The sequence below is a fragment of the Artibeus jamaicensis genome, unplaced genomic scaffold (assembly GCF_021234435.1).
Source record: "Artibeus jamaicensis isolate MK-2021 breed Jamaican fruit bat unplaced genomic scaffold, CSHL_Jam_final contig_477, whole genome shotgun sequence".
NCBI classification, from domain to species: domain Eukaryota; kingdom Metazoa; phylum Chordata; class Mammalia; order Chiroptera; family Phyllostomidae; genus Artibeus; species Artibeus jamaicensis.
In genome coordinates this window covers 8614420-8731774 of record NW_026521854.1, presented here as the reverse complement: position 1 = coordinate 8731774, position 117355 = coordinate 8614420, and the positions used below count along the sequence as shown (strand labels likewise).

At 48.6% G+C, this 117355-nt stretch overlaps 5 protein-coding genes and 1 pseudogene across 23 annotated transcripts; all 6 read right to left on the bottom strand.

Moving 5' to 3' along the window:
• Positions 1-10738: 10738 nt before the first annotated feature.
• Positions 10739-11171, bottom strand: LOC119061770 (cytochrome c oxidase subunit 7A2, mitochondrial-like; annotated as a pseudogene).
• Positions 11172-16200: 5029 nt separating this feature from the next.
• Positions 16201-33178, bottom strand: AKAP8 (A-kinase anchoring protein 8). Of its 2 annotated transcripts, none has more exons than XM_037141886.2 (14): positions 33043-33178; positions 30566-30604; positions 28582-28614; positions 27808-28084; positions 26903-27383; positions 26291-26420; positions 25991-26037; positions 24380-24413; positions 22367-22454; positions 20822-20963; positions 20362-20455; positions 19802-19932; positions 18702-18797; positions 16201-16971 (listed from the first exon to the last, which is right to left on the bottom strand). In XM_037141886.2, exons 1-14 carry the CDS (start codon positions 33059-33061, stop codon positions 16531-16533), a joined length of 2052 nt encoding a protein of 683 aa, XP_036997781.2. In that variant the 5' UTR covers positions 33062-33178; the 3' UTR covers positions 16201-16530. The 2 variants fall into 2 exon arrangements, with proteins under 2 accessions (XP_036997781.2, XP_036997780.2); XM_037141885.2 differs by lacking the exon at positions 33043-33178 and adding an exon at positions 32562-32789.
• Positions 33179-33426: 248 nt separating this feature from the next.
• Positions 33427-67928, bottom strand: AKAP8L (A-kinase anchoring protein 8 like). 5 transcript variants are annotated; one of them, XM_037141889.2, is made up of 15 exons: positions 67800-67928; positions 61425-61499; positions 55283-55315; positions 54967-55024; positions 54784-54864; positions 52476-52929; positions 52285-52381; positions 52129-52199; positions 51729-51792; positions 50959-51067; positions 49375-49516; positions 49164-49269; positions 48824-48954; positions 33910-34005; positions 33427-33803 (listed from the first exon to the last, which is right to left on the bottom strand). In XM_037141889.2, exons 1-15 carry the CDS (start codon positions 67810-67812, stop codon positions 33495-33497), a joined length of 1839 nt encoding a protein of 612 aa, XP_036997784.2. In that variant the 5' UTR covers positions 67813-67928; the 3' UTR covers positions 33427-33494. The 5 variants fall into 5 exon arrangements, with proteins under 5 accessions (XP_036997784.2, XP_036997782.2, XP_036997785.2 ...); XM_037141887.2 differs by having other exon boundaries at positions 54784-55024; XM_037141890.2 differs by lacking the exon at positions 54784-54864.
• Positions 67929-70071: 2143 nt separating this feature from the next.
• Positions 70072-95420, bottom strand: WIZ (WIZ zinc finger). Of its 14 annotated transcripts, none has more exons than XM_037141892.2 (13): positions 95283-95420; positions 93745-94008; positions 88798-88870; positions 85071-87199; positions 83712-84035; positions 79639-79809; positions 77966-78469; positions 76525-76920; positions 75374-75928; positions 73834-74361; positions 73218-73637; positions 72724-72919; positions 70072-71705 (listed from the first exon to the last, which is right to left on the bottom strand). In XM_037141892.2, the coding sequence occupies exons 2-13, from the start codon at positions 93947-93949 to the stop codon at positions 71546-71548; spliced, it is 5661 nt and encodes a 1886-aa protein (XP_036997787.2). In that variant the 5' UTR covers positions 93950-94008; positions 95283-95420; the 3' UTR covers positions 70072-71545. The 14 variants fall into 14 exon arrangements, with proteins under 14 accessions (XP_036997787.2, XP_053524102.1, XP_036997788.2 ...); XM_053668127.1 differs by having other exon boundaries at positions 85071-86830; XM_037141893.2 differs by lacking the exon at positions 95283-95420 and adding an exon at positions 94874-95101.
• A 1552-nt stretch (positions 95421-96972) lies between these two features.
• RASAL3 (RAS protein activator like 3) lies at positions 96973-109359 on the bottom strand. The gene is made up of 18 exons (XM_037141905.2): positions 107469-109359; positions 106998-107332; positions 105155-105285; positions 104969-105047; positions 104798-104859; positions 104342-104412; positions 103589-103715; positions 103404-103502; positions 102408-102950; positions 101948-102092; positions 101547-101691; positions 100492-100728; positions 100204-100405; positions 99979-100097; positions 98656-99046; positions 98226-98383; positions 97623-97686; positions 96973-97501 (listed from the first exon to the last, which is right to left on the bottom strand). Exons 2-18 carry the CDS (start codon positions 107317-107319, stop codon positions 97358-97360), a joined length of 3039 nt encoding a protein of 1012 aa, XP_036997800.2. The 5' UTR covers positions 107320-107332; positions 107469-109359; the 3' UTR covers positions 96973-97357.
• Positions 109360-109743: 384 nt separating this feature from the next.
• Positions 109744-114895, bottom strand: PGLYRP2 (peptidoglycan recognition protein 2). The gene is made up of 5 exons (XM_037141906.2): positions 114684-114895; positions 112504-113631; positions 111527-111737; positions 110787-111084; positions 109744-109914 (listed from the first exon to the last, which is right to left on the bottom strand). Exons 1-5 carry the CDS (start codon positions 114772-114774, stop codon positions 109825-109827), a joined length of 1818 nt encoding a protein of 605 aa, XP_036997801.2. The 5' UTR covers positions 114775-114895; the 3' UTR covers positions 109744-109824.
• Positions 114896-117355: the final 2460 nt, after the last annotated feature.

The following is a 117355-nucleotide window of genomic DNA, read 5'->3' as shown; positions in this document are numbered from 1 at the left end:
AAAAAAAATTGATGATAGACCCTCGAAGACGAAGGCCGGTGAAGAGAGACCCTAAAGGCTCATGGCAGAGGTTCAGGAGAGACACCTGTGTGAGGGAGCGCCTCTCCCCGCAGTGGAGTCTACAGGGTGTGGGAGGAGTTGGCGAGTGCTGCGTCGCCGCGGCGAGAGAGGTGCGAAGGGAGCGCGAGCACTGGGGTGAGGGAGAGAGTTAAAGAGGCTGTGGGCGAGACCGAAGTGACATCTTCCTTTTGCTGAGCTGTGAAGACTGCCTGGAAGGCGCTGGTGGCCTCGGGCCTAGGGCACTCTCCCTCCATCTGTCCCTCAGCTGACCTCCTTCGGGTCCTTAAGACTCAAACCACACAAGTCGGCTCCATTAATGAGGAGATTTAGATTTAAGTCGTCGGCGGCTTCAAATGATGATGCTGTGGAATTTTTCAAAGGAGAAACCTAACCTCGCTTCCCTTTTGCTCTTATCTTTATTCTTGGCATTTTTAATCCCACTTTTTAAACAGAGCAGACTCAAGTTCTTCTAAAAATTCTAGGTAATTAAAATATTTCTTGCCCTGGCTGGTGTGGCTCAGTGGATTGAGCACAGGCCTGGGAACCAAACAATCATGGTTCGATTCCCAGTCAGGGCATATGCCTGGGTTGCGGGCCAGTTCTCAGCAGGGGACACACGGGAGGCAACCATACATTGATGTTTCTCTCCCTCTCTCCTTCCCTTCCCCTCTAAAGATAAATTAATAAAATCTTTAAAATATATATATATTTCTTGATAGCCTCTTCTTTCAGAATACATTGATACACTAGCATAGTAGTCAGTAGTTTTGTCTCTACCGTGGTGTTTGCTCACTTCAACAAGAGCAACCACAAATCACTGATGAGTTCTGGGCACAGTAAAACCTTAATTTTTTACCCTTTATTTTAGCAAAGCATGAGATAACAAATTATTAAGGGTAAAAAATAAATGCAGTAGTAGTAATTGGTTTATTAGTAAACTATCTTCTGATTTGCCATTTCAGAATTTTGAAATTCATGAATATCTTAGGGCTCCTAGTTTTGCATGCTGGGCAATTTGCAGAAGATGGTTGGAAATGGAAAAGGAATAGGAAGGTACACAGGGCTAAGTGAATATGGAATAATAACTTTTTTTAAAAGAAGCCAAAATGTATCCATTTAAGCCAGCCTTTTCCCACAGTTGTCTTCTTGCGTTATCCACTTAATTTATTGTTGCAGACAGTAAATGTCTTTGGAAGTAATTTAGAGCTCCCAGTTTGCAAATTACATAATAAAATATTCCCTTTGACTCTTCATTCCAAGTTCATTTTAAACAAAACCATAAAAATTTACCGTGCTTAACTGGAGGGCTTTAGGCTATTGCTAGAACTAGAAATCAAATCCAACCTGAAGAGTATATGGAAGCTGTAAAGACAGTTCCAAAAGCTGTCTCCTTTGGAGACAAGATTTTTGTCTCCAAAAATCTTTTAGGACAACATCTCATTCTTTTTGTCTTCCATAGTGAATAGCCTAACTCCTCACAGATAGCTTGTACTCAAAATATTTGTACAGTTGAATCATTTTATAATCTCATTACTTAATAGTTCGAGTTTTGATAAGCTCTTCTTTACTTTGTCTTGTTATCACTGTGTTTGCAATACTAAAACCCAGAAAAGATTAATAAAAATGTTAAAGAATGAAATATAAAGTATTATGCAAAGTAATTCTGGCTGGTATTATTTATTTTTAGTAAGTAATATATGAAACATTTTAATTGAACAAAAGAATATGGAGGGGAAAAAAAAGTATCTCTCCTTCCCCCACCAGAGTAACCATTTTGATGTGTTTAAACCCGTGTTATCTGATAGCCACTGGCCACATGTAGAATGTAGCTGGCCCAAATTAAGATGTGCTGCCAAGTGTAAAGTACAAATTGTATTTCAAAGATTTAGTATGCAGAAATGTGTAAAATATCTCATTATTAACTTTTTACATTGATTACATGTTGAAATAAGTTTATACAGTGGGTTAAATAAAAACATTAAATTTCATTTTAACCCGTTTCTACTTTTTTTAATGTTGTTACTAGAAAATATAACATTAGGCCCTGGCTGGTGTAGCTCAATGGATTGAGTGTGGGCCTGAGAACCAGAGAATTGAGGTTCGATTCCCAGCCAGGGCACATGCCTGGGTTGCAGGCTAGTTCCCAGCAGGGGACACATGAGAGGCAACCATATATAGATATTTCTCTCCCTCTCTCCTTCCTTTCCCTTCTAAAGATAAATAAATAAATAAATAATTTAAAAAAAAAAGAAAATATAACATTAGCCCTAGCTGGTGTAGCTCAGTGGATTGAGCACAGACTGTGAACCAAAGGGTCTCTAGTTTGATTCCCAGTCAGGGCACTTGCCTGGGTTTGTGGGCAATGTCCCAGTTTGGGGCACACGAGAGGCAACGACACATCAATGTTTCTCTCCCTCTCTTTCTCCCTTCCTTCCCCTCTCTCTAAAAATAAATAAATAAAATCTTCAAAAAAAAAAAGAGCCCTGGCTAGTGTAGCTCAGTGTATAGAGTTCTGGCCTGCGAACTAAACAACTGTGGTTCAGTTTTGGGCGGGGCATGTGCCTGGGTTGCAGGCCAGTTTCCAGTGAGGGATGCACAAGAGGCAACCATACATTGATATTTCTCTCCCTCTCTCCTTCCCTTCCCCTCTAAAGATAAGTAAATAAAATATTAAAAATATATATAACATTACATATATGGTTAGCAATATAGTCATATTTCTACTGGCCAACACTGGTCTAGACTTTTTTTTTAATTTTACTTATTTTTAAGAAGATTTTATTTATTTATCTTTAGAGAGGAAGGGAAGGAGAGAGGGAGAGGAATATCAATGTATGTTTGCCTCTCGTGGGTCCCCTGCTGGGAACTGGCCTGCAACCCAGACATGTGCCCTGACTGGGAATCGAACTGCAATCGTCTGGTTCATGGGCCCGTGCTCAATCCACTGAGCTACACCAGCCAGGGCTGGTCTAGACTTTTTATTCTATGCAACAATATGTGTCTACATATAGAAATATTTGTGTTGTCATAAAACAAAGGGATCAGGCTTCTGGCCAAGATGGAGGTATAGGTGGAAGCTTTGCCTCCTCACACAGCCTAAAGAAGAATAACAACCAATTTAAAAATAAAAACAACCAGAACTGCCAGAAAATCGAACTGTATAGAAGTCAGACAACCAAGGAATTAAAGAAGAAATATTTATCCAGACCAGTAGGAGGGGCAGAGAAGGGCAGCTGGGACAGACAGGATACATAGCAGGGCAGAGGCTGGTAGACTGAGCAGTCCCACACTCACAAGGATAAACTGGGAGGAACAACTGGGGAATGAGACAGACCATGCAACCCAGGATTCCAATATTTGGAAATAAAGCCTCAGAATCTCTGGCTGTAAAAATCTGTAGGGGTTGTTGTGGTGCTGGAAGAAACTGAAAGACTGGCTTTCTCAGGAGAGTCTGTTGGAGGGGACCGAAGGGTCCTAGAATGTACACAAGCCCACCCATTTAAGGAATCAGTACCAGGGCAGCAATCACAAGGGTGCCTGTCATTTGTAGGAAGCAGGGAAGTTACTGTAAGCAGGGCAAGAGCCAAGCAGCAGCGTTGTTCCCTCTCTGACACCCCCCCCCCACATACAGTGCCACAAGTCAGCAAAGTAGGTTGCCCCACCTTGGCGAATATCTAAGTCTCACCCACTTACAACATAACAGGTGCACCCAAAGATTTATGGCCCAAATGAAACAACATATCAAAACTCAAAAAAAAGAACTGAGTGACAAGGAGATAGTGAACCTATTAGATGCAGAGTTCAACACACTGGTAGTCAAGATGCTGAGAGAAATGGTTGAGGATGGCTGCAAAATGAAGAAGTGAAGGCTATACAAAGGGAAATGAAGAAAAATATACAGGAAACCAACAGTGAAGGGAAGGACTCAAATCAGTGATTGGGAACAAAAGAAAGAAAGAAACATTCAACCAAAACAGAATGAAGAAACAATTAAAAAAAAAATGAGAGGCTTAGGAACTTCTAGAACAACTTTAAGCACCCCAACATCCAAATCATAGGGGTGCCAGAAGGAGAAGAGGAAAAGCAAGAAACTAAAAACTTATTTGAAAAAAACCATAAAAGAAAAATTCCCCAATCTGACGAAATAGACATACAAGTCCAGGAAGCTCAGAGAGTCCTGAGCACGTCAGACCTGAATAGGGCCACATCAAGACACATATAATTAAGCTGCCAAAGATTAAAGATAAAGAGAATCTTAAAAGCAGCAAGAGAAAAGAAGAGTTACCTACAACAGAGTCCACATAAGGCTATCAGCTGATTTCTCAAAAGAAACCTTGCAGGCAACAAGGGCTTGAAAAGAAGTATTCAAAGTCATGAAAGGCAAGGACCTACATCCAAGATTACTCTACCCAGCAAAGCTATTATTTAGTATAGAAGGGCAGATAAAGTGCTTCCCAGATAAGGTCAAGTGAAAGGAGTTCATCATCCAGCCCTTATTGTATGAAATGTTGAAGGGACTTATCTAAGAAAAAGAAGATGATCAAAACTGTGAACAGTAAAACAACAAATTCACAACTGTCAACAACTGAACCTAAAAGAAAAAAAAAACAAACCTAAGCAAACAAGTTGAACAGGAACACAATCACAGAAATGGAGATCACATGGGTTATCAGTGGGTGGAAAGCAGGGAGAATAGGGGAAAAGGTACAGGGAATAAGAAGCATAGTTGGTAGGTAAAAAAATAGACAGAGGGAGGTTAAGAATAGTGTAGGAAATGGAGAAGCCAAAGATCTTATATGTGTGAGATCTTATATGTGTAAAATCAATCATTTTATTGATTAGGCTATTACAGTTGTCCCAGGGACATGAACTAAGTAGGGGCATGCTGGAAAGAACAGAGGTACCTGGCAGATGGGAATAAAGGGAGAGAAATGGGACAACTGTAATAGACTAATCAATAAAGTATACTTAAAAAATAAAACAAGGGGATCATTCTGTATCTGTTAATTTGTAACATGTTTTTTTTTGTCAGTTTAATACATATTTGAAGTCATTCCACATGGATACTTGGAAATCTGCCTGATTAGGAGATAACTTGAAGATAACATTGGATATATACTAATTTAACTTCTATTATGTACATTTAATTAATTTCCAATTATTCCATCGTAATAATCAGAATTACAATGATCCTTATACATTTCTTATTTTCTTTTCATACTTGCCAGTATTTTTCCATGTTAATAAAAATATATAGTGTTCTCTTAAAAGCAAGAATAAATCTATGAAGCATGATCAGCTTTGGAAAAGCTGGGGGTATTTAATTTGTTATGGCCTGAATTAAGGTCCACTTTCCAATGTAACTTGCTCATGAGGTTTCATTGTGGAATTTATAGTTTGATCCTAGAGATGGTGAATGACTCACTCAAGATCACACATTACACAGTTTAGACTCAGAACTCCTGACTCCATTAAGATTGCCAGCATCTTTCCTTTAGGCCAGGAGTTGACAATTTTTTTCTATAAAGAGTCAAGTGGCCAGTATTTTAGACATGGTGGCCCAAATAATCTCTATAACATTGCCAATCTTTGTAGTGCTGCCATTGTAGCACAAGAGCAGCCATAGTTAATATGTAAACAAATCGTTGTGGCTGTATTCCAGTAAAGCTTTATGGATACTAAAATTTAGATTTCATGTAAATTAAAGAAATCAAAATAACATTCTTTTGATCTTTTCCCCCCAAAATCATTCTTAGCTGTAGAAAAACAGACAGCAGTCCAGTCCAAGCAAGTAGTTTGATGACCCCTGTTCTAGTCTCTAAAGTTTAGAGAAATGAAAATTTCTTTATCATTACACAGAAGCTCTTCTGCTTGCAGTATTTTATTAATAGATTTTTTAATTAAAATATTTTATTTATTTATCTTTAGAGAGGAAGGGAAGAAAAGAGGGAGAGAAACACCAATGTATCGTTGCCTCTTATGCATCCCATGCTGGGAACTGGCCTGCAACCCAGGCATGTGCCCTGACTGGGAATCAAACCACGATCCGTTGGTTCACAGGTCCGCGCTCAATCCACTAAGCTACACCAGCCAGGGCTTAATTAATGGATTTTTAAAGCAACTCTAGACATACTAAAATTCAGTGGAAAGTACAGAGTTTCCATATACTCCCTCACTTCCCTTCCCTGACTTCCTTTCTTATTAACATCTTGTATAGTGTGGTATATTTGTTAGAGTTAATGAGCCAATATTGACATACCATTATTAACTAAGCTCTATAGTTGACATTAGTGTTCACTCTTTGTGTTGTACATTCTACAGTTAAAGCAAGTACAAGAAGCAATCCATAGATATTTCTCACGTCAGTGTTTCTCTCTTTCAACAATAAACATATTCTCGGGTGAAGATTTTTTAAAAATAGCATTTTTTCTAAGAGCCTACACTGAAAACAACCCAAATGTCCATTCATGGCAGAATGAATATATTATAACATAATGAAAATGAACAAACCACAGTCATCCACAACACAGATAAATCACAAACATAACAAAGTCAGGAAAGCAAGATATACATACATATGTGATCATCTCTTTTTGATCTAGATTTCTAAAACAGACATAAATAGGCTGAAGTTCTTAAGGAAGTAAAACTATAAGAAAAATAAATAAGCATGTAATTATACTGGTTACCTGAGAGGGTGATCAGAGAAGGATGAGATTTGGTGGGGATGGCCAGTTTCTGAAGTTTTCAGATTTACATTTCTTTTCATTTTCAGAATTTAGGTTATTTGCTATTGTTGTTTTTAGAAAAAAAGGAAGGGAGGGAGAAAAGAGAGAGAGAGAAACATCGATGTGAGGAAGAAACATCCATCAGTCACCTCTTGTACACACCCCAACCAGGGACCAAATTCACAACCTAGGCATGTGCCCTGACTGGGAATCACTGCAACCTTTTGCTTTGTGGGATGATGTTCAACCAACTGAGCCACAGCAGCCAGGGTTTAAAATTTAGGTTGTTTTTTCTTTTTTAAAGATTGTATGTATTTATTTTTAGAGAGAGGAAAAGGGAGAGAGAAACATCAATGTGTGGTTGCCTCTAGCATGCTCCTAACTGGAGATATGGCCCACAACCTAGGCATGTGCCCTGATTGGGAATCAAACCGTAGAACCCTTGGTTTGCAGGAAAAGAAATATTACATATAAGGAAAACTGTATCTAAGAAAAGTGAATGGAAAAGTTTAGTGATGAACTTGAATGGACAAATCTGAATGTTTCAATATCACTAGAAAATGAGCAGCACTGCAAGATACCTTCTATTTTAAGACTCACACAAAAGACTGATAATTTGAAAGCCTAGAGGTTAAGCATGAAAAGTGTTACTGGTAAAATTTTGATCATGGCATCTTTTATTAAAATTTTATTTATTTATCTTTAGAAGGGAAGGGAAGGAGAGAAGGAGAGAAATATCAATGTATGGTTGCTTCTGGTACATCCCCTGCTGGGAACTGGCCCCTGCTGGGAACTGGCCTGCAACCCAGGCATGTGCCCTGATGGGAAATCGAACCACGATCTTTTGGTTCTCAGGCCCACGCTCAATCCACTGATCATGGCATCTTCATCTAGATTTATACTAGTATTGTGTGGTAGGCATGACCACCAAAGATCCCCACCTGCTAGAATTTACACTTTTGTAATCTTCCCTTGAGTGTGGGCTAGACCTAGAGACTTGCTGCTAATGAAAAAGTGATAACACTTTTTCCTGATTGGGTTTTAAAAGACTGTGATTTTAATCTAGCTGGACTCTTTCCTTTTCAGTTTGCACATTTTGATAAAGCAAGCTGCCATATAGGAGAGAAACACATGGCAAGGACCTTGGGGTGTGTTTCTCCTAAGAGCCAGCAGGGAGTTAAAGCCCTCAGAACAACACCTGCAAAGTACATTCTGCTAACAACCACATGAGCAACACTGGAAGTAGATTCTTCCATAGTCATGCTTTCATATGAGGCCACAGCCTTGGCCAATACTTTGATTACAGTTTTGTAATTCTAATCAAAGACCCAGCTAAGCTACACCTGGATTCATGACTGCCAGAAATCATAAAATAATATTTTTTTAAGCCACTAACTTTTGGCGTAATTTGTTAAGCAGCAATAGGTAACTATTAACATATATGCTGGCACCAAATATTCCCTTTCCCTAGGCAAGACATATTTCAGCTTTGTTGAATTTCATGAATAATGACAAGCAAGTCCTTTTCTCAGAGAATATTCCCTTAGCTTTCTCTGGTTTTGCCATTGCTGAGCTAGAAAAAGTGTATTTCAAACACAGAGGGAAATTGCAATCTTAGTTTATTTGAGGCAATCAGTATTGTCATTCTCACTGTCCTCCAATGAGAAGGAATTAGGGACTTATGTCTCTCTGAGGAAGCTACAGTTTTCCTTATGGGAACAATTGTAGTAGACAATTTACACATTTGGTTACCCCAGTTAGTCACTAGCCCTTGGGGGTTATTTCTAAAGAGAAATTCATTCAAAGAGAATTTTATTGCTGCAAATAAAAGAAAATTTGTGATGAATTTACAAGCTATCTCTACTCCTCTTTAGAGAAATGCTCCCAAATATTTTAAAGTATCTGAGAAGCCAAAATCCCAAGGCATTTTCCATGGGGCAGGTTGAGGATTTGTCCTGAGTGGGTATTTTTGGCAGGTTACTAAGCAAAGACGTGGTACTTGCACCCACAGTGCCCGAGTCTTACAGGCACTAAATACCCAACTTGTTGACCTGTGCTTCATAAGTTTAGATCAAAAAAGGAGATTTTATCTACTTTAAGTTCGTATTTATTTATTTATTTATTTATTTATTTATTTATTTATTTTAGAGAGATGGGATGGGAAGGAGAAAGAGTGGGAGAGAAACATCAATGTGTGGTTGCCTCTCATGCATCCATACTGGGGACCTGGCCCACAACACAGGCATGTGCCCTGATAAGGCATGGAACTGGCAACCCTTTGGTTCACAGGCCAGGGCTCAATCCATTGAGCTACACGAGCCAGGGCAGCATATAAATAACTTTTAAAAGAAATGTTATGCCCTGGGTGGGTGGCTCAGTTAGATGGAGCATCATCCTATACACCAAAAATGCTGTAGGTTTGATTCCTAGTCAGGGCACATGCCTAAGTTGCAGGTTCGATCTCTAGTCAGGGTGTATACAGGAGGCAACTGATTAATGTTTCTCTCTCTCTCCCACCCCCTCTTCCTTTCTCTCTAAAGGTCAATGAAAACATATCCTCAGGTGAGGATTAAAACAATAACAAAAAAGAAATGTTACAAGAATGCCAACATTGTACTGGAAGTTCTAGCCAGAGCAATCAGACAAGGAAAAGATAATGAAAGGCATTGATATAGGAAAGAAAGAAGTAAAAACATCACTGTTCACAGGTGACATGACCTGATATATGGGAAATCTTCACACATCCACTAAAAAACTATTAGAGCTATTTTTAAAAATTCGGCAAAGTTGCAGGATACAAGATCACACAAAAATCAGCGGTATTTCTATGCACTAGCAATGAATAATCAAACACAGAAATTAAGAAAACAAACCCATTTTCAATAGCATCTAAAGACTAAAACACTTAGGAATGAATTTAACAGAAGTACAGAAGTTTCAGCAGAAGTGCTGAAAACTACAAAATACTGCTTAAAGACATGAAAGAAGACCTAAATAGAAAGACAGCTGGGTTCATGAATTTGAATATTGTATCTTAATACTGTAAAGATGGCAGCACCCAAAATGATCTATTAATCCAACATAATTTCTATATGAATACCAGCTGGCTTCTTTGTAGAAACTGATAGGCTGACCCTAAAATTAAGATGGAAATTGAAGGGACCCAGAACAACAAAAACAATCTTGAAAAATAGGAATCAAGTTGGAGGATTCACACATCCCAATTCAAAATCTTACTACAAAGCTACAGTGTGACACTGGTATAAAGACAGATACACAAAACAATAGAATAGAATTGAGAATCCAGAAGTAAATCCATGTAGCTATGGTCAACTGACTTTTGTTGACAAGGGTGTCATGGCCATTCAATGGGGAAAGATAGTTTCTTCAACAAATGGTGCTGGAACAACTGAATCTCCACCTGGAATACTCGTAGAATAAAATCAGACACTTATCTCACACCATATACAAAATTTAACACAAAATGGGTCACAAAACTAAATATGAGTTAAAAATCACAGAACTCTCAGAAAAAAACAAAGGAGTAAATCCTTTATGACCTTAGATTTGGCAATGATTTCTTACATATGACACCAAAATACAAGTAACAAAAGAAAAAATAAACTTGATTAAAAATTTTTTAATATATTTTATTAATTATGCTATTACAGTTGTTCTATTTCCCCCCTTCATTCCCCTCCACCCTGTACACCTCCTCCCCCATGATTCCCCCCCTTTAGTTTATGACCACGTCTCAAGCTCTTTAGATTCTATATTTCCCCTACTATTCTTGCCCTCCCCCCTATCTATTTTCTGCCTACCACCTATGCTACTTATTTTCTGTACCTTCTCCCCCCTTCTCCTCCCACTCCCCTGTTGCTAACCCTCCATGTGATCTTCATTTCTATGGTTCTGCTCCTGATCTAGCTGTCCTCTTAGTTTGCTTTTGTTTTAGGTGTGGTTCTTTTTTTTTTCTTTTTTCATGGTAAAGACTGCTTTATTGGTGGCAGTTAGTACAAGTCAATAAATATTGATCCCCAAAGGAGAACTCAGTTATTAATCAACTTACTGGTTGATAGAGAGCTGAATGAAACTGACCCAACTGATTGCTGGGAGGATAAACTAAATCAATTCTGCTTCTTGGGAAGTGAGACCATGGCCAGCTGATATATGGCATATGCTGTTCCACCAACTGTAAGAATCATGGTAGCTCTATACAGGAGGGCATCAGCTACCCCACCCTTTAGATGCACTGGAATTCCATTATCCTCCTGAAATAACTTTTGTTGCTCTGGAACTTTATTTTCAAACTGCCTGTGTGAAGCAGTAGTTATGGTCCTCTGGGCGACCTGGCGAAGAGCCCACCAGCAGATTCCGCAGCATGTTGGCTCAGCCACTCAGGTGTGGTTCTTAATAACTGTGAGTTTGCTGTCCTTTCACTGTTCATCTTTTTTAAAAATATTTTATTTATTTTTAGAGAGAAGGGAAGGGAAGGAGAAAGAGTGGGAGAGAAACATCAATGTGTGGTTGCCTCTCATGTGTCCTGGTCTGCAACCCAGGCACGTGCCCTGGTTGGGAATCGAACCAGCGACCCTTTGCTTCACAGGCCCGTGCCCAATCCACTGAGCTACACCAGCCAGGGCTACAGTTCATCTTTTTTACCTTCTTTTTCTTAGATAAGTCCTTTTAACATTTCATATAATAAGGGCTTGGTGATGATGAACGTCTTAAATTTGACCTTATCTGAGAAGCACTTTATCTGCGCTTCCATTCTAAATGAAAGCTTTGGGGGATAGATCAATCTTGGATATAGGTCTTCGGATTTCATGACTTGGAATACCTCTTTCCAGCCCCTTCTTTGCCTGTAAGGTCTCTTTTGAGAAATCTGCTGACAGTCTGATGGGAACTCCTTTGTAGGTGACTGTCCCCTTAGCTCTTGCTGCTTCTAGGATTCTCTCCTTCATTTTAATCTTGGCTAATGTAATTATGATGTGCCGAGCCCAAGAGCTGATAAATCTAAGCGATGAAGAAATAGCTAAACTTTCAGATGCACAGTTCAAAACACTGGTGATCAGGATGCTCACAGAACTGGTTGATTTTAGTCACAAATTAGAGGAACATATGAAGGCGAAACTAATTGAAATGAATTGAAATACACAGGAAACCAATAGTAATGGAAAGGAAACTGGGACTCAAGTCAATGGAGTAGACCAGAAGGAGGAAAAAAAAATGACCAAACAGAAAAGGATAAAGAAACAAGAATTCAAAAAAATGAAGAGAGGCTTAGGAACCTTCAGGACATCTTAAATGTTCCAACATCAGAATTATAGGGGTACCAGAAGGGGAAGAGGAACAGCCATGAGTGGAAAACTTATTTGAACAAATAATAAAGGAGAATTTCCCCAATCTGGCAAAGGAAATAGACTTCCAGGAAATCCAGGAAGCTCAGAGAGTCCCCCCCAAAATTTCTTTAATCAAAGGGGCTACTATTAAGGGAGCAAAAAGATGGCCTAGACAATGAAATAAATTGCAAATCACATCTGATAAGTGTCTTTTATAATGCAATATATAAAGAACTCCTACAACTTAAAAAGACAACCAAAATTTAAAAATAAGCAAATAAGTTGAATTGACATTTCTCCAAAGATAAACAAATGACCAACAAGCAAATGAAGGAATACCCAGCATCATTAGTCATTAGGGAAATGCAGATCAAAATCACAATGAGATATTACTTCATACCCATTAAAACGGTCAGAATCAAAAAAATGGAAAACAGCCCTCACTGGTGTGGCTCAGTGGTTTGGGTATTGTCCCACAAACCAAATGTTGCTGGCTCGATACCTGATCAGGGCACATGCCTGGGTTGCAGGGCAGGTCTCTGGTTAGGGGCACGCAAGAGGTAACCAATGGATGTTTCTCTAGCACACGATGTTTCCTTCTCTTTTTCCCTCCCTTCCCCTCTCTCTCAGAGTAAATTAAAAAATCTTATTAAAAAATGGAAATTGTGTCAGTAAGGGGGCGAAGGAATTGGAACTCTCGTACATCGCTGATGGGACTATAAAATGAGCAGCTGCTGTGGAGAAGTTTAGTGGTTCCTCAAAAATTAAAATGTAGAATTATCATGTGACCCAATAATTCCACTCCTTGGTATATACCAAAAAGAAGTGAAAATAGTTACTCAGATTAATTATTGAAGAATGTTCCTGGCAGCACTCTTTTTTAAATTTTTTAAAAATTTATTTTTAGAGAGAGGGAAAGGAAGGGAGAAAGAGAGGGAGAGAAACATCAGTGTGTGTTTGCGTCTCACATGGCCCTCACTGGGGACCTGGCCTGCAGCCTGGGCATATGCACTGACTGGGAATTGAACTGGCAACCCTTTGATTCGCAGCCCGCGCTCAATCCACTAAGCTACACCAGTCAGGGTTGCAACACTTTACAATAGTGAAAAGGTGGAAATAACTCAAATGTCCATTATTGGAGGATTGGATAAACAAATGAAGTATATATATACAATGGGATATTATTCAACCATAAAAAGAAACAAAGCACTGATACAGGATACAAACTGGAAGAACCTCAAAAGCATTATGCTTAGTAAACAAAGCCAGACTGAAAAGGTCATGTATTATGTGATTCCCTTTATATAAAGTATCCAGAATAAATCCAGCATATTAGTATCTGTTAGGGGATGGGGTATGACTACCAAGATGTAAAGGTTTCCTTTTAGGGGCGAAGAAAATGTTTTGGATCAGTTATAGGTGATCGGGTTGCACAGCATTGTGAGTGTACCAAATGCCACTGCATCATACACTTTAAAATTGTTATTGGCTCGCCCTGGCTGGTGTAGCTCGGTGGATTGAGCACAGGCCTGTGAACCAGAGGATCGCAGTTCGATTCCCAGTCAGGGCGCATGTCTGGGTTGTGGGCCAGTTCCCAGCAGGGGATGCAAGAGAGGCAACCATACATTGATGTTTCTCCTCCTCTCTACTTCCCCTCTAAAGATAAATAAATAAAATCTAAAAAAAAAAATAAAAATAAAAATAAAATTGTTAATGGCTCGTTTTACATGAATTTTACCTCTAAAAAAAAAATGTTGAGCTTGGCAAACCACTCTTTCAATAGTCCAAGTGTTTATCAACTCAATTCTGAAAGCCAACCCCATGAGAGTGCCTTGGTTGCCCCCATCCCATCATTTTCCCAAATTCTAATTTATCTGTATAAAGTATATACTCCCCAGATAGTGTTTTGAGGGAAGGTACACAGACTAATTGCAAAAAACCAATTATAGTTCCTTGTTAGGCTTCAGTGTCCTTGTATAAATAAGATGATGGAAAAGTAGCCCAATACTTTCCCAAATACCAGAGCCATTCATGTTAAATGAGTGCAAAGCCACACCAGTAGTTTTTTCCCCAGGCCCATCTATTTATTGAGACCCCCAAGAATGCTATTTTAAAAAAATGCTCAAAGGCTCTTCTACTCTTTCATTAATTCTAAAGTTCTACTTGAATTCTACTGTGCCAGAACTCTACTGGTGAACGGGGACCACTTTCAACCAGGCTATCAGGCAGCATATATGATTTTTTATGGTCCAAACATCTAATTTTGGAGTTGATACTAATGATATGTACTCTTGAATGGGTACTTTGCTCATTACATTTGTTTCCCCTTTAGCAACTGTATTAATCTCATAAAAAATGAATGAAATCACACAGGCCAACAACATGATTAAATTGTCATTAGGCTGCCATTCCCAAGATATTCTTTGCTTGGGTAGCAGGGATTGCTATGTTCACTAAACCTGTTTTTAAATAAAGGTACTCTATGGAAGGTTCATGGCCATTGGTATTTAATAGACCTATGTATTAATTTGGGTATCCCCACATTTTCAAGGTATGACCCTAAAATTCCTTAACTTCCCCGAGTCCATAATTGGGAAGTGGTAAATATTGTTTCCAGTGTGGAAGCTTGCAATTTGTCCCAGTCATCTTAGAAATGTAAGGGCATCCCTTTGTGCACCCAAGCAGTTACTCCCCCACCAGGGAGTGATGGCCTGGTTCAATCTACCTTTAGGAATAAAATGATTGGTATCATTTCACACTGGGTCAGGGGTGGAAGAACCTCACTGAAACTTAGACAGCTTTAATAACAGCCCTTGAATTACTTTTTATGAGAAAAACAAAGTAATTTTATAGTTATCACTTTTCAGATGTTTTTGCCTTTAAGGGGATACGCTTCAAAGGGCATGTTGAACCTGGAACTAAGCCACATTGATGCAGTATTAAGGAATGATGAGCAGAAACAATTCTGAGGCACTACTTTCTTGCTTATGAGCATTTATTTTTCAGCACTAATATTTTTTATATATAGTCACCTCACATCTCCAATAAGGCTCCTAAAGAGCAGCGCCCATATCTTATTTTTATCATGAATTAGCACCTGGTACACAGCAGATGCTCATCAAATATATATATATATTTTAAGATTTTATTTAGTTACTCTTTAGAGAAGGGAAGGGAGGGAAAGAGGAAAAGAAACATCAATGTGTGGTTGTCTGTCATACACCCCCTACTGGGGACCTGGCCTGCAACCCAGGCATGTGCCCTAGACAGGGAATTGAACTGGTGACCTTTTGGTTCACAGGCCCGTGCTCAATCCACTGAGCCACACCAGCAAGGACACTCATCAAATATTTTCACTACTTCTTTTTAAATAATTTTCCACTGGCCAAATGCTTCCTTGGAGTTCAAAAGTTTACAGGAAAACAGCCCAGAAGTATCATTTCAAATGGGAGGTTCTTCCAATTCTTTTGATTATACGAACATATAACTGGTGCTCACCAGACTTTAACACATGCTAACTTTCCTTTCTCACAGATTCAGAAAGCTCCAAAGGAAGAGTACTTATCTAAAATAAATGTTTATTCCATTATATTAATTTTTTACACATAGCATCTTATCTGTGGCAACTTATATTGGTTTTTCCATTCATGGGAGTGACATCAAGTTTTCTTTTTAAATGTTTCAGAGAAAATACTTCAGTTCATAGAGGAAACCCTGAAGTAATGCAGAGGTGGAACACATGAGATAAATTCTGAAGGTGATTCACCAAGGATTAAAGATTGGAAAACAACTCCCCAGGCAGTGTATTATTCTTGGGGGGCATCTAGGTGTGTTTCCAGTGAAGCTGTGTCAGATTCAACAAGCCTTTGAGAGTTCACTGATGTGACAGAACCAGCATCATGTGTTAACAAGATTCTGCTACATCCTGTGAGCATCACACACCATTCAGTGCACTACAAAAGCAGGAATCAAAAACTGATGCCAAAACAAATTCTTGAAACTTAAAAACAAACAAACAAAAACCCCATCATAAAGCAAGGTGTATCCTAGTAATGAGCTGCTTCCAGACATCATCATCAAGGGCATTCAACTAATGGCTGTTATTTAACAAGCAAAGCTTCATCAAAATCTAATTACCCAAATTTTATTATTCCAACTGTAGAGAGGGCACAGCTGCTTGGGGGAATGTACAATACTTCTGCAGCCTTCAAACCGAGGCAGAAAGCTACACAACTCCGTAAGACAAGCCTGTGAGGTACATTTTTCTGAAGGAAATGGCTGGGTCTCTTCACCAAAACAAGTTTTCAGCATATTCCATACACACACCCTAGTACTGCTTATAAACCAAAGAAGAAAGAGCAATGCATCATATAAACATCCCTTGAAACAGGGAGAGAGGATCATTCTGTGGAAATAACATCTTTGGACTCTGCATCAGTTTGTTCCACTTCAGCTTTTGCAGCAGCTGGGCTAGGAACAGTGACTGTTATGGTGCTTTCTGCCTCTGCTTCATCTTTAGCCTCAGCAGCGTGGGCAGCTTCACTACTGGCCTCTGCTTCAGCATTCTCCTTCTCAGATGTCGTTTCACAGCGTGTGTCTGCTTCCAGTGGCTGTTCACTAGTGGCTTCTGCTGTGTCCATGGGGCCTTCTATTTCAGTCGGCATTTCAGTATTTCTAGGAAGGGGCACTCCTCCTTCTACTGCACTCACTGCTGCTGTAATCACCTCCGCTAACACTTCTGCAGCCACCTCCTCAGGTGTCTCTTCCTTATCCTCACCTCCTAAATTGTCATCTCCTTCAATTTCTGGATCAACAGCTTCATTGGTGAAAGGGTCTTCACCCTGGCCAAGAAGAAACACAGGTCAGTGCAATCTAAAGAACTGTCCAAATGAGAGATGGAAGGAGGCCCCAGTTGCTGGGAGCTTGCATTTTCACAATGGCAGAGTCAACAAGAAAAATACTTTAAACTATACCAGGTGAATTAATCCTACAGGTTCTCAGATCCTATAGATTCAGAAAGGACATCTCTGAAAATCTTCACCAGAACTATTTTGTACTTTTCGTTCAAGCATATAACCATGAGGAAAAGTTCAAAAAGACCTTATATTTAACCCCCCCCACCCCAAAAATCCTAACAGGAAGTTACTACTATTTAAAAAAATTTTTTTATCGTCGCCCCACATTTTTTCATTGCTTCTAGAGAGAAAGGAAGGAAAACATTGATGTGAGAGAGAAACATCAACTGGATGCCTCCCATACGTGCCTGAATTGGGGATCAAATCTGTAATTTAGGTATGTGTCCTGTCCCGGGAATCAAACCCTCAACCTTTTGGTTATGGACAATGTTCCAACCAATTGAGTCACACTGGCCAGGACAAGACTATTTTAAATTTTAGTTTCATTTAGGCTCAAAGCCCTGGCATGAGGATTGTCCCCATTTTACAGATAAGAAAATGAGACTTAAAGATTAGTAACTTGCCAGAGGTCACATAGCTATTATTAAACCTTAGTCAGGAGTCAAATCCAAATCTGACTCTCTCAGAAGCCAAACTTTTCACAAGCATATTGTCTCCAGTTTAGAAAAAAGAAACTAAATTATTATAACTACCAGATTAGAAAATGTATTTTTAAAATATGGTGATTAGAAGTTTAAGCCTGCACCTCACTCCAGAGACTGAATCTGTTTAGGCCATTGGTAAAACATTGACAAGTCATGGTTATTAAATTGGTTACAGTAAGTCCTCGCTTAGTGTCATCAACAGGTTCCTGGAAATGCAGATAAACAATGTACAACTAAACTAATTTTACATAGACTAATTGATGTAAGAGTTAAGTCCCTATGGTATCTCATCAACATTTTAACGAAATGACTTGAACAAAGACATTATTTGAGGACTTGCTGTATTTAGATTCTGTGACTTTAATGGATAGAATGAACTGTCAAATACTGAAGCATTTAATAAATGAGAGAAAGGCAAACAGGTCCTACCTAGCCAGGGTATACTGGAGCTTAGCTACCAGCCTCAGATGTTGAAGTCAGGGGGCTGAGTGTTTAGCAAAATGGGCTTCCCAAGAAGAACTAGGGGCCCCTCCAACTTCTCTCCCAGGAACCTTCTTTGGGACTTATTACTCTGCTCCTGTCACTATGGCTCAGTGATTATGGCACCTCTGGCTCTTCCCTTTGCCTTGAACCTCCATTTCAGTGTCAGTTGGATCTGCCAGCAAAACCTATTTTCAGCTTCTTTCTAGGACAATTAGCTACCTTAGATACGTCTTTTTTTTTTTTTTAAACATCTCACCATCATTTGCTCAGTATTTTATGCACAGATAGTCAAGGTTTCTCATAATCAGAGTCAGCATTATTGTACATATTAATCAAGCAGAACCACATCCTAGAGTTCCCAGGCAAACACTGTGTCTCAGGAAATCCACAGTGGTGGAATTCCCAAGCCTGATATATTCTAACATCCCTCAAATCTCAGAAATGCTAAATACTGCACTCAAGATACAATTCCATACTCATAATTCATTCTCCATTTCAAAAGCTTTTCCCGTTCATTGGATTCCTAACCTTGAGGTATTTTTCCAGCATCTTCACTATATGTCTGTTGTTCAAAACACTCTTAGCCACATGGAGACTTGTTTTCTTGAACTGTTCAGCAGCCAGCTGCAAAGGGAACCAAATGTAGACTTTAAAAAATGGCACATCAGAGGAACAAGAGAACACACCAGCAGGGCTACAGCAAGTTGTCCTGAGATCAGCCATATGCAGAGATGACCATACTTTCTTCACTGAGGCAAATCCCAAAGTGCCAGACTCCAAGAGAGAGAAAGTACTAGAGACATCAGAATTGACACTATGAAACAGTGTATAAGTCTCATGATCTTAAGAACTAAGTAGGGAAAGGAGTGAACTTTTTCAGTTTTGAGTTCTATTATTGTAAGTTTATTAGCAAAAGTATGCATGCTCCGAAACAGAACTAGTCACACATATAGTAATCCTTTGTTTATACAGTGCTTTTGGCTGCACTTTAACAAAACTGGTAGATGGGCAGGCAGGTATCAATTGCTCTATTTCATAGGTGGATAAATTAAGCACAGAGATGTTAAAATCAAGGGTCAGCAAGCTACAGCCAGTGGGACAAGTGCAGCCATGCCAACTCCTTCACTTAGTTATTTGCTTTTACACACCAATGGCAGACTTGTTGGACAAAGAACCTATGGCCTGCAAAGCTGAAAATATTTACAATTTGACTCTTTACAGAAAAATTTGCTGACCCCGGAAAAAACTTTTAGTCTCAGGTCCCACCAGCTAGTAAGGACCAAAGGGTCCCCAGGACACTCTGCTCTGAGTGGCCCTTGGCCTTAGTTTAAAGAAAACCCAGTTTTTCAGTAACTAGGGAATTGACTTATGTGGCTTACAGGGAACATTCTCAAATTAGGACAATTTCAGCTACACATTTAATCAACTCTAAGCAACATATTTTCTCATATTTTAATAGAAATTGGAATGCATCATACAAATAATTGATGAAGTGACAGACTTGATGGAATATGGTGAGAGCCCCTAAAGATATTAGCATTCCCTGTAAGACACAGAAGGTTCTGAAACCCGACTAGCAGCCCGAGAAGGCTCGCCCGGCAGCCAGCATCCATCCAGATGGGGCTCACCCGGCGGTTGTGATTGTGATCCACAGAGTGCAGGTGCCGCTGCAGGAGCTGGTGCTGTGCAGGAATCAGCATGTCACAAGCCAGGCAGTGAGCAGCCTCAATCTTCTTGAAGAAGTGCTCCTGGCCAATCCCTGTTGATGAAATCCAAGTCATGTGGGATCTGGGACAGCATGCATGTGATGCTTTCCTCCCAGCCCCCAACAAGGTCCACCTTTTCTCCCTACAGCCCTCTCCAGGGATTCAGTTAGGACAGAATCTGAGACAGGCGTCATCTGCTATCCAGCAGGATTATAGAGTCGGAACGAGTCCCTGCACTGGGTCATTTATTACTTCCAACTTTTCTCATCCTTTGGTTCAAAGAGGAAATAACTGCAGAGTACTTCACATAATTCTGGTAAGTTGCTTACAGAGCTGAGATCTACTCAAAGACCTCGTTCCACTGCTGAGTGTCCCTCCCACAGGTCTTCAATCACATCCTCGGCAGCCGTTTGTTAACTTTATACCAACTCATGTGCCTTAGTGCTGCGTGGAACAGAACGCCTCCCATAATCACAACTTACCTTTGAAAGGATCTGGTTTTGGTTTCATGCTTTCCTTCTCCATCAGTTCCTGACGCCGTTTCTCAATCTTCTTATTCCTATTTACAATGTATTCCTAGAGGGGTTGGGAGATGGCACCAAATGAAGTCAGGAGAGGGTAGCATGTGTGTGTATACCTCAAATGCACCAGAGGCAGCTCACCACTGGTGGGTGCCAAGTTCCTACTGGATGACAGTCTTGTCTCAGTTGTCCCACGGGTGGGAAGATGGCTACCACAGCAGCTCTGTGGGCAGAACTAAAGGGAACTACAATGGCTGGAGTTCTCAGCTATCCTTCTGACTTGGGATTGGAACAGCTGTTATTCTGAAAAAAGAAACCTTGACCAACCAAGTTAAGACCTATTTCCCTTTCCCTTCCCTTTGAGGAATCTGACACCGATTGGGTCACTGGGAACTGCTGATGGAGAACAAATGTGCCTCACCTGAAGGAACTCCACAGTCTTGTCAGGCAGTTTGGTACTTATAAATTGCAGTGTCTCTTTGTGAAATTTGCTTTGCAGATGCTTCTGGATTTCTTCATCTTCAAAGCTACGAAACTTGCACACTGAACAGGCAAACTGAATCCTGGAAAAGGAAGACAAAAACAAGAGTAGTGATGCAGAGATAACCAGTTCATCTTTGGTTAGAACTGAAATGCAAATGAGAAAGCAATTGCTGAACCAAGACCTCTGACTTCTCACTGGGCATCAAGAATAGCAGTTACCCTGTTTCTTCACCTTAAGCGTGGGAGTAAAACCTCAAAAAACTCCAGGAAAATCACTCAAGTAGCAATTTACTACCATAATAGTCTTTTTGGTGCAAAGGCCCTTAATAGAACATCCAAAGGTGGAGACTATTAAAAACTGTGGGCTCCCTAAGCCTCTAGTCCACTGCTCTGGGGATGCAGTACCTAACACTATAGCTTCTCAGGTGTGTTTCTTTTTGTAGTCACGGATGATATGAGGCCACCCCATTTTACGTGGTGGAAAAATTCCAAAGATTTTGCACAATTAAAAATTCATATGATCTAAGACCAATTCTCCCACAGGACTCAATGTAGAGGCATGTTATGTCAAATTCATAGATAAAAACTGAGGTTTCTTTGTAATGTGCTTCCAAAGTCTCACAGATGCAATTATGCTATGAGGGGAGAGTGGCCTGCAGACCTCCACACCCCCACAGTAGAGTGCTGCTTCCCTTAGCTGTACCCAGGATTTCTGTGGATCTTCTGGGGTAAGAGCACAAGTCCTGAGGTACTTAGGACTACTCCTTGGCTAACTCGAGAGTTCTGCCAGCCTCCAACACTTGGCTTTAGATCTCTACATAAGCGCCACAAGCTTTTGTAGGGAACCCTGACAGAGGAGGGAAGAGGAAAAAATCACCCAGGCCCTATGTGCAGAACTGTCAGAAAGAAATATGCTTCGCAGCTGCATCTTCATCTCCCCTATGAGAATTGCTCCAAGCATTGATAATTGCTCTGAGAATACTCAGTCACTAGGGTGGAATCTAAAGACTCTTTTAAAAAAATATCATCTCAGTTTTCATGGACATGAAAATAGATCAAAACTAGCTATCACTTATTCATCTGTTTAACAAGGGTTTTGATGAATTTTTAAAATAGTTTTTATTTACTTATTTTTAGACAGAGGGGAAGAGAGGGAGAAAGAAAAGGAGAGAAACCTCAATATGTGGCTGCCTCTCACGTTCTCCCTATTGGGGATATGGCCGGCAAGTCAGGCATGTGCCCTGACTGGTAATTGAACCAGTGACCCTTTGCGTTACAGGCCGGCACTCAATCCACTGAGCCACAACCAATCAGGGTTGATGAATTTTTTAAAGACCTGAAAGCTCCTACTTTTCTATTCTTGGCTTCCTTGCCTGTGTTAGCTCTTTTGAGGATCCCCTCCCTGCCCCCACCCTATACCACGAAGTGAAGACAGATGAGCTCAGCCTTGACAGTGCCCAGGTCCAGTTGACCTCCCACTCACCTGTCAGCTGCTCGGTCTCGCATCCTGTCTCTTCTCCTTTGCTTTTCTCTTCTCTTCTTCACTTCATCATCCTCATCATCCTTCTCTCCTGCAACAGAGAAACACCTTCAAGACCCTCTGTTGAGCCCACAGAGGAACTGAGCATCAGGGCCTTGATGGGGCTGCAGCTTGACCATCGCGTCCCGTGCCCCGCTGCTGCCTCCACACACGGCAGGGTCAGGACACCCTGAAGCACCAAAGGCTCCCAACAATGATGGGCTTTGATGAGAACCCTTGGGAGTTCCCAGGGGAGACATTTCACTTCTCTCGTAGCCTGATAAGGCTGGAATGGGCCAGAGACATGGCCCACCTGTCCCACTCGCACTGCGGCCCACCTGCTCTCTGACCTTCCCTACCCTGCTTTTCCAATTCAGTGCCCTACAAGTGGGTCTTCTCCCAAAATCAGTTAAGAGAGAAACAGTTCTAGGTAAAGAGGCAGCAGCTGGAGGGCCTCAGAAAATAAAGAAAGCTGTTCTACCTCCCTCCGTCCCACCTCTAGGTGGACAATGAAAACTGTCCTCCTCTGAACTAGGGCCTCAGCAGGTCTGTCAGTCCTTGCTGGCCCGAACTCTACCTTCCACTCATAAAAGCTGTTACTCTAGGGCTTTCTCATGGCTATATGGAAAGCAATCCTAGAAATAAAAATGGGAAGAGACCTATCGGTCCTCCATCCATCCCCTGGGGCCAGTGCAGGAGCTCCTCTGAGAGCCGTGCAGCCCAGCATCCCAGTGTGAGGCCAGGCCAGGTTACCATGGCTCAGGGCCAGGGCTAGACACTGAAAAAAGGTTGGATAAGCATCTGAACTGTAACCCCTACCCCTGATGCCAGTCACGAGACTGTCCCACGAAGATGGCGACCGGCGTGCGCTGCTCAGAAGCCTCTCAAAAGGGCGTGTGGGAATTTTGGCAAGAGGTCACTGCCTGAAACTATTACTGCTGTTTAATAGCAAAGTCATCCCGGGTAGGTAGCAGGACCTGTGCGCAATAAACATGTCACCTTTGCTTTAGCATTTTCCCCACTGCATGAGCTGCTGAATGCTGTATGGTCCCATGCTACAAACATAATTGCTTCAATAGACAGGGTGAGAGGACCTCAGAGGGTTGAACACATAAAGGACGGAACATCTAAGCCAGGGTCCTTCAAAATTTATGGAAGCAGAGCCAGCCTGTGATTCACGGGGGAAACAGCTATGAACAGACCCATGGGAACAGGAAAACTGGCTTTCTGGTAAGCTCAAGGCCATCATGTATGTCCCAGGCTGCTTCTCCACACTCCCCAATAGGTTTAACCTGGCCTTAGTCTTGTCCTTGACTTTGAACTCTTAGGTCTCTGCCACTGGAAATGATGGGACCTGCTGAGCAACGACTGCCTCTGGAGTATCTGGACCTGGGTGTATCTGACAGCCTCCCCCCTGCCCTGAACTGCCAATTCAGGCAGGTGCCCAAACTCTGTCCCATGCAGCAAATGCACTGCAACTGCCAATACTCCTACCATAGAGGCTGAGAGCATGGCCCTGGGCTGGTAACCAAGGAAAAATGTGGAAACAATGAAGCCCAGAAGAATATAGTATGAGGACCTCCATTGGCCAAGGGGAACTGAGAAGACAGGCTGTAGGGCACCTTTTCTTTTCCTCTTCTCTATTTCTGAGACTCCTTTCACTACCACTGTGAGCTGCTTCAGACACCAGTAAATGAGTCCCCCCCCCCCCTGCCCTTTCCATAGTCTGCACTGAATGAGGTGAACCGACCCATTTGCAGCAAGTCTAGAGTGAAGCCCTAGGGTGAGTACCGTAGCCAAGGCCCGCCCAGCAATCTCCGCCCCTTTTCTGCCCTGAGCTGTTGTCAGCAAGTATTTTCATTCAGGCCCCACCCAGGCTTGCTTCTCAGAAGTCCAGCTTAGCTGGGAGTTGGGCAGTGAGTACGGGACTGCCAGGCAGACACAAGAAAGCTCAAAGGAATGATGGGTGATACCTACCTCTCTGCCTCCCGGAGTCGAAGAATTCATCCTCCTGAAAAAGGACACACGAAGTTGGGCAGTGAGGTGGAATTTTCAGAACTCTCCACACCAGCCCAGTTCCCTGACACCACTTGGTGAAAACTGTGCCACCAGGAACCCAGTCACAATGTGTTAGAATAAGATCCAGGGCCATGAGATAAGAGTCTCAGTGTGTCCTGTCCTTGCTGGGTGCTCTGAGATTCTGTGATCACACTAGCTTGCTTTTCTATTAAAGACACTGACCTTCTTTCAGCACCATAAAGCTAATGAATGGCCTCTGGCAATGTACACCTGTACAGCTCTCCACATTGGAATACCAGGAGCTCATTCATCAACTGTATGTCAAGAAACCTCAATTTGTAGGATGCTACTTCAGGCACTCTTTACCAAAAATGGGCTTTACCAACTTTCCCAGCCATGTGTTTACATTTACCACAGGCTATGAAAAAACCAGGTGTAGATAAAAATGATCACCTAGTTCTGGCCAGGTGCCTCAGTAGGTTGGAGCATCATCCCGTACACCAAAAGGCTGCAGGTTTGATTCCCCATCAGGGCCTATATCTAGGCTGACTGTCCAATCTCTGTATCAGAGGCAACCAATTGATGTTCCTTTTTTTCCCCATCACATCAGTGTTTCCCCCCTGCTGCTCCTCTCTAAAATAAATAAAAACATATTCTCAGGTGAGGATTAAAAAAAACTTTAAAGGAATGGGCTCTTTGCACTTCACTTAGAAGATACATTATTTTTTTTAATCTTCACCCAAAGACTTTTTTTACTGACTTCAGAGAGAGGAAGGAGAGAGGAAACACTGATGTGAGAAAGAAATATTGACTACTTGCCTCTCATACGTACCCCAACTGGAGATTGAATCTGCTAACTTTTGGCATATGGGATAATGCTACAACCAACTGAGCCATCCAGCCAAGGCAAGGAAGCCCTTTCCTTGAGCCAAAGATTAAATTACCAATCAGCTGGTACAGAGATTCTTAGACTTAAGATGGAAGCAAAATACACAAGGGGCAAGCAAGGACCTCGGAGAAGCTGAAATTTCACTGTATCCCACCCCTCATTTAACCCTAACCAACCTGACCACTCGAAGTACCTGGACAAAGCCTTCATATACCCCAGACCTACCTCAGACTTGGATCAGACTTTGCAGGGGGTGGTAAAGGCTGGCTCCCCAGGTCCTCAAGTGTAGTTCTGGCTACGAGCTGGCCTTAAACATGTGTCTACCATGACTGGTTGGAAGGACTGAATGACATGGATGCAGCTCAGCACCAGCATGAAGCTGGTAGTCTTCAGTACATGTTTGGGGGCGTCAGCCTGCATAGCCACTGCACTTACCATATGTACAGCTAGGTGCTTCACTACAAGGACATGGGAGGGGACTAGGAATTCTTTCCAGAAAGGACTGTTCCAAGTGGAATATTCTTAGAAACCCAGCTGTAAGTTAGAGTATTAAATCCACTCACAAGGTGGAGGTGAGTCTACTAGAGTGGCAGTTCCTGCCTCTGAGAAAAAAAAAGCTAAAATAAGGAAGAAATCTGGCACTGGAGACAAATGAGGCTGACCAGTGAAGGTGGACTTACACCCCTGAATTCTTCATCTCCTGACCGGAAGTCACCAACTCCATCATCTACCAGACACAAAAGGAATACGGAAAGTCAGCCCCTCAGCAGTTGGCCCGCTTGATTTTCACCCTCCCAAGCTCACTGTCCAGTGACTAAGCTCATCTTTACTATAGTGGGGGCTATGGGAGCTCGGATAACACACGGCACCCTTGAGTTCCTGTGTATCCACTGTATGAACAGGTGGGCAGAGCACTAAGCAGGAGACTGTTTCCTCTTATATCAACTGAAAATTCACTGCATCCCATCCCCAGGGCATACCATTTTCAGAAAAATCTCCTTCGCTGTCAGCCCGGGCCTGTTTGGCATCTGGCTCATTGTAGATTTGCAACTGCTTCCGTTTCCTGCTCATGCCGTCTGGGCCACAGCGATCAAACCCTCTCCACCTGGGCTACAGACACAAGCACATCCTCATGTACCGCTTACCCAGACTATTACAACACCCCACAGAAATGAAGAACAAAAAGGTTTTAAGACCAGAGAGTAATAGTAAACAAGGTCTTCTCGGAAAGCAAAGACAACATAGTTTATCTCTGCCTACAAAAGTTATGCTGAATGTAAGAAACCAGGCATAAAAGGACGCAATACTGTATTCATATGAAATGTCTGGAACAGGTAAATCCATAGGGATAGAAAGTACATTAATGGTTGCCAGAGATTGGGGGAAAGAATCGGGAATGACTGCTAAAGACAGAAGTTTCTTTCTGGGTTGGCAGAAATACTCTAAAATTAGATGGTGATGAAGGTTGCCTACTTTTACTAAAAGTCCTATTATACATTTGAAAATGAGTGCATCCTACAATCTATAAATTTTACCTCAATAAAGCTGTTTAAAAAGCAAAGCAAGCAAATTATAACTTTGCAAGGGCTTACCCGATCCTTTATCCGGGTCTGTGACTGGCCACATCTGTAGGGCACAGAGTTGTCATAACCTCCGGTCCCCTGCATGCCCATTACCCCATAGTTGGGAGCCATGGACTGAGAGAAGAGGGAAGGTGGGGGCCTGCTGGGGGAGGGGCCTCCCAGACTCCGCCCACCCACATAGTTCAGCTCAGTCCAGGGAGCAGACAGGGGATCAGAGGAGGCTGATGGTATGAAGGGGTCGTTGCGCATAAAGGTGCTGGGGTTGCTCCGGTCCTGGAAACGACCCTGGCTCCGGCTCCGTATGAAGCCATCAAGTGAGCCACGCTCACGGGAGGGGTCCCGGCAGTCACTGTACTGCCCACCAAAGCCACCATTGTGGTCAGGCCCCAGGTCAAAGTCATAGTTGTAGCTATAGCTGGGGCGGTAGGGATTGTGTTCGGGCAGACAAGGCCTGGAGTCGTAGGAATCGAATGACTGGAAGCGGAAGGAACTGCAAAGAAAGCACAACCATCACTACACACTCTGGGGGTAACCTCAACACTTCCTGCAAAGCTGACCTTGCTACACTAAGAATAGCAAAGTAAACCAAACCACCATGCACCCCTCCTAAATGCTCAGAAGCAAAATGAAACACTGACGAATGAGGGCACAAGCTGTTGGCTCTGCTAAGCTCTTGGTGCAGAAATGAGAGTCGGGCATAGAGTTTAGCCACAGCCATGCCTTAAACCCCACCACTCAGGAAATATATTACTAGCAAGTCCTACTACAATGTCTCTGCACCAACAAACACCCAACTCATCCACCCACACTCAAGAGGGCGCTTGGGAAGAGCCTTTCTAGGAGAGCGGGTGCCCACTCCCTTCTGTACAAAAGCGTGTTTGGATCCCCAGTGAAGGGGTAAGGTACATAATTACCTGTCCCGGTCCTGCATGCCCTCCCCACAGGCGCCGCTCCCACCCCTGCCTCCTTCCTTGGACATCATGTCTAAACGCTGGTTGATCTTGGCAATAAGTGAGTCGGAATTGTCAGTGCAGGGCTCTGCACCATATGAAGCCAAATGCATGGCAGGGCCCCCAGCCGCTAGGCCATCATTGGTCTTGGTGGCCTCCCAGGAGGCTGGACCGTAGCTGTAGGTTGCTGTTGTGGTGACGCTGGTATTCTGGGCACCATAATAATTGTAGTTTTCATAACCTGCCAGAGGGAAGAAGAGCCAAGTCAGACCTCAGCAGCCACAAGGCCTGTCCATGGTTGACAGATACATCTGGGGAGGAACACCTATGCCATAAGAGAAAAAGGTCATGGGACCAAGTGCCACTGGTATCACCCACACTGCCTTGTTACAGAAGGGCGGGGGCGAGACCTCAACACTGAGCAGTGGATTTTCTGTGCCAGGTCTTAAGACTTGGTTCCCACTCAAATCCAGAGGTGGCTGAGAACCCACAAGTGACAGCGGAGGTTGTTGACAGATTTCCTATAGAGATGTTGCTCCCAAAACACGACCACAACCCCCTCACTTCCTGCAAGTTCCCCTTGAGGCCTCCTCAGCACCTCGGGCCCAGCCTGCCAAGCCTTTAGGAGAGCTGTGAGCACGGCTAAGAGAGGAGATGGGGGTATCCCTGCATCCTAGCTCCTCTGAGAGGCTGATTAGAGGCCCTCTCAACCACCCACTGACCCCCGTAAGGGCCTACCTTGCCAGCTGGCCACACCAGTTCCATATGCACCTTAGAGGAAACAAGAACACACAAGAGCTTTGTTTGCAGAACAAAGGCAAGTGAGACAACCCACCCCCCAGATGTTGAAGGACAGCTGTCACCTCATTCCACTACCCACAGGGCCAGAGCTGCAGGTGTCTGTGGCAGCACTCTGGGAGGCACTCTTGGTTGTCTATTAGGGCCAGGAAAGGCTGGGCCACTGGCAGTAAAACTAATTTCCTCCAGAGCACTCAGCTAAGCATAAACAGGGATTCCCTCTTAGGCAAGCCCAGTCTCCCCCATCAAAACAACAGGAAGGATGCTGCATCCTTCCCAGGAAGTTGATCCAGTATAGGCCACCACCAAGAGGTTAGCAGGCCAGGTGCCCAGGCAGAGCCCTTCTAAAGTGCCAAACACTCACCAAGATTTAGGGCTCAAGCACCACCAAAAACATGGAGAATATACCAGAGTGAAATCCTGTGTTCAACTCAACTGAGCAAGGGGACGGTATATGTCTGAGTGACATGGAAGGCCTCTTTCTGGGATGGGTAAAGAAGTGACCCTGTCCCCAGGGATGCTAGAGGCAAATCCCAGACTCAGAAAAAGGAAGCCATCGCCCCATCCCCTGGGACAGATGGTGCATAAAGCTGGCAACAAGAGCACATTCTGGTCCCTCAAGTGCACTCAGCACCATGACCTGAACTCCCAAGCAGGGTGAGCAAACAGGCTCCAGGCCAAATCTAGCCCATCACCAGTTGTACAGCTGCCCATAAGCTAAGAATGGGTTTTATGTTTTTAAATGGTTGAAGAAAAGGAAAAATTAAAAGGATATTTAGTGACATCAAAAACATCATTTATACACTTATCAAAACCCACAGAACTGCCCTGGCTGGTGCAGCTCAGTGGATTGAGCGCGGGCCTGCGAACCAGACAATCGCAGTTCAATTCCCAGTCAGGGCACATGCCTGGGTTGCAGGCCGGTTCCCTGCAGGCCAATTCCCAGCAGGGGACACACAAAAGGCAACCATACATTGATGTTTCTCTCCCTCTCTCTCCTTCCCTTCCCCTCTAAAGATAAATAAATAAAATCTTAAAAAAAAAAAAAAAACAACCCACAGAACTATATAATACAGACTAAATGCATGTATTTTTTTATTCTCACCCAAGAACACACTTATCGATTTTTAGAGAGAGGAGAAGGGAGGAGACAAAGAGGAAGAGAAACATCAACTGGTTGCCCCTTGTATGTTGTACCCTGTTTAGAGACTGAATCTACAACCCAGACCTGTGTTCTGACTGAGAATCAAACCCTGCAACCTTTTGGTTTACGGGACAACACTCCAACCAAGTTACATGGGGCAGGGCCAGAGTAAATATTAATGTAAATTATGGGTTACCATTCATAATAATGTATCAACACTGGCTTGTTAATTATAGTAAGTGTATCTTAACACAAGATGTTAATAATATGGAAAACTGTGTAGGAGTGAAGATATAGTGGGCATATGGAACTCTACATACTATCTATTCTATCTTGTAAATCTAAACCTACTAAGAAATAAAGTCTATTAATTTAAGAAACCTTTGATTATATAATCAGCTACTTACTTAGAATAAAACAACAGAAGTTGCTGAAACAGACTATTTTGTGATACATGAGAAATTATATGGTGCATAAATGCCAAACATTCTTCAGTAAACATTACTGGAAAACAGCCGTGTCTATTTGTTTATAAATTGTCCACAGTGGCTGCTGCACTACAAAGATCATGTAGCCTGAAGAGGTGAAAAAACTTACTATCTAGCTCTTTACAGAAAGGTTTCCTGGTCTCTGGGCTTCCCCCAACTTCTACCCCCCATGCTTCTCCAGGCTACAGGCCACTGTCCCCCCATGTAGCCCCTGGAACAGTTCTGTCAGTCTGATGCCTTGGGCTGGAGGTCCTGGGAGCCCCTGCCTCCCTGGAAAGCAAGTCCAACCTACCTTGGGTGTTGCTGGGTCCAGCACTCCATGCCCCATAGCCTGTGAAGAGAAGAACTGTGAGTTAGGATCCTGGGTGTCAGGCTAGAGAATAGGTGCTTCGGAGGTGCTCTGAAGAGCCTAAAGGGATATCTTCAAAGAAGCTCAGTGACAGCCTTCTAAGACAACAGCAGAACCACAACACTATCTCCCTAAAGGTCATCCCACAGCTAACTGATTGCATCATCATACCCCACCTGCCTGAGGTCAAAGCAGGGGAAAAAAAAAAAAAGGAAGAAGAATGGGCCCTGGGCTAGCTCTGGTCACTTCCTGAGAGACCTTGGCCTAAGTCTCAACCCCAAACTAAGGATGACACAGAAGAGCCACCAGTTAACCCAGCATTTAGGCACACTCCTATTCCCCCTCCTTGCCTCACCAACCAAGTAGCTATAAGTGAAGAAACTGGAATTTGGAGACAACTGTGCCTCTCCAGGCCTCACTTCCATGTGGCTTTGAACTCTCCAAAGCTCCTATGGGCCTTCAAGTCCCAGGGCTTCATCTGGCTCTAAGGCATCAGACTGTGCTCCCTTCTATGGTGACTCCCTTGCCCCTCCAGACCCCAATAACAGCATCTACCTGGTCCCTCTTCATCTCTGTGACCCTTGATGCGGTACAGAGCTGGGGACAGGCAGCCATCCACACTGTCAAATGACTTTACCTTAATGAAGCAAGAACACATCTGGTCTCCCTTACCTGAACAACCCAAACCACTAGCTGGGCCGATGAACAACATGTTAGCCAGTGTCACAGAATGCTGTTTAGAGACCAGGGAGCTAAGGCTCAGGTTCAGGGACTTGATCCAAAGTCACACTGAAGTTTGTCCTCTGCCAGGTACACTCTCCCCATGCCACACAGCTTCCACATCCACAGAGAAAGGCAGAGTGGGGGTTCTTAACAGCAAGTGACCAACTTCAGGGTATTAACCGCTTCACTGTAGGACACTGATCTAGCAAATGGCATATACTACTCACATAAATTCACAATATCCCTTAAATAGGTTACTATTTTTCCTTTGTAAAACGCTTGAGAGGCCAAGTCACTTGCCCAAAATCATGGAGCTGGGAATTAAGTCAGGAAGCAATTTTCAAGAGTCAGCAAGTCCTAGAAAATAACTACAGGTGGAAAAGCTACAGAAATAATCAGGGAAGCTGCAGCAACTAGACTGAGAATGAAAGGTTTTCAGCAGCTATGAAGTGGGGCGGGGTGGTGTGGGGCAACCTCTTCAAGCTAAGGTCCTGCATCAAGCAGGATTGATTACTGGCTGAAAGATCTGGTGGAGGCAAGCAAACAAGGAAGAGAACCAGTCGGGATGCAGAAAAGACCAGGAGAGTCAGGCTGAGCCACTCCAAGACCCCGGACACACCTATGCACTGCAGAACCACTCTGCTTCTGCAATTCCTGTGGCTTGGATGGTATTGTACTAATGCTGGCTGCCACCTCTCAAGGTAGACGCCTTCTCTAGCTGCTGTTTCCAAGATCAGATGGCCTGCTTCTCGAACGTCAAATACTTAGATAGAAATCTGTCCCTGGTCAAGCCAACTGTTCCTAAAGGGCAAACTCGACTCCAAACACACAGAGCAAACGCTTCCCAGGACACTAGTTCTTAAGACAAATAATAAGTCCCTAGAAGATCCGACCTGCCACACGCTCTACAACCCAAGTGGGGAAAGAACACATCCCCTCTTTACACAACCCTCTAGCACCTCCAGGCCACATTAAGGCGTTGCCTGGGTGAGAGCCACCAATCTGCCACCACTTCGAAGTACATCAGGTTTCCAGCTTTGCACAATACCCAGCATATGACCCTCAAGATCTCGTCCTAGGCCCGCACGAATCAGGTCCACGGCTGAGTCCCACAGAGGCCTCACCCGGCCCGGCCACACTGCACCGCGAAGCTGGTGGGGATGCCTCCAACCCAGTGCCGCCCGGACACTCCGGGCGGGAGCCCCTCGCCACGTACGACGCGTCAAGATCCCCAATGAGCTCCGCGGTTCCCGGGACAGGCCCGGCCGCCTGAGAAGAGGACTCAGAGCCCCACGAGCTCCAACAGTGACTCCACCCTCCCAGGCCGCCATTTTGTGGCGTCTTCCGAAGGGGAAGGCCGGCCCGAGCTGCACAGTCGGCAAGGAACTTAGCCCCGCTGGGGGGTGAGGAGTAGAAACGGCCCAGTCGGCACAAGGCGCCCTAGAAGCCCGCCGCAGCGTCGGGACGCCGAGTTCTGCCCGCCCCCTCAAGCGCCGCGGTCCAATCGTACGCAGCACCACATGAGCGATGGCGTTGCAGTCCAATGAGCGGCGTGCGCGCGCCCTGGCCGCCTCTCCGCACGGCCAGGCTGCAGTAACTGCATTCGGGCATAGGCCCTGGCCCTGTGGCCCTCTGTGCGGCGGCGTTTGTGGACAGGGACTGCCCGACCCACATTACACCAGACTGATCGTACGAACCTCCGTAGCCCTGCTCCATGTCTCAAGTTCGGTCCGCCAGCAGCCCCTTTTTCTAAGCTGCTACCAGACGCTTGCACTCAAAGCACCTCCCGCCGTCAGCTACTGGAAGACTAGACGCGTACGTAACTCTGCGTTTAGTACCATTGCCTGGCTCTCATGGTGGGCCCGCCCCCATCGCCCCAGCTGGTTGGTTGGCTCGGCACGCATGGCATCATGGGAGTTTGGGTCGGGCTGCAGGACCTCACTGTGCGCAGGCGCACACCTCGTCCTTCCCGTCCCTCCCCCGCCACCCAAAGCCCTCAAGCACGCAACAGCCCCCAGGCACTTGGGGGATGTCCTGACTTCCCCCTGCCACGGCACCGCCCACAGAAACAAGCCTGGAGGTGGGATGGGAGTAACTTTATTAAGTTCTTCCAGCCTCTGTTGCACGCCCTGCCCGCCTCTGACCCTGGTCACGGGGTGTCCCCGCTGCCCTCTTCCTCGTCATCATCCACGTCGAGGCCAGGGATACCACGGATTTGGCGCTGCAGCGCCCCGCCTAGCAAGGGCACGGCCTCCTCGTCTTCCTCCGGGGGTGGCGGCAGTTGGCCCGACACAGTTCCAGGAGTCGGCTCCGGGGGCACCGGGGGCTGCACTGGCGTGCTTTCAGTACCCTCAGTGTCCCCTGCTACTTCGACCATTGCCCCCTCATCCAGAACGCTGCCCTCAGCCTCCTCCTGTTCCTTCTCCTCCTCAGGGCTGTCAGTGAAGGGGTTCTCGCCCTGTGGAAGGACACAGATGGTGTTAGAGAAAGGACCCGCAGGACCAGGGCTGAGGACCAGGGACTGGGGATGCAGCTGGAGCCCACGCCAGGCACCCGTGCCTCACCTTCAGGTAGCTCTCCAGCTTCTTGCTGATGAGCTTGTTATTGAGAATACTGCGGGCCACCATGAGTGATGACTTCTTCGACTGCTCCATCATGAGCTGCGGGTAGGGCAGGCGGGGAAGGGTTGGAGAGGCTGCTCTGGGTGCGGAGATCCCCACCCTCCCAGATAGTGGGGCCCTCCTGCACACCTCCACCTGACTCCAACCAAATTTCTTAGGTTTTTAAGTGTACCTTGGGTACAAGCGTGCCGCCAGCCAACCCTTCAAGCATGGAGCCACTAACCGATTTTACCTCCGTTTTTCCACACCATACTTTTTATGCAGCTGATTAAAGACAAGTCTTTACAGTTGTGTTCCAGAAATCTGATTCACTTACATAAAAGCTATAAGCAGTGAACATATTTTAAAAACCTACTAATAGCTAAATGTGCAATCTGTAACAAAGAGCTGCCCTAATAAGCACAAACTCTTTAGGATGAATAAGGAGAATATAAAAAGATATAAATATGACAGTACATTTAAATGACACACATTCTTTTAATCAATAAGATTCCCAGGATGAAGAATTATACACTAATGGCAAGGTTGAAACTTGGCATTTTTACCCTGCTGGAAAGATGCTCAACTGTTTACTCGTATTTTCCGGAAAGCAGTTTGGTAGAAAGTATCAAAAGTAAAAATTCTGAGTACTGTAATTCCTTCCTGGAATCTATCTATCCTAAATTTAGGAATAGAATGGTGTGTGCAGTGGGTTGCAGTAATGAAACACTAGAAAGCACCTAAATGTTCTTCAGTGGAGAAGTAGTTAGACATCATACATTGAAAAGAACACCATGCAGCCCTTAAAATAGGGCTCATTTCTCTCTCCTGGCATGGTAATAAAGTTGTGTGATGGACTGTATAGTTGCCAGAGTCTTGCCTGGGAGGACTGACAACAAACGCTAGGTGATTTCCTCAGTGGTGAGATTACAGGCAAATCACACTTTAATCATTGCAAAGTAATGTATATGTAAAGCCATAAGCAGGAAAGTAACTGCTAAAGCTATTTTTGTTGGGGGAAACTCCACTTCCTGCATCCAGCTCTCTACATTACGTTTCACTTGCTGTTTCTACTCCCTTTATCTACCTTTGTCTTTTTTCTTTACACGTTCTGCCACTTGGGGAAAATATTAACAGAACTCATGCATACTCAAAATGAAACAAGTTAGAGATGCATGATTGGGACATAACAGACCACTTCCCCTGCCCAACTTTTTCACATGCCAACACAGTATCCTCCTCCCGGGAGGAGCACAGATGCACACAGGACAATGTCTCCCCAATGAGGTACATTTACATTCTTTCCAGATTTCTGCTACAATGACCAAACATCACCAGAATAAACATATACTTCTATGCTGGCGCTTTTAATTCTGTCAAACAGGTTCACCAGAGGCCATGTGCAGGAGTACTTTGCAAAAAAGTTGTAAAGCATGCTTCCTCCAACTGCACTAAAACAATGTACTTGTCTCTTGTGCCTCTGGGTCACCATCAGATGTTATTATCACTGTGGGATACTTCTGTGGCCTCCCATGGCATGTCCCTGCCCACTAGCAAATCAAAATGCTCTGAGATGCAGAGTGGCCACCCGCTCAGCACTTTTATGTGGCCTGGGTTTCCCCAACTTGCTTAGGAACGCTTCCTTTAAAACATCAAGGTAAACAAAATAATCTGTTTTGTTTCGGTTTTTTACATTTAAGATTTCTAGAATCTAATTACATAGTATGAGGTATGGGTCAACTTATCCTTCCAAAAATTTATAAGGTAAACCAGTTTCCACTAAAACCCCAAACTTTTCCCCTAAAACTCATTCGGTGGTAAAACATGAACTGACATTATGTTTTTGTACCATTTTTATTTGTCCCACTTACACACAAGTCACCTGAAGAATTACTGAGGGTTCAACTACAAGGAACTTTCCCAGATCCAAGGGACCATATCATGTGTTCTGAAATCCAAAAATTAATTAAAAAAGATCTGGCCGCAGGGTTTCAGATAAGGAACCTGTACCGATGTTGACAAAAACTAAGTTCTAAAACACAAAGGACCTTTCACTAGACTGATGCTGTTCTAGTTCCAGTTTTATTACTGTGCCAGTATCACTTTTTTCTTATTAATTGCTTTGCACTTAGTTGTATCTGCTTAAGCAAGAACCTGAACTCACTACTACTTTCTGTATAAACTACACTCTACAAATAAAACTGGAAAATAATTTTGGTCAGCCTCCTTCCCCAGACTTGGACTGGAATTGCACTGTGTTAATGTGGGGAACACTGGTTTTTGTTGTTTTTCTATTAAATCTCCCACCTAAGACTATACAGTCTGTTCCTCCAGGCACTGAGGTATTATTGGTCTGAAATTTAAGATCCCCTAACCTTCTTAAAGCTACATCCCTAGTTATTGTATGCATTTTGTGGTTATTGATACCCCACCCATTTACATTTCTAACTGGTTATTACAAGACTGGAGAAAAACTAGTACTTTTTGTATGTTATCTTAAATCTCAACCCAGTTGCCAAATTCAATAAGTTAAGAACACTTTGCTGGAATTATTAGCCTTTTCTGAGACTCATTTATTTGCATATAAAGTTTTCATTCCTAGTATCTTTATACTGGTAATGTTGCTTATTTCCTATTGAACCATCCTTGTATTCCAGAAACAAACTTACAGTGTATCACACATTCGAATCACTACTCAATTGATAATTACTAATATTTTATTTAGCACTTTTAAAAATCCTCTGCAGAGGATGAATTGCCTTCACAGAGAGGAGAGAGGAAGAGAGGGAAAGAGAAATGTCTTCTCATGTTTTCTGACTGTGGATTAAATCTACAATCTGGGCACATGCCCTAACTGGGAATCAAACCCATCACCATTTGATTTACAGAATGATGCTCCCCAGCCAGGGCACATTTATTCTTTCATAATAAACTAACTTACAGTTTCATCTTGGTGTTACCTTTATCAAATTTTTGGAATTAAGGTTAAAAAGGCTTCATAAAAATGAATTTGAGAATAGACTTCCAGCATGGCATCCTGAGAAGTTCTGCAGATTTATTTCTTAATCCTCCCCTTAAGATATGCTTTATTGATTTTAGAGAGAAAAAGGGAGGGAGAGAAACATCAATGTGAGAGGAACATCGATTAGTTGCCTCTTGCTGTGACCAGGGACCACCCACAATCTAGGTTATGTACACTGACCAGGAATTGAGCCCACAACCCTTCAATTTATAGGACAACACTCCAACCAACTGAGCCACACTGGCCAGGGCAAGTTGTGTTGGTTTAACAATGACCTGTAGCTTTTCTGCTTCTCAGCTCAGCATGATGGAAACTCCACTACAGCTAGCATCACCCAAAACACAGGCCTCCTTTTCTACCCAGCTCATTACAATTAAGGACTGTATCTTCCCAGGAGGGACAGGATGTGAACATCTAACTATCTGTTGCTGAGGCTAAGTTTTGGGCAAGTTCAGTATAAAGGTGGGTGCTCCCTTATTCTATCCAGTTCCCCATGGAATGGAGGCTGGGTTGGACATGACATGCTAACAATACTGGCTTTTTCATAAAGCAGAGATCCGATGCTGAAAGAGCATGGCAAGCCAAACCGAGAATACCAGAAGCTACAGCTGTCTCTCCATTCATCTCTTCTAAAGCAGCAAAGTCACTCAAAGAGAAGTATTCCACTGTCCCCAACCCCAATTCTGGAGTTTAGACTCAAAGATTTTGCCCAGGGAGAAAGGAAGGCCTGAGAACAATAAACTTACAAATCTCGTCCCAAAGGAACATACTTCATTTGCAGGAGTGTGGGGAAGTTCAAGACTAACAGCACTCTCAAAACTGTGGACTGTGTGGAGAAAATTAAAAGGAGACAGGTAGATTGACAGCAATATAAACTAAACCATTGGCTGGCTTGGCTGGGTTACCAGAGAGGCCAAGTGAAACAGCTAAGAATAAGTGAGTTCACAATAAAGCTCAAACAATGACCTTAAAAATGATCCATGTAAAGTAGCCCAAATTTACTTAGATCAGATTGGGGAGTAATTTCATGACTCAAGGCGTTGTTGAGAACAATAGATAAATCAGCCAACTATTTGTGGAGCTTAACAGCTAAGTGTAAGTCTGGAAAAGAAACAGTCAAAGACAGCCCTATCAAACCATTGTTATCCCAGGATGGCTGTACACTTGCCTATCTATGGCTTCTTCTTCCAAGGCACTATCAGAGGCTTTACACTGTGGGGATGAAAGAAATTTCACTAAAATAATTTTTTAAAGACTTTATTTATTTTAGAGAGGGGCAGGGAGGGAGAAAGAGAGGGAGAGAAACATTGATGTGTGAGAGGTACATCGTAGATTGGTTGCCTCTTACACGCCGGAACTGGGGACCTGGCCTGTGACCCAGGCATGTACCCTGACTGGGAATCAAACCAGTGACCTTTGGTTTCGCAGATCAGCACTCAATCCACTGAGCCACACCAGCCACGGCACGCTAAAACAATCTGACAAGGCAACTAAACAAACAGACAAGCAAATATATAGTAACAAGGCTTGGGGGGAAAGGAAGAAGAAAAGACGTAATGACACTGTCTCACCAAATAGAAATCAATGAAAGGATATTTTAAGAAAATGAATAAAAATCTTGGAGCTGAAAAATACAACAATGGAAATGAAAAATTCCCTAAAGAGTCTTCACAGATTTGAACTGGCAGAAAATTTAGCAAATGTGTAGATAGGCAGAGATCATACAATCTGAAAAACAGAGAAAAAGAGTAAAGAAAAATGAATAGTCAGTCTCAGACACCCTCGACACCATGAAGTCACCCAACTATGCATAATGGAAACACCAGAAAAAAGAGAAAGGAGGAGAAAAATTATCTGAATAATGGCTAAAAACTTCACAAATCTGATGCAAAACTTTACTACATCCAAGAAGCTCAACAAAACTCCAAACAGATAAACACAGAGATCCACAAAGACACATCATAATAAAAATCTTGAAAGCAACAAAAGAAAAATCAATCATCACTTTTTAAAAGGGAACCCCAATAAGGTTAAAAAACTGACTTCTCATCCAAAATTAGGCCAAGGAACAGTGGGATAACATTTAAAATGTTCAAGAAAAAATTGTCAACCAACAATCCTATGCCCAGCCAAACTTTCTCAAAAATGAAGGTGAAATAGATATTCTGTAATAAAGAACTGGGAGAATTTCCTACTAGCAGACTGTACAAGAAATACCAAAAGAAGTTCTTGAAGCTGAAAGCAAGTGATCCCAGAGTAATGTGTGGTTCGCAGGCCCGTGCTCAATCCACTGAGCTACATCAGCCAGGAGAAGGAGAGAAACATCAATGTATGGTTGCCTCTCATGAGTCCCCTGCTGGGAACTGGCTTGCAACCCAGGCATGTGCCCTGACTGGGAATCGAACCGCGATCGTGTGGTTCGCAGGCCCACACTTATCCACTGAGCTACACCAGTGAGGGCCAGAGTAATGTGAATTCACATGAAAAAACAATAAAGGTATAATTCTAAAAGATACTATAAATGTGAATTTCCTTCCCTGTCTTCTCAACTGATTTAAAAAAGTTCAGGAGGACATAACAATTATAGATGCATCTAACAAAGCACCAAAAATACATAAAATAAAAATTGACAGAAATGAAGGGAGAAACAGACAATTCAACAATAATAGTTGGAGAGGCTAATAAGCATAATGGATCTACAGAACATTCCACCAAAAAACAGAATATACATTTTTCTCTCAGGTGCAGAAGAAGCATTCTCCAGGAGAGACCTTCTGCTAGGCCATAAAACAAGCTTCAGTACACTAAAAAGGGTTGAAATAATACAATGTATGTTTTCTGGTCACAGAGAATAAAATTAGAAATCACTAATAGAAAGAAATTTGGGAAATTCACAAATATGTGGAATTTAAATGACACACTATTAAAAAATCAATGGGTCTAAAAAGAAATCAGAAAGAAATTAGAGAATAACTTGAGGTGAATGAAAATGAGGATATGACATACCAAAAATTATAGGATGCAGTGAAAGCAGTAGGAAACCTATTACTCCACCTTAAGAAACGAGTAAAATAGCAACAAACTAAACCTAAAAGGCAAAAAGAAGGAAGAATAAAGATTAGAGTGAAAATTAATGAAGAGAAAAACAATGGGAGTGAGGGATATCAATGAAACCAAACGTGTGTTTTTTTTAAAGATTACCACAATTATCAAAACTTCAGCACGTTAGCAAGACTGACCAAGAAAGAAAGATGACTCAAATTACTAGAATCAGAAACAAAAGAAGGGAACTGCCGACCTTACAGAAATATAAAGGATTATAAAGGAATACCATAAATAAATGTCTGCTAATAGGTAAAGTTAGATGAAATGGATACATTTCTCAAAAGATGGAAACTATTAAAACTGAATCAAAAAGAATTAGAAAACCTAAATAGACCAATTTAAGAAATTGTATTAGTAATACTGGGATGGCCAAAAAGTTAATTTATTTTCCCATACGATGGCTCTAGTAGTGTTTGGTTGTCTATTAACTTCTTTCAAAACAATTTTGTTAGATTGTATCATGACAGCTGTCATATCAGTGTATATTAAAAAAAACCCCAAAACCAGCGAATTTTTGTGCAGTCATCTGATTACTGAACATGGAAGAAAGTATGCAACATTTTCAGCATATTATGCTTCATTATTTCAAGACAGGTAAAATTGCAACTGAAATGCAAAACAAAGATTTGTGCAGTGCATGGACAAGGTGCTGTGACTGATCAAATGTGTCAAAAGTGGTTTGAAAAGTTTCTTGGTATTATTGACATTTTGGCCAAGTAATTCTTTGCTATGGGGCAGTCTTACATATTGGAAGATGTTTAGCAGCACCCCTGACCTCTGCCCATTAGAAGCCAATAGCAGGAGATAGCGGACATACACAAAATATCCAAATCAATAAAGTTATTGGTTAACTTTTGAGAATACATCTTTTATTTTACAGAAAAAGCTAAATGGACTTTTTGGCCAACCCAAAAGAAAGTTACTCACAAAGAAAAGCATAGGTCCAGATGGCTTCACAGGCAAACTTTACCAAACTTTTAACAAATTAATACCAATTCTTCACAAACTCTTCTAAAAAAAAAAAAAGAAGAGGGAAAACTTCCTAATTCATCATTTGAAGCCAGTATAACCTTTATACCAACACCAAAGACATCAGCAGAAACCAAAGACCAGTATCTTTATGAATACAGATGCAAACTTCTCAAATGAAATACTAATAAACCCGGTTCAACAACACATAAAAAGTTATCTATTATGACCAAAATTTACCCCAGGTATAGAGGGTGGTTTAATACCCCAAATCAATTAATTGTAATATATTATTACAACAGAATAAAAAATAAAACCACATGATCATCTCAACAAGATGCAGAAAAAACATTTGGCAAAATCCAATACCCTTCCAGGATAAAAACACTTAACAAAATAGAAACAGAAGGGAATTCATCAATCAGATAAAGAGAACCTATGAAAAATCCACAGATAACAACATACTTAATGGTAAAAGACTGGTTCTTTACCTCCGAATCAGGAACAAGACAAGGACGTCCACTCTAACTTCTTTTTCAACATTGTGCTGGATGGTCTAGCCAGAGCAACTGGGCAAGAAAAAGAAGAAAAAGGCATCCAGACTGGAAGTAGTTAAACTATCTCTACTTGCAGATGACTGACCTCGTACACAAAAAATCCTAAGAAATCCGCTAAAAACTATTAGAATTAATGATCGAGTTCAGTAAGGTTCCAGAATACAAAATAAATATACAAAAATCAATTGTTCTTTTTAAAAATCATTTATTTATTTATTTTTAGAGAAAGGGGAAAGGTGGGAGGGAGAAAAATATTGAAGTGAGAGAAACATCAGTGGGTTACTTCTCGTACATGCTGCAACAGGGGACAGAACCCATGACCCAAGCATATGCCCTGAGCAGGGAATAAAACTGGCAACGTTTTGCTTTGCAGGACGTTGTCCAACCAACTGAGCCACAGCAGTCAGAGAATCAACTGTTCTTTTAAGAATTTTTTTCTTTATTGATTAGAGAGACAGAGACTGAAAAACACTGATTTGCTGTTCCACCAATTGATGCATTCATTGGTTGTTTCTTGTATGTGCTCTGATTGGATGTTAAACCTGCAACCTTGAAGTAAGGGGACGACACTCTAACCAACTGAGACAACTGGCCAGAACTCAACTGCATTTTAAAATATTTTTTATTTCAGAGAGGGGAAGGGAGGGAGAAAGAGAAGGAGAGAAATACTGATGTGAAAGAGAAACATCAATTGGCTGCCTTCTGTAGGTGCCCTGACTGGGGACCAGACTTGCAACCTAGGCATGTGCCCTGACCTGGAATCAAACTTTCAGTTTGTAGGACAATGCCCAATTAAGCCACACTGGTCAGGGCTTAATTGTATTTTTATACACATTCAAAGAACAACCCAAAAGCAGAATTAAAAACAATTCCACTTACAATGGTATCAAAAGAATAAAATATTGCCCTGATCCCGACCAATGTAGCATAGCTGGTTTAGTATCTTCCCTCAAAGCAAAAGGTTGCTGGTTCGATTCCCAGTCAGGGCACCTGCCTGGGTTGCAGGCCTGGGTCCTGGGCTAGGAGTGTGTAAGAAGCAACTGATAGATGTTTATCTTGCACATGGATGTTTCTCTTCCCCTCCTCCTTCCCTTCTCCTCTCTCTAAAAATAAAGAAATGCTTTTTTTAATACTTCTTTTTAAAAGATTTTATTTATTTATTTTTAGAGGGGAAGGGAGGGAGAAAGAGAGGGAGAGAAACATCAGTGTGTGATTGCCTCTAGCATGCCCCCTACTAGGGACCTGGCCTGCAACCCATGCATGTGCCCTGATAGGGAATCGAACCAGCGACCCTTTGCCTCAAAGGCCAGAGCCTGATCCACTGAGCCACAAAAGCCTGGGCTAAAAATAAATAAACTCTTTAAAAAAAAAAAGGATAAAATACTTAGGAATAAATTTAACAACAAAAGAAAGTGTCAAACATACTTTGAAAACTATAGATTTAAATACATAGAAAGATATCCCTTATTTATAGATTAGAAGACAATACTGCTCAGATGGCAATACTCCCCAACTTGATTTGGGAATGGAACACGATCCTACTGCAATACCAGCTGGCTTCTTTGTAGAAACTGGTTAAGTTCATCCTGAAACTCATAGAAACTCAAGGATCACAGACTAGCCAAAACAATCTTAAGAAAGAGGAACAAAGTTGGAGGATTCACACTTCCTGATTCCAAATCTTAATACAAAATTATGATGTGGTACTAGCATAAGGATGGATATACAGAACAACAAAACAGAAGTGAGAGTCCAGGAATAAACCCACACAGCTATGGTCAACTGACTTTTGTTGACAAGGGTGCCACAACCATTCACAATTGGTAAAGAACAATTTCTTCAACAAATGGTGCTGGAACAACTGGACCTCCACCTGGAATAGAATGAACCTGGACCCTTACCTCACACTATGAACACAAATTAACTCAAATGGAGAAGAGATCCAAATTATAGAAGATAAAACCATAAAACTCATATAAATCTTTGTGACCTTGAATTCAGCAATGGATTTTTAGAGATAATACCCAAGCATAAGCAACAAAAGTAAAAAGATCCACTGAATCTATCAAAATTAAACTTTTATGCTACAAGACACATGAAGAAGGCAAAAAAAAACAAAAAACCCCACAGAATAGGAGAAAATATTTACAAATTCTATGTCTGATATGAGACTAATAAAAACTGAACTCATCCCTGGCTGGTGTGGCTCAGTTGACTGAGTGTAGCCTGCAAACCAAAGGGTTACTAGTTTGATTCCCAGTCAGGGCACATGCCTGGGTTTTGAGCCAGGTCCCTGGTAAGGGGATGCGTGAGAGGCAATCACACACTGATGTTTCTCTCCTTCTTTCTCTTTCCCTTCTCTGCTCTAAACGTAAATAATTAAAATAAACTTTTAATAAGAAAGTTAATAAACTTTTTTTAAGAAAAAACTCAGTTCAAAAGCACCATGCAATTAAAAAATGAACAATGGATCTGAACAAATATTTCCAACTCCAAGGAATATAGACAAATGGTTAAAAAGAAACAAAGCCGATGAAAGATGCTCAATATCATTAATTATCAGGGAAACACAAATAGAAAAATAGAACGGATACCACGTCATACCCACCAGCATATAGTTAGAATCAGGACGTCAAATAACAAGTGTTGATGAGATGCAGGTAACTCAGAACCTCCAAACATTGCCGATGGGAATATAAAGTTGGTGCAGCCATTTCAGAAAACAGTCTGGCAGTTCCTCAAGAAGTTAAAGAGTTAGTATTTGACCCTAACACTCCACTCCTAGATACATACTCCAAAGAAATAAAAATGTACTCCAAAGAAATAAAAATGTATGTCCACACTAAAGTTGCACACAAATATAATAATATTGGCTATTATTTATAATAGCCAAAAGGCTGGAACAACCCAAATATCCAAACTCATGAATGAATAAACCAAATGTGATATACCCATATGAGATAGTATTTTTAGGCCATACAAGTTCAGATACATGCTACAATGTGAATGAACCTTGAAAACATACTAAGTAGAAGAAGGCAATCACATAAGACCATGTATTATGTGACTCCAATCATATGAAATGTCCAGACTAAGAGGATACATAGAGACAGATAATATATTAGCAATTGCCTATCACAGGGGAAGAAGCACTGAGGGTTGGGGAGTAATGGAAAAAGAGCCTGGGTCTCTTTATGAGGTAATAAAAATGTTCTGTAATTGATTATGGTGGTGACTGCACAACTGTAAATATGTTAAAAATTACTGAATTGTAAGAGATTAAAAAGTACAAATTGGTAGTTACAAAATAGTCGTGGGGATATAAAGTACAGCACAGGAAATGAAAGTCAATAATATTATAATAACTACATATGGTAAATATGGATACTGGAAATATCAGGGTGAACACCTTGTATATGATTATCTAACCACTATGTTGTTTACCTAAAAGTAGTATTTACAAAATAATATTAAATGTCAACTGTAATTGAGGAAAAAGATGATTGAACTGTACACCTGAAATGGATGAACTCTACAGTATGTGAATATCACAATAAAGCTGTTATAAAAAATAATAGGACTTCTGGCCAAGATGGAGGTGTAGGTAGACCACTGTGCCTCCTTGCACAAACAAAATTACGGACAACAAAAATTTAGAGATAAAAAAGCACCCAGAACTGACAAAAAAATTAAACTGTATGGAAGTCCAACAACTATTCATCCAGACCGGTAAGAGGGGCAGAGTCAGTGGCAGGCAGAGAGGGGTCGTGGCAGGAAAAAGCAGTAGCTTGGGGACCCAGGTGCACAGGCGGCGGTTGGCAGACCCCAGGTGCGGGGTGGCAATGAGCAGACCCAGTGAGGCCCACAAAGCAGCTGGCTGACCATGGTCACACATTCTCATGGAGATAAACCAGGCAAAAAGGGGCAGCGAGACAGACAGGGCAACCCCAGGGCCCCAGCACCTGGAAATAAAGCCTAAAAGTACCGATTGAAACACTTGTGGGGGTTGAGGTGCCAGGAGAGACTCCCAGCCTCACAGGAGAGTTCATTGGAGAGACCCATAGGGTCCTGGAACGTACACAGGTCCACCCACCCAGGAACCAGCACCAGAGGGCCCAGTTTGCTTGTGGGAAGAGGCAGAAAAGACTGACATCCAAGAGAAGAGCAAAGCAAGCACCACTGTAACCTCTCTGACCCCGCCCCCACATACAGCAACCCAGCAACTGGGTTGCCCCATCCTGGTGAACACCTAAGACTCTGTCCCTCACTATATAACAGGAACCACCAGACCAAAAAAAGAAAGAAAAAGGCTCAAACAGAAGAACAGATTAAAGCCCCACAGCCAATACTTCTAAGCCACCAAGAGATAGCTAAACTGTCAGATGCACAGTTCAAAGCACTGGTGATCAGGTTGCTCACAGAACTGGTTGATTTTGGTCGCAAATTAGATGGAAAAATGAAGGCTCCAATAAGTGAAATGAAGGAAAATGCACAGGGAACCAATAGTGATGGGAAGAAAACTGGGACTCAAATCAATGGAGTAGACCAGAAGGAAGAAAGAAACAACCAAACAGAAAAGAATAAAGAAACAACCAAAGAAAAGAATGAAGAAACAAGAATTCAAAAAAATGAGGAGAGACTTAGGAACCTCCAGGACATCTTTAAATGTTCCAACATCCGAATCATAGGGGTACCAGAAGGGGAAGAGGAACAGCAACAAGTGGAAACCTTATTTGAACAAATAATAAAGGAGAACTTCCCCAATCTGGCAAAGGAAATAAACTTCCAGGATGTCCAGGAAACTCAGAGAGTCCCAAAGAAGGTGGACCCAAGGAGGAACACACCAAGGTACATCATAATTACATTACCCAAGGTTAAAATGAAGGAGAAAATTCTAGAAGCAGCAAGAGATAAGGGGACAGTCACCTACAAAGGAGTTCATATCAGACTGTCAGCTGATTTCTCAAAAGAGACCTTACAGGCAAGAAGGGGCTGGATAGAAGTATTCCAAGTCATGAAAGACCTACATCCAAGATTGCTCTACCCAGCAAAGCTCTCATTTAGAATAAAAGGGCAGATAAAGTGCTTCTCAGATAAGGTAAAGTTCAAGGAGTTCATCATCACCAAGCCCTTATTCTATGAAATGTTAAAAGGACTTATCTAAGAAAAAGAAGATAAAAAATATGAACAGTAGAAAATAAAAAGACAGCAAATTCACAGTTATTAACAACCACACCTAAATCAAAAGCAAACTAAGCAAACAACTAGAACTAGAACAGGAACAGAACCACAGAAATGGAGATCACATGGAGGATTAGCAACAGGGGAGTGGGAGGAAGAGAGAGGGGGGAAAAGGTACAGAGAACAAGTAGCATAGACTGTAGGTAGAAAATAGACAGGGGGAGGGCAAGAGTAGTATGGGAAATGTAGAAGTTAAAGAACTTATGACACATGGACACGAACTAAAGGGAGGGAATGTGGGTGAGAGGGGGTGTGCAGAGTGAAAGGGAATGAAGGGGGGAAATGGGACAACTATAATAGCATAATCAATAAAATATATTTTAAAATAATAATTAGAAGATTTCTCATTTATTTCTACAGTCTAGAATTTTAAAATATAGAATATTTATTTATTTTTAGAGAAGGAGAAGAGAGGGAGGAAGTGGGAGAAAGAGAGGAAATGAAACATCAATGTGAGAGAGAAACATTGACCAATTGCCTCTTACGACCTAGGCATGTGCTGTGACTGGGATCGAACCGGCAATCTTCCGCTTTGTGGGATGATGTCCAACCGAGCCACACAGGTCAGGGCAAAAATATACAGTATTTAAATAGTATTAAATTATCTATATAAACCAACTACTACTTCTGGTACCTTGTTAAGTTTCTTTCATCACCCTTCTAAACCCCTCTATGGTTTCTAGTTGTTATGGCTATTTTTCTTTCTTTTTCCTTTAATTTCTTAGGGTCAGTTTTGAATTTAGATTTTGCTAACTATCACTCACTTCACCTAGATTTTCCAAAAGTTAATGCCATGCACTGTCCACCCTCTGCAATCTGCTCTCTGTTCTCTTCCTACCTCTTATTAGCTCCCAACCCAAGAATCAGACCTTGTATGATCCCTCCAACTTCTGTTGCCAAAGCCAATGGGTATCTTCCCTCTTTCCAGCTCTCTTAGTGGCAAATACACAGCCTGAATTTCAATTATCCAAGCCGGACCCTTAACCTCATCTCACTGCTGAGAATCACTGCACTGAGAAAGACCAGAGGTGAATTTAATACACATGAAAAAAGACTGATAAATGCTATTTCCTATGGCTCCCCTTGACTTCTATCACCTGCTCATAAATCCCTTCAGCCTCCTCCAAGGTGATGGCAGCCAAGCCTCTCTCTATCCCAGGCCCATCTTCTCAATTCTCTCCCTACTGTACAGGCCCCTATAACTCCACCCGACCTCTAACAGCTTCCTCCAACCCACCATGTCACCACCCTTTAAACAAAACAAAACAACTCCCTCATCCCCCACATACTCTGGCTTCTATGCTAGGCACTGAGGATCCACTAAAAAAATTAAGACAGAATTTGTTCAATTTCTTGTCAGACTTGTTCCTTTATCTGTACCGTATTCTGCCCTCTCCATCATGGCAGCACCACAGTCCCTTAGGTATTCAGGCCAGAAATCTGAGACATCCCAGACTCCTGGTCTCTCCCTCAAGCTTGCCCTCTTAACCAGATCTTCTATCCTGCTGTTCCCTTCATTCCCAAGGTATTAGGTATACCTTTATGCAACAGCCTGTCATTGGCTCCAGCTTCCCTCCTATACCAGGTGCCCAAAGTCTCTAGTTCAACGACAACACTAATCTTGTTAGGCACTCACTTACAAACTTTGCTGCCTATGGAAACAAGTTCAGACCCCTCAGCCCACCCATCATGAATCTCGGAAGTCCAACTTTTCCTTCAGCAACATGTGTACTGTACACTTATGTTTGCTTTCTGAACCTAGTCTGGCCATTGGCCCCTATGCACATGGAGTTCCCCATATCCCACAGCCTGTTTGCTCCTTACAATCCAGCTCTGATGCTGCCTTCTCCAGCAGAGTCCCCACTTCCCACCCTTGTCTGTGACTACACTGGACCAGAAATGTCTATACCTACCTGTCCCCTGCAGTCCCTCACTGGATGGCACATTATGTAGCCCTAGCATCTCCCATTGGATGGCCACTCACCCTACGATTCCGGTTATGATCCACAGTCTTCAGGTGCTTCTGGATGATCCCAAACTGCATGGGAATGAAGAGGTCACAGGCTGCACAATGGGCTGCCTCTACCTTCTTTACAAAATGCTCCATGGCAATTTCTGCGGGGAAAAAGGAGAGAGTTGCCACTGGTACCAGGTGTCTAAGACAAACCCAAGAGTTTGGGAAAAACACAGACTAGCTCACTTCATCCTGTGAGTTCCGCATGAACCCAAGGCTATTCTCACAAACCCTCTCTGGGGGAAGAAGGAAGTCATGATCAGAGGGCAGGTTGAGACCCTGTCACTGGAATAGGATGGAACCTTCTCACCTTGTGTCAGATCCTGGTCTCTGTAAATCTGCTGGATCAGACCATCAAGGTCCTCTACAGTTTTTCGGAGTTCCTCTGTCTTCTTGGTCTTGTTGGTGACGTATTCCTGCCAGAGACAGCAAGGAGAGAACCACACCAAGGTTCATGTGGGCTGCTCTGTGTCCTGAAGGGACTGAAGAGAGAAGAGCAGCTGTGCCGCTTCAGGGCTCACCTGCAGAAAGTCAGCCGTCTGTTTGGGAAGCTTGGTGCCTACGTACTTAAAGTGTTCCTTGTGGAACTTGCTGTCGAGGTGGCTGGCCATCTCATCCTCATAGAAGGTTCGGTACTTGCAGAGAGAACACACAAACTGGATCCTGCCACAGGAGGGAAATAAGGGCTGAGGCCTGAGTGTCTCATGGAACAGCGCTGTCACCTCACCCAACAACCCAGCTGTGAGCCCTGAACAGGCTCTGCTCATGGGCCTCTGAAGTGCAGTCCCAGCAGGGGGACAGGCTTAGACCAGTGGGGTCGGGAATAGAAAGGGACAGAACGTCTGTAGGATGCAGTTACTGCAAAGTGGGGGACAGGGGAGGAGCTCTTTCTTCCCACAGGCAGGAGGCTGAAGCAGCAGCTGCTGCAACAGGCAAGGAGTCGCTGGAAGGTAGCCGGAGGGCCTCTCTACCAAGGCTGGGCAGGAGCTTGTGCACTTGGCCCAGTTGGAGACCAGAAGGAAGGATGCCCCGGCATGAGCCAGGTGGCCCTGAGGTGCAAAGTGAAGTACGTAGTCCCGAGGCAGGGCCCGAAAAGGTGCTGCATCTTCCTCCTGGGGCCTGGGGGACTGAGAGGCCCAGCCCATCCTCTGCTCAGAGTGCTTGGGGGTGGTGTCGGGAGGGATGGGAGGCAAGCAGGCCTGGGCACCTGCTGCCTCATCTTCCTCTTCCAAGAAGAGACCAGTCTGAGCTAGAAGGAGGATGCCTGCCTGGCCTGCCAGAGGGCAGTCTGGAGTCACCTGAGCGAGGTGCTCTGTCTGGGCCTGGTGTCCACAGCAGAAGCCTGGGGTCTGGGGCCTGGGCAGGAACAGGCCGCCGTGGCAAGGGGCAGAGGAGGCCAGCCGCCACCGAGGCCTCGGGGCAGGTCCCTACCTCTGCCGGACGTCCTTATCTGGGCCACGGGGTCAGCTTTTTCTGGAGAGCCCAGGGGGCCGGGCGCCGGCGAGGCTGAGGAAGGTCCAGCAAGAGCAAGAGTCTGAGGCGGAGGAGGAGGAGGCAAGCGCCAGTACGGGAGCCCTGAGGGCAGACAGACCCGACCAAGGGGCGTGAAGGGCTCAGCCGTAGATAGAACCGGCCTGATAGGGCCAGCGGACAGGGCAGAGGGCAGGCCCGAGGCTGCCATAGCCCACAGGTGCTGCCATCTCTCCTGGGTATGGCGGCAGCCTCTTGGCAGCTAGCTGGGGTGGCACAGGCGCCTTGGACCTTGAGTCTCTGATGAGCTGGCCCCCTCCCACAGGGGCATCAGGCCCCCAGTGCACCTCGAGGCTCCTGCGCCGTGACCAAGCGCCGGAGCTTCTGGGCAACAGTGCTGAGCAGTGTCTGATCTCAGGCCAAAGACACCAGTGGTCACCAGGTGGCCTCAGAGAGACAGGGGATGAGCCAGGCCTTGGAGCTGGGCTGGGTGGGAAGCAGGGTCCATGCACGGCCGAGCAGGTGGCAGTTCCCAAGGGAGGCCAGAGGGCGATGAGGCAGCAGGGCCCTGCTCTCCTGGCAGCAGCCCCATTGTGAAGCAGAGGCAAAAGGGTGGGGAGGAGGGAGCTGGTTACCTTTCTACCATGCGGTCTCGCTGCCGTTTCTTCTGCTTGTCCTGGCTCTTCTTGCCTGCCTGTAACTTGCGCTTGGTCTGGCTACTCTCATCCTGGGTGCTCAAAGACCCTGTAAGAACAAAGGAGCATAGCTACCAGCTTGGCTCCAACAGGTCAGGGCAGGCCCTGTGGCCTGTAGCTGCATCACCTGCCATCTAGTCCAGGGCATCCGTTTTGAGAGCAGCTGCTTCAGCAAGGCCTCTGGCCTTGAGCACGTGGTACCCTGGACTGGACAGGGAGCAGTTTTGGCTTGGGTCTTGGCCTTAAAAGGGGAAACACACACTGACCCCCACCATTCTCCGGGACACCCACACTCTGCAGAGGGCTACCAGGAGGCTGGAAGGCAAAGAGAGGCCAACTTGGTGGGGAGGGCCTATGTGTGAAATGCAGTAAGGCTACAGCTGGGGTCTAAGTGCAGCCCCCAGAGGCAAAGACCCCAATGTGACCCCAGGTCACATTACTAAGGGACCTGGGGTTCACCTATACTTTTGTTTGCTGCCCCCCTCTGAAGTCAAAACCAATGCGCTAGGAGGGGCCATCATCACCCATAGCCTCTCTGAAAATAGGGACAGAGTAGAAAGGGGCCTGAGAAAGAGGAGCCCCCTGCCAGCCCCACAAAGGAAGGCCCAAGCTGGGCATGTTTATGCCACAACCCTGCCCTCAGCTGGATGCCTCCCACAGTGAGCACCTGGAAGAGCTGCTGCAACACACAGACCACTCAAGCGACTCACCCTTGTCTGCATCCTCTTTGCCGTCTTCCTTCCCCTCCTCTTTTCCCTCTTCGTCTTCTCCTTCCTAAGACACGATTTCAAAAACCCAATGTCAAGCATTTGCAGTTGTTTGCAATGGCTATAAATGACAAGGCCCCGAACATGACAGGTATTGGGCCAGGTGCCACACATCTTCCCAGCAGCCCTTGCAATGAGGGCTCATTCTACCTCTGGCTGGGGAGCCTCCTAACAGCCTCGCTCCCTCTACCAGAGATCTCTGCCTCCCTGTGCTGATCATACATGTGTGTAGAACTGCCTCAGGCCAGCCTGTGAAAGCCCTGCTCTGTGGCTCAGGGACTCAGGCAGTCCACTCTTCACTGGCACCCCTACAGATGAAGCATGCAGAACCAGAGCCACTTACCACTCTGGAGTCCCTTTCCACAGCGTCTGCACCTTCAGTGCCATCAGCAGCTTCCCCTTCAGTGCCCTCATCTGGAAGGGGAGACACATTCAGCCCAGGAGTTTCAGGGGCAGGAGGTTGGGGCTGTGACCAGTGACAATAGTGACCCTTGCTCACCATTGTCTGAGTCACTGTTGTCTGAGCAATCAGTCCGGGAGGCTTTGCTGTCTGGCTCATCAGGGCTGCCACTCTGCTTTCTCTTCTTCTTCTTGGTCTAGGTCAGAAAGAGGGAGCTGGGTCAGGGCAGGTGGCTCTGAGCTCCTTGTCCACCTAGTCAGCAGGCAGGAAGAAAGACGTCTTCCACTTACCCGGAAGTCAGCTGTGGTCCAGGTCTTCCAAGTCCGCCTCATCTGCTTCATGCCATTGCCAAACCCGAAGCCAAAGCGGGAGCTGCCTGGGAAGGCACCACCACCTCGCATGCCCTGGAACATGCCATACTCCGGGATGATGTTCTGGGAGAAGAGGGAGGGCAGCCTGGAGGCACCAGGCATGCACTGGCCCCGGGCCCCCATGGGGTCTTCCCACATGCGCCCATAGCCTGAGGCCACTGGCCGGCTACTTCGGGAGTCCCGGGCCCAGCCCTGAGCCCGTGGGCCAAAGGTGTCGCTGCCACGCATGCGAAACTGGTCTCGGTAGGCATCATACTGGCCCTCGTAGGCCATTTCCATCTCAGGGTCAAGTTCGCCATAGTCGTAGCCCGACCGGTAAAGGTCACGCTCACTCAGGACAGCCCTTGAGTCGCAGGCCTCGTAGGAATCATATCTGCAGAGGCAGGTGGCAAGGATCAGGGAGGGCCTCAGGTCCCGTCGCCTTTCCTTTCCCCCAAACCCCCGTCCTGGGGACAGGAACCTCTGTTCCAGTACCCATCCACCTTGCTGGAGAGGCCCAGTGTTGAGAAATGCCAGATAAAAGGCCTCTTGGGAGCAGAGTTTGAACAGTAGGGATGGCCCCCATCAGCTAATGGTCCCAAGCCTGCATATGGACAATCACCAGCCTGGGGACCCTAAAAAGGACTGAGGACCGAGGTGGAATAAGTCTCAGGGACAGACAGAGACACTGCAGACCCCTTAACCCTTTGGGAGCACATGCATTTCTCTGTGGCACCCACTCCACCCAAGGTTGTTCCTTGGCAGAGGCAGAGCTGAGCACCCAAACTACCTCCAGCACATGAAATGCCTGTCCAATGGGCTGATAACGCCCATGAGAAACCTGTACTGATCTCATCCCTCATGGGTAGGGGAATCCCAAAACCCTCCAAAGCCCCTCATTACTGAAAAAGAGAAGGGGAACAAATGGGAAATGTTTCCCAGGAAAAACACTTTGAGCTTGCCCGAGGACTAGAAAAAATGCTTTATTACATCAACCTGGAACTGTGGGGGAGGGGCTCGAACCCTACATAGCAATGAGAAAGGTAGGCTAAACCTCCTATGGCAGGAGACAGGGCACTGCAGAGAGCCATTCTACCCGTGGCTGTAGCCCACAGTCCCATAGGCCCAGACCCCACTTGTCTCACAGGCACAGGAAGTGGCCAATGCTACCCAGTTGCCACTTCATCCCTCACACCTGGATCCTGGCTGTAGCAAGATGGTATACAGGGTCCACATTGCCACTGAGACAAGAGCCCAGCCCCTCTCTGCCTTTGGCAGCCTCAATTTCAAGCACTGTGGCTGTCAGCATGGGGCCAGGGGTTGTGCCTCAGGTTCCCCCAACACTTTTTGCTTTCTACATAACCCATGCAAGCAAGCCCCTCTGCCTCCCAGTGGCCCTGGGGATCTCACTGGACCCCACCAGTACCCAGCCAGGCCCCTCCTTGCTTTCTGCTCTCCCCATCTGTCAGGTGGAGCCATTAGACCACTTTGCTCCACCTTGTGCTAGAAATCCATGTGCCCCCTCACTGAAGCTTCTTGCTAGAGCACAAGAATTCCTGGGCCACCACCAGTTCAGATAGTGACAAGTGCCTACAGAGTGATGCTGTGGAGTAGGGGGCAGTTCTGGGTGCCAGGCCCAGCTCCACCACTTACTCCTGGGTGCCTTCAGGCAAAGGTGTGACATGCCTGTGCCTCATGTTGCCCATCTGCAGAATGAGGACAGGACAGTTCTTCACAGGGTACGTTGGAGGCTCAACAGGTGCACAAGTCTGTCAGGTACTGAAGGGAAGCCAGGAAGTGTTCACATCTGCCCTGTCCCTTATGTAACACTGTGCTCAGCCCCACAGGCTCATCCCACTCTTCATACCCAACCCATCTGTCTTGCCCTGACAACGGGAGTATGCAAACTCTTGTGCAAATTCTCAATGGCTGTCTCCAGAGGTAAGGGATACTTAACACTCTGCTCCTAAGAGCCATTTGGAGGGTACAGTAAAACCAGCCTGGTTTGAGGTTGTTCTCCTCCTCTACAAGCTTGGGGAAAGGCTGGCCACTGGGCAGTGGAGGTGAGGGCAGGGGGGCAAAGCCAGAGGATAGTGTACTGGACCCCAGCAGAGTCTCTGGGAACCTCAGCAAGAGAGTAAGGAGGGAGGAAGCAGACACATAGGCGGTTCAGAGAAGGAGAACGCAGCAGGCAGCAGGTGGGAAGCGCTCCTACAGAGCCTCAGCCCCTAGGTAGGTGCCCACTCACCTTTCTCCACCTGAGCTGTACATGCTTCCTTGTATCATGTCTGTCTCCAAGTGTGGCACCATATCTAAGCGCTGGTTAATTCTGGACAAAACGGAATCGGCACTGGTGCTACCCACAGCACTAGGGTTTGCATTTGTGTCAGAGCTAGGCATTTCCCAAGAGTTTGAAGTGGCCATACCATACCCATAGTTGGTGGTGTTATCCTGGCCATAGCCATAGCCATAACCATAGTTCTCGTAGCCTGCAACAGGGAGAGAGACAGACAGAGATGGCCGGGGCAGGGAGAAGAGGCAGAGACAAGGCCAAACACAGACACAAGGACATTTTCTGTTAGAGACAATCCAGGGACCCTAGCCACCCGAGGAGTTCTCCTGTGAAGGAGTAGCCAGCCCAGAGTCCTCAAAGGCACCATCCCACCTGATCAGGCTGGGCAGTGGCAGAAACATACAACCAGCTCAATCCCAAGGGAGAAGAGAGCAATCATGGAAATGATACTTGCCTCTGTTTGTCCCAGAGTTCCAAGTTCCATATCCTACAAAAAGTAAAAAGGTAGTTACCTCTTAAAATACAATGAGAGTTTAGTTCAGGAATGAAGGAAAACAATGACTTCTACTACCTGGCTGTAGGAGACTGAACCTGTCCTTAATTGAGAAGCCTGGAGCTTGAGAGGACCACATAAATGATCTAGGCCACTTGCTGCCCTGGCGCTCCACTTTCTGGGGCTCTGACCACCTGCTATTCGAGAAGCTTTCCCTTCAAAACCCCATACTCTCTTAAGAACCCAAAATTGGAAGATTACTCCTGTTCTTGGCTAAGCACTGATCAGAGGAAAAGGAAAGTGGCTCCTAGTGCCTCACATAGATTCTGCTGTACAAGAAGCTCAGCACCAAGTCCACACCCACTCTGAAGTCGTTTCACTCAAATTATCCAACAAAGTTCTGTGGAGTAGAGAAACTGACCATGCTAGCCCCTCAACTGTTAGGAAGGGCACCAAGCCATCAAACTGTATGAGTGGAACACATCAGCAGAGGGAAAGACAAGACACAACTCCAATTTGGATTATAAACTAAACATGCTCTGTAGTTTATCACAGAACAGGTGAAAAATTTATTCCTTCGGGAACACAAAGCCATTTAGAACTGATGAAGTATGAAGTCAAGTGGTAACTGAGTCAAGCAGACATTCTTCCTCCACAAGGGAACCCATGAAAACAGACAAGCACCTTTCCAGTGTCTTTGGTGACTGCTCAGAGTCATCTCCTACTCCTGGTTTTCTCTGCCATGCAGAGAGGCCATGCTCAGTGAGATGGCAGCATAATGAATGGCAGAAGCCATCCAATAGTGGAGCAAGAACACACACACTGAAAAGAACTAGGCAGAACATGGGACAGACTGAGATCCTTCTTAATCTAGTGCACAAACAGAATGGGGAGGTGTCAAAAACCAGCAAGGGACTTTAGATGACCATTACATTTAATGAATGTGAGCACATTAAATGTGTGTGAGCACATCAAATGAATGTGTGCTCATGAAGCAAAAAAGCTCTTCATCTGGGGAAACCAAAACAGAGGCTTCTCATTCATTCACTTATTCAAAAACTATCATCTTGACTTCCGCCAAGATGAAGGCATAGGTGGAGACGCCGTGCTTTCTCACACAACCAAGTTTAGAGACAACAAAATATTAGCAACAGAAAACACAGCCAAAACACAGAAAATTGAACTTTTTGGAAGTCTGATAACAACAAATTCTTCAGCCTGACCGGTAAGAGGGGCAAAGCCAGCAGCTGGCGGAGCAGGGTTGCACAGGAAAACTCAGTCAGATGGATTCAGGCATGCGGGTCCCAGGCATGGGATTGCAACGGGCAGATCCAGTGAGTGACCCAGTGAGCGACAGGCGGACCCAGCGAGGGCACTGGTCGGCAGGTTGACTGTGGTCACACATTTGTGCGCAGATAGACCAGCGAAGGAGTGAGCAGGGAAATGGGACTGAGCAGGCCCCAGCGGCAGGAAGCAGTACAGGGGGCCGCCATTTCCCCGCTCTGACCCCCGCCCCAACACACACAGCGTCACAACCCAGTGACCTGGGCAGCCCCGCCCTAGTGAAAACCTAAGGCTCCGCTCCTCATACTTAATGGGCGCAAACAGACCAAAAATGGCTCAAGAAGATCTCAAAGCCCCAGAGCCCATAACTCTAAGCGATGAAGAAATAGCAAAACTTTCAGATGCACAGTTCAAAACACTGGTGATCAGGATCCTCATAGAACTGGTTGATTTTAGTCACAAATTAGAGGAACATATGAAAGCTAAACTAATTGAAATGAATGGCAATGCACAGGAAACCAATAGTAAAGGAAAGGAAACTGGGTCTCAAATCAAGGGAGCAGACCAGAAGGAAGGAAAAAATGACCAAACTGGAAAATATGAAGAAACAAGAATTCAAAAAAATGAGGAGAGACTTAGGAACCTCCAGGACATCTTTAAACGCTCCAACATCCGAATTATAGGGGTACCAGAAGGGGGAAAGGCACAGCCACCAGTGGAAAACTTATTTGAACAAATAATAAAGGAGAACTTCCCCAGTCTGGCAAAGGAAATAGACTCCCAGGAAATCCAGGAAGCTCAGAGAGTCTCAAAGAAGCTGGACCCAAGAAGAAACACCAAGGCACATCATAATTACATTAGCCAAGATTAAAATGAAGGAGAGAATCCTAGAAGCAGCAAGAGATAAGGGGACAGTCACCTATAAAGGAGTTCCCATCAGACTGTCAGCAGATTTCTCAAAAGAGACCTTATAGGCAAGAAGGGGCTGGAAAGAGGTATTCCAAGTCATGAAATCCAAAGACCTACAACCAAGATTACTCTATCCAGCAAAGCTTTCATTTAGAATGGAAGGACAGATAAAGTGCTTCTCAGATAAGATCAAATTCAATAAATTCATCATCACCAAGCCCTTATTATATGAAATGTTAAAGGGACTTATGTAAGAAAAAGAAGATAAAAAAGATGAACAGTGAAAGGACAGCAAACTCACAGTTATTAACAACCACACCTAAAAACAAAAGCAAACTAAGAGGACAGCTAGATCAGGAGCAGAACCATAGAAATGAAGATCACATGGAGGGTTAGCAACAGGGGAGTGGGAGGAGGTGAAGGGGGAGAAGGTACAGAGAATAAGTAGCAAAGACGGTAGGTAGAAAATAGACAGGGGGAGGGCAAGAATAGTATGGGAAATATAGAATCTAAAGAACTTGAGACATGTGGTCATAAACTAAAGGGGGGGAATGAAGGGGGGAATAGAACAACTGTAATGGCATAATCAATAAAATCAAGTAAAATTAAAAAAAAAAACAAAAAACTATCATCTTGAGCATACAGTGCAGAGCCTGGGAGATATGGGCACTGCTCAAGCCCAGAACATGGCATGTTAAAAGAGACAATACAAACCAATGAATGGCAATGGATAGTCAGGAGTGGGAAATCACATAACGAGTGATGGGTAAGAAAAGAGGCTGGCAAAGCTACACAAGGAATAATGCACTTAGCCCTGGCAGCTACGAGAGCCTAGCCATGTGGCTATTTGCACAAGGGACAGTGACCCTAACTATTCAAAAGGAAACAGGACTGGGAGGCAAGGCAGACCCATTGAGGCTGTTAGTGAGGCTGTTAGTGAGGCTGTTAGTGAGGCTGTTGAGGACCTACCAGAACAGTGAGGAAGCACAAGGGAAGGAAGGAGTGGACACTGCCTCTGTGAACACAAGCACAGGCTGCTGGCTGCTATGATGGGCTCAGACAAGCAGCCCCTATGTACCAATTCCTATGCCCAGAGCAACCCAGACTCCCTGATGGATTCCCTAGGTGGGTCTTTTCACACAGAAACCTTTGTTTATCTATCCTATGGCATTTGGAGACACAACCCTCACCCTCCAAGACTTGCTCCTTTCAAAAGAATATCCAAACTCACTTCCATTCCCAGAAACATAAGATCGCTTGCTAACAAAGGGAATTTTTAGGACATTTCTTTTTAAATTAGTTTCTAAATCCCCACCTGAGAACATACTCACTAATTTCAGAGAGAGCAGAAAGGAGGGAGAAATGTAAGAGAGAAACATCAACCAGTTGTCTTTCATATACGCTCTGACTGGGGACCAAACCCACAACCTAGGCATGTGCCCCAACCAGGAATCAAACCTGTAACCCTTTGGTTTGCAGGATGATGCCCAACCAACTGAGCCACACCAGTCAGGGCTGGAACATACATACATACATATACGTACATATGCATATAAACATACACACACACACATTTTTTAAAGAAACAAATCAGAGAAAGAAAATGGTCACAGTAAGCAATACTTATAAAGCAAAAATAAATTCTCAGTGAAATATCTCATATAGGCACCAAAAAAGAATCTATTAAGCTTTATGTAGCATAAGAAAATTTGCTATAGTAAGAAAAATAAAGCTGGATACACAATTCTAGCCATGTATAAATTATTCAACGACCTAAGATAGATATGCTGATACAGTTAAATATTTAAATGGTGGGATCTTGATGGAATATTTTTCAAAATGTTACTTAAATGCTGTTATATCGTTTCTGAAATTTAAGCCAGAAGGAAAAACAAAACTGTCGCTATACTTTCATAGCATGATTGTCTACAATAAAAACAACAACAAAAAACACCACTCAAGCAATCTATAAGTTACTAGAGTTTAGCAAGGTTTATTACAAAGTCAATATACAAAAATCAACCCAACCTCTACATATCAGCAATGAACAACTGAAAACTGAAATTTTTAAAACCATCATTTACCTTAGCATTAAGAAAGACTTAAGTGTAAATTACAAAATATGTGAAGGATCTATATGTTGGAAACTACAAAACACAAAAGAAAGAAATCTAAGATCTAAATAAATGGAGTATTATGGATTGGAAGACTTAATATTGTTAATATGCTAATTCTCCCAAACTAATCCATATATTCAAGGCCATCCCATTCAAATCTCATCAGGAATTTTTATTTTTTATTTTTTAATTTACTTTTTATTATTTAAAAATTTTTTTAATTTATTTATCTTTAGAAGGGAAGGGAAGGAGAGAAGAGAAATATCAATGTGTGGTTGCTTCTGGTGCATCCCCTGCTGGGAACTGGCCTGCCACCCAGGCATGTGCCCTGATGGGGAATTGCCATCAGGAATTTTTATAGAAATGGATAAAACTGATTCTAAAATTTATATGCAAAAAAATCAAAGGAACTAGAATATCCAAGTCAATTCTGGAAAAACAAATAAACCTGGATGATTCACATTAACTGATGTCAAGGCTTACTATAAAGTAATCAAGACAGTGTAGAACTGAAGGGTATTTAAACATATAAATCAATGCAACAGAATTATAGTACAGTCACAGATTCATACATACATGTTCAATTGATTTTTAACAAAGGCAAAAAAGAATCTTGACCTATACTGCACACTTTGTAAAAATATTAACTCAAAATGGATCACAAAATAAATGTCAAACACAGCCCTGGCTGGTGTGGCTCAGTGTTGAGTGTCGTTGGCCTATGAAGCAAAGCATCACCAATTCAATTCCCAGTCAGGGCACAGTGTTGGGTTGTAGGCTAGGTCAGGTCTCCAGTTGGGGGTGTGTGAGAGACAAACACACATTGTTGTTTCTCTCCCTCCCTTCTCCTCTATCTAAAATAAACAATTAAAAAAAACTTATAAATAAGTAAGTAAATAAATAAATGTCAAACATAAAACTACGAAACACCTAAAGAAAAGAAATCTTAGAAGGAAACCTTTGTGACCTTGGGTTAGGCATAAATTTCTTACAAACCCAAAATCACAATCTACTAAAGACTGATAAATTGAGTATCAAAATGAAAAATTTGTGTTCTTCAAGAGACACTGATGAGAATAGAGAGAAAAGCCACAGTCTGGGAGAAAGTATTTGCTAATGGCACACCTGATAAAATGCTTATACCCAGGATACATAAACCAGAGGGAAAAATTTCAAAAAGGATGTGCAACTTGGTACTGTGTTTGATTAAAAGGGGTGAGGCAAGGCAGGCAGGAGATGGAAGCCATGCAAACCAAGTTTCTCCTCGTTTATGAAATACCTGATAACTCCTCACCCAATTTTAAAATATTTTAAGTCTCCCTGTCCTACAGGGAGCAACTGCTAATATTCAGGTAGCTCACTTATGTCTATTTACTCAATGAGAGAATGTCACCACTGTAGGCTGTCTTTCCCCACAGCTTGGTAGTAAGACAAACTAACCTTCTCAGCAAACTAGACATTATCCTTATTAATTCCAAAGAAGGCTCCTTGTCAACTGACAGGCCATGGGAAGACCAGCTTTATCAGCTGAATTACATTTAGTATGTCTGTCCACACTTGAGAAATCAAGCAGCAAATTTCCCTTAACCCTACATGCAAGGAGCTGCCTGGCTTGAGATGGCCTGACATCTCCAAAAACTTGCTAGATTCAGACAGGCAGCCTCTGTGGCACAGCAGTCCCATATACTACCCTAGGGCTCAGTTCATGGCTTGGTCTCTGCTCACACCGATCAGGCTGCTCTGGCACTAGAAGGCACTCACCCACTCTCTGGTTCCCAGGGGCCCAGACTTACCATAATCACAGGTAGGCTGAGTACTTGTGTCTGAGTACGTTGACTGCAAAGTGGTTTCAGATCCCTGGACAAAGCCTAAACATATGCAGAGTGTGGTTAATTTCCCCAAATGAGCCATCTGTTAATGACCTAAGACTACCCTTTAGTGTAGACTGACAGGTCTGCCCCTCACAGGAAAGCCACCAAACACTCTAGCTTCTGAACCCTTTAATTACACCTCCAGAACATATTAACCAATGGAAAGGCGGGCTATATTTAACTTGCTGCGCCAGAAGAATTAGATAAAAATGTTCAAATACTTGAAACCAGTAACCTGTTTTGATAAATGAGTACCCAAAATATCATTCACTTAAATGAGGAAAATACCCATAACAAATTACTGATTATTGCAGGTGAGCTGTCTCTGATTCAAACAAGGATGGGGGTTATTTTTGAACAATGTTAACACAAATATCCTCCCTCCCCCAAATCTCAAACCAAAACTGCTTTGTATTTTTAATCTTCCCATAAAAATTTACGTATTACAATTACCTTTTAAGTGTAATTACTTGGGCTAGCATGTTTATATAAATATTACATACATATTATATCCTATTTTCTCACCTATTTCACAGTTTAAAGTGAGTTAGTTCCAAGCAAGAAAAATCTGAACCTTTTACAGACACTACTGCTCTTAAATGCTTATTGTAACAGACTATGATCAATCCTAACACTATCCTTAAAACTACATCAGGGCCCTGGCCTGGTAGCTCAGCTGGCTAGAGCATTGTCCCTACACCATAAAGTTGCAGATTCGACCCCCATCAGGGCACGTACAAGATCAACCAATGAATGCATAAATAAGTAGAACGACAAATCGATGTTTCTCCTCTATCTCTAAAATCAATTAAAATAACAACAAAAAACTACATTAGCCCTGGCCAGGTGGCTCAGTTGGTTGGAGCACCGTCCCATACACCAAAAGGTTGCAGGTTCGATCCTGTTAGGGCACATACCTAAGTTACAGCTTAGATCCCTCATCAGGGTGTACACAGGAGGCAACTGATCGATGTTTCCCTCACATCAATGTTTCTCTTTCACTCTCTGAAATCAATAAACATATCCCTGGATGAGGATTAAAAAAAGAAAACCTACATCAAAGTTATTTTTTTTAATGATTTACCCACAACATGGAAATTATGACAGATAACCATAAGAGGCAATATGTGCCTATTTCCACCAGAACCAACTCATGACCTAAAAATAAAAGCCAGGACCTCCAACAGCTTATTTAGAACAAAAGCATACATTAAGTGCCCTTCCTGGAGTGGGCATTCATATATTGTTGACAATCTCTCTAGTTCATCTCTTAAGGTCATAGCCACAAAGATGATAGCAACAGCAGCCAATACTCAACAAGGGTCTCTTCCACAGGGTGCCAAGAGCTATATCTGCATTATTTTATTTTGTCCTTACCACAACCAACAAAGAGGAGAGGCCTAAGATTCCTTACCCTGCAATCCTATAGTCCAAAAAGGTCTGCAAACCAAGTGTTTTCCTCAAATGTGGTACAATACTCATTCGGGAGCAAAAATGATCTGTGAGAACAATCTTTCTTTATACCACTAGGTATAGAAATAATGTGTTTAATTATTGGGTGCTAGCCCACATTCCGATGTGGGTGCTATGGAATGTCCTTTTCTCAAGCCGGAATTCCAAAACACCCATCACCAAGGGTTTCAAACAAGGATCAGTGGACCGACACTTTAATTTAGGGAACTAAAGGGAACTCAGTGAGGGAACTCAGAAGAGGCACTGGGGAAGGAAAAAGCCTAAAGTATACAAACCCAACCTTTTCAACCTTCCCTAATTAAAGAGGACAAATTCAGTCCTTACTGGTGTGGCTCAGTGCATTGAATGCCGGCCTGCAAACCAAAGGGTTGCTGGTTCAATTCCCCATCAGGGCACATGCCTGGGTTGTAGGCCACGTCCTCAGTACAGTGCAGTGAGCACAAGAGGCAACCACACACTGATGTTTCTCTCCTTCTCTTTCTCCTTCCCTTCCCCCTCAAAATAAATAAATAATCTTAAAAAAAATTTTAAGTAAATAAATAAAGAGGGTACATTCAGCCCTGACCAGGCAGCTGGGTTGCTCAGTTGAATAGAATATTGTCCCATCAGCCTGATACACCAAGGTTGCAGGTTTGATCTCTGGTCAGGTCACATACAAGAATCAACCAGTGAAAGCATAAATAAACAGGACAATAAATCGATGTTTCTTTCTCCCCCCCCCCCGCCCCCGCTTCCTCTCTAAAACCAATTTAAAAAAAAAAAAGTAGAGAGGGTACATTCAAATGGATTCTCTCCAGGGACCAAGTAGCTTCCCGAGATACCTAAATTCTAAGCATTGATGAAACAGATCAAGAAACACTAAAAGCATTCTTCATGCGTTTCACCTATGGGAAAGCCTCAGTGTAAAAAGGAACCCTACAATGGCTTTTCCACTGTTTGTTGAAATAGCTTGTGGAAACCTTTTTGTTCAGCAATCAGGCAATCAACAATACGGCACCAAACTTTAGGTAATGTGGTTTGTAAGTACTGCAGCTGCAAGTGGACCCTACCACATGCTGATACGAACATATTGTACGAAAGCTGCAGAGCGAAAGCTCTAAGTCTGCTCAGGGGAGAGGAGCCTTGGTTCATTCTTTGGGGGGGAGGGGGGAGGAAAGGCAATCTATGCAGCCTTAAGAGGTCAATGGCAACCTCTGCTCGAATTCCATCCTCCATACATTACACTAACCTTCTGTTCCACAACACTGTCCCCAGGTCTGGACTTTCAGTAGCCAGTTATGCTCTAACTGTGAGTAAATTCTTTCTTGTCTGGTTCATACATCATTCTCTTCTTGGTTTGATGAACCAGTTTGACCTACTCTGGGTGAAAAATAAGCAAGTTTTTGGTCCTATAAAGCTAAGGGTCAGACCATGGATTTATGGTAACTATGCATCATAGCTGTCTCCTCTTGGCCAGCCTCCCTGACATCATTTTCACATAAAAATAAACAAAGCTTCTCCGTTTATTTTCCTTCTTTTTCTGAAAGGGGAAAACTATGTGCTGGAAACCAGCCTCCAAGATGACCTCTAATGATTCTTGCCTTCTGCCATGATGTTATCCCTTCCCAAACTGATAGAGGTGGTCAGTGTAACCAGTAAGATTACAAAAATGACTGAGTATGACTTCCAAGGCTTCCACCCTGTGTTCTCTTAGATCATTCACTCTGGGGGAAACTAGCCACCGTGCTGTGGGGTTCTTTCAGGAGGACTGTGGAGAGGCCCACATGGTGAGGAACCAACAGCCAACATCAAACTACTAGTCATGTGAATTCAAGTCACCTTGGATATGGGTCCTTCAGCACCCGTCAAGCCTTCAGTTCAGACTAATACCCAAAATGTAATCTCACCTGGCCAGTGTCACTCACTTGTTTGGAGTGTCATCCTGTACCCCAAAAGGTTTGATTCCCAGAACATGTCTAGACTGCAAGTTCAATCCCTAGTCGGGGAAGCCTTCAAGAGGCAACCAAGAGATGGTTCTCTATTATGTTAATCTCTTCTTCTCTCCCCACATCTCTCTAAAAGCAATGAAAAATAACTTCATGTGAGGAATTAAAAAAAAAAAAAGTAGCCCTGGCTGGTGTAGCTCAGTGGATTGAGCATGGGCCTGGGAGCCAAAGGGTCACTGGTTTGATTCCCAGTCAGGGCACGTGTCTGGGTTGCGGGCCAGGTCCCCAGTAGGGGGCACGTGAGAGGCAACCACACATTGATGTTTCTCTCCCTCTTTCTCCTTCTCTTCCCCTCTCTCTAAAAATAAATAAATAAAATCTTCAAAAAAAAAAAAAAAAGAATGTAGGGTTTGTTCTCCAAACCCTAAATGTTCTCCAATGTAGGGTTCTATATGTTCTTATACAGAAACTGTGAGATAATAAATGTTCCTATAAAAAGACCGATAGCATTTAAGACCTTTGTTTGAAGGCCTGCTCCTGGCTTTTTCTGTCCTGTGTTTCCACTGCTCTCATCTTTCCCCTCAGTGCCAGAGATGGAGACTCCTTTCTCAAGTACACATAAACTAAGTTCAAAAGTTGGACAAATTATCAGAAAGATAATTTATTTTAATCACATTCTATTAGTAATAGTAATTATAACATTTGCTCCAAAGCCTCCAGAACTTCTCCTTAAAAGCAAAATGGTTGTCTGAGATACCATTAAAGTGTCTTTGACTTTAGTGGTCTGCTTTTTAAAAATGAAAGACATTATAAACCTACCATGGTTTTCAGTTCTCAAGATCAAGGAAAAAAACTAATTATAACCTCATTAGCTTTGCTAACTCACTACTCACTCAAACCCAGAACCTACAGATCTGGAGTTTGAATTCAGACTTGGCCATTAGGGACCTCTCTAACTCAAGTTTCCTTGTCTATAAATATAAATGCTTCATTTTTAAGTTACCCCACAGTACCTAACCATTCCTATTGTGGCTTCTTCAGCAGCCTTGCCCCTAGACACAGAACTGTCTTCCAGTTCTTGGTAAGACCTGGTGAAAAAGATTACATCTCAATTACACAGATGTCAGTAACAACCCTAATGACTTTCCTCCTGAATTAGGAAAGTTACAGAAATGCTTGGGCAGGGTTGCCCAATCTTTGCATTACTAATTTGCAAGCCAGATGATTCTTTTATTTTTTGAAGACTTTATTTATTTACTTTTAGAGAGAGAGAAAGAGAGAGAAAATCATCGATCAGTTGCCTCTTGTACTTGCCCCAACTGGGGACTGGCCTGCAACTCAGGCATGTGCCCTGATGCGGAATCAAAGGAGCAACCTTTTTGCTTTCCAAGCCAATACCCAATCAACTGAGTCATACCGGTCAGGGCAAGAGAGATAATTCTTTGTGGTGGGAGCCCATCTTGCACACTGTAGGATGTTCAGCAGCATTCCTGATCTCTATCCACTGGATGACAGTTGCACCCCTCCTCCCTGACATGACAACCAAAAATGTCTCCAAACATTCTCAAACGTCCCCTAGAGGGTAATAATCACCCCTGGTTGAAAACCACTGGACTATAGGATGATTGATCCTGACATGGGAGGCCCGGCACCATCTTCTTGCGGAGACCAACATAAAGCAGCCTTCAGAGGAGCCATAAAGGCTTAGGTTCCTTTCTCAGTTCCCAACACTCCAGAGTAGAACCCTGGTTACCGGGCAACCACACGTGTTCAGCCTAATACCCCCGTCGACAGGGATGGGGGGAGGGGGAGGTGTGGTTGTGGGTCGCTCCTGTTTGAGCAGCCTCATTGGTTACTACCACGACAAACCCCGCAGTCCGATTCACCCAGGGATGATTTACAATTGCCCAAGCATATTCCTGGCGCCCCTCTCTGAACTCATCATCTATCCTCCACTTTGCTCAAGTCCTACTGGTCTCCCTGGAAGATCTCTTAAGGAGCCAGGCAGCTCCTGCACCGTGCCCCCACCCCCAGCCTATATGTCAACGGCTCCCTAGGCCAGATATTCTTCTGAACTCCCTTACTGTATGTAGTCCGGTCTCTGCTTGAGCGTTACCTTTTTAGAAATCTCCAAGCAGCCCATGTAATAGAAAACCCCCTCAGAGTACTGACCAGCCCAGAATATATCCCATACTCATTTGTTTGCTTGCTTTGGTCTGCCTTGGCCTATAAACTGCTTGAGGTATTCTTGCCAGTATTTCAGTGCCGATCCAGCACCTGTCAAAATGAATCTGACAGATGGTGAATGAATTACCATGGCAACCAGCCATTCCGCTCAAGTCTCAGGCTCAGGCTCAATTCCTCCTCAAGGCCCAAACTACCCCGCTAAGTCCAAACCCTCCAAATATTTACTCTTCACCCCGGGACCCATGCCTCTCCCAGCCCGGGACCCACGGGGGTGGGGGTGGGGGGCTGCGACATCTTGCAAGGACACTGTGCAGGGGAGGGTGCGGCAACGGCGACAGAGGCCGAGCCTGCTGACTGATCCAAAGGGGCTAGACGTGAGAAAGGACGACCTGTGGCTGCGAAGTTCGAGGAAGCCGGGCCGGAAGCGGAGGTGGGGAAAGAAAAGACCTCGAGTCCCGAGACAGTAGCCCGCAGACACAGGCGACAGAAGCCATGACCTCCGGCGGCCCGGAGCTGGGACGCGAGGGAGCAAGCACAGAGAACTGCGGAGCCGAAGGTTGAGGAGCGCGAATCTAGGCGACCGTCCCTCGGCGCCATTTTGTGACCACAGAGAGGGCAGTATCAAGGCCTCGGGGAAGGAGCGGGTGAGCCCTGCGCGGCCTTGGTACGTCCCAGTCCCTGGAGACCCGACCCCTAACCCAGCCGGGCTCACCTGTGTAGCTCATGGCAGCGGCGAATACTACACTAGAAAACTCTGACAGGCGCACCGCACATCTGACGCCGAAATACACAACACAATCCCACAGGCTTTCTGCACACAACCGAGCCCCGCCTCCCAATTGCATTGGCTCGCTCCCGGCTTTGGCTTCACGCCTATTGGGCCACCACGCTGTCTATACCAAACGCGGAGGGCGTTGCCAATCTCACGAAAGCCCCACCCTATTCCCCCCCCCCGCCTTCCGTTATCTCAAGCCCGCGGTGATTGGCTAAAATAAGCAGCTCTGGAGGTGGAGTCCAGTGGGGTTCGAAGGGGCGGAGATATGCACTACGGAACACCCTAAGGCTCAAGAGCGCCGGGTGGGTGGAAGGTCTGTGTCTCCTAGGCCCACCAGAGGGAGCCGGTTCAGGCCACCGGGGTGCTGTGCCAGCCTGGGCTATTTGTAACATCTCTGGCCTTCACCTTCAAAACGAGCACGGTAAAGTCATGTTGCAATGAAAATAACTAAGCGCCAAACAAGATGCTGGGCATAAGTTCAAGCATGTGAGACAATATATGTAATCAGTCTGGTGCCGGGTGTACTAAATGTTATATTTTGTTTTCAATGGGTGTATAACAATAGCAAATATATTTATATAGCATGTTTATATTATATATGTAATAAGTGGATTGTTTCTCATCTTGAATGCTTCCTCACACCTGTGAGGACCTTTAAAAAATTTTCTCAGCCCTGGCTGGTGTGGCTTGGTAGATTGAGTGCCTCCAGCCTGTGAACCAAAAGGTTGCTGGTTTGATTCCAAGCAGGGCACATGCCTAGATTGTGGGCATGCGAGCAACTGATGGATGTGGGCAACTGATGGATGTTTCTCTTGCACACTGATGTTCTTCTACCTTTCTCCCTTTCTAAAAATAAAATCTTTTTCTTAAGTAAAATGAATAAAAATTCTCACTTAAAAAGAAAACTGAGACTTGGAATTCATGACTTGCTCAAGATCCTTCACACTTAAGTGTTAAAGACTCCTCTAAAACCTTCTTGGTGGTTCTGGACTTTGAGAGATCCTTCAGTAGCCAAGCCAGGTTCCAGCTCTGTCCACACCACCATCACAGGGTATGTGCCATCCACTGTCAGAGACATCTCGTAACTTCTGAGACATTATTCAGCAGAGCTGCAGACTATGAAAATGGCACTTAACGTGTTTGTTAAAACTCATTAAGCTATACAATTATGGGTTTTACACTTTTTTTGTCATAATTCGACAGGGTAGGGGAGGGGTGGAGAATTAATAGCTAAAGAGGTTGGTCATGAGTTAATAATCCATGAGTAGATGAGAGGATTCATTGTACTATTCTACTTTTGTAGGGTTAGAATTCTCCATAAAATTTTAGTAAAATGACTCCTCCCCCCCACAAAGGGGGCTTCTGCATATCTCGCTGCCTCATGGGACAAGGTTTATGATGCTTTGAAAAACTTCCTCTGCAAAGCACATTAATATATAAACATATACACACACATCCCAGCTTTAGGGCTCATTTGTGTCACCCTCAGGGATGCCTGCCTTCCTGTCCTCCACAGCAGTCCCTTGGATACTTCTCCTGGGGAACTCCCTTTGTAGCAAATACCACAGCCATCCTTTTACTCTCACTTGATTTTGTTAACATCCAATCTTCTACAACCAAGTCAGAATGACTTAGTAAGTGGTGTGTTCAGAAGTTTTAGGAAAAGACCCCTTAGTGGTAAGACCTCTGACCCTTTTAAGGCCTCACACAGCTATCACTACACAATTGTAGGCGAGGAAGGGCTTCTCGGGTAGAATTTATAAATTCTTGCATTATTTGAACTTTTTGAAAACTCAGCTTATATCACTTTTACTTTTTTTTAAAGCAATAAAACTAATTTGTAAAAAGTTGAAATATGTGCCTTTAGGTGAGTTCTCATTCAAGATATCCTCCCTGCTTTCAAAGTCTAAGACACACACACCCACAGCCTGAGATAGACAGCAGTGGGAGAAGCCTTCCTCCACTGGGCAAGATATGTGTCCTGACCTCCCTCAAGCAGAAAAGCCATGTGTGCAGGCCAAGACCACTCCCATGGGCATATTGTAACAGTTCTTAGCCCCTCCTTCCCAGCCTGGTACATGGTGGGAACTAGGGTAAAGAGGGCTGAGGCCTCTTCTGTCTACACCCCATGAGGTCATCCCCACTTTCTAGTCCTTGGCTATTCAAGTGAGAACGATAAGCTGAAAAACCACATGTAATAAACAAGAAGGAGCAGCCAACAAAATCTCTTAAAATCTTGGAAATGTTCAATAAACATTTGTAGAGCGAGAAAATAAATAACATTACAGAGGAGCCAACAGCTTCCTTTCTCCTTGTCACTGGGGTTCAGGGTGCATGTCTTCCGGCAGGTTACATTTCTTGATGGTGGGCCAGCCCCAGCCCTCTAACGGCTCCTGGCAGCTGTGTACTCCTCCCGCACCCAGAGTGTCCCCACACCTTCACTGGTCAGCTCCTGCCTCCTAGAGAAAGCCCTTGGGTCTCCATCCTGGCTCCCTTCCTGGACCAGCTGCTCAGAGCCTTGTTTCCTCTCCTCTGCACACAGGAGCCCCTTTACCACCCAGCCAGAGCCCTCCCAACTGGCCATGCCATGGAGGGCCAACATGCTGGAAACTTGAACTCATCCCCAGCTGGGTCTGGTTGGCTTGGCGGCCAATGGGAAAACCCAGGGCCTCCAAGGGCCCTGGGTGGAGGTGGCTTGATATCAGCACCAAGTGATGTCAGCCTGTCCACTCGACAGAAAAAGACACACTGGCCGCCTGCCCCAGGGTGTTTCCAGAAGAGAAATTTAATCTAATTTACATACTTCTAAGTACATTGATAACCAAAATGTGGCCACTGAAAAAAGTTAAAAGATCGATCAGCTCCCGGTTTCTAGCTGGCCCAGGATTGCAAAATAAAAAGATCCACGTTCCTTATTCTCTACACAAAACGCGTTTTTAAAAAAGTGAAAGGTCTAGGGAGCTATACATAGAAAGGAACAGTGAAAAGAAGGAGGGGAATGGGAGTGGGGGAGGAGAGTTCCACCCCACCCCCTCCAGGACCCAGAGCCCGAGGTTCTAGGGGGCCTGGACATGGCAGGAGGCAGCTGTCAGCTCTGGGCTCTTCCCAGCTGGGAAGGCCACTCTGGGTGGGGAGGGAAGTATTTCCGTGGCATTGTGGACTCAGTGGGGGCTCCCAGGCCCCAGTGACCCACAGAGGGAGTGTGTCTTCCCCTGAGCAAGCACCTTGGCATGATGTAGTCATTTGACTCGGGAACTGGGGGGCTGGGGCAGATCCCGGGCCTCATGAGGTGCATGCGTACATACGTGCGTATGAGAGGATTTTCACGGGGCAAAAGGACAGGGGGTCTTTGGGGTCTTTGTGAATGGCCACAGAGGGCAAACAGAGCCCCGTTTGCTGCTAGACATTGGGAGAGCACGGGCCTTTCTCCTGTGACCAGATCACCTGCCACCAGGGACCTGGCCACTACCCTGGCTGGATCGGATGGGTGTGGCCTGAAGGAAGACACCCTGGGTTTGGCCCCAGAGTCCTTGAACTAGGAGAGGGACACCCCGGCTGTAGTGTGCCCGGCCCCCAAGGGTGCCGGTTTGAGGTTTTGGCTTGCTCCTTTGGGAACAGAAAAGAAAGAAGGAGAGGGAGGAGGAGACAGAGGTGGCACGAGAGAGATCTGGAATGCTTTTGTGTTAGGGGGCCTCTGCCGCCGCTGTCTGTGCTGGCGGGGCCTGGGGCTCCTCAGGTTGGGGGTCCACTTTGGAGAAATTCATCTCCAGGATGTGCCGCTGTAAGTGCCGCACCCACTCCTCCTGGATGGAGAGAGGTCCCTGGAATTCCACCTCACAGAACCTGCATGGGAGACAGATAAAGGGAGGAGTGGCCAGTGTCCTGGCTACATCTTGAGTGTCCAGCAAACCTGCTGCTGCTTGGTGTGGACAGAGCAAGCCCAGGATTTGAGGGGAGCCCAGAAGCCAGATGTTACCATGTGGACAGCTACCTCTACCCACCACAGGGTATTGGCGGGTCCCCTGAAGTGCCCATCTCTATGCTTAGGGCAGCCTGCTGGCTCAGGTGCTGGGTATAGGCCATCTGGCTTCCCAAGCACTTCTACCATCTGACTGTATGCATGCGCTCTGATTGGAGACAGCAGAGAAACAGATCCTGCCTTGGCAGATTCCAGGACAGAAGGATGAAGCTGGGGAAAGGAGGGTCAGGCACTAGCAAGCACCCACCCTACTCATGCACCCAACTTACCAGCTCCCAGCCCTCACAGCCCTAAGGGAGGTTTCAGGGCACACAGGCCCCAAACCCAGGCTCATGTGTGGCTGCAGAGATGTGGGTGTAAATCCTACTTCTGACTTGGCCTGTGTGGCCTGAGGTGTCCCTTTCACATCCCAAACTCCCAGTTTCCTGGCCTCTGATGTCCACCTACACTTTGGTATAAATGAACTAAGACCTACTTTTTCTTAATTAGGCAGACACTTGTTGAGAGCTGTATTCTTGGCACAGTTTGACTGTTTTATAAACACTCAACTCTTTTAATCCTCATAACAGATCAATCAGGTAGGTCTGCTATCAACCCCTTTGTATAGGTGGGAATATTGAGATGTGGAACAGACAGTCCTTTGCCAAAGTCACTAAGCTGCTAAGTGTCAAGATCTCCCTGGCTAAAAAAGCTAAGGGTCCCAGCCTAATGCTCTGAGGGGCCTTTGTCTGTAAGGGACTCTGCCTGGGCCTAGCCCACCCCAGGGCATCGCTGAGGCTCCCTCTCCCAACCCTGAGCAGCCTGTCCTGTTCGGAGGCTCTGGGTGGCCAAGTCCTAGGCAGGTAGCCTCCCTCCCCCCTCCCACTCCCAAGGGACTCATACCTGCACTTGAGGGTATAGATATTGCCGACGAATTTAACCAGTGACGTCTGGGGGGGACGGGGCACCAGGGAAGGGACTGGCCGGACCCGGGGTGGGGGTTGCCGCACCTCCTCCAGCTTCCGCTGCAGGTCGTTGGCCTCCTCGCCCCCCCTGGCCGCAGAGGTATCTGCAGGGCGTGCTTGTCGGCGCTCAAATTCTGAGGTGGGAGGAGGGAGAGGGATAGGAGATAAGCTGGAGGGGAAGGCCCCTGGGGAGGTTCCTGACTTCAGCAAGTAATGGGCAATTATTGTGGGGATTTGTAAGACGGGACAGCTGGTGCCTGGATGCTGCCTGGCCCTAGTGACAGATGGATGGTGGATGGATAAGTGAAAGGCTGAGCAACTGAGGAAGTGACTCCAGCGCAGATGCACAGCAGAAAACCCGATGGGGAGGGGGCAGTGAGTGGACCCTGCTGGTGTCCATTGCCCTCATGACCCTCTGTCCCCAACACTCACTGTTGATGTTCTGCCGCTGGTGCTCCTCAGCTTTCACAGTGCCTGGTGGGCTGGCTGCCAAAGGCCGCTCACCACTGTCGGCTGCCCGGCCAGCCTCCGGCCCTGGCTCACCCCCAGCACTGCGGCCCACCATGGACAGGCCCCCAGGTGCCAGCCCCAGGGGCGGCCGCTTGTCACCCTCTCGGCCATGGCCGGCGCTGCGGAACTTCTTGGTGAAGGGGCGGCCACCCTGGATGTAGCTGCGGTAGGCGCCCACCTTCTGGGGCCGGTGCTTGATCCACTCGCTCAGTGTCTCGATGGGTGAGCCATTCACACACCACTCAGTCACGCCGAACTGTCGCAGGTGTGCCCGAGCATGGCTGGCCAGGGCCTTGCGGTTTTCGAAGTAAAGGCCACACAGCTCACAGCAGGCCTCGGTGGCTGCAGGCAGAGGGGGCGCTGCTGAGCCCCAGTCCCAAGGGAGCAAGGGTACCCAGAAGTCGCTGCCCAGGTCGGGAGCCAGTCCCGCCTCCCACTGGGGCCTTGACCCCTGCTGGGGGTGGGCATGCATGAGGCAGTGCCCGGCCCTGCAGGCCCCGGCAGATGCCCTCCCGAGACCCTGCCACCCACTGCTTACAGGAGTGGGAGGTCTTCTCATGGAGGGTCTTTGCCTTGAAGGGCAGTTCAGTCTGGATGTAGGTCTTGGCCTTGACCTCTGCAGAGAGGAGGCGGTCCTCCTGCAGGGGTCGCTTGGCTGCCACTGAACCCAGGTAGCTAGTGGCTGAGGGCTTGGCACCAGTGATGGGTGCCAGGCTGAGCTCGCGGGGTACCTGAGCCAGCCCAGCTCCTGGTTTGCCCGGCCGGCCAGCCATGGGCACCAGTGGCAAGAGAGGCTGCACGGGCCCAGGTGCCCCTGTAGGGGAACCATCCTCAGCCAAGGCAGGGGCCAGGTCTCCAGCTGGGGGCTCCTTCTTGATGAGGCATGGCTTGGACTTCTTCTTAAGGATCTCCCGAAGTGTGTCGATGGGTGAGCCATTGACAGACCACTCAGTCACACCCATCTGTCGCAGGTGGGAGCGCGCATGGCTGGACAGGCCCTTGCGGTTCTCAAAGAACTCACCGCAGAATTCGCAGCGGATGTCACGCACCGGCTCTGCCCGAGATGCTGCAAGGAGTTGGGGAAGAGGGGAAAATATTTGGGAGGTGGCTACTGGCAGGAGGCCTCCAAGCTGGAGGCTAGTGTTAACTGCCCTGCTCCCTCATCTGCCTCCAGGGGCCCTTGAATACATCTAGTTCTTCTGTTTGCTCTGCTATCTTAAAGTCTAGTGGGCTTCCAAATGATTCCCTGTGACATGGTGACATATTAAAGAGCAAGCACTCCCTTGATCCTGGGCTTTCCTCCTCCGAAAAATGTAGATAAACTTCCACCTCCCAGTGTCACTGGGATGGCCTAAAGTGGCAGCAGTTCAGAGCACATGGCACTGAGTGACATGAAATCACATGAGCACTAAAGCCTAGGGCTGGGCCATCCTCATCTGCGGGGCGTGCAGGAAGAGCTCAGCCAACCTGACAGTGCAAGAGGTAAGTAAGTGACAGGGACGTTACAACTACTGACTGCACACACTGAGCTATTTTTCACCTGGCACCATGCTAAGCATTTTATATTTCAGAAAACCATACAGAGTGGAGACCATGCTGATTTCCATCTTCCAAAAGAGAAAACGTGCCCAAGATCATTTATTGTTAGACTGTGGGACAGCTGAAACCCTAACTTCAACCTGACTCCAAATGTCAAGCACTTAGTGACCACAAATGTCAAAAAGACAGTTTAGACACTGGCTTCTAGTGGATCTCTACTCCTGCCCATGGCAGATATCGCTAATCGATCCCTGCAATCTTTCTCTTTAGGAATATGGTTAGTATAGCCACTAACCAGCTGATGGAAGATGACACAAGAAATAGAGTCTTTTTGCCATCACTGAATGTATGAGAGAGAATTAAGCAGCAGCTCAGTTAAGGGTCAGTGTAGCAGGGCTGTACAGCCAGCCCCTAGTCCTCTGGACCTGTGTATCCTCCCTTCCATTTCAACCCTGGGCCCTCTGGGTATCCCAAGGAAGAGGGGGAGGTCACCCCCAACTTGACCTGTTCTCCATGCCTTGCCCCAGGGTCACACTTACACAGGTTCAAGGGGGCCATATCTTCCCGTGGCGCCGCCACCCAGGGACCCTCAGACGGGTGTAGCTCCCCATGAAGGGCCCCCGGCAGCATCTCACGCTTGATCTCCACACGCATTTGTTCAGGCTTCAGTTTCTTGGTCAGGGAGGATGTGGCCAGGCCTGAGAACATCTTTCGGGCCGTGGGAGGAGGAGAGGCAGTTGGTGAGTGGCCCAGGGGGCTGCCTGGTGGCGGTGGCAACTTCTTGGCCAGTGGCGAGAGGTGAAGGTCTGCAGGGCTGCGGGCTTCCAGTGAGCTACCAGGACCTCCACTGCCCACCACCTTGGCCAGAGCTTTTGGGCTATGTCCCGGTGGATTAGGGGGTCCGCCAGGCCGGGACTGGGTCCGTCTTTTGAGTATCTCCCGTAGTGTATCGATGGGCGAGCCGTTGACATACCACTCAGTCACGCCCATCTGCCGAAGGTGTGATCGCGCATGGCTGGACAGACCCTTTCGGTTCTCGAAGAACTCACCGCAGAATTCGCAGCGAATGTCACGAGCTGGTTCTGGGCCTGAGGCTGCAGCAGGAGGAGAGAGGGGCAGTTAACACCATGGGTACCATCAGCATTGTCACCTGCAAGTCTCCTGGTTAGCAGGGTGTGGGCAGCAGCACACCCGCAGACTGGGGTGGTAGTGAAGGGTAGGTGCAGACCAGGGAACTGAGGACAGGGGTGGGGGCCAGACACCCAGCAGGAGCAAGGGGAAGCTCCAGAGGGCCATGGGCCCTTAGTCCTGGTGGAGAAGGACGGAACCAAGATTCCACAGCTCTGAGGGTCCCAACAGTGACTGGGACAGGAGAACAGAAAGTGGCAGTCTAAATGCCACATGCCATCCGGACCAGGGAAAACCATGGACATCCTTCACACCAACAGGCAGAACCCCACCCCTGGCCTTCATTCTCAGGGAAGGTCACAGTCATGGAGGTCAAAGGCCAAGAGGGAGGGCCTAACAGCCAACTGCTAACAAGATCTCTGGGCAGAACCGTCCCACTGCCAAGGGCCCCTGTCCACTCCCTGCCCCAGCAGGGAGGGAGTAGGGAGGGGGCTGAGACCCCCCCCCCGGGAGGGGCTCAAGGGCCTGCAGGGAGGAGGGGGCAGCTGAAGCGAGAACCTACAGAGGTTGAGAGGAGACGGCTCCACATCAGAGGCCCAGAAAATGCCGGCGGCTGCGGCGGCCGAGAGGTCCTGCTTCCCCCAGGGGCTGGCCATACCCGCAGCCTTCAGCTTGGCCTTCTTGGCCGGCGGTGGGGGGGGGAGCAAGGAGAGGGCTGTGGAGGCAGGAGGCCGCCCCAGCTGGGCCAGCACGCCGCGCCCGGGTGGGAGGCGATTCTGGACGCCGACCCTCCTGATGAGCCCGTGGAGCACGTCTATGGGGGATCCCTTGGCGTCCGGGTCGCTGACGCCCAGGTGGCGCAGGTGGGCACGGGCGTGGCTGGACAGGCCCTTGCGGGTCTCAAACCAGGCACCGCACAGCTGGCAGTCCAGCTCTCTGCCCCCGTCACTATCTAAAGCTGCGGAGACAAAACACAGGGGGGGGGTTCACGGCCGCCACCTAGGCCGGCCCTGGGGGACTGAGGCAGGAGGACCTGGTGTGATGCTAGGCTGCTCAGGCCATCCAGGGTCTGAGACTTGTGCCGTGGATTGATTTTAAGAGGTTCTGGGAAGTGGGAAGTCCTGCTCCCTGTCCCAATCTTTGGCATCACAGTAGGTGTGGAGAGCTTAAGGATGTGGGGTAGAGAGTCAGTAGCCCAGTTCCAGCGATCTAATCTGATGCTCCCAGGCCTCCCTGGGACCCCAACTATGGGTGCTATGCAGGGTAAGTGGCGGGTACAAAGCAGGGCTCTGTCTGGCTGCCCAGCATCATGCAGCCAAGGGAACACCTGCTCAGGGCCCTGCACCTGGAAGCACAGCAGACCGTGGAAATAGCTTCATTGGAACCTGAGGTGCCAACTGGGATGCTCATCCCTAAATTCTAGGGGCCACCAATGTGAAGAAAGACCTAACTTTCTAAGACTAGGTCTGTAACTGCCCAAGTTAAACCTGCTCGCTGGAGTCTGAGGTGGTTTCTTCCCACACCCTAGCTAGCCGGGCCCACAGGCAGAGCAGTGCCAGCACAATCAGAGGTGCTTCTGTGCAGAACTGATGGCCAAGAGCATGTGAAGACAGGGACAACCACAGGACTTCCTGTCAGGTAGACCCTTGTCTACCTGCAGGACCTAAGATGTCCCAAGGGAACCCTGGTTCCCTTCATTACCCCAACCCTTAGGCCCAGATAAGGCCAAAAGCTGCCCCTAAGTGACAAGGATGACCTTGGCTGGCTTAGCAGCCACAACCAAGCCTCCAGGGAAGGAACAGAAAAGTGGGAGACAGGTGATAAAATGCAGCGCAACCAGCACAACAGGAAACATAGCACTGTGACCAACATCCTGACCCAGGTGACCCAGGACATAGGAGCTGCAGTCTCCATTGCCCCTACCCTGGCCCCATATCCCGACCTGAGGCCCCCACCCCCCCAGGTGCTGGCACCTCCCTTGGCTCCCAGGACCCCACACTCACTGAGGTTTAGGGGCCCCTCGTCCTCAGACTGAGGCCACTGTGCCTTTGGGGAAGCCGGCCGGGGGCTCAGGGACAGCTGGGGGCTCTTGTCCTCAGGATTCTTGGGGGTAGGGGAGCCTGCCAGGGCCAGTGGTGCCTTCTTGAGGAGTGGGGAGCTGGGCGGGTGAGGCAGGCCCTTGGCTGAGAAGCCAGGAGGCGACTTGATGGCCTTGTTGACAGCAGGGGCATCCAGGGGCTTGGCCAGGGTGAGCAGGCTCTGTCGGGGGGCCCCAGCGACCACCTCCTTCGGCGAGCTGGACTTCTTAGTCAGGCCTGGGGGCAGCCCGAGGGGCGTGTCGGGCAGGCCCTTCTGCTTCACGAGCTCGTAGAGGAGGTCAATGGGGGCACCGCTGCTCTCGGACTCGGCCACACCTAGCTGCCGCAGGTGGGAGCGCGCGTGGCTGGACAGGCCCTTGCGTGTCTCAAAGCAGGCACCGCAGACCTCGCAGGTGGTCAGGCTCTGGGCTGGAGGGCAAGACAGAGGCCAGGAGAGCCAGTTGTGAGCCCCACAGGCCCTGTTCTCCCACTTCTCTTTCCCCGGGGCCCCGCTCACCCAGGCTCCTTGCAAAGGTTTTGCTATAGTCAAGCCCTCGTGATCCTTAAAATGACCATAATGAGGTGGGAATTGGCCTGTCCAGTTTGCAAATAAGGAAATTGAGTCTCAGAGAGTGGAAAAGTTGTGCCCAAGGGAACACAGCAGAAGACAGATCCCTACTGTGATCCAGCTGATGAAATGCCTTTCAGAGCTCCAACATACCAGTGTCCTGGCAACAGGTCTTCACACAATCACTGACCTGCCAGCCACACCCTTCACAGAGCTAAGTCCTGGCCACCATATGCCACTCAATTCACGCCTCAAACACTGGGCTGGAGGCCCCAGCCATGGTCCCTGTGGTGCCCTTCATCCTCTTCTGCAGAGCCCTTATCCCTGCCTATCTTCTGCTTTGCCTCCTTGCTCCCCAACATCATGACCCTAAGGACAAGGACCAGGTCTATTTTACATCTCTCACATCCCTGGGGCCCAGCACAGTGCCTGTCACTATTCAATGACCTGAGAATCCACACACAGACAAGGCAATGTCATGAGGAAGATTACACAGCTACCAAGGGTCAAAGTCAGCCAAGGAACTGGGTCTGTGTGAGCCCTTGTTACCCATGCCCACTGCTTCTCCGGAGACCCCTCACTCACCCATTAAGGGTGAAGCTCAAGGCCATGAATACCCAGGGCAGTAGCAGCTCAAAAAAAGAAGACAGCTGGCCCTGGCTGGTGTAGCTCAGTGGATTGAGCGTGGGCTATGAACCAAAGGGTTGCCAGTTTGATTCCCAGTCAGGGTACACGCCTGGGTTTCAGTCCAAGCCCCCCCGTGGGGGATACTCGAGAGGCAACCACACATTGATGTTTCTCTCCCTCTCTTTCCCCTTCCCTTCCCCTCTTTCTAAAAGTAAAAATAAATGAAATCTTTTAAAAAAAGGAAGAAAAAGAAGACTGCTGGTATCTCCTTGCTGTCTCAGAGTGGTGAAGAGAAGAAAGCTGTGGCCATCCTGGGGCCCCACGTTAAACCCCAGGCCCAAGAGTTCCCTGTGAGTATGACCAGCCTGACCAGCAACCCCGCCCTGCCACCTGGGCCACTCACCCTTGAGGTCTGGCAGCTCTTGCTTGCTGCCATGAGGAACCTCTGCAGCCACTTTGCTGCTCAGCCGATTGGCTACCTGTTCCAGGGGCCCGGGAACAGGCAGGCTCTTCTTGGAGAGCGGGGGGGAGCCCAAGTCCATGGCCACCATGGTGTTTTCCTCAGAACCCAGGCCTGTGAGGTTGGGAAGATAGGCTCAGCCTAAATAAGGCATGGGCTATCTACCCCCATAAGGACTGAGAGCAGGGACATGATGGTGGGGAAGCCCTCCTCCTTATCCTTGGTGCCTGTTCTCACTCTTGGAGGCAGCTGCACCCCATGAAAGCTGAGGCTCCATCCATAACCCCCAGAGCCAGTATAATGCAAGGATGTCAAGGATGCCCACTGACAGCAGAGACTGGGAGCAGCTTCCACCCATCTCTGAACACAGACAGGTCAGTGACGCCATGCATATCTGAGCCAAGACTCCTATCATGGAAGATCTGAGAACATCCTTCTCTGGGCAGAACTTTTGGAGGGGGGCACCTGTTAGTCTTAGGGGCAGGTGGGGGATGGTCAAAATGGGGATTGGGTAAGAAAAGACCAGGGTCAGAGGCAGAGAGGCAATGCAGAGATGGGGAGCCAAGGACAGGAGGGAGGCTCCAAGGAATTGTGGGGAATCTCCAACCAGGCAAGACACCTGGGGCTGGAGCTGCAAAGACAACAGGGGGTCTTTGGGCTGGCCTACTTATCTCAAGCTGAGCCCCAAGTAGGGTTAAATGAGAACTAGGAGATGACTGGAGACAGGATGGGAACCACAGAACTTAGGTATAAAGTTTGCGAAGCATCATCCATCAGGTCAGTTAAGCCTTCCTGAATTAGATGTGCATGAGGAAAGGGAGTCAAAGGTGCATTTTTCATGGTCTAATTTTTAGAGAAAAGAGCCTGAGAGGCCTGTTAAGCCCCAGGTTTAGTGCTTAGGGCATGGACAGGGCTCTGAGAAGGAAGGACAGTGTGTCAGATAGGGCCTTGGAGGCACTGAGTTTTATAGTGGGGAGTTGGTGGGTCCCTTGCTCAGCTGAGTCCTATGGAAGCAAGTAGAAGGCGGGCAGAGGGGACCGGTGGGGCCGGGACACCCAGAACTTTGTCAAAGTCTCCGGGTGAAGTGAAGTGGGTGCGTCTGTCAAATGGAACAGGGGCTGTGTCAGGGGTAAAGTGACTTGGAGTTGGTTTCCACGCGGTACGGATCAGAACTCTAGCGAGGGACGATCCCAGAACTCTGTCAAACCGGGCTAGGGTCCCAAGGGGTGGCGGTTTAGTGTTTCTGAAGCCAGGGGCCCTGAGAGCTGCGACAGGAGGCCGGGAACCCGCGCGACTGGAGGGCCTTGGGGGAGGGGCGGTCCCGGAGACCGGTCGGTGGGCGTTGGGGGCAACGGGGAGGACGGGACGTCGACTTCGCCCCCCCCAACCCTCCCCGGCGCGGGCTCTTACCCGGCGCGGGCGCAGGCCCGGGCCCCAGCTCCGACTCGGCCTTGGGCCCGTCCCGCGGCGGTGGCGGCGGGGGTGGGGTCGGCGGCAGCAGCGGCGCGGGGAGGGCCGCGGGGCCCGGGCTCGGGGGGCCGGGCGGCAGAGCCCCCGCGGGCGCGCGCTCCCGGACGCCCCCCGCGCGCGGCCCCGCCGCTGCCTTGCTCTCCGCTTTTGTCACTCGGCACTGGGCGGTGGAGGCGGCCATCTTGGCTCCGGCGCACGCGGGGCGGCCGCCCCAGGCGGGAGTAGCAGAGCGCCGAGCGCCGCCACTGAACCCGCTCCGCTTCGCACCGCCCCTCGGTGCGCCCCCAGGTTGGCCAGTCGAATGCCGAGCGCAGCGAGCGAAACACTGGTCCGGGCCTCGCTAGCCGCGAGGCTCGCGGATGCACGCAAGCCGGGCTCCAGGGGCAGCCAACGGCCTCCCCAGTACGTACAGTCCCAAGGCTAAGATAGGAATCCTCCGGTCACACTCATCCGTCTTAACAGCCTCCGGGGTCCCAGAACCGGACAAACGGAGCTAGGACCTGCTCTGGGACCCTTCTCCCTTCCCTTCCCTGAAGTCTCTTATCTGAGTTGGGGATTCTGGAAAATCCCTGATTCCCAACCACGAGGATCCCCCCAACATTCTGACCGCACTGTCCTTAAAAAACTCCCCATATGGCTGAAACCACATTTTAAGCAAAACCCTTGTCTCTCTAAATCCAAACCAATTGCCCCCAGCTGTTTCTTGACAGCTGGGTGGGGCCAGAATCTGACTGCTGCCCCGCCTCCAATTTAGCATTCGCCCCTTAAGGCCCACTTAGGGAGGGGTGGGAGAAGCTTTTAAGGACAGCTTCGCCGGACCATTGCCTAAACCTAGGCCTAATCTTCAGCATCCTCCCTCAAGGCAAGGCTCCCAGGATCTTAACAATTCCCTAAACGTCCCCCGCGCCCCCCCCCCCGCCAAGACTGATCATGACTACCCTTCACAGGGACAAGGCCAGGACAGTGTTGGGCTGCATTCTCGAAACCTTATGGTTGACAGGCTCCCTCATCACTAACTAGGAAGCTGGCACACTGGTCTTCTGGTGGAAACTGCTTAGCCAGAGCTCAACCTGGCTGCTGGGTGTGTAAGGGGTGTGAGCCTGACATTCAGTTGCAGGCCTAGAGCCTACAAACTGCCAGCTGTGCCTTGAAGCCACCCCTGAGACACCGCAAACCTAGCCAGGTGTGTAAGCTAAATGCCCATGGGTCAGTCTCCGGAAAAGGCAAGAAGCCTGAGGTCATTTCCCCACTCTACCACTCCCCCAAAATGTGACCTGGACCTGCCACTATCCTCTCTCTGTGCCTGTCACCTCTTGGTCCAAGGAGGAAAGGGGGCTTTGGTAGCCCTCCCCTCCCTTTTGCAGACCCTCTAATACCTTACACTGTTAAGGGGTCTTGCAGATGGGACCAGAGTACAGATTGAGGTAAGCTGTACTGGAAGCTCCAGACAGGAGAAATAAGGAAGACTCAGCCCCTGGACAGCCCCCTCAACCCACCCCATTCAAGTGCCTTCTCCATTCCCCAAAATGGGGAATGCCCACCTATTCCTCACTGCCAAGTTCTCTGCCTCAGGGTTCAGTAAAGGCTTCCATAATGCCAGGCTTTCCAAGGCTGGATCCCTTCATGGTGACAAGCCCCAGGTCTCCTCACCAGAATATTACTTCTGCATTTCACAAGTCCTCTCACTAGAGAGACCACCAAACATGATGTTCAGAAGTCTAGCTCTACTGGTTTGTGGCCATGGCAAAGCATATAACTCAGTTTCCTTACCCATAAAACAGGAACACAATCCTTAGCCCCATGAAATTGCTTTGTGGCATACATGAGGTTAAACCTTAGTATACAGCAAGCACTTAATTATCACTGCTGCGGGATAAATTAGGCACCATTGAAAATCTAGAGTGTAGATTCTAAAACCACACTAGGTTAGTCCAATAGGATCAGACTAACCCTGCACATTTCAAGTGCTCAATAGCCCCATGTGGTCAGTGGTGACTGTGTAGGACAACACATTGCCATCATCTCAGAAAGTTCTACCAAATGGCACTTCCCTAGATAGAAGATGTCATGAAGAGCAAGGATCAGGAGTTTGACCTGCCTGGAGTATCAAATTCCAGCTCTGCCACGTTTGGCTGTGTGACCTTGGGCAAGTTAATTAAGCTCTCTGTGCCTCAGTTTTCCCATCTGTAAAATGGGGCTCATTATACCACCCTTATAGGGTTGTTAGAAGGATGTACATGAATTCATGTTTGTAAAGTGCTTAGAAGAGTAAGTGGCTCCTAGTAAGAGCCCAGTAAGTGTGTTAAAATAACTGTCAGGCAAGGCAAGGTGGAACTGGATCTAGGAGGAGCCCTGGGCCAGCCTGAGTGAAACAGAAGTGACCGGTAAGTGGCAGGGTGGTTGTGAGAACAGTTCTCAATGTACTTTGTAGAGTAACTTGAAACATTTTCAGGAAAGAGGAGTGGCTGCCCCCACCCATCTCTTCATCCCTCTGGGCTCCTGGGAAGGGTCAGGGCTCCAGACCTGCCCGCCCTCTCTCCCCTTACCATCTCCGTAGGCTGGCCCCAGGTCTTCAGCCCAGGTGGGCGGGAAGGGCACTGTGAGAGGTAATCGAGGCCTGCGGGAGGTCAGATAGCCACCAGGCATCCCCCCAGGCTCACGGCCAAGGGAGCTAGGAGGCCTCTCCGTGGCTGAGGTGGCCAGAAGCTCTTGTAGGATGTTGATGGGTGAGACGGTAAGCTCCCAGTTAGTGATGCCAAAGTCACGCAGGTGCGCCCGGGCATGGCTGGAAAGGCCAGCCCTCGTGTCGAAGCCGGCCCCGCAGAAGTCACAGCGCATCAGGCTGAAGGTGCCAGGGTCGAAGTTAGCCACTGTGGAGAGAGAGTGGACATGGACTGCCTGAGACAGAAAGAGGTGGGTGACTCTCTAACCCTAGCCCTTCACTCTCCTGGGACTGCTCGCCCTCCGAGGATCACACACTCGGTGCTGCTCCTCACTTGGATGCCTCCCTTCCCCTTTGCCCATCATGCTCCTGCTTGATGTGTCAGCTCCTAAGTCTCCCCACAACTCCAAGAAACCTTTTCTCCTGACCTCCTAGGTTCCCCCAAATGAACAGTTCGAAGCATCAGGGACCCCACCTTCAAACATTTCTCCAGTAGTAGATTTGCAATCATTTGGGTAAGTGATCGATTAAGACCTTCTCTTATCTTAATCGATGTCTAGAGCTCATGTTCCCAGAGCTTCTTCCCTCATCACAGCCCTGGTCACTCACTATCACATAACTGCCTGGTTTTGTGGCTATCTATCCATGTCCCTCACCCCCAACGCATGTGCACACACACACTCTCAAACACCATACCAGCATCTCCTAAAGTGGTCTCCATGTCTGCCAGCATCAGAACTACCCAGGGCATTTGTGCTAGACAAAGACCCCTGGAATCAGAACTTTGGTGCCTGGAACTCTGCATACCTCACAGGCAGCCCCAGAGGTTCTGAAGCCAGCCAGGGTCCCACCACGGCTGTGACTGGGCTGTGAAATCCAGGAGAGCAGGGACTGCTGTTTCACTCACTGCTGTGGCCCCAAAGCCCAGAACAGAGGGGACCTCACTCAGTAAATATTTGTCAAGTGCAGAAACCAATGAAATCCCCTGCCTGGGGCTGACTACTCTGCCTATACTCCTTCCTCCAGCTGCTGGAAGGGCCAGGGCATGGGGGTATCCTCATACCTCCACCAAGGTGCCTGCCTTTGCTGTGGCTCACAGGTCTTCCCAGAGGGGAAGCCACATCTTCACCCAGCTTGACACTATGGGAGGATTTAGAGTGAGGGTCGGTTCGGACTCAGCTGCCCAGCTGTGTCTCTTGGGGGGTCTTGGAGGGAGGTGAGTGCTAGAGCGAAGCCCCCCTACCTTTTTTCTTCTTCTTCTGGAAGGAGAACCTGCGCTCGATGGCTTTCACCTCCTCAGCGGAGATGAAATGCCTCACATTGTAGCTGACGCCCACACGGTTTAGGTGGCCCCGCACATGGTTGGCCAGGCCGATGCCATTGTGGAAGCGATCGGGGCAGTAGGGGCACTTCCGTTCCTCATGCTTCAATGCCACTGCTGGGTCCCCATCCAGGATCACATCCAGCCCCAGTGGGCCACCCAGTGGGGCATCCAGGAGCAAAAAGTCCAGGGGGTGGTTGCCCCCTAGCCCCAGCTCCTCGGGCTGCAGCCTTGGGGGGGCCCTGGCTGCTGCAGCCAGGACCTGGGACCTCAGCTTAGCCACCAGCACAACTGGTACCATCCCAAGGAGCTGTTGCTGCTGTGCCGGTGAGGCCTTGGCTGCCTGCAGGGCTTCTCGGAAAGTCCGCTTCAGCTCCAGTGCTGGCTCTGGGATGAAGCCAGGAATGGCTAGGGGTGGAAAGACCCCATTTTCAGGGAAAAAGTTCATTTCCGAGGCCAGTTGTACATCCTCCCCCTCCTCTTCACTCCAGGGGTGCCTCTGGTCCCCCAGTTGGGCTGGGAGTCCCTGCAGATAGACAGTGTTTTTGCTATTACTGGGCTGTAAGGAGTAGGGGGTAGATGCTAGTGGTGAGGGAAAGGCTGGCCTTCCCAGGGGCCTCTGGACCATGTTGTGCGGCAGTGGCTTTGACAACAGGAAATCCCTTGCACTCAGCTGCTGGCAGCCTGGGCCAAAGGCCAGGCTAGGGTCGTATCCAGTAGGGTTCTCCCGCCATGTGGGGGCCAAAACAGGTTCAGCGTTGCCAAAGTAGTCCTCAGCAGCTTCAGGGAAGCGGGCGTATGAACCTTGGCTGGTGCCAGGCTGGCTGGCTGGGTCCTCCTCGAAAGCATCGCCATCCTCCTCCCAGTGGGGACGGGCATGTATAAGCCTCACATGCTCCCTGAGAAGGCTCTCACTGGGTGCTGGGAAGCCACAGAAAACACACGTATTAAGGCTTGAGGAGGCTCCATAGGGCTGATAGCTGAGGGCAGTGGCATCAGGGCCTGGACTGCTACCCCCAAAGGGCTCCTTGGCAGTCTGGCCGGGAGACTCGCGCATGTGCAGCTTAGCATGCTGCACAAAAGCTTTGGAGGAACTGGTGCCAAAAACGCACTTGGGGCACTGTAGCCGTGCCTCCCGGCCCTCATCACTTGGAATTTGCTTTAGCTTCTGAATCTCTTCAAGGATCTTCTCCCTGGAGGCCTGGTGCTGTTGCCGGTGCTGCTCCAGGGCACGGGGGTCAGCAAAGTCCCAGCCACATTCACTGCAGGTCAGTGGGGCCAAGTTAGCTGGGGGCTCCTGGCCTGGGGCTCGGCGGTGCTGGTTCATGTGCTCTAGAAGGTGCTCCTTCTGCTTGAAGTAGATGCTGCATTCCACACACGGGAACACGGCTGGGTCCTCATCCTCATCCTCATCTGGGCTGGCCACCCCCTCAGCTACCTCCTGCATCAGCTCACACATGTAGGGACTGGTCCGGACTAGGGGCAGCAGTGGCTGCAGTCGCTCAACAGATGCCTCGGAGTTTACCATCCAGGTCTGAGTGGCCACTTCTGTGGCTGACCTAGGCAGGCACCACTCTGCACTTGGCTGGGCCAGACCCTCCAGATCCGTCAGGTGCTCTCTGGCGCCCACCACCGCCACATCCAAGGTCTTTGTGGTGTCTTCCACGGGCACCAGCACTGTCCTGAAGGAGGGGAGAGGTGGTGGTGGATGTGGCAGGTCCAGGGGCAGCCCTGCTTCCTGGGGTGGGGACTGCTCATCTGCATCTTGGAGCCAGCTGAAACTTGAGTGGCCCTGGTGGGGCTTTTCCAAGAGTTTTGGTTCACCCTGGTGGTACAAGAACCTTCTAGAGCCCTCGAGCTCAGCACGGGGCTTCACAGTTCTTACAATGACTGAATCCTCGAACCTCTGCTCAGATGGGATGCCCTCCCCGGCTTCCTGGACCAGGGGGTGCTCCCAGGGCCCTGGGCCATCAGGGAGGCCAGGGAAGTGGCCCAGGAGATGGGGTGGTGGGGAGCCCGGCCGGAAGTCCAGGCTGCCTCCATCCCAGCAGCTGCAAGGAAGTGCCAATGGGGATAGGTTAGCCATGGGCCTCAGTTTCCGTCAGTTAGCCATGAGCAGGGGAAAGTGGTCCTCCCAGGCAATCTGAGATAGGCCCCAGAGACCCAGCCCAAGTCCGACCTCAGAATGGTTGGGAATATGGGTGTGAGGATGGGGAAGTGGGAGAAGTACATGTGGACCCATCCAGCTAAAAGCCAGATTCAGCTCTGAGGATTACCTGTGCATATAGCCTAGCCCTGCTGCACTGTAGGGGAGTATGTGGAGACCACACTGGGGTTATAGGCATGTCCCCAAGTCTGCTGGCACAGTCAACTCTCATCTGTCCCCAGGGAAGCCCCAAGGCTTTAACCTATGCTCCAGGCTGCTTTTGTACTAGTCCTCCCAAACTGGGGTGATTTAGTTCATTCAGTTTCACTTTTCCAGCAAATTTGCTGAAACTCTGTGGCATACACAGCTCTAAGGACATAGCTCCCCCTGCCAGTCCCCCCCACTCCTGCCACATGTCCCCTCTTAGAAGAGCAGCCAAGAAAGGTGCAAACTTCCCACTAAGCCTTTGGCCCCAGTGACCCTGACCTCCTTTGGGGGAAGAGGAAGGTGAGCGAAGGCCACTTCACTAAGCTTCAGTCCTAAAAATGGGACAAGTCCCAAGAACCAGGAGCTTCCATGCCCTATGCAACATCTAAGAAGCGCTTTCATATCCATAATTGAAGAAAACTTAACATGTGAGGGGTGGTTATTTAAATGATCCCAACCACAGCCCTTCAACAGGGACCTTGACCACATGAAGTGCAGGGTGGAAATGGCACAACTCAGTGCTGAGGCAATGCTTCACTTGGCCCAAAGCCTGGCTTCTGGTCAGCCCATGACTAACATGGGCCCTTATTATGACTGCTCCAGATCCATCTCCCTTCATTTCCAAGATCCCAGCCCCACAAGGGGCTGTCAACCACACCAAGAGGCCAGCCAGAAATCATGGAGCCACTTTTCTAAGCCCCATCAGTGACATGAGATACTAACAAAACCACTCCCCCGGGGCTGTGGAAAAAATTCAGTAGGGTAAACCTATGCCAAGAGCCCAGCACACAGTAAGTGCTCAATAACAGAGAGCTATTATTAATCCTGGTGTGACTGTTATGTATTGGCACCCGCCAAGCCTTTTACTGAAGGGTCACTGCCGTCAGTTTTGCTATTGATTCCTATTTCCATTCAACATCCTTGGATCCTCAAGACAAGTTCATAAGGTGCATCTTAGGGACTTTATAGATGAGGAAACTGAGTCTCAGAGAGGCCTGGCAACATTCTAAGGATCACCTGGCAGAGACAGGACTCCAAGGATCCAACCTCCAGGTTCCTACCCCTCTGGCTCTGCTCCTGGCAGGGATAATGAGAGTTGACTGTCTGTGTGCATCCCAGTCCTCCCCATACCCCCTGCACATGCCCGGGGGCTTGCCTGCTGGGAGCCACCTCCTCCTTCCTGGCCTCCTGATCAACCCTCTGGTCCCCTTCTCACTCCATGGGCTTTCCTCAGGCCTGGGCACATCTTGCTTGCCCCCCTGCCCTCCCTGAGGTCAGGGCCAGCATGGCACTCACCAGCTGCTGATCCGATGGGTGGCGGAGGTGGCACGGGGGAGGGCTTCGCTGAGGCCAGGATGGGGCTGCCCGTCTGCAACAGAGAGGGGAGACCCTGAGGGGCTGGTGTCCCCTGGCTGGGACCCTTTGTACCCCAGCTCTGGGAGCCCGACTAGGCGCCTTGTGAGGGCCCGGCTCCCCAACCCTCTCCACTGAGAGGCCTTTGGCCTCTACATTCCTGAGCTTTGAAAGGGGTTTCCTTGGAGGAGCCCCCTTAGCTCTCCTTGGGGAGACCAGGGGCTTACTGCCTTCAATCAATCCTCCTCTTTGTCCCTGATGGACAGCCAGGGTGATTTTTTAAAGTCACACACTGGTAGAAACTCACCTGGTTCCTCACACCTACAATAAAAGCAAGACCCAAGCACCACCTATGAGACCCCTTGAGGGCCTGCGAGGTCAGACCTCTGCAGGTCTCTCTAGCCTCACCTCCCTCTCTTCACCCCTCAGTCACTCCACCCCCAACTGCTGCTAAAGCCTCAAGCCCACCTAACTCTTTCTGGCCTTAGGGTCTTTGCATTGGTTATCCTCTCTGCCCCAAAGAGCCCTTCCCTAGCCACCTGCTGAAGTGAGCTCCTATGATTTTCTCTCTCATTACCTATTTCATTTCTTCCTTAGCACTGTCTGAACTGCTTAGCTCCTTCTCTGAATGAGTACATGCACGTGTCCCCTGGTTGTGTGTAAACACCCCCTGAAGGCAGGGGGAACTCTTCAGCCTCATTCACTGTGGCACCCAGCATCTGGTACACAACAGGTGCTCAAACAATACTGGTCAGATGAGTGAGGAACCCTCTGGCCTGATCCAGGGAGGGTCCATCCCTGCCTTCCAGACACCTTCCAGGCCTACATCCTAGAATCAAATCTCCTCCTGGGACCCCTCACACAGATAGAGCCAACTCTCCATTATCCACCTGTGGAGCCGAGACCTGGAGCAACCACAGGGCTCCTGGCCTGTGCCTCCTCTGCCTGCCACTCCTGCCTGACAAGGCGAGTATGCCAATCGGGGCTCCCGCCAACAGCCTGGGCCAAGGTTAACACACTGGGGAACTTGTACCCTGTCCAGAGCCTGACAGATGCAATTGCTGGATTAGTATCAATTGGAAGAAGGGCCAGAAACAGGACTGGAGCTGGGGCTCTTTTTTTTTTTTTCCCAATCCCCCACCGTCAAATTTGCCCAGGACAGTGAGAGCTGACTGTCAGGAGCCAAAGAATAAAAAGTATGAGCAGGAACAGATAGAAAGGTCAGAGAGTCCTGATCACTGCCTGAGGGGCTTTCTACACGGCAGAGCTGTGACTGTTGTGTGGCTTCAGGAAGGTAAGTATGCTGAGGGAAGTGTAGAAATTCATTGTCCAGAGCAGTTTATCACTTTTGGTTCACATTTGGGGCTCATTATTCTTTGGTGGAGCTGCCCTATGCATGGTAGGATATTGAACAGCATCCCTCATTTCTACGCACTAGATGCCAGTAATCCCTGCCTCCCCCTTGCAGTTATGACAGCCAAAAATGTTTCCAGGTATGGCTACAGTGTCCCCTGGGGGCAGAAGTGCCCCTCGTTTGAGAACCCCTGGAGTAGACAGATAGGGGGCAGAGCCGTGCTGGGGGTATGTATGTGTGGATGCAAGGGCCAGTGTTGATGTAGGAGGATGAGGCGGCTGGGGTGTTGTAGAGGGTGGAAAGCCAGGCCTGAACCAGCCAAGGGAGCAAGACCACAGCAGCAGAGGTCTTGTGTCTCAGGTTAGGGCAACCAGTTCACCAGCAACGGGCCCCAGCACAGCTCCAAGTCTCAGGGTCCAGTGTCCTGCTTCTGAGATTCTGGGACCTCAAGCTGCTAAGATTCTGGGCATCCCAGATCTGATGATTCTGTGACTGCCATTTTCTAAGAATGCAATGAGCCAGGGGGCCTCCCTGGCCTCTTTGAGCAGCTCCAGTGAGGCTCCTATTTTTAGTGGCAGTGACTTTGAAGGAAGCAGGCCAAGCAGAGTCCCATATCTAAGACACCTGGGGGCCAGGAGCTCACCCAGCTGGCAGAGATTCAGAAATCCCTATCGGTCAGATGAGGTGCCCAGGACACAGGCCTCAGCAATGGCCATGCCAAGGGGCCCTCATGAACTCCTGCTTTTGGGATCCCCAAAAGGTTTGCAAATGAGGGAATACAAGAAGCGTGTCTGTGAGCAGCTTGAACCCCGAGCCAGGCAGCGTGGCTAAGTGGCAAAAAAACTAGACTTTGGAGTCAGACAGATCCTAGTTCAAGACCCACCGGTGACAGGAAGGGCATGCCTTTCCCATTCCAAGGTTCAGTTTCCTCCTCTGTATAGTGGGAATAGCCACGACTCAGTCTCACATGGCAGGCAACTGGTGCCACGGAGATGACAATAAATGTTCCATCCACAGAGGTAGTGGAAGTGGGAAAAGAAAGGGGTAGGAGCACCCATGGGGTCAGAGGGGCCCCCAGATGTCGCAGGTTGGAAGCTGGAGGCTGACCCGAGTCTCAGGCCCCTGCTCACTCCATGCTCTGGTTTCCTCTCTGGCCTGGGGCTCCACAAGGGCAGATGTGTTCTTCACCCCCCGACCCCTTGGTCTCAAAGCCAGTACACACCAAACTCTTCATCAATCCATGTGGACTGTCTTAGCCCCCCAAACCGTGGCTGTTCCTGGGAGGCCAACCAGACAGAACAGACACTGGTGGGTGGCTGCCAGGAAGATGTGGGAGCCAACAACCCACAGAAGGACAGAAGAGGCAGTGGACACATCCATGTCCAGGTGGAAGAGATGTAGCCATTTCAGGGGTACCCTTGGGGGATACCGAGGGCTGGGTGGGACTGACAGAGGGCCCAGGCTTCAGGGTGGAACAGCAGCCCAAGAAACTATTCCTATTTATAGACATCACAAGACTCCTAGGGCAGGTGCCCATGCCAGGGAAGGGGGGGTGGAGCAGGCCGAGAGGGCGGCAAGGGAAAGGGGAAATGCCATGTCTGAAGCCCAGGCCCTTTTCCAACCTCCAGGCTGAAACTCCCCTTCAAGCCATCCCCACCCTATGCCACATTTACTCAGGGACACCAGTTGGGCCTGGCCCCCACCAGCAGCCACATTCCCCTCCTCCCCAGGCACATGCATTGGATCCTGATTGATTTACTGGGGTCTACGGAGGAGACACCTACCTACCTGCCTGCCTACCTGGGGTTTTTGCCAGTTAGAGAAGCACCCACCTCCTCAGAACCAGGCCCTGGAACCTAGAGCCTGCTCCCTGGGGCTTCCAGAGTCAAGGTCCTAGGCCTGCTCTGTAGGGAAGTTGTAGGGGCAGTGCAACCTGGGACAGGGTCTCTCTCAGCCTTGGTTACTAAGGGTTTGGAAGAGGGGATTGCTAGGCTCCTGAGCTCTGATACCCACAGGTCTCTCTCTGCCATCCTCTTGCATGATACCTTCAGGTGCCACCAGCTGTCTCCATGCCATAGCATGTATGGAGCCTGCTGCTTAACTCACTGTTCCTCATCCTTGAATCCTAGATGCCTTCCAAGTTGGGCCCAAATGGGCTTCCCCCATTGCAGTCCCAGTGACTGTATCACAACAGCTGGTGGTTGGTCTGTCACCCTAATCCTAGGTGGCAGGGACCATGAGGGAGGGGATGGTGTGAGTGCTTGGTCATGGGCTGTGCCCCAGTACCCAGCTGAGGAAGTGCTCTGTAAATATCTGAGCATCATGAGCATTGGTAGGGTGAACATGGGCAGGTGAAGGATGCCTTGATAGAGTATGGTGATTAAGGATGAGGAGGGCTGTCAAGCCAGGTTACTAACTAGCTTTAAGACCTTGGACAACTTAAATCCTCAGGGTCTATTTCCACATCTTTAATATGGGATAATAATAACCAAGACTACCCCACAGGGTTCTTTTGAGAATGACATGAGATGATCGTGTAAGGGCTTGGCATGTAGGATCCCCTCACCCCACAATGGGGTGCTTGCAGATTCCTAGAAACCAAGGCCTTAAGGCCAAGATGAAGGGAGATGTGTCAGCCTGCACTGCCCCCACCACTCTCCAGCCATACCAGACCTCTCACCACAGGGCCTTTGCACCAGCCATCTCCTCCACCCAGCTTTCCCTTCCCACCATTCATTCCACACTCCATTCAAATTCCACCCCTTCGGAAAGGTTTTCCCAGGTCTCCCAGGCACAGGCCTGGTACTTTATTGAATACCTTCACAGCATGTCACTACCAGCCCTAATTTATTTGGTTGCTTGCTGTCTGTCTCCCTTACTAGAATGTTAAGCCCCTGAGGGCAGGGACTTGTGCGTCTTTTGTTTATGGCTATATTTCCAGCCTACAACAAAAACTGGCATTTAGTAGGTGCTGAGAATTTAATGAATAACAAATATTCAGGAGGGGACAGTGTGAAATCTCTTTCTGCTGGGTAAACTGAGGCACAAAGGGGTGGCTGGCATCCCTGACAACTCAATTTCTCCCCAGCCACCAGAGGGCACAAGCTGTTTTGGCACATGGCTCATGGGGAGGACTCACCAAGACAGTGCAGCAAGACAGTGTGAGGATAGACTGCTGGGGTACAAGTGGATGACCCTGGGGAACAAGTGGACTTGGGGCAGGGAGCTTGAGGTTCTAAGCTGGGCACCTGAACCCAATTTGTGTGCTCAGAGGAGGGAGCAAGGCAGATCTGATTTCAAGTCTCAGCTCCTTGCTACCCACTGTGGGGCCTTGGTCAGGTAGCTCATTTGCTTGCAGGGCCTCTGTTTTAATTACTAGAAAATGAAAAACTAAGCAGAGTGCAAAGAGAAGGTTCTGGACCCAAGGAGAATCTGAATCTCAACTCAGTGCCTGATGGGCTGAGTGAATTGGCCCTGTCTGAGCCTTGGGAATGGGGCTGGATGCTCCCCCAGGGCCACAGGGCCCACTCTCTTACCAGAAATGCCACCTCTGCCATCCAGAATGTCTCGAGGGCCTTCCTTGGTGACAGGCAGGTAATGGGTGGATTGGAAGATGCCACCATCCCCCTCAGCAGCCTCAGCTCCACCTTCAATGTCCTCCCTTGGTGCTGGACCCGGCAGTCTCTCAGGGCCCCGAGGACGATCTGGGACAGCCAGGCCACCTGCCAGGGGTCCATCCATGGATGCTTTCTGCTTGGCTCCACTGAGCTGCCAGGCTGGCTCAGCGAGGCATTGTAGGCCTGGAGGCAGAGAGACAGGTGCTTAGGAGAGGTAGAAAAGGGACTCTGCCTCAGTTTCTCCTTCCTTGAGCTGTAGTCCTCATTCTTGCAGGCCAGTACCTCAGTTTACCTCCTGGCCAGGTGTGCTGGGGTCCTATACAGATATACGGAGAACACTCTTTACATAGATCCTGTGCTTGCCTCAGTTTGCCCATTTTTACACATGCACGCTCAGCCACCTGTTTTCTTCCAGCATTAATCTTATCACTTCTTGGAGAGTGCCCTCACTTCCAGGCACACGTATATCCTATGCCCCTGCCATGGCATGCATGCTGGCCACTTTAACACTCTGATCTTAGACCCTGTCTAAAGTCCCTCCCATCATTACTCCTGCACTTTCCCACACTCTAGCCTTCCACCCACAGTCTTAGGGTTCTCCAGCATTAACACCTTCACCCTCACAACAGCCTCAAGTGACCCCAGATTAACCCCTTCGCTTTCCCCCAATATTACCCCTCATGCACACCCTGCCTGGATTCCTCCATTCGACCCTCCCAATATCTCTCTAGTCTGTAGGCAATAGGGACGGATGGGGCTCCTGGTCCAGAAATGAGGACCCTGAGGAGGCTGTGAGGGTGGGGGCTGTCCTCTACACCTATAAATACCTTCAAGGTAACGGCGGAAAGTGAAGGGCAGGAATGAGGCGCCCTCCCTGGGGAGATGGTGGGGAGGCCGAGCCCAGGCAACCGGGGCGGGGCCGGGGTTCCAGGCCTGGCTGCGGGCGCTGCCCTGGGGGCCTGGGGGCTCCCAAGGGGCCCGTCCGAGGACTGGCAGTCGTGGCGGGGGTCCCTGCCCAGGCCTGAAGGAAGCACCTGCGGGTACCCACCGGGTGGGCAATACCGGCGAGGAACCGGTGGGATCGCAACTTCGGAGCACTTTGGCAGCGTGAGGAAGGGGGATCCTGCCTGGACGCCCCCCGGGAGTCTCAGGGGTGGGAGTGGCGCCGCGCCAGAGCACCCCTCGGGGGACCAAGGTCCAGGAGCTGCGCCCTCCGCCCGTGCATCTCGGGGCGGGAGACCCCGCGGGACGCGCGGAGGTGGGGGGGACACCTGCCCCAGGACCCCCGCTCCTCCCCCCACCTGTGCGGCCCCGCCCCCGACCAGGCCCCGCCCCTGAAGGCCCCGCCCCCGCCCCCCGCCCCGGGGGGTCCCGCCTGGCCCGGCCCGGCTGGGCCTCCCCCTCCCCGCGTCGGCTCCGCCCCGCCCGCGGGCTCCCCAGGCCAGACCGGGCCTCACCAGGGAGGCGGCGCCGCTGGCCAGGCACCGGAGCTCGGAGCTCCCCTCCTTGATGCGGCAGTCGCTGTTGCTACCGCCGCTGCCGCTACCGGTACCGGTACCCCGGCCTTAGCAGCCACCGCTGCCTCCAACGCTCGGGGGACATTGTCCCTTTAAATCGCTCCCCCCGCCGCCCCGCCCCCCCGGCGCGCCGCCGTGACCTAAGCGCGACAGCCCCGCCGCGCCGCCATGATGGGGAGGTCCGGATAGCAACCCCCGCCCCCCCCGCCCCCCTCAGTGGCGCCCCGGAACGGGAGCGGTCAGCGCGGGCGCGCCATGTTGGGAGTGGCCAGGCGGGTCACCCTTAAAGGCCCCGCAGACTGGGAGTCCAGGGAGAGGCTCTATTATCATGACAACACTCTTGTCCTCCTGCCCCCCACCCACATGGCCCATCACTCCACTGGTTCTTCCAATGCTATGTTCGCTAATAGCACTAGAAGAGTGGGAAGGGGGCAGAGAACTTCCCCAATGGGTCACTTAGATCATTGAGGACTCCACCCAGTCATTCCTTAGCCTTCAGGCCCCAATCAGCTACCTTCCAACCACAAGCTCACTCCCTCCTTCCTCATTATCCACACTGGACTTCAGAACCTCCATGGCCCTAGACCCTACCCTAGGTTCCCACTGCTAAGCCCCTCTTCTCCAGCCAACCCCCAGTATTGCAGCCTCCTATTACACACACATAATATGCCTGTTGCCTTCTCCCAGCCACCACCCATCCACATGTCTAATCATGCAGCTTTCCACCCATTCATCCACACAACTGAATTGATCAACCGTACATCTACCCATCCAATCAACTAACCACCTATCCATCCACCTGTCCAACACCTACCCATCCATCCATCCAAAGACTCACTCAAACCACCCATCTACCTCTCATCTACCATTCAACTAATGCCAGATCCTGTTAGCCAGCTAACCATACTCCAAAATCCCCACACCCATCAACCCATCGAAACATCCATTCAACTCACCCATCATGTCTCATCTACTTGTCCATCTACTACCACCCAAATGAATACCTACTTATCTATACACCTCCACCCTTCTCTACTCAGAACCTTTCACCACCTACCCAAACATCCATCCACCCATCAATTGCATATTTACTTGTTTGCCTCTTCCATGAGAGTGTACATTCCCTGAGGATAGAAGTCCTGTCTAATTCATTACTGTTTACCCACTGCCAGCTCAAGAGTCTCAGGACACTTTAACAAATGTCGTATGAACAACATATATAACCACATGCTCAATTAATTCAAATATTGATTTCCTAGTATGATATGGGCTTTTTCTAGGCAGATGTACCCATCCAAACTAACCACCTACTTAACTACTCATCCACTAGTGCAAACATCTAGCAAATGCTAACCTATTCATTTGCCTATGTCCCATCCACTCTACCCCTCCCCCATAATTCAAATGTTCACTCATTTACCGAGCCGACAGCCACAGAGCTCAGCTACCTCCACACTTACCCACCTATTTCTTCATCTGCTTCCCAGACTCATGCTCTCCTTCTCATGAAGGAGCTAGTATGGGATTTAGGGACCCTGGAAGATACTCTCAAATGGGGCATGGAAGTTGGTGGAGGTGGGATCTAGTGGGGATCTGGGCTTCATTAAGTAGATGTAGGGCCTAACAAATGATGAATACCTTTTTTTGAATACTTTAAGCAACGGATCTTTTACTGTGTAAGGACCTTTAGATCTGACTTACAGATGAGGACATTGAGGCTCTAAGACAGTGAAGGCCTGCAGTCACACAGCTAGTGAGAATGTCTTTACATCTCCCCTTTCATTCCTTCCAATTAGGAGAGAATTTAGGAGAGGGGTTGCTTTCTGATTGGCAACACTTAGGGACAAAGAAACCACTGATTTCACTGAGATCAAGGTTTTACTGGGCAACCTCACAGTGCCAGACTGGTTGCCACCTACAGCTCCACTCCACACTGTAGGCCATGTAGGGCTGAGGTAGGGCCCCTAATACGGATCACTCTTTGCTCCCAGACCCTGTGGTGTGGCGTGGGCAGCTCAGGTGGTGTCTCCGTTGACGAAGGGTGCTTTGAGGGGCAAGGGCTGGCTCCGGGTCTCTGGCGTCCATGGAAGGAACTGCAGGCTCTGGATGGCTTCCCTCAGCTGGGCTTGAGAACTCTCCATCTCAACCAGGCGATGTTCCTGGAGAGGCAGCGGCAGTGGGCTCAGAGCCAGGGGAGAGTGGCACCCCAACTCTCGTTTCCTCACTTCCCACATCTGCCCCAGAATCCGGTCACAGGGGTGGGGTGTGTGTGTGTCTCACCAGACTTTTCAGACAGTGAGCTTCACTGCTTGGAGGGTCGCACTCTAGATTCAAATGCGAGGTCCTGTGGGAATCAAGAGCAAGGGGGAAGCTCAGAGGTTGGGGAACTCCCCTCCAGCCCCTGATTGGAAAGCTAGGGTCAGGGAGGCGGAGCTTGAAGTTAAAGGTGGAGTTTGTGCAGAATAGGGAAAGAAGCCTCGGTAAACTTGAAGGGGCTCTATCAGAGCCTGGAATGCCTAGGGTGAAAGGACAAACAAAACCTTTGGAGTCAGGGCTTGGTCCATCCTGGGTGGAGTGATGACCAGGATGGGGGCGTGCCCAGACGGAGAGGGCCTGGCCCAACCTGCTTAGTAGGGCCTGTTTGAGGAATAGGGCCTGACCAGACCACTTGCCAGGGACCTGCAGTCGGGCTCACCTAGGTACTGGCAGAGCTTTAAGAGGTGGGTTTTAGACAGGTAAGTTGGGGCGTGACCGTGCCTGGCGGGATTTGAGTGAGACTGATTGACTGAGAGACAAGGCCTGAATGAAAGTAAGGCCTGGGTGATCTGGTTATGTATAGCGGGTCTACCCGGGGGGTGGAGCTAATAGAGAGGTAGGACTCACCTTCCACGGAGCCTGGAGTCCAGGTGTTCCAGCTGGCCGCGAAGCTGCTGCTGCTGTTCAGTCAAGTCCCGGATGTGTGTGCTCAGCGACTCCACTAGGCCGGACAGCACCTTCTGTTCCTTACGCAGGGCGGCCACTTCGCACTGCAGCTCGGCCAGCTGTAGGGCAGGAAGCCATTGTAACCTGACCCACAGTCCCACCCCTTTTTCTCCCTGAAGACCCTGATCTGCCTGGTCCTTGCGCTCTACCTCCTCACTACCTATCTCTTGGGGAACCTCGTTCACTTATACAGAGGAGGAAACTGAGGCTCCAAGAGGATCGAGCTAGGTCCGAGGTAGCACGACTCAGGGAGCTCATATTTGAACCCAGACCTGCCTAGTTTACAAGTCTCGTCTCTGCCCTCGGTGTGCGGACCTGGGCTGGGCCTTACCTTGCCCATGGGACGGTGCGTGCCTGGCGCCTGGTCTCTGTCTCGCGGCTGGTCCAGGTGGCGCTGCCAGGGTACTGACGGCTTCCGAGGAAGAGAGGCCGACGCCCCGGTGCGGGGCCAGCCGCGGGGCATGGGGCCTGTGAGTAAAGAGCCTTTGGGTCGCGGCCGGGGGCCTGCGGAAGGGCGGCGGCGAGCTGGGCGGCCAGCCGGTACACTCTGCGTGCGTTGCACAGGTTGGGGCAGCCGTCGGGGCTGCTCCTGGTCTGGCCGCTGCAGGGCCCAACATCCTGAGCTGTGAATGCTGCGAAGGGACTGGCTCTTGGAGATGAGAGGGCTGTGCTTGGGGAGGTCCCGAGGGGGCAGGAAGCCTGGCTTCTCCCCTGCTGAAAAGCTGGGGGTGAGATGGAAAAGCTCAGACCCTTGACTGGCCCCTGAGCAGATCCTACTCTTAGCTCTGATCTGAAATGACCACACCCATGATTTCTTTACTCCTGGGTAACCCAGTTGCTGACAGGATCACATGTTGACCTCTGACCCTGTTCTGAACTTCCGACAGTACTGTCCTCTCTATGATCCTTTGACACCAACCCCAATCTAACTTTTGACTCTTTTCTAGACTTGTCTTGAACTCTGACACAGTATGACCCTTGACTTGACCCTCTCTGTAACTTCAGTTCCAATTTGACCTTGGGCTCAATCTCTGCTCACAAGGGTATCCTCTTCCTAACTGACCCCCTTGTACCCCCAACCTCTGACTTTAGACTGACCTGTCTCTGACCTGCCCCCTGAAAGACGGTGGTCTGACCTCTGACCTCAAACATGACTCTGCCCATACCCTTGACCCATCTGCCCCTTACCTCTGCTTACAACATTAACCTGTCCATAACCCTTGATGGTGTATCTTAATGTCTGACCTGACTCTGATCCCCGATTAAACCCCCTTGTCAATCTCTCACTGAACCCTGAGCTTCATTGCTGACCACAATGTCATTTTCTCTCTCTGACACCAGATGGGGTTTCTCCCTTACCTCTGAAATGACCAATTTCCATCCTGGACTTCAATCTGGTCCAGTGCCTACCATCTGACCACACCGTGAGCCTCGCCCTGACCCCTTGGACGACCCCGCCTCCAGCCTCTGACTTCCACCCAACACTGTTTCTGCCACTGACCCCGATGTGATCCTGGGCCTGACCCCTGACATAATCCTGACTTCACATAATCCTGCCTTTACCTCTGATCCCAGCCAGACCCTGTGCTTGCCTTTGGCCCTGCCCCTTCTCTCAGCCATCAGAACTGGACCAGACTGGAGGCAGGCAGGTTACCTGGAGTGGACCTGGGCTGGGGGTGGTGGAAGACGCATTGGCACAGACACAGGTACAGGCCGGCCTTCCTCTATGGCTTGCAGGATGGTGGGCAGAGGTTCCAGGTTGTCACGGGTTGCCTGGTGAGGCATGTAGGGAAGATGATGAGCAAGCTCTCTGGGGACAGAATTTCCCTGCCCTCTTTCCACCCTATGCCATGTCCTGGGCTCTAGGCTCAGGTCACACCTGGTTAAGTTCAGCAAAGATGGTACAGAGCTGGGCATGCAGGACTGCCAGCTGGAGGGCCAGGTCGCTGCTGCCCTGGTAACCACTAGGTGCTGCATCCACATCAACCATGGCCACTTGGTCCAGGAAGTGTTTCATGGCAGGTCCATGATTCTCCAGGAAGCTATTCATAAAGCCCATGTAGGCCTCCTTTTCACCAAACCTGGGTCAGAGTCCAACTGAGTGGGTCAGGTCTTGCATCTGCCACCCCCATGGCCCCACTCTGCCCCTCAGCCTTCCAGCACCTACGGGGCATGATTGGCGAGGTTCTGGATGACCTTGGCAATCAGTGTCAGGGTGCGGGCTGGGCCAGGTGCTGGGTGCTCTGGTGCGAGGCCAAAGAGGCTGGGTGCCAGGATGGCGGGACACAGGAACCGCAGGAAGAGAGAGGCGCACACCAGCCGGGGGCCCAGCGCTTCGGAGCCACGGGCTTTGCATGCTTCTCTCCAACCTGAGAAAATGATGCCCAGCTCTGCTGGGAACCAACTGGGGCAGAATAGGCAGTGGTCAAAAGGGGAGTATATGGGAATAAAGTTCATGGATGATCGAACTCCTAAGGTCAGGTATCAGGAGTCACCTGCATTCTGAGTTCCAGGATTGGCCACATCGGGGATAATGATGCTTGGGGTCAGGATTTATGTTGGTGCTACTGTGGTGACTTCTGGAGTCAGTAATCTTGGAGTTGGGGGTACAGGTTCACATGGGGACAGAGGCCATGACCTTGGGATCTTGCTATCATATGAGATTGTGGTGCCCAATAGAGTACATAATATAACATAGAATGCGCTCACAGGGTCGTCTGGGTGCAGAAATCATGCTATTGATGTCCCAGGTAACATGGGATTCGGCATACAGGTCAGAGGTCAAGGAACTGGAATCCCAGGTTTTCTGTGATCAGTTGCATGGAATTTGCAGTAGAGGGTCGATTAAGGCCAAGGGTCATGGGATTGAGGGCACGATTATCACCTCAAATCAGAGGTCATAAGATTGAGGCTCTATGTTAACTGTGGTCAGGTGGCATGAAATTAGGGTATGTGGTCACTTGTGTTTAAAGGGCAAGGAATTGCATCCAAGGTTAATGGGTTTAGTTGGCATAACATTGGGAATGAGTTGCCAGAGTTAGCAAATAAAACTCTGAAATAACTTTAAACTTGAATTTCAGATAAAAAAATAAATAATTTTTAAGCATAAGTATGTCCCAAATATTGCATCCCATTTAACTGGGCACCTTGTATTTTATCTGGCAACTAGCACAGTGGCTGGGAAGCAGGATCAGGCTCAGGTGCTGGAGCCCTGATTCTTACTCGTAGGAGTGGATGATATTCTGGAAGACCTCCTCACAGTTGTTTTGCAGTCTGGCTTGGTGCTGGGGCAGCTCTGAGGCTGGGCACTTGCTGGGGTCCACCTCACAGTCCTCAGTGGAGTCACAGAGACGCCGCACGACCTGTCCTACATCCAGCACAGCCAGACAGGGGCCAGGGCCATGACCACCAGGACTCACCACACCCAACCTCCAGTCTATCTCCAATGTACTGAGGGGACACCTAACGTCTTGAGGAGTCCCCAGTTACCTCCAGGACCCCAGCACCCCCAAGGCATCACCTACTGCCAGAACCCAGTTTCCCCAGGGACTCCCTGATCTCCCCTGGGACCCCCTAGTCCTCCCAGCAGGCTTATGTCATACCCCTTCCCCTGCCCTGCTCACCCAGCGTCTCTTGGAGATAGTCCTGTGCCACCAGCTTCATGTACTCATCGATGGCCTTGGTGGCCAATGTGTTTTCCCGGAACAGCAGTGCCTCACGGCCTCCGCTGCGTGCCAACTCCGCGGTGCCCAGGTCTGTCACCAATGCCTGGACATAGTGGGTGTCATGTTGCCTGGGCACAGACCGAGCCAGGGGGAATCCCTGCCCTTGGTGAGTCCTTCCCACCTGGGCACAGGCCCTGCCCCCCACAGTTACAGGTCAGGCCCGGCCCTTTCTGCTGGAGCACCTAACAGGCCAGAACCTCTGCCTCTCACAGCAGAAATGTAAGCTTTTCAGAGCTGAGGCTCAGCTCAGGCCCAGACCTTCACCGCGGAATCTCAGGCCCCACCCCTCAGGGAGCCCCGGCCCTCGCAGGTGCCACTTAGTCTGGACATCGGGATCCGCCCAGTCGCCGCACCGCACCTGTGCTCGCCCGGTGGCCCTCAGCACTCGCACCATGGCAGCCGCCAATTCCTCCTTGGCCTGCGCAGACAGCTCGGGCTCCAGTGCCTCGCAGAGGCGTGCGTAGTGGAAAGTGAGGAACTCTGCTAGCTCCTTGTAGCGCTCGGACGGCAGCACGCGCAGGCGCCGAGCCCTGATGCGCGCTCTCAGCACCGCGCCGGCTGGCGCACCAAGCAGCGGGAACCAGCGCTCCAGGCCCGCGGCGGGCGCTCCGGAGGCTCCCAGCTCCTCTAGTGCCAGTGTCGCGCGTCCCAGAACCGAGCTTCCTGGGCTCGCTCCGCGCAGCCGCAACGACACACGATGCGCTGGCGGCAGCGCCTCGAAGTGGAAGCGCTCTGCCCAGAAGAGTGGATCCGGACCAGCCCTCGGTGCCGTGCGCGCCAGCAGGGCGCCGTCCAGCCACAGCTCAACCCGCACTCCAGGCTGCCCCGCCGCAACTCGTGGCAGCCCCTTTGCTTCGTGCACCCACACGCTGAGCCATGTCTCTTCTCGTTCTATGTTGTCCTGCGGAACAGAGTGGTGGAGGGAGGAGTGGGTGCTCGGTGGTGGGCACCGGAGGTGAAATATGAGGCCCATGTCCCCTGGGAGATCGCTGGGCCCTTGGGGGAAGAAAGTTGGGCCACAGGGGCCCCAAGGTGGTCAAGCGGAAGACCTTTAGCTGTTCTATGATCTCCCGGATAGATGGGTTCTATAGGGTGCTGTGGAACAGCCGTAGGGTGGGGAGTTGGAGACTACTTGGTAGGCGGAGTTTTGGGTGTGAATGGGATTCAGATTGAAAAGAAGGGGCGTGGGTCGTTGTGCAGGGGACTGGTATTAGATAGGGAAGGTCTCGGAGTAGTTGCACAGGTGTGGGTGGGCAAGAGTGTCTAAGGAGCGGGCTATGCCAGGGTTGGTAAAAGGGCTGGGGCTCCGGGTGTGGCCTGGGCCTTCAAGCCCCTGACTTTCCACAGTACTGACCTGGCTGGGCTGGAAGTGGCGACGAAGGTCCTCGATCCAGCGGTCTCTTTCAGCAGCCGAGCGACAGGAAAAGCAGCGGCTTCCTCCTGCCCATGTTACCTGTTGGGGAGGGGGATTTCAGTTTGCATTTGAGACCAAGGTGGATCCAAAGGGCCAGGATGAGGTGAAGAGTTGCCTACATTTACCTGGAAGCAGTGGGGCTCCTCCAGGAGGCTGGGGTGCAGCGGCCAGACCCGTACATCCCGTTCAGCGCCCAGGTCCAGCTCAGAGAGTGTTGCCAGAGATTCCCGAGAGCCCAGAGCACTGGGGGCTCTGGGGAGGAGATGGGGAATAAGGGTCATTTCTTGCTTCTCCTCCCACCACCCCCTACGGTCTGAAGGGTGAGGAGAGGCCTGGATGGACTTAAACCTAAACTGGACTTGAGCACATCACTTTTAGGATCAACCCAGCTTCTCATGGTGGCCTGCATGACCTTACGCAGTATAGCTCTTGATATCGTTTGACCTCATTTCTCTTCACTTAATCTCTCACTGTCTGAACTCCAGTCCCACTGGCCTTGTTTTTGTGTCTTCACCTGACCTCTTGGCCTTTGCGCATGCTGTTCCCTCTGCCTGGAATGCTGTTCCTGCTCTTCTCGGCCTAGTTAACTTCCACCCATCCTTCAGATTTCAGCTCAGTTCCCTTCCCTGACACTCCCAGACCAGGATGTTGACTTAGCCCCTGTTTTAGAATTATTTTGTCAGACTCTACTCCCACTCTTCCATGAGGAACTGGCTCCATGCTAGGGTCTTTCAGTGGCCCCAGCGTGGCTCAACAACACAGAGCAGGACACAGAGGGGGAAATAGAAGGTGTGTGTTGAAGGTCAGAGTGATAAGCGGGATGAGGGGGAGGGGGCAATGTTAAATCCCAGCCCCTCTAGCCCCTCAGAGACTCTTACCCATCCCGGGAGGCATTGGCTCCTAGCTCTGACCTGGCCTTTTTCTTTTCTTTCAGCCGCTTGAGCAGCCCCTGTGGGAAGAGGAACGTCAGCTGGGCAGAACCCTGTGTCCCCTCCTCAGCTCCTTTTTCCTCAGGGTGTCCTGGAGGGTCTACTATTCTTGGGGGGTCACAAGCTTAGGCAGCCACAAGCTCAGGCTGTATCAGTAGGAATAATAAAGGCAACCAATTGCTTCCATTTCTAAAGCACCAATCATATGCTTTTCTGCATTCTTTATTAATTTCTCATAAACAGCCCAGAGAGGGAAGTGTTCCCATTAGCTCCATCTGACAGATAGAGACACTGAGGCCCAGAGAGGTTCAGTAACCTGCCCAGAATTGCCCAGTAATAGTCCTCTCTCACCTCTGAGGTTCTGGAAGTCTTTGCTCTCCCTCCACCCCCCACTGGATATCTTACCCGAACGTTGTGGACCTGGTGGGGGCCAGCAGCCTCTGGTTCAGTCTTTCCAGAGGTCCGGTCTGTGGGTAGTCAGGGGTGGAAGGTTGAGCGATGGGATCATCTTGGATTCCGCCCCACCTGACAGGCTCCCAGATGCCCCCGCCCTCCCCTCCATTCACATGTACTTACCTGGATCCCTGAGGTTCCCCATGGCCACCTGGATGCTGCCCTCAGAGCTAGCACTCCCCACCCGGGACCGGCGAGGACCCTGTTCCTCCACAGGAATGGATAGTCAGAAAAGGGAGGCAGGCACCTTTCCATTATCCCCACTCCTTTTCCCTCCTTCCTTCCCCTGGCCCATGGGCCCTCTCTCACCTCTTCCTCACCCCCAAGCAGCACCAGCCTCCCATCGAGCAGAGTGAAGGCCCCAATGTTCCAGATGGGCACATCGGGGGTGGGGGCCTCAGGGATCTGAGGGCTAGGGGGCTCCGGCTCTGGCTCAGGCTCTGGGTAGAGGAGGAGATGCTGGAGACCTGGGAGTTCTCCTCGAACCTCAGACCACCCTTTTCATTCCCTGAGGCTCACTGGGGACTCCCTCCTAAGTGCCTCCCTTTTCCTTCATCCCCCCATCCCCACCCCAGACAGCCAAGTAGTTGTTGAACAAGGTCCTTCTCTGGGCCTTGTCCCCACTGGCCATGGGTAGTGGACTTAGCCGACCTACTATGTAACATGTTCTGTGTTTACTGCTTCACATGCTTTCTCTCATTTAATCCTCCAAAGCCACTGAAAGGGCTATTATAACCCCCATTTTACCAAGGAGAAAACTGAAACCTAGAGAGATTGAGTGATTCTTCTACATTCACAAGCTTGCGAGTGATTGAGCTGGGCCTCAGGTGCAAGCATTCTTCTCTGAACCAATTCAATGTGTAGGTCCGAGAAGTTAAACAACGGGACAGCGCCCTATTTTCTTACATAAATAACTAGTCTAAGGTGGAATATATTCAATGTTCGAGAAAGGGATAGAAAAAGGTCAGGGTGGGGGGGGTAGTGCAGTGGTCTCCCAGAGACAGTAAGTTTGTGCTAGGCCTTGATAGCAGGAACAGCTTGATCAAAGGCGAAGGCGTGGCAAGACCCAGGGAAATACAGGGAAGGACAAAGGAGTCTGGGGGACTCAGAGGCCAGGGAAGAAGAAGGTCCAGGAAGACACTGGTACAGGACCTTGGGTGCCAATTAGAAGGGGTTTTTTCCTGGGGGTTGTGTGGAGCAATGGAATGTACTTGAGCATGCAAAGATCAGATCTGCTTGTTAAAGAGCTCTCCCTCTGGATTCTATGGAGTGGGCAATACTTGACGCCTGGAGAAATTTGAAGGGATGATTTGCAAAATGGGGGCTGTGAATGATGAAAATTAAATGTGCTTCCGGGAACAGGAGGATCTGAACCGACCCTCCCAGATTACCTGTCTGTCCTACTGTCTTACCACTGGAGGAAGAAGAAATGATAACTCCCACTGTTAACAGACCACTTAAAATGTGCTGGGCCCTGGCCTGGTGCTTCACACATGAGCCCTAATGCTCATGGTACCCTTCTAGATCCCTCTGTGCACCACCTAGCCCCATCTGTCATTTCTTGTTTATACTTGTTCACTGCCTTTCATGTCCACTGCATTGAGCTTCATGGGGTAGCCAGTGACATTGTTTTGTTCACTGCTGTGTTCTCTGTGCCTAAATCAGGGCCTGGCACATAGTAAATGCTCAAAGACCTCTGCTTGAATGTATGAATGAATGAATGAATGAATGAATGAAATCATATTCCCTTCCAGGTAGGGATCATGATTCCCATTTAACTGATGGGGAAGCTGAGGCCAAAGGAAGTGAAGAAACTAAGGCATGGAAGCTGGAGAGCAGGAGGAGGCTGAGATGGATATCCAGGCAGGAGAGGATGGGACTGGGCCATTGAACATGAGACGAGACCAGGCGGGGCCAAGAGCCTATTCCCTGTCTCTTCCTCAGTGGACCCCCTGGCCCACAGGCCCTTGGCTACACCTCCCTCCCCCAGGCCCTGGGTAAGGGGGAAAGAGGGAAGAGGGCAGCTGAGTCCCAGCCATTTCCTGTTGGGCTTTTGCACTCCCCACAACTTCCTGTGTCTGTAAGTCTGATGCTCTGGAGGCAGACAAAACCCAAGCATCCGGCCCAAGCTCTGGGTGGGGGAGCCACGTACCTGAAGCTTCTGGTCTTGGCTCTGGCTCCAGTGCTGGGCTCTTATGCCTCCCCCAAAGGCCCTTGGATATTCGGGGGCGACTTGGGCGTGATTCCTTGGTGGGCGCAGAGAGGACACGACGGAACAGCGAACGACGAGCTGGTTGGCTGTTGACTATGGGTTCCTGGTGGCTCAGTGCTCTCCCCCAGCCCGCAAGGCGGCTCCAGTGGAACCCTCCAGCCCCCTTCTCCCCACCTCCTCCTGTGTGCCAGCGATAGGAGGTTAGTGGGGATGGGGCTGCAGGCTGGGTTTCAGAGGACTGGTGTGTTGGTAGTGGGTCCATGGTGGGGATTCTCCTGGGGGAGGAGAGGGTGACAGTTCTGGTTTGAGTCTGCCCACATGCTGCCCTTATCTCAGCCCCCTCCCTAATCTCAGCTCTGCCCCCAGAAAACCTCCCCACCCCCCGGGGGCCACACTCATTCCTTCTCTTACCTTGATTTCCTGACCAGCCTCAGAAGCAGCAAACCTTCTGCACACTGCCTGGCTTCCTCCTACCGAACGCTAGTCCACGTGACCCTATCTGTCCCACCCCACCCCACAGGCAGGCTGGCAAGACACAGTGAGGGCAGGATGCAGGGGGAGAGGAGGTGACAGAGCAGAAACCAGAATCTCTCAGTGATCAGGAGGGAGTACATGCCCCTCTCTGAGCCTCAGTTGCCTTCTCTGCAAAATGGGCACAGGCTGGTGAGAACATGGAGCCCCTGGAACTCTCATCCACTGCTGGTTAGAGTGTAGACTGATTCACCCAAGTTGGAAAACTGGTCTAATTGACAAACATTGACCATATGCCTCTCATCTGACCCAGCAGTTCACCCAATAGACATGCCCATTGACATTACTCATAATAGCCTCAAACTGGCAACAACTCAAGTGTCCACGTACCATAGAATGGGTAGATTGATGTAATTCAGCAAGGAGAGTGAACAAACTACTGAGTGATTGAACGCAGATAAATCACAAACAATGCTAAGGAAAAAAAAAGACTATACACTGTATTGTTCCATGTATATTAGGTTCCAAAGTAGACAAGACAATATGCAACAAGTATGGCAGTCAGTGTCCTTTGGAGGGGGTCCTGGGGAGGGGCATGAGGGAGGATTCTGGGAGCTGATCATGATTTTTATCTCTGCTTTTAAAATTGAGGTGAAAGCCCTGGCCGGGTGGCTCAGTCAGTTGAGCGTCATCCCATACACCAAAAGGGTACAGATTCCATCCCAGCTGGGGTTGGTCAGGAGGTGACCGATAGAAGTCTCATGTCAATGTTCTCTCGCTCTCTCTGTGTCTAAAGATTCAACAAGCATGTTCTCAGGTGAGGATTAAAAAAAAATTTGAGGCGAAAGCCACATAACATACATTTAATATGTCTATTTCTTAAGCAGGATGTTGGTTACACGGATGTGTTAGGTTGTGAAAACTCATTGATGCACTTTCCTCATAAATGTTATCATGAAAAAGAGGCAGGCAATTATTGTTCCGAGAAATAAGTGAGTCAACATGAGAGTCAGTAGAATCCTGGCCCATGAGTGGGTTCCAGTCCCAGCTGGTCCTTTTCTTGCTGTGTGGCCTCAGGCAAGTCACTTCCTCTCTGATCTTCACTTTCCATATTTGTACAACACAATGATAATATCAGTTTCAGAAGGTTTATAATAGGAGCCTTCTTTTATTCAAAAAAAGGTTTCCTGAGTGCCCACTGCGTGCTAGGTGCCACAGAAGCTACAGGGAATGAAACAAACATGATTCCTGCCCTCCTGAAACTCACAGTGCAGGGCAACCCCTACCTGGCGAGGAGGACTGGGATGGAGAGGCTGAACAGAAGTGTTGTTCTTTGAGCTGGAAAAACCTCAGGAAGGCTTCCCTGAGGAGGTGCATTTGCAACCTGAAGCATGAGAAGGAGCTGGCTGTGAGAAGAGCATGTTAGGTAGAAGAACTGGTTTGTGCAAAGGCACGGGTGACAAGAATCCACAGGGTAGGGTGGGTAGAATCACCTTGAAGGGCATGTGGCCTGTGCAGTCACCCAGGACTCCATGCTCAGAAGGGCTCCACACTACATTTGATTTAATGCTCTGCTATTGCTGTCCTGAAGTTCTTGTTTTTTGAACAAGGGGCCCTGCATTTCCATTTGTACTGGGCTTCACAGATTCTATAACTCATCCTGAAGAGGAGGGTGTTGGGTGAGAGCCAAAGACCCTTCTGGAGCTGGATGTAACAGGCAGGTGCACACAACTTAGATATACCCATTTTATTCATACCGCATCAGGCCACCCACTACACACTCATGTGGAGCCTTCTTATGTTCCTCCATGTCTCTGAGCATTTACCACCTCATTGCATTCTGGCTCCACTCCCACCTCCCTGTGTTTTTGCTGGAGTACTTTCTCTGACAGATGGAGCCCATGCAACAAGCAGCCCCAAAGTGCCAGAGAATTAGCACCTCCTTAAGAGAAGTCCTCGGCCAATGGCTATGGGAGTTGAAAGATTAATACTCCAGTTTCCTCACCACTTCAGTGGAATGACTTTAGGGCATGTCCTATACTGTCTCCCAGAGGTCCCCATTGGCATTGAGCTCCATTTGCCCCCAGTGCCAACTTGCTTGATAAGGTGCCGTTTCTGGGCTGCCTTCCCTTCCCTACCTCTCTTCCTTGTTCCCCAAATGATGTGTCCTGGGATGACCTCCCCAACTACTTGTACTGGAATTTTTGTCTCAGGGTCTGATTCTGAGCAAATCCAGACCAAGACAACATGCGCAAACACATAATGCATAGCCACAGACTTTCTTTCCACTGTCTCTTTATTGGAGGCCTGTGGCTGGCAGGGTCGCTAGAGGTAGCTTCCTCTTAGATATCCTAGAGGCCCTCCTGGCAATTCTTGGCTTCACATTCTAGAAAAGACAAGAGAGTGTGAGGCTTGGGGGGAGGGGGAGGCTGGGCTGCCTCTCCTCATGGTGGAAGCCTGTATGAGGAAGAAGAGAAAGTGAGGGGGTGGGTACAACTAATCACAGGCCAGCTTAATGACATAGAGTGGTAGTGTACAGGTAGCACAAAACTGTGCAGGTGTGTGAGTAGGGGTGTTTTTGTGGTGATTGAGGTCAGGGTCTGGGGCCAAGGTTGTGCTGGATTGCTCCAGCATAAGAATTGTTATCAAGGGTCAGGGATGCTGGGGCTGCGCAAGCATCCTCAGGGATGAGATTGTCTGGACAGAAGACTGAACCCTACAGTTAGGAACTGGACAGAGGATGTGCAGGCAAAGGGGTTTTCTGCAGGGAAACACCAGTTAGGTTACTGTTGTGTATACAGAGGTCCTTTGAGTAGGGGCCAGGGGTGAGCCCAAGGTTAGGTGGGCTGGGATGAGGCTGTGCAGGCAGAAGCATTGTGACTTGGGTATAGGTGATGCAGGCCAGGCTGAGTTGCAAGGGCAAAGGGGCTGCTGGAGGAGTCAGGGTCCATGCCCTGGTTGAGAGGGCAGACAAATTGAAAGCTGGGCAAACAACAAGGTGGCTGGATCAGGGGCTAGGCTGAGGTTGTGCAGGCGGAGGAAATGTTGCAATCAAAACAACTTAAAAGCTGGGACTAGGCTGACTGAATAGGAAGGCTACAAGGGAGGTTAGGGACCTGGCTGAGGCTGTGCGGGCGGTAGGGGTTACAGGAAAGAGAGGGGCTTGCTCAGGTGGGGGGGGGCAGGCAGGCAGGGTAAGGAGCTGAGCTTGTGTCAGATGGATCGCAGGCCGAGGTAGTACGGGCGTCACGGACTCACCGCTTCAAAGTGAGGCCAGGTGCTCAGCAGGTGGAAGAGCGCGTCACCAGGGCACTCCGTGCGCACCAGCTGGCGGTGGCCAAGCACTGCATAGTCCCGCCGCAGGAGGCCGGCGCGCACTGCGCACCTGGGAAGTACATCCCGCACAGTGCGCAGGGAAGCATCTGCAGGCAGCTCCGCAGTGTAGTTGCCCACGAAGGCCACGCCGAAGCCTCGGGAGTTGTGGCCTAGTGTATGCGCGCCTACCCAGTGCCAGCCGCGGCCCTCGTACACGTAGCCGTCTGAGCCCACCACGAAACTGCGGAGGAGAAGGAGGCAGCCAACCTGTGTCATCAGGGGTGCCCTGCCCGATGTCTGTGCCAAGTTTTGCCTGGTCGCACTGTCTCTGCCTAGTCCTGCCTCGTCCCACTCCACCAGAGGCCACCCCAGTAACCCTCTCTCCTATTTCTCGGGCATTAGCTACGCCCCTTTCTGTCCGACCTCTTCAAGTTATCTCAAGTCCAGCTCCTGCCCAATTCATAGCACTTTTCTGTCTTAGGCCTAACCCCATCACTGCAGGGCTTCAGTCCCAGAGGGTCCCACCCTAGTTTAGGTCACTCCCCTCTCCACCTTGGCCCCACCCACCCCACTCCTCCCTTCCACCAAGTTTGCTCTGGTCCAACCTGCCTCCAGAGTTAGGCTCCGCCCACTCAAGCTCTGCACCTAGTAACTGGCCCTGCCCTGCCCCAGGCCCCGCCTACCTGTACCCGATGTCATCCCAGCCACGAGTGTCCTGGTGGAAGCGCTGCATAGAGCGCATTTTCGCCGCACAGCTCTCGAAGGCCGTGCAGGGGGATGCGGGCAAGTATGTGTGATGCACGTACAAGAACCCGAGAGGCAGCCGCAATGGCTTCGGGTGGCCCCGGTACGGTGCTGCACCCCAGCGGCAGCGGGGGTGGATGGCAGGGCATCCTGCAGGGAAGGGCGTACAGGGCTGGGGTTAGTCATCGTTTCTCTTCCTGCTGCCCGTACCCCCATTAGAGTGCATTCTGTGGGCCATTTCCCCAGCCTCCTTCCAGATTTTGGGACAGTCCAGTCTCACACCACAGTGGCCTCCCTGAAGATCTAACTTAACTAAATCTTACAGCATCCCAGTCCCATCGGAATTATCAGCTATGACTCCCACCCCCTTCAGGAATTGTAGGTCAGACTTCAAGGTTCTTTTCAACCCAGGACACAACACTCTCTTCAGCTGGCCCTGCCCTGAGGCCTAGGAGAGACAGCCACACTGAGAAAGAGGAATCTTGGCCCACAACCATTATGCTTTAGTTGTGTACTACTTGCTTTCTTTCTCAAACCATCCAGCAAATCCAAGAGGTAGCAGATTAACCCCACTTCAATGAGAAAAATGAGATTCAGAGCAGTGAAGCAACTCACCTAAAGATGCAAGGAATAACTGGCTGATTTTTATTCCAATCTCTGTGCCTTTGCATGTGTTGAGCCCACCTCCTGCAGTGCCTGCTTCCTCACTTTTTTTGTTGTTGTCGTTACATGAACTCCTATTCATCCTTCAAGACCTAAATTTAGCCTTTGCTTACCTCTGCAGCTGCCCTGTCTCCTCAGCGAGAGACCTGTTTCCCCCTCTGGAATTCCTAGTCCTGGCTCCCCCTGACCGCCTGGGGCTGAGAGTGTCTGTCTCCGTGAGAGGGAGAGTACTGGGGGAGGGGGCCCTTCTCACCCAAAAAGGCTTCAGTGTACTCCTTGGTGGCAAGGGTGGCCACCTGTGCCAGCTGTTCTTGGCTCATGCCCTGAAGCTGGGGGTGTGCTGGCTCCAGTCTCTGTAGCAGGATGAGGGTGCCCCAAACCTGCTGGGTCAGGGCAGGGGCTGAAATCAGAGCAGCTCCGTTCTGCCTTCGGAAATTGCTGCGAAATCCTGGGTCTCCAGCCACCCCAGCTCCATAATACTGGCTCAGGAGGTGGCTAAGGGGTGGCCGGGGCTCAGGGGCCCGGCTCAGGTAGTCTCCAAGGAGGACCCCATCCAGAGCACCATTGAGGAAGGCCATCGTAAGCAGTGATGCCCCAGGGGCCAGGAGCGTGAAGTTCCTGGGGATGGAGAGCTGGTCCCAGCAGCCCTCAGCTCCTAGGCCTGGGTGGCTCTGGGTCTGGGGGCCCTGGAGGAAGGTCAGACCCAGGTCTCTGGCCAAGGTGACCACCAGGAGGCTGTCCACGGTGGTTGGAGACTTTGCTTTGGCATCTGGTGAGGAGGTTTGGTCATCTAGAGAGGTGACTTGGACATCTGAAGAGGGGTCTTGGACGTCTGGAAAGATGGCTCCCACATTGAAATTTGTGGCTCTAACATTTAGAGACATAGCTCCCACATCTGCAGAGCTAACATCCGGAGAGGCATCCCTGAGTCCTGGGGAGGTGGCTTTTACATCAGGAACCATGGCTCCAGCATCTGGAAAGGTGGCTCTGACACCCGGAGGGGTGACTGTGCTGTCCAAGGGCAAGTTTACGACCTTGTGCCTCTGCAGTCCTGCTTTCAGCCCAGCCAGAAGAGGCTCCACAGCCACTGTCGAGCCATCGGGTGCCAGTACCACCCCATATTCCTGCCTGCCCCGCACATCATGTCGAGCCACCTCCTCCATCAGGCCTCGAAGCTCTGGACTCAGTGCAAGGAGATCCAACTTGGTGGCTCTGAGACTCCATCCTTCTAGCAGGAAGTGATAGAGGGGATCATGAGGACCAGAGTCGTGGGCTGACAGCTTCCACATGGAGGCGGTGTGGCTGGCCTCAGTGACTGGGGCCTTCTGCTCCAGCTCAGCCAGAGCCTGGATGACAGAGTCCATGAGGAAGGGTAGGGATGCTGCAGGAGGAGAGATGGCATTAGCGCAGCGGCCCAGCACCCCCTGTTCCTGAGCCTCCTGCTGCTGCTTCCACATCTTCTCAATGCTCTCCATCTGACAGCCCTGTGACTCCCAACACCATCCTGTGTAAATGAGGAAACTGAGGCACAGACAACAGGTTAAGGAGTTTAGACTATCTGTGAGCACTGGGGAGCCACGGCAGGTTCATGACCAGGGGCATTTTAAGATTACTCCTTTGACTGCCTGTGGAGAGTGAATTTTCAGGAGGCCAAGGTAGAGAGAGGGAAACAATGTGGAGGTGAGCAATAAAGATTGCCAAAGCTAGGTTGGTGGCAGCGTGATGGACAAAAGTGGGCAGAGTCCCTAGGTATTCTAAGGGAAAGATGGACAGTTTTTGGTGGTGGATTGGAGTTTGGGGAATTTTAAAGGGCAAGGTGTCTGGAGGATGTGCAGGGAGGGAGAGGGTGGGCCTGTGTCTTGTAGAGGAAATGTCAGCGGCTGAACTGGAACCCAGAAGTGCTGGGCTCAGAGCTGAGTTGTTGAATAATAGCTAACATTTCTTAAACATTTACTATGTGCCACGTGACTTAGATAACTTAACAAATTTAATCTTTACAATGACCTTGTGAGCTCAGAGAGATGAAATGACCTGCCTTAGGTCACACAGACAGGAAGTGGAAGAAGCAGGATTATGAACCCAGAAATCCCAGTAGACAGTCCACACTGTAATTCCTCTGTTTTTTTCTCTGACTAAAATGCCCTTTCCTGTTTCTCTCCAAGTAAAAGTCTTCTCCTTCCTGTCCTAGATCTGTGTCCCTTCCTCCAGGAAGCCTTCATGATTTTTGCTCTTCTGGCCCTAGGTCTTTCCCTCACCCCCTACCTTGACCCTGTGTAGCTGGAAGCATCTGTGTCCCCAGACTGGAAGTTCCTTGAGACTGAGGTCTCCTGGGGTCTCTAGTCTCACCCTGTACAGGGCTGGTCACAGAGAAGACAGCAGTACACTTCTGTAGAATCGATTGTCCTGGCCACAGGCCTCTGCCTTCCGACCTACCTGTCCCTGGCTCCGGCCACAGCCACAGTCCAAGCAGGATCCAGAGGACACCCTGGACTACTGTTGTGGGATTCCAGTTCCTGGGGGGCATAGCTGCTTGACTTCAGCGGAGACCTTGGCAGAGCTGGAAGGAGACAGGCACAGAGAGCGGAGTGGTGTGTTTGGTCACTGTCAAAGTCCAGGGGTGAATGATACGGCTGCCCCATGCAGAGATGTGGGCGGGAGGCAGCGGAGGCATAGGGACAGAGTACTCTGGGTCAAGGTCATATGGTTCTCAGGGGCTTTCCTGTCCTATCCTGTCCAGGCTGAGGTCAATGGTCAGTAAGCCAATCCCAACCCAGGAGGAATCTGGAGGCCAGGTAGTTTAGACTCCAACAAACTCTGCCCATTCCCCAGAAAAGCAGACTGAGGCCAGTTCTGCAAGTCCTACCTCTTTCCTGATCATTTGGTTGCTGCTGCTGGCCACTAGAGGGGACTGTCAGGTGCCAGCCCAACTGGTAAGACTGAATGTTCTGAGGGAGGGGAGAGGAGGACACACCTGAAGATGGCATTGCCTCCTGCCTTTGCTGCCAGCACGTTAGGCTCAGGCGGAGAATGGGCATAGGGGCTGGGGGCTATTTTTGCTGGGGCCCGCTGTGAACCCAGGGGACCAGGAGATGTCTTTTCTTATTCAGTTCCAGCTCCTGGTCCAAAGCCACCAGATGTAGCTGAGAGCAGGGACTGGGCCCAGGGCCTTCTGGACCCTGGCTTTGCCCCAGGAGCTGGTTTCTTGGCTCACCTGGGTTGATAGTGAGGGGTTCTCCCCTTCTCCCAGGCTGTGGCCGAGTCCTGCAGAAGTGAGCCTACCTCCCTTTATTTGAGTGTCAGGTGGGATGGGCCCAGTGTGACCGGGGTGCTGTGAAAATTGCTTCACTGTGGGCTTCCCACTCTGAAACCAGCCTGGGGAGTTTCCAGGGTACCCACTAGGCTGGGCACTCAGCAAAGCGCAAGCCCTGGGCGGGCCTGGGAATGCCCAGGCTGAGCCAGGCTTGGGATTCCCCAGGGGGAGCCTGCTCAGATATCCAGTGTCTTCCTTCTGGGGACTCAGCATCACCCAGCACGAAGCTTGGGGACACAGTGGAGGCTCAGGGAGTAGGGTCCTAAGGGAGGGAGTGAATGGGGGCCATTCCCCAGGGAAATCGAGGAAATCTCTGAGTCCTAGTTTCCAACGGGAACGGGGCTCTGCCTGGTAGAACAGTGTGCGGGAAGAGGTCTGTGTGTCCATCCAGGTCAGGGGCTAGAATGAGGAGAGTGAAATATCCTCCTCCGGCACAAAATTTAAGGTGGTGCCAAAAATCTCAGTCAACAAGTTAAACAATATTTTAATAGACCAAAGTGAATGCAAGAAGGCTACAATGAAAAAATATTATTTTATAATAGATGGAGATAGGATCAGGGACAGTGCTGTACAGAGATTACTGGCGCCAGAGGTAAAAGGAAAAACAAAGAATTCTGCCCTGGCTGGTGTAGCTCAGTGGATTGAGTGCAGGCTGTGAACCAAAGGGTTGCTGGTTCGATGCCTAGTCAGGGCATATGCCTGGGTTTCGGGCCAGGTCCCCAGTGGTGGCCATGTGAGAGGCAAACACACATTGATGTTTCTCTCCCTCTCTTTCTCCACCCCTTCCCCTCTCTCTGAAAATAAAGAAATAAAATTTTAAAAAAGAATTCTGATCCTGTGTTTGTGCCTCGCTCATTTCGCCCTAGTCCTGGTGGCCCTGAGTGGACCAGAGGGGAGCCCCGGGGTGCTGTGGGGTGGCTGTCCGTGAGATTCCGCCTGATGCCCCCCTGGTCTGGGAGCGGCCTTGAGTCAGCATTATAAACCTTGAGTTTGTCCCTCTGATTCTCCCACTGATTGTGCCTGGAGTGGCGGGGGGAGCTTGTGGTTTTATTTAATCATCTTATGCCCATTGTATCCAGCAGGAGGGTAAGCTCAGAGAGGTTAAGTAACTCACCCAAGGCCACACAACTAGAAACTGGGGAGGGCTCCAAGCCCAGTGCATATTTTCACTGTCCTGTGGTCGGGTCCGGATCAGTGTAGTTATGACCCTTCACCCCAGGGAAGTGTTTGCTGACTAGCTACAGAGCAACTGCACCTAGGAATTCAGGGGCCAGCCAGAGAGGCTGATTGCCTTTTAAAGCTTGGAGTTGGTGGCAGAGACTGGCTTGAGTTTGAACTAGGGGAATGTCATGGCGGGCCAGCATTTCCCTTGGGCTCTGTCTGGGATTTGTGACCTTCTGGGGTAGGATTCTTTTTCCAGGAAGATGCCCTGATGACCCCTGGGTGCCCCGTTTTCTCTTCCTGGTTCCCTAGCCTAGGGCTTCTCCTTTGGACTCACACCTGTCCATTCAGGGCTGGGAGTTTCTCTGTTCAGTTCTATCTCCCTGAGACTAGGAGACACAGAGTCCTCTTCGAGTGCCCAGAAATGCCCAGTACAGGCCAAGGATCAAGTGGGTGGCAGGGAGGCATTGCTGAGCACATGAAAGGCTTGACTGAGGATGTGGAGTCAGTTTGGGATTGGGCCGTGAAACACAGGTGCACACATACACAAACACACAGGCACCTGGACTGGGCCGAGCCAGGCCTGGGAGGAAGCAGAAAGGCTAAGGCTCCAAGGATGAATCACTTTTCTTCC

Bases quoted from the DNA above. Each gene is read 5' to 3' on its own strand.
- WIZ (XM_037141892.2), bottom strand. From the start codon at position 93,949: ATGGATGGACCCCTGGCAGGTGGCCTGGCTGTCCCAGATCGTCCTCGG. The intron at 84,036-85,070 runs GTAGGGGGGCTT...CTCTCTCCACAG, and splicing joins CCAGAAGAAGAAGAAAAAAG to TGGCTAACTTCGACCCTGGC. The intron at 76,921-77,965 runs GTGAGTGTGGGG...TTGTCTCCGCAG, and splicing joins CGAGGGGCCCCTAAACCTCA to CTTTAGATAGTGACGGGGGC.
- AKAP8L (XM_053668099.1), bottom strand. From the start codon at position 62,444: ATGAGGGATCTAAGCTGTAACTTAG. The intron at 55,316-61,424 runs GTAAGTCTGGGC...TACTTTTTGTAG, and splicing joins TCAGCCTACCTGTGATTATG to GATATGGAACTTGGAACTCT. The intron at 48,955-49,163 runs GTGAGAAGGTTC...TTTTCCCCGCAG, and splicing joins AGACCAGGATCTGACACAAG to AAATTGCCATGGAGCATTTT.
- RASAL3 (XM_037141905.2), bottom strand. From the start codon at position 107,319: ATGGACCCACTACCAACACACCAGTCCTCTGAAACCCAGCCTGCAGCC. The intron at 105,048-105,154 runs GTGAGAGAGGGC...GTGGAGGAACAG, and splicing joins TGCTTGGGGGTGAGGAAGAG to GGTCCTCGCCGGTCCCGGGT. The intron at 98,384-98,655 runs GTAAGGCCCAGC...CCTGCCCTACAG, and splicing joins CGCACCGTCCCATGGGCAAG to CTGGCCGAGCTGCAGTGCGA.
- AKAP8 (XM_037141885.2), bottom strand. From the start codon at position 32,676: ATGGCGGCCTGGGAGGGTGGAGTCACTGTTGGAGCTCGTGGGGCTCTG. The intron at 28,085-28,581 runs GTAGGCCCTTAC...TCCCTCTGGCAG, and splicing joins TGGTGTGGCCAGCTGGCAAG to GTTATGAAAACTACAATTAT. The intron at 27,384-27,807 runs GTAATTATGTAC...CTTTCTTTGCAG, and splicing joins GGCATGCAGGACCGGGACAG to TTCCTTCCGCTTCCAGTCAT.
- PGLYRP2 (XM_037141906.2), bottom strand. From the start codon at position 114,774: ATGCCCCCCAGGAACTGGAATCCCACAACAGTAGTCCAGGGTGTCCTC. The intron at 111,738-112,503 runs GTGAGAAGGGCC...CCTTCCCTGCAG, and splicing joins GTACACTGAAGCCTTTTTGG to GATGCCCTGCCATCCACCCC. The intron at 109,915-110,786 runs GTGAGTCCGTGA...TGTCTTTTCTAG, and splicing joins CCTGGCCTCACTTTGAAGCG to AATGTGAAGCCAAGAATTGC.